Raw genomic sequence first — 141,388 nt, 5'->3', positions numbered from 1 at the left:
TGCTGGAGGAGGGTGCCAACGCTGCCTTCAGCAAGCCCTGATAAAACTCAGGTCTCACTCCAGGGCGGAGGCTGACCCAAGGCGTCTTCTGTCCCGTGACGGTGGAACAGTGGAATCGTCACTGGAATCGCTCTCAGGAATTCTCAAAGAAGGTCCCTGTTTGGGCACCCCTTGTTGTGGCATGTCCACAGCCAGCCTGTGTGAGAGACGTGCACACCCAGAGCTGGGAGCAGGCTTGCTTGAATGGATGATGGATGAGGCAAGAGAGGAGCGTTTGTGTGGAACTCCAAACAGTGTGGTTTGTGCTGGAGAGGGTCCAGGGAGGGAGACAAAATGAGGCTGGGCACACAAGGTGTTATATGCAGGAAAAAAGGACCTTGTATGCAGTAACTTAGGACCAATAGAGGATAAGAAAGGGGAGAACACCTAGGGGAGTACATAGAAGGAAAGAAAAAACTTCATGATATCATGAAAATTACCTGAATCCCCATGACCCCACAAAAGCCAATGGGCAAGATCATTGCTTTAGAGGGGTGCCGCAACTTACTTTAGTTCGCCATAGCACTAATGAGGTGTTGGAGTTGCAATGGTAGACCCCTGGAACTCCAAAAAACTACGACTTCCTGAGACTTCATTTATGACTTCATTGAGGAGCTCAGCAGTGCTGAAAGCAGAGGCCTGTCCTTTGTGTTCCCTTTGGGATGGCAGTGGAAGTGCCCTGAGTGCACATTCAGAGGCACCTTCATGGCTTCTCATGCCACGACACCAAAACTGAATGTGCAAGGTGGCTTCCTTGAATGACATTTAGTCCTTTGAAATATCTAGAGGAAGTGGTCTGAAACTGCTTTCTGAGCCTGCTCCTTGGGATCAGCTGTGAGGGGCTGAGGGCTGGCCTGAGCCTGGTGCTGTGTCCCACTGGGAGCAGCCGCACAGGCTCACGTGCAGAGCAGGCACTGCCAGAGGCCCTGGAGATCTCACCTGCCCTGCAGCCACCATTGTAAGGGTGGGTAAATATCAGCTGGTGTGTACTTTCCCCTTGGACCGCTTGGTTTAGTCACTATGGGGAATTTCTTTCCTGAAGCCCGTGGTATTTCCCCTGGCAGGTGTGATGGGGATGCTTGCGGAGTGTGGGGCTTTGGGGGCAGCTGGCCGGGCAGGGGCTGAGCTTGGGGCCCTCTTGGGCTCATGGCCCCCAGCAGCAGCAGCAGCCTCAGGGCCCAAAGCCCCGTGCCCCCTGCCCAGCACAGGCTGCCCTGTCCCTGCAGCTGTCACCCGAGTCGGGCCCAGGGCCCGGTGGCCGCTGGCAGCAGCAGGAATGCGGGCAGGGTGAGGATGCCCTGGCTTGGCTCTTGTCTCTGGAACAATACGGGCTCAGGGCAGTGCAAAGCAGGCTGGGAAGCCGAGCCCAGGGCCTTTGGAGGCTGCAAGGCTGCAAGATCTGTCCTTGCAGCAGCCCAGATGCAGCTGGCCCAGTTGCCAAGGCTGTGGTGGCCTTGAGAGCGTGCAGGTGGATTTTGCAGGGCTGTGGCCTGCTGGCGGCTCTGGGCCCAGGAGTGCCTGTGTCTGCAGCAGGAAGGGTGGCTGAAGGTTTGCTGGCTGCTTTGGTGGCATGGCTGCAGGGGCCAGTGCTGTGAGAGCCCCCTGTGTGAGAGCTGGTGAGAGCTGAGCTCTTGGGGACAGCGCTGTGCCCCAGGCCAGGAAGAGCAGCAGTGCCCAGGGCCAGGAGTGGTGTCAGTGGGAGCCCCTGTGCACAGGCACCGCCGGCCCAGGGGTGGCCATGCCAGCACCCCCAGGGACCTCCAGCAGTGGGAACGTGGAACAAGTGGAACCCACAAATGTGCAAAGGCTGCCTGTGCCCAAAGGAATGGCCAAGAGGAGTCAGGTTTTAAAAAGAAACAGTATATATTTGCCAAAATTGGCAAATCTAGGATTTTCAGAACATGTGTCATTATAACAATCGTTATAACAACAACAACAACAACGTACAGAAGATATTTACATGGGATCCGATGGGGTAACAATCTTCAAAACGTATTTACAGAGAACTTCTAACGTAGAAAACATATTTACAGGAAACTTCTAAACTTTCAAACATATTTACAAATGCATCTGATCGGTGCCATCATGTGCATGAGTCCTGTAAGAAAGTAAGCAGCAGAGCTGGACTCAGCTGGCAGCACTGGGCCCAGCAGGGCTGGGAGCTGGGCCCCAGGGGCTGGGCCGGGGCTGGCAGGGCTGGCATGACCCCAGGCAAGCGCAGGGCAGGCCGGGGCTGGTGCTTGTGGCAGCACAATCCAGGCCCCCTGTGGGCACCGTGTCCCAGAGCGGGGCCATCCAGCCCAGCCCCAGCCTGGCGTCAGGGGACCCAGTGTGTGCGTGGGCAGGGCGTGGGAAGCATCTGCCTGTCTTACCTGTGGGGCATCATCTTCATCCAAGGACCATGGGCTCCTCCTCATCGTTCTCATCCACTTCCATATCTTCCGTGTCATCCTCCATGTCCACCTCCATCTCCTCGATGGTCTCCTCCTCGTCTACTTCCATGTCCTCAACAGGGGAGGACATGGAAGTAGACGAGGAGTCCACCTCCATCATGCCATCCTCTTCCAGCCCCTGGTCCACATCCATTGCCTCCACAGTGTCTCTGTCAGTCTGCAAGGGGCAGCACAATCTCCCAGTGGGCTTCCTGTCCCACACCATCCATTCCCACATGGCTGCAGCCTGCCCAAGCCGGGTGCCCCCTGCCTGGCATGGCACTGTACCTCCATTGGCACAGCAGAGCACATCCTGCGGGATTGGCGCTCCAGAGCCGGCAGCGGGAAGAGCCCAGGCGGCAGCAGCAGCTCAGCACTGAGGGTCAGAGCGCAGGGTGAGCAGCAACTGACCCTTGGCAGCCGTTGCAGTGTCTGCTGTGCTCGTTTCCAGGTCCTGGACGTTCCACCTGGAACCCTCTGGGAGCTGTGATGTCACTGAAGATTCAGGGGTGCTGTGCAGTGGGAGATGGGGATGGCGAAATGATCCAATCCTTGAATTGTTTGGCTTGGAAGGGACCCTCAAGATGATCTGGTTCCAAGCTAAGCCAGCTCCCAGCACACCATGTGGAATGTGGCCCGTGTCCCACCTGTCCTTGGATGTTGCTGGGGATGGGGCATCCACATCCCCTCTGCACTGGTCTCTGTGTCAGGGACAAGCACCCTGAGAGTAAAGAACTTCTTCCCATCCTCAAATCTCTTCCCCCTCTTGCAGTTTGATCCCATTCCTCCCTGTCCTGTCAATACAGTTCCTGAGAAAGTGTGCTCTCCCACTTCCCTGTGTTTCAGGCTGTTCCTGCAGGGTAACACGTGTGACTTAACCTGCAGACAGGAGAGAGACAAGCCAAGTTCCCAGTCAGAAAAAATGCGGAATATGGCTTGAGAATTGAGAGAATAAGGAAAAAGAAAAAACATGGAAGTCTTTGGGTTGCGTGGGCTGTGGGATTCATGCCTTTTATTAGAGGCCCAGTCCCTGGTGCACTGAGTTCCTGTGTTGCAGCCTGCCCACAGCAACCTCTGTGAGGGACCTGCAGTCGCAGAGCTGGGAGCTGGCTTGCTTGGATGGCTGATGTATGAGGCAAGAGAGGGATCGTTGTGTGGAAATCCAAGTAGTGTGGATTGTGCTGAAGAGGGTCCAGGAATGGAGACAAAATGGGGCTGGGCACACAATATGGGGGTGAACAGCGCAGGATCATTACAGTAAGCCAGGACCAAATTGATACAAGAGATTTGGAACATTCTGAGGGAGTACATGAAGGGAAAATGCAGCCGTTGAACTGGCTGATGCCAGAAAAACGTGCTGCATCACCATGAGCCTGCAAATGCGCATGGGCAACATCATTGCATTCAGAGCGGTGACTTTTTTTTACCTTGGTCACTTTGCCCTGAGGTATTACAGTTCCAGTGGTAGGCCCCTAGGCCCTCACATCTCCCCCTTTTTGTTATCTAGAAAGAAAGCTTCTGCCATAGACTTTTGGAGGTATTTAGCAAAAAAGGATAAAATAAAAAACACAATGAATACAAAAAACAAAGCCCACACAACAGTCTTAACTAAAGATGAAAGCCAGCCTCGCAAAGCCCTGTGTTTGCAAAGTCTAGTGAACCAGTCGTAGTTGCCTTCCATCTGGATCTTGTTTCCTTGATCTTTTAGCAGCTGGATGCCCTGATATACTGACTCCCTATGTGACAACGGGTAGAAAAACACATGCCTTCAAATGTCTGACAGCCATGGCCATGGACAAGACATTGTGGCTTGTCTGTGGAAGTGCCCAGCTGAAGGCATGCGGCTCAGTGAGGAGCATCCAGATTCCTGCTGCAGCGGCTACAAACGGCAGCACCCTCGGACTTAGTCTGATTTATTATCTGCAGGCTTGGGTGTCCTAAAAGTAAACAGATAAAGAGATTAGAAGATGAAAGTTAAGTTTTGTTCCCACTAAACTTTCTCTTCAGTAAGCCAAGGGTGTGAACACAGCTTATTAGAAGAATCATGTATCAATGCTAAAATATAATTTTTACAAGTGTAAATTCATATATCCTGCTTAGTGGTGTCTGAGCCATCTTGGTCTTGGTGTGTGTGGTCAATGCTGCTTAGGAGATCTTCTTCTGTCCTTCCCCTTCTTCTTTTCTAGGCTGCTACTGTCTCTCTTAGTCTTTGATTCTGTTCTTCTGATGGTGGCTCTGGTGTTTGCCTCACCATTTCCAGAAAGAGTTTTTATGTATTTTTCTGGGATTCATCTTAGGAGTGTTGCTGTAGAGACAAAGGCATCTTCTCTTCCCCAAGTAATCAATGGGAAGGTGCCGATAATTTGTTTAGATTCAGGGTCTTTGGTCAACACAGGTGGCTGTTTTTTTAATTGGGCTGCAGCTGAATTAGTGAAATGCCTGATGACTGGGGGAGTTGTCTCCCTAAATGAGTTGTTCAAAAAGTTGAGTACATCAAAGGCCTTGGCCAGTGTCTCAATGGGAGATAATATCTGGATTACCCCTCTCAGTTGATCAAAGATCCTTTCGATGGCTCAGTTGGCCCTCTCAGCTATGGACTGTCCTGTGGTGGAGTGTGGTATGCCTGTGACATGTTTTATACCCCAGTGGTCAGAAAGCCCCTTGTTTGAATGAGTGCAAGGTATAAGCAAGAGCATTATTAGTGTAAATTTCCTGTGGAAGTGCTAAGGTGGAACAAACGAAAAAGTAATGTTTTATAGCATCTTCTGATTTTTCTCCAGCATGGACAGAGCCAAAAAACGTACTGGTAAAGGCATCGATTGAGACGTGGATGTATTTTAGTCTGTCCAAAGGAGCTTAGTGTGTGATGTCTGGTTGCCAGATGTGGAGACTCTCTAGTCCTCTTGGACTGACTCCTGCTGTGACAGAAGCAAGGCCATGTTCCTGACAATTTGGGCAGGTGGCTACAATGGATCTTGCCGGGTGTGGGGTAGTTTTGAACATCCTGAGCAGCACAGGAATATTTTGGTGGTAGAATTGATGGCTGATCCTAATATGTGTAAAAATTATCTAAGGTGTATTGCAGTGGTTCAGACGTTTGAAGTAGGCAATTGAGGTGCTCTTGAGTGCGAAGTAAGTAAATATTCACAAGGTGTATTCCTGCAAGGGAGCACAGATGCTCTCTAGGTTTCCTGCACTAGTTCTGCAATAACTTTCTGTTGGGTTGTTATTGTTTTAGTAGGTTGGTGTGCTCTGAAAACGCATTCAATTATTATCAGGATCTGAGATAGTATAGTCCCACTGAAACAATAATGTATGGAATTTTGGACTTACACCAAGGTTTGCCAGGGAGAAAGGAAAATTAGGGTGGTATCTGTGTGCCTGTTTAGTTTGAATCACCCAGAAGACCTTTTGTACAGCTGCTTCTGCCTCTGGTGTCAGTGATCAGGGGAATCAAGTCCTTCTCTGCCTTTACGGAGCAGGAACAGTAGCATGAGATCTTCTGTGGTGATTGCCAGGAGTGAACGTACCCAACTGATTGTTCCACAGAGCATTTGGGGTTCTTGCAGAGTGTTTGGGTTGTCCTTGATGTGCAGTGTTTGGGGTGTGATGGTTCTCTCTGTGCTCTTTAGCCCAAGGTACTTCATGTCTTTTGAACTTTATCTGCTGCAATCTCAAAACCCTTCTGCTGTACCACAGTGATGACATCTTGTACTGCAACATCCAAAATGATTTGAGCTTCTGCACAAATGACTGTATCGTCCATGTAATGAAAAACGATAGCATTAGGATGTCTTTTCCATCTGGGCGAGAGATTTTGGGCTCAAAGCCATTGCCAAATAGTTGAGCTACTCTTCTTTGTTTGAGGCAATGCAGTCCACTGGTACCTCTGTAAAGGTGTTTGGTGGTTTAGGGGCGGACAAGGCAAACCAGGGGATGTCATTTGGAATGGTGGGGGCATCAAAAAAGTAGTCATTAAGATCTATAACAACCCTCTGCCAATAACTGTGAAATAAAATGACAATTGGACTAAACCACCCTGAACTAGCCTTCCTTCACATCTCAACCCGTGCAATCTTCAAAGCAATGCTCTTCCTGTGCTCAGGCTCCACCAATCACAGCCTAAATGTCGAACAAGGTATCCGAAAAATAGGAGGACTCCAAAAGATGCTACCCACATCTACGGCATGGTGCACCATCGGCAATCTCGAGGTAACATGGAGGCTGAGGGCAGGCTGGACTGGAGGGCACCCATGTCCTCAGTGACCTCGTTGATTTTCCTGAGGTCCTGCAGCAGCCACCTCTTGTCTTTGCCAGGCTTTCATATGATAATGACAGGCACATTGCAGGGGCTAGTAGATGGTACAATGTGGCCCACAGGCAGCTGCTCCTGCACGTGGGACTGCAGGGCCTTTAACTTTCTGCCTGGGAGGGGCCACTGATCCACCCATATGGGGTCGTTGGTCTTCCAGGTTGACTGAAGTGTGGCGCGCTGCTCTGTGGCCCCGTCTAGAAATCCTGAGGTGTTGATAGGATCTCTAGCCTTGTCCCGCTTTGGGACAACAGGTCTTTTCCTCAAATTGTTATTGGTGCCCGGGCGACGAATGATCTTACTGTAGCAACTGTGCCCTCAGGACCTTCCATGCAGCTGATACTGTGACTCCAGAAGCTGGTAGTGGCTCCCCTGGTAGCTAATAATTACCCCAGCAGCTGGAACCAGAGGCCGTTTGTTAGCCAAACAGAGCAGGAAATTATGGTGTCATCAGCTCTTGTATCTAATAGTCCTGAAAGACATCTCTTTCTCCCTTTACATGACAAAGCACACTTTGGAATGGGTCTATTTCTGCCTGTTGTCTGTGCCCACATCACCATTGGATCAGCTGGTGTGGTGATCGTGTCAAGTAGGAGGTAGGCTCTGGCTATAACTGTTCCTTTTGCAATGAAAAGGGACTAAGCATAGAGCCTGGACAGTTATCTCCTCCAAAGAGGTCAAGGCGAGTACCTCAGGTGGTAGAGTGAGTGTCTGCATCCCTTTCCCGGTTATGGTTTAAATCAAAATGTCTTTGGGCCGTCCTTCAGGCCTGTATTTGCCTGTGGGAATATGGTGAACATAAATAGCGTGGATTGGAATTGAAAAGGCGCTTACCAGCTGCCTTTAGGTTCCAGGGCAGAGCTGTCTTCTGTCGAGTTTTGTGCAGCGATCGAGCTGTCCCACTGGATCTGAGAAGGTCGCTGTGCTGGTTCTCCACGATGTTTGGTAGCGTGGGGCGCAATGGCCTCGCATTTGGTGTCATTGCGCGGGGCCTTTCTGTGTCTGTGTGTGGTTTCCCACAGGCCACCGGTTTTGCTGGTGTTGGAAAGCATGGGGATGAGGGGGGCAGTGAGGGCAGTGGCTGTGACACATAGAAGGTCCCCGGTAATTGTCTGCATTTTTCAAATTGTGTTGAAAATGTCCCATCTCCCTACACTTAAAGCCAGGTCCTTTTTCATGTGTATGTCAGGGATTAACCAGGGAGGCTACTAGCACCTCTACCACACCCTGATTGGTCACCATGGCTAGGTGGCATCACGGTGTAAGGATGCTGTAAGTGTGCATACCTTGACCATTTGTGCAATGGTAGGCTTTGGGCTAAGGGGTAGAGAAGGTAAAATGTCTTTACAGGTGTTGTTAGCATTTGTTTCAGCAAGTTTAGGAGGCAGTACCTTCCTGGCTTTTGGATGTTCAATTTGTTTCTCTATTGCTTGTGGAAGGTGGTCAATAAATTTTTGAAAGCATTGCCCAGGTCCCTGGAGAATGTCTGTGAAATCTAGAGTAGGTGATTCTCCATTGGGTGTCTGCATGAGAACTGTCTTTTCCACACTTTATTCTCTTCATCAGAGCTCAGGGAAGGTCAATTGAATGAGACTTAGTGAAATCTTCCTCCCTAGATGGTCTAGTGTGTGGGCGTGCCTGCCTGTCTTCTCTAGCATAGTCTTTTAATAGCTGTTGTATTAGTTTTTTCCCCATTCCTTCCCACAGAATAAGTTCAGTGGGAGAAAGTAGGATGTGCATAAAATGGTGCAGATTGTGAGGTACCATAACATGTGCATAAAGATGGCATTTAACAAATGATTAATATAGGGCAAGCCCCTCCCATGGTGTTTCGCAGCTTTATAAAGGTCTTTCATCTCCCTTGTGTGACAGCTTCCCATCAGGGGTTAGCCCCCCTCTGGTACTGCACCGGTGCTGCTTGTATTTTAGCTACCAATTCCCAGTCCCCCTCTTCAGCCGCGAGCTTCTCCATCCTCTGCCAAGAATCCTCAGGCTCATCCTCCAGGTGCGATGACCCTTCCCTCTCCTTTCCAGAAGAGGGAACTTGGTCTCTGGCAGAGGAGCGGGGCCTTGGGCTGACTGGCCAGGCCCGGTGGTGTGGGCCTCTGGTAGCCAAGATGGCGGCCTTCCGGGTACCGCCCCTCACACCTCCGGCTCCGACAGTGTGGGATCCGCAAGGGGCTGAGTTGGAGGGGGTAGGGCAGCGGGAGTAGGCAAGGAAGCGCTGGATCCCAATGCAGGGGTGGTTCCTGAAGCAGAGCTGGGATCCAACACAGGGGGAGGATTTGATGAGAGAGCTGGGGGTGGGAGGGTGTTTGACATTGAACACCCCCTCCATAGGAGGGACTCCATTTTGTGAGCTACCTGAGGGTGATCCAGGAAGGAGAGGTACTGGAGAAGGGGTTAGGCTAGAATCCAGGCCAGTGTGATCAGTACAGACGTGGGCAGGGGGTAGAGAAGGAGGGGAGATGGCAGACAGCAGGTGGCTTGTCTGTGCTTTACAGCAGTTTCTGTCTCTCATCCTAATGGTATCAGTGGGGTCAGGAATGTGGGGGGCAGAACAGAAAGTCTGGGTTGAATATTAGAACTTTGAACCCTTGAGAAAACTCCATAAATCATATGAAAAATTGGGTAAAATGTTGCGACTCTTATCACTCCCTGAGTTTACAAAAGGTAGAGTCTTTCCCTGAGTCCCAAAATGCTACATGACCAACTGAATCAACAGACATGTCTGTGAACTCATTAAAAAGCCAATGAACAATAGGCTTCCAACTTCCTTTAGTAAAAGTCTTCCACTCTGAAAGGAGAGCCTCCCTAACTGGAAGATATGTATCCCTCTAAGGATTGGATAATTTGTTACCCAGAGCTGCCCCTGATGTAAAGGGTGGCCCACCCACAGGACTGAAATATCTCCCAAGGATCCTGCACTGCAGGCGGCTGTCCTCCAACTCACTGCTCTGGTGGCTCTGGATGCAGACGGTTCAAAATGTCCTCTGGGCTTCAGCAGCTGAGCTAGCCCTGTTGCTGCTGGAGGGTGCTGATGCTGCCTTCAGCAAACCCTGATAAAACTCAGGTCCCACTCCAGGGCGGTGGCTGACCCGAGGCGTCTTCTGTCCCGTGACGGTGGAAGAGCCGAATCCTCACTGGAGTGGCTCTCAGGAATTCTCAAAGAAGGTCCCTGTTTGGGCAGCCCTTGTGGCATGTCCACAGCCAGACACTGTGAGAGATGTGCACTCCCAGAGCTAGGAGTAGGCTTGCTGGAATGCATGATGGATGAGGCAAGAGAGGGATCTATGTGTGAAACAGCAAATACTGTGGAATGCGCTGGAGCGGGTCCAGGGAGGGAGACAAAGTGGGGGTGGGCACACAAGGATTTTCAGGGTGGGGAAAAGGACCTTGTATGCAGTAATTCAGGACTAATAGAGGTTAAGGGAGGGGAGAACATCCTAGGGGAGTATATATAAGGAAAGAAGGAAGTTCATGATACCAAGAAATGTGCTGAATCTGCACGATTCCGCAAAAGACATTGAGCAAGATCATTGTATTCAGAGGGGTTATTCACCTTACTTTAAATCTATATGATTGTCATGAGGTATTACTATTCCAGTGATAGGCCCCCCGGCCTGCAAAACATTGCCTCTGCCTCAGACTTCATTGCAGGGTGAGGAGCTCAGCAGTGCTGAAAGCTGAGGCCTGTCCTTTGTGTTACCTTTGGGATGGCAGTGGAAGTGCCCTGAGTGCACATTCAGAGGCACCTTCATGGCTTCTCATGCCACAACACCAAAAATAGATCTAGAGTTTGGGTTTTTGAATGACATTTAGACCTTTGAAATATCTACAGGAAGTGATCTGAAACTGCTTTCTGAGCCTGCTCCTTGGTATCAACTGTGAGGAGCTGAGGGCTGGCCTGAGCTGTGTCCCACTGGGAGCAGCCGCACAGGCTCACGTGCAGAGCAGGCACTGCCAGAGGCCCTGGAGATCTCACCTGCCCTGCAGCCACCTGTGTCAAGGTGCTGTAAACATCAGCTGGTGCTGACTTTCCCCTTGGACCCCTTGGTTTAGTCACTATGGGGAATTTCTTTCCTGAAGCCCCTGGGATTTCCCCCTGGCAGGTGTGATGGGGATGCTTGGGGAGTGTGGGGCCATGGGGGCAGCTGGCCGGGCAGGGGCTGACCTTGGGGCCCTCTGGGACCATGGTCCCCAGCAGCAGCCCCAGGGCCCACAGCCCCATGCCCCCTGCCCACCACAGGCTGCCCTGTCCCTGCAGCTGTCACCCGAGTCGGGCCCAGGGCCCGGTGGCCGCTGGCAGCAGCAGGAATGCGGGCAGGGTGAGGATGCCCTGGCTTGGCTTTTGTCTCTGGAACAATACGGGCTCAGGGCAGTGCAAAGCAGGCTGGGAAGCAGAGCCCAGGGCCTTTGGAGGCACCAAGGCTTAAAGATCAGCCCCTGCAGCAGCCCAGATGTAGCTGGCCCAGTTGCCAAGGCTGTGGTAGCCTTGAGAGTGTGCAGGTGGATTTTGCAGGGCTGTGGCCTGCTGGCGGCTCTGGGCCCAGGAGTGCCTGTGTCTGCAGCAGGAAGGGTGGCTGAAGGTTTGCTGGCTGCTTTGGTGGCATGGCTGCAGGGGCCAGTGCTGTGAGAGCCCCCTGTGTGAGAGCTGGTGAGAGCTGAGCTCTTGGGGACAGCGCTGTGCCCCAGGCCAGGAAGAGCAGCAGTGCCCAGGGCCAGGAGTGGTGTCAGTGGGAGGCCCTGTGCACAGGGACCCCCAGCCCCGGGGTGGCCGTGCCAGGGAGCTCCAGCCCCGGGAATGCGGAACAAGTGGAACCCACAAGTGTGCAAAGGCTGCCTGTGCCCCAAGGAATGGCCAAGAGAAGTCAGGTTTTTCAAAGAAACAGTATTTATTTGCCGAAGATCGGCAAATGTAGGATTTACAGAACATGTTTCGTTATAACAAGCGTTATAACAACATCAACAGTAATATACAGAACATATTTACATGGGATCCGATGGGCCAACGATCTTCAAAACGTATTTACAGGAAACTTCAAACATAGTGAACGTATTTACAGGAAACTTCTAATCTTTAAAACGTATTTACAACGGCATGGCATCGGTGCCATGATGTGAATGAGTCCTGGAAGAAAGGAAGGAGCAGAGCTGGAGTCAGTTGGCAGCACTGGGCCCAGCAGGGCTGGCAGCTGGGCCCCAGGGGCTGGGCCGGGGCTGGCAGGGCTGGCGTCAGGGGAGACCCAGTGTGTGTGTGGGCAGGGCGTGGGAAGCATCTGCCTGTCTTACCTGTGGGGCACCATCTTCATCCAAGGACCATGGGCTCCTCCTCATCCTCCTCATCAACTTGCATCTCTTCCGTGTCATCTTCCTCATCCACTTCCATTTCTTCAGTGTTGTCCTCCACCTCTACTTCCATGTCCTCAACAGTGGAGGACATGGAAGTAGAGGAGGAGTCCACCTCCATCATGTCATCCTCTTCCAGCCCCTGGTCCACATCCATCGCCTCCACAGTGTCTCTCTCAGTCTGCAAGGGGAAGCACCACCTCCCAGTGGGCTTTCTGTCCCGCACCATCAATTCCCACATGGCTGCACCCAGCCCAAGCCGGGTGCCCCCTGCCTGGCATGGCACTGTACCTCCACGGGCACAGCAGAGCACATCCTGCGGGATTGGCGCTCCAGAGCAGGCGTCAGGAAAAGCCCAGGCAGCAGCAGCAGCTCAGCACTGAGGGTCAGAGCGCAGGGTGAGCAGCAACTGACCCTTGGCAGCCGTTGCAGTGTCTGCTGTGCTCGTTTCCAGGTCCTGGACGTTCCACCTGGAACCCTCTGGGAGCTGTGATGTCACTGAAGATTCAGGGGTGCTGTGCAGGGGGAGATGGGGATGGCAGAATGATCCAATCCTTGAATGGTTTGGCTTGGAAGGGACCCTTAAAGTGATGTGGTTCCAAGGTGAGCAAGCTCCCAGCAGAGCAGGTTGCTGCGGCCCCTGTCCCACCTGTCCTTGGATGTTGCTGGGGATGGGGCATCCACAGCCTCTCTGCACAGGTCCCTGTGTCAGGGATAAGCCCCCTGAGAGTAAAGAACTTCTTCCCATCATCAAATCTCTTCCCCCTCTTGCAGTTTGATCGCATTCCTCTGCGTCCTGTCACTACAGTTCCTGACCAAGAGTGCTCTCCCACTTCCCTGGGTCAGGCTGTTCCTGCAGGGTCACACGTGTAGCTGAACCTGCAGAGAGGAGAGAGAGAAGCCAAGTACCCAGTCAGACAAAGTGGGGAAAGTGGCATGAGGACTGAGAGAAGGAGGATAAAGAAGAGACATGCAAGGTTTTGCGTTGGGTGTGCTGTGGGTTTCATGCCTTTTATTAGAGGCCAGGCTCCCTGTTGCACTCAGTTCCTGTGTTTCAGCCTGTCCACAGCCAGCCTCTTTGAGTGACCTGCACTCCCAGAGCTGGGAGCATGCTTGCTTAAACTGCTGGTGAACGAGGTGAGAGAGGGATCTTTGTGGGGATCTGCAAACACTTCAGTGGATTGCAATGAAGAGGGTCCAGGAAGGGAGACAAAATGGGGCTGTGCACACAGCAGGAAAATGACGGAGAGAAATCGGGGTAGCATTGCAGTAAGCCAGGTCCAAAATGGTACAAGAGAGGGGAGAACATTCTCGAGTCAGTACATATAAGAAAAATACTGCAGTTTAACTGGGTGATACCAACAAAACGTGCTGCATCACCATGAGCCTGCAAATGTCCATGGGCGAGACCATTGCATTCAGAGCGATGTCTCTCTTTTACCTTGGTCACTTTGCCCTGAGGTATTACAGCTCCAACAGTCGGCCCCTCGGCCCCCAGAACTTCCCCTTTTTGTTGTCTATAAAGAAGGCTTCAGCCATAGAGTTTTGCAGGCATTTAGCATAATGGATAAAATAACCAACACAATGAATACGATAAACAAAGTCCACAAAACAGTCTTAACTAAACAAGAAAGTCAGCCTTTTATCCCCCAGTGTTTGAAAAGTCCAGTGAACCAGTTGTAGTTGCCCTCCATCTGGATCTTCTTTCCTTGATTTTTAGCAGCTGGATGCCCTGATATACTGACTCCCTATGTGACAGCAGGTTGAAAAAACACATGCCTTGTAGTGTCTGACAGCCATGGCCGTGGACAAGAAATGGTGGCTTGTCTGTGGAAGCAGCCAGCTGAAGGCATGCGGCTCAGTGAGGAGCATCCAGTTCTCTATGTCAGCAGCAACCAACAGCAGCATTGTCTGACTTGGGCTCATTTAGTATCTGGAGGCTTGTTTGGGCTAAAAGTAAACAGATAAAGTGAGTAGAAGATGAAACATAAGTTCAGGTCCCACTAAACTTTCTGTTCCATAAGCCAAGGGTGTGAAAACAGCTTATTAGAAGAATCATGTATCAATGCTAAAATATAGCTTTTACAAATGTTAATTCATATATCCTGGTTAGTGGTGTCTGAGCTATCTTGGTCTTGGTGTGTGTGGTCAACGCTGCATAGGAGATCTTCTTCTGTCCTTCTTTTTCTTCTTTCCCAGGCTGCTGCTGTCTCTCTTAGGCTTCCATTCTGTTCTTCTGATGGTGGCTCTGGTGTTAGCCTCACCGTTCCCAGAAAGAGTTTTTATGTATTTTGCTGGGATCGATCTTAGGAGTGTTGCTGTAGAGACAAGGGCATCTTCTCTTCCCCAAGTAATTAATGGGTAGGTGTCCATAAATTGTTTAGATTCAGGTTCTTTGATTGACACAGGTGGCTGGTCTTTTAATTGGGCTGCAGTTGAATTAGTAAGCTGCATGATGACTGGGGGAGTTGTCTCCATAAATGAGTTGTTCAAAAAGTTGAGTACATCAAAGGCCTTGGCCAGTGTCTCAATGGAAGATAATATCTGGATTACCCCTCTCAGTTGATCAAAGATCCTTTCGATGGCTCAGTTGGCCCTCTCAGCTATGGACTGTCCTGTGGTGGAGTGTGGTATGCCTGTGACATGTTTTATACCCCAGTGGTCAGAAAGCCCCTTGTTTGAATCAGTGCAAGGTATAAGCAAGAGCATTATCAGTGTAAATTTCCTGTGGAAGTGCTAAGGTGGAACAAACGAAAAAGTAATGTTTTATAGCATCTTCTGATTTTTCTCCAGCATGGACAGAGCCAAAAAAAGTACTGGTAAAGGCATCGATTGAGACGTGGATGTATTTTAGTCTGTCCAAAGGAGCTTAGTGTGTGATGTCTGGTTGCCAGATGTGGAGTTTTGTGCAGCGATCGAGCTGTCCCGCTGGATCTGAGAAGGTCGCTGTGCTGGTTCTCCATGATGTTGGGGAGAGAAGGGCAGAACAGCCTCGCATTTGGTGTCTTTGCCTGGGGCCTTTCTGTGTCTGTGTGGGGTTTCCCGCAGGCCACCGGTTTTGCTGGTGTTGGAAAGCATGTGGACGAGGGGGGCCGTGAGGACAGTGGCTGTGACACCTAGAAGGTGCCTGGTAATAGCCTGTATTTTTATAATTCTGTTGAAAATGCCCCATCTCCCTACACTTAAAGCCAGGTCCTTTTTCATGTGTATGTCAGGGAATAACCAGGGAGGCTACTAGCACCTCTAGTATACCCTGACAGGAAGCATTATGTCGGGTAGCATTACAGTATAAGGATGGCCTAATGGTGCATGCCACGACCATTTGTGCAATGGTAGGCTTTCTGTTGAGGGGTAGAGAAGGTAAAATGTCTTTAAAGGTGTTTTTAGCATTTGTTTCAGCAAGTTTAGTAAGCAGTACCTTCCTGGCTTTTGGATGTTCAACTTTCTTCTCTATTGCTTGTGTAAGGTGATCAATAAATTTTAGAAGGGATTTCCCAGGTCCCTGCAGGTCTCTTCTAACAGAGCTCCAGGAAGGTCTATTGAATGAGGTTTAGTGAAATCTTCCTCCCTGGCTAGATGGTCTAGTGTTAGGTGTGCCCGCCTCTCTTCTCTAGCATAGTCTTTTAATAGTTGTTATAGTAGTTTTTTCCCCATTCCTTCCCACAGAATAATTTCAGTGGGAGAAAGTAGGATGCGCATAAAGTGGCACAAATTGTGGGGCACCAACACATGTATTGTATAGATGGTATTTAACAAATTATTAATATAGGGCAATCCCCTCCCATGGTCTTTCGCTGCTTTCTAAAGGTCTTTCATCTCCCATGTATGAGAACTTCTAAATGGGGCTTGTCCCCCTCTGCTTCTGCACCGGTGCTTCTTGTATTTTAGCTACCAATTCCCAGTTCCCCTCTTCTGTCGCCAGCTTCCACATCCTCTGCCAAGAATCCTCAGGCTCATGCTGAAGGTGGGATGACCCTTCCCTCTCCTCTCCAGAAGAGGGAACTTGGTCTCTGGCAGAGGAGCGGGGCCTTGGGGTGACTGGCCAGGCCCGGTGGTGTGGGCCTCTGGTAGCCAAGATGGCGGCCTTCCGGGTACCGCCCCTCACACCTCCGGCTCCGACAGTGTGGGATCCGCAAGGGGCTGAGTTGGAGGGGGTAGGGCAGCGGGAGTAGGCAAGGAAGCGCTGGATCCCAATGCAGGGGTGGTTCCTGACGCAGAGCTGGGATCCAACACAGGGGGAGGATTTGATGAGAGAGCTGGGGGTGGGAGGGAGTTTGACATTGACAACCCCCTCCAGAGGAGGGACTCCATTTTGTGAGCTACCTGATGGGGATCCAGGGAGGAGAGGTACTGGAGAAGGGGTTAGGCTAGAATCCAGGCCAGTGTGATCAGTACAGACGTGGGCAGGGGGTAGAGAAGGAGGGGAGATGGCAGACAGCAGGTGGCTTGTCTGTGCTTTACAGCAGTTTCTGTCTCTCATCCTAATGGTGTCAGTGGGTTCAGGAATGCAGGGGGCAGAACTGAAAGTCTGGGTTGAATATTAGAACTTTGAACCCTTGAGAAAACTCCATAAAACATGTGAAAAATTGTGGAAAATGTTGCGACTCTTATCACTCCCTGAGTTTGCAAAAGATAGAGTCTTTCCCTAACTCAGTCCTAAAATGCTACATGACGAACTGAATCAACAGAAATGTCTGGGAGCTCCGTAAACAGCCAATGAACAAACGACTTCAAACTTCCCTTAGTAAAAGTCTTCCATTCTGAAAGGAGAACGTCCCTAACTGGAACATATACGTCCCTCTCATCTTTGGATAATTTGTTACCTAGAGCTGCCCCTGATGTAAAGGGCTGCCCACCCCCAGGACTAAAATATGGCCCAAAGATCCTGCACTGCTGGTGGCTGTCCCCCAGCTCACTGCTCTGGTGGCTCTGGATGCAGGTGTTTCAAAATATGCCATGGGCTTTGTCCATCGAGTCGGCCCTCTTGCTGCTGGAGGAGGGTGCCAACGCTGCCTTCAGCAAGCCCTGATAAAACTCAGGTCTCACTCCAGGGCGGAGGCTGACCCAAGGCGTCTTCTGTCCCGTGACGGTGGAACAGTGGAATCGTCACTGGAATCGCTCTCAGGAATTCTCAAAGAAGGTCCCTGTTTGGGCACCCCTTGTTGTGGCATGTCCACAGCCAGCCTGTGTGAGAGACGTGCACTCCCAGAGCTGGGAGCAGGCTTGCTTGAATGGATGATGGATGAGGCAAGAGAGGAGCGTTTGTGTGGAACTCCAAACAGTGTGGTTTGTGCTGGAGAGGGTCCAGGGAGGGAGACAAAATGAGGCTGGGCACACAAGGTGTTATATGCGGGAAAAAAGGACCTTGTATGCAGTAACTTAGGACCAATAGAGGATAAGAAAGGGGAGAACACCTAGGGGAGTACATAGAAGGAAAGAAAAAACTTCATGATATTATGAAAATTACCTGAATCCCCATGACCCCACAAAAGCCAATGGGCAAGATCATTGCTTTAGAGGGGTGCCGCAACTTACTTTAGTTCGTCATAGCACTAATGAGGTGTTGGAGTTGCAATGGTAGGCCCCTGGAACTCCAAAAATCTACGACTTCCTGAGACTTCATTTATGACTTCATTGAGGAGCTCAGCAGTGCTGAAAGCAGAGGCCTGTCCTTTGTGTTCCCTTTGGGATGGCAGTGGAAGTGCCCTGAGTGCACATTCAGAGGCACCTTCATGACTTCTCATGCCACGACACCAAAACTGAATGTGCAAGGTGGCTTCCTTGAATGACATTTAGTCCTTTGAAATATCTAGAGGAAGTGGTCTGAAACTGCTTTCTGAGCCTGCTCCTTGGGATCAGCTGTGAGGGGCTGAGGGCTGGCCTGAGCCTGGTGCTGTGTCCCACTGGGAGCAGCCGCACAGGCTCACGTGCAGAGCAGGCCCTGCCAGAGGCCCTGGAGATCTCACCTGCCCTGCAGCCACCATTGTAAGGGTGGGTAAATATCAGCTGGTGTGTACTTTCCCCTTGGACACCTTGGTTTAGTCACTATGGGGAATTTCTTTCCTGAAGCCCGTGGTATTTCCCCTGGCAGGTGTGATGGGGATGCTCAGGGAGTGTGGGGCTTTGGGGGCAGCTGGCCGGGCAGGGGCTGAGCTTGGGGCCCTCTTGGGCTCATGGCCCCCAGCAGCAGCAGCAGCCTCAGGGCCCAAAGCCCCGTGCCCCCTGCCCAGCACAGGCTGCCCTGTCCCTGCAGCTGTCACCCGAGTCGGGCCCAGGGCCCGGTGGCCGCTGGCAGCAGCAGGAATGCGGGCAGGGTGAGGATGCCCTGGCTTGGCTCTTGTCTCTGGAACAATACGGGCTCAGGGCAGTGCAAAGCAGGCTGGGAAGCCGAGCCCAGGGCCTTTGGAGGCTGCAAGGCTGCAAGATCTGTCCTTGCAGCAGCCCAGATGCAGCTGGCCCAGTTGCCAAGGCTGTGGTGGCCTTGAGAGTGTGCAGGTGGATTTTGCATGGCTGTGGCCTGCTGGCGGCTCTGGGCCCAGGAGTGCCTGTGTCTGCAGCAGGAAGGGTGGCTGAAGGTTTGCTGGCTGCTTTGGTGGCATGGCTGCAGGGGCCAGTGCTGTGAGAGCCCCCTGTGTGAGAGCTGGTGAGAGCTGAGCTCTTGGGGACAGCGCTGTGCCCCAGGCCAGGAAGAGCAGCAGTGCCCAGGGCCAGGAGTGGTGTCAGTGGGAGCCCCTGTGCACAGGCACCGCCGGCCCAGGGGTGGCCATGCCAGCACCCCCAGGGACCTCCAGCAGTGGGAACGTGGAACAAGTGGAACCCACAAATGTGCAAAGGCTGCCTGTGCCCAAAGGAATGGCCAAGAGGAGTCAGGTTTTAAAAAGAAACAGTATTTATTTGCCAAAATTGGCAAATCTAGGATTTTCAGAACATGTGTCATTATAACAATCGTTATAACAACAACAACAACAACGTACAGAAGATATTTACATGGGATCCGATGGGGTAACAATCTTCAAAACGTATTTACAGAGAACTTCTAACGTAGAAAACATATTTACAGGAAACTTCTAAACTTTCAAACATATTTACAAATGCATCTGATCGGTGCCATCATGTGTATGGGTCCTGTAAGAAAGGAAGCAGCAGAGCTGGACTCAGCTGGCAGCACTGGGCCCAGCAGGGCTGGCAGCTGGGCCCCAGGGGCTGGGCCGGGGCTGGCAGGGCTGGCGTGGCCCCAGGCAAGCGCAGGGCAGGCCGGGGCTGGTGCTTGTGGCAGCACAATCCAGGCCCCCTGTGGGCACCGTGTCCCTGGGCGGGGCCATCCAGCCCAGCCCCAGCCTGGCGTCAGGGGACCCAGTGTGTGCGTGGGCAGGGCGTGGGAAGCATCTGCCTGTCTTACCTGTGGGGCATCATCTTCATCCAAGGACCATGGGCTCCTCCTCATCGTTCTCATCCACTTCCATATCTTCCGTGTCATCCTCCATGTCCACCTCCATCTTCTCGATGGTCTCCTCCTCGTCTACTTCCATGTCCTCAACAGGGGAGGACATGGAAGTAGAGGAGGAGTCCACCTCCATCATGTCATCCTCTTCCAGCCCCTGGCCTACATCCATTGCCTCCACGGTGTCTCTGTCAGTCTGCAAGGGGCAGCACAATCTCCCAGTGGGCTTCCTGTCCCACACCATCCATTCCCACATGGCTGTAGCCTGCCCAAGCTGGGTGCCCCCTGCCTGGCATGGCACTGTACCTCCACGGGCACAGCAGAGCACATCCTGCGGGATTGGCGCTCCAGAGCCGGCAGCGGGAAGAGACCAGGCGGCAGCAGCAGCTCAGCACTGAGGGTCAGAGCGCAGGGTGAGCAGCAACTGACCCTTGGCAGCCGTTGCAGTGTCTGCTGTGCTCGTTTCCAGGTCCTGGACGTTCCACCTGGAACCCTCTGGGAGCTGTGATGTCACTGAAGATTCAGGGGTGCTGTGCAGGGGGAGATGGGGATGGCAGAATGATCCAATCCTTGAATGGTTTGGCTTGGAAGGGACCCTTAAAGTGATGTGGTTCCAAGGTGAGCAAGCTCCCAGCAGAGCAGGTTGCTGCGGCCCCTGTCCCACCTGTCCTTGGATGTTGCTGGGGATGGGGCATCCACAGCCTCTCTGCACAGGTCCCTGTGTCAGGGATAAGCCCCCTGAGAGTAAAGAACTTCTTCCCATCATCAAATCTCTTCCCCCTCTTGCAGTTTGATCGCATTCCTCTGCGTCCTGTCACTACAGTTCCTGACCAAGAGTGCTCTCCCACTTCCCTGGGTCAGGCTGTTCCTGCAGGGTCACACGTGTAGCTGAACCTGCAGAGAGGAGAGAGAGAAGCCAAGTACCCAGTCAGACAAAGTGGGGAAAGTGGCATGAGGACTGAGAGAAGGAGGATAAAGAAGAGACATGCAAGGTTTTGCGTTGGGTGTGCTGTGGGTTTCATGCCTTTTATTAGAGGCCAGGCTCCCTGTTGCACTCAGTTCCTGTGTTTCAGCCTGTCCACAGCCAGCCTCTTTGAGTGACCTGCACTCCCAGAGCTGGGAGCATGCTTGCTTAAACTGCTGGTGAACGAGGTGAGAGAGGGATCTTTGTGGGGATCTGCAAACACTTCAGTGGATTGCAATGAAGAGGGTCCAGGAAGGGAGACAAAATGGGGCTGTGCACACAGCAGGAAAATGACGGAGAGAAATCGGGGTAGCATTGCAGTAAGCCAGGTCCAAAATGGTACAAGAGAGGGGAGAACATTCTCGAGTCAGTACATATAAGAAAAATACTGCAGTTTAACTGGGTGATACCAACAAAACGTGCTGCATCACCATGAGCCTGCAAATGCCCATGGGCGAGACCATTGCATTCAGAGCGATGTCTCTCTTTTACCTTGGTCACTTTGCCCTGAGGTATTACAGCTCCAACGGTCGGCCCCTCGGCCCCCAGAACTTCCCCTTTTTGTTGTCTATAAAGAAGGCTTCAGCCATAGAGTTTTGCAGGCATTTAGCATAATGGATAAAATAACCAACACAATGAATACGATAAACAAAGTCCACAAAACAGTCTTAACTAAACAAGAAAGTCAGCCTTTTATCCCCCAGTGTTTGAAAAGTCCAGTGAACCAGTTGTAGTTGCCCTCCATCTGCATCTTCTTTCCTTGATTTTTAGCAGCTGGATGCCCTGATATACTGACTCCCTATGTGACAGCAGGTTGAAAAAACACATGCCTTGTAGTGTCTGACAGCCATGGCCGTGGACAAGAAATTGTGGCTTGTCTGTGGAAGCAGCCAGCTGAAGGCATGCGGCTCAGTGAGGAGCATCCAGTTCTCTATGTCAGCAGCAACCAACAGCAGCATTGTCTGACTTGGGCTCATTTAGTATCTGGAGGCTTGTTTGGGCTAAAAGTAAACAGATAAAGTGAGTAGAAGATGAAACATAAGTTCAGGTCCCACTAAACTTTCTGTTCCATAAGCCAAGGGTGTGAAAACAGCTTATTAGAAGAATCTTATATCAATGCTAAAATATAGCTTTTACAAATGTTAATTCATATATCCTGGTTAGTGGTGTCTGAGCTATCTTGGTCTTGGTGTGTGTGGTCAACGCTGCTTAGGAGATCTTCTTCTGTCCTTCTTTTTCTTCTTTCCCAGGCTGCTGCTGTCTCTCTTAGGCTTCCATTCTCTTCTTCTGATGGTGGCTCTGGTGTTAGCCTCACCGTTCCCAGAAAGAGTTTTTATGTATTTTGCTGGGATCGATCTTAGGAGTGTTGCTGTAGAGACAAGGGCATCTTCTCTTCCCCAAGTAATTAATGGGTAGGTGTCCATAAATTGTTTAGATTCAGGTTCTTTGATTGACACAGGTGGCTGGTCTTTTAATTGGGCTGCAGTTGAATTAGTAAACTGCATGATGACTGGGGGAGTTGTCTCCATAAACGAGTTGTTCAAAAAGTTGAGTACATCAAAGGCCTTGGCCAGTGTCTCAATGGGAGATAATATCTGGATTACCCCTCTCAGTTGATCAAAGATCCTTTCGATGGCTCAGTTGGCCCTCTCAGCTATGGAATGTCCTGTGGTGGAGTGTGGTATGCCTGTGACATGTTTTATACCCCAGTGGTCAGAAAGCCCCTTGTTTGAATGAGTGCAAGGTATAAGCAAGTGCATTATCAGTGTAAATTTCCTGTGGAAGTGCTAAGGTGGAACAAACGAAAAAGTAATGTTTTATAGCATCTTCTGATTTTTCTCCAGCATGGACAGAGCCAAAAAACGTACTGGTAAAGGCATCGATTGAGACGTGGATGTATTTTAGTCTGTCCAAAGGAGTTTAGTGTGTGATGTCTGGTTGCCAGATGTGGAGACTCTCTAGTCCTCTTGGACTGACTCCTGCTGTGACAGAAGCAAGGCCATGTTCCTGACAATTTGGGCAGGTGGCTACAATGGATCTTGCCGGGTGTGGGGTAATTTTGAACATCCTGAGCAGCACAGGAATATTTTGGTGGTAGAATTGATGGCTGATCCTAATATGTGTAAAAATGATCTAAGGTGTATTGCGGTGGTTCAGACGTTTGAAGTAGGCAATTGAGGTGCTCTTGAGTGCGAAGTAAGTAAATATTCACAAGGTGTATTCCTGCAAGGGAGCACAGACGCTCTCTAGGTTTCCTGCACTAGTTCTGCAATAACTTTCTGTTGGGTTGTTATTGTTTTAGTAGGTTGGTGTGCTCTGAAAACGCATTCAATTATTATCAGGGCACCTGAGATAGTATAGTCCCACTGAAACAATAATGTATGGAATTTTAGACGTACAACAAGGTTTGCCAGGGAGAAAGGAAAATTAGGGTGGTATCTGTGTGCCTGTTTAGTTTGAATCACCCAGGAGACCTTTTGTACAGCTGCTTCTGCCTCTGGTGTCAGTGATCAGGGGAATCAAGTCCTTCTCTGCCTTTACAGAGCAGGAACAGTGGCATGAGATCTTCTGTGGTGATTGCCAGGAGTGAACGTACCCAACTGATTGTTCCACAGAGCATTTGGAGTTCTTGCAGAGTTTTTGGGTTGTCCTTGATGTACAGTGTTTGGGGTGTGATGGTTCTCTCTGTGCTTTTTAGGCCGAGGAACTTCCAGGGGTCTGTCTTTTGAACTTTATCTGCTGCAATCTCAAAACCCTTCTGCTGTACCACAGTGATGACATCTTGTACTGCAACGTCCAAAATGATTTGAGCATCTGCACAAATGACTGTATCGTCCATGTAACGAAAAACGATAGCATTAGGATGTCTTTTCCATCTGGGCGAGAGATTTTGGGCTCAAAGCCATTGCCAAATAGTTGAGCTACTCTTCTTTGTTTGAGGCAATGCAGTCCACTGGTACCTCTGTAAAGGTGTTTGGTGGTTTAGGGGCGGACAAGGCAAACCAGGGGATGTCATTTGGAATGGTGGGGGCATCAAAAAAATAGTCATTAAGATCTATAACAACCCTCTGCCAATAACTGTGAAATAAAATTACAATTGGACTAAACCGCCCTGAACTAGCCTTCCTTTACATCTCAACCCGTGCAATCTTCAAAGCAATGCTCTTCCTGTGCTCAGGCTCCATCAATCACAGCCTAAATGTCGAACAAGGTATCCGAAAAATAGGAGGACTCCAAAAGATGCTACCCACATCTACGGCATGGTGCACCATCAGCAATCTCGAGGTAACATGGAGGCTGAGGGCAGGCTGGACTGGAGGGCACCCATGTCCTCAGTGACCTCGTTGATTTTCCTGAGGTCCTGCAGCAGCCACCTCTTGTCTTTGCCAGGCTTTCATATGGTAATGACAGGCACATTGCAGGGGCTAGTAGATGGTACAATGTGGCCCACAGGCAGCTGCTCCTGCACGTGGGACTGCAGGGCCTTTAACTTTCTGCCTGGGAGGGGCCACTGATCCACCCATATGGGGTCGTTGGTCTTCCAGGTTGACTGAAGTGTGGCGCGCTGCTCTGTGGCCCCGTCTAGAAATCCTGAGGTGTTGATAGGATCTCTAGCCTTGTCCCGCTTTGGGACAACAGGTCTTTTCCTCAAATTGTTATTGGTGCCCGGGCGACGAATGATCTTACTGTAGCAACTGTGCCCTCAGGACCTTCCATGCAGCTGATACTGTGACTCCAGAAGCTGGTAGTGGCTCCCCTGGTAGCTAATAATTACCCCAGCAGCTGGAACCAGGGGCCGATTTTGGGCAAACAGAGCAGGAAATTATGGTGTCATCAGCTCTTGTATCTAATAGTCCTGAAAGACATCTCTTTCTCCCTTTACATGACAAAGCACACTTTGGAATGGGTCTATTTCTGCCTGTTGTCTGTGCCCACATCAACATGGGATCAGCTGGTGTGGTGATCGTGTCAAGTAGGAGGTAGGCTCTGGCTATAACTGTTCCTTTTGCAATGAAAAGGGACTAAGCATAGAGCCTGGACAGTTATCTCCTCCAAAGAGGTCAAGGCGAGTACCTCAGGTGGTAGAGTGAGTGTCTGCATCCCTTTCCCGGTTATGGTTTAAATCAAAATGTCTTTGGGCCGTCCTTCAGGCCTGTATTTGCCTGTGGGAATATGGTGAACATAAATAGCGTGGATTGGAATTGAAAAGGCGCTTACCAGCTGCCTTTAGGTTCCAGGGCAGAGCTGTCTTCTGTCGAGTTTTGTGCAGCAATCGAGCTGTCCCGCTGGATCTGAGAAGGTCGCTGTGCTGATTCTCCACGATGTTTGGTAGCGTGGGGCGCAATGGCCTCGCATTTGGTGTCATCGCGAAGGGCCTTTCTGTGTCTGTGTGTGGTTTCCCGCAGGCCACCGATTTTGCTGGTGTTGGAAAGCATGGGGATGAGGGGGGCAGTGAGGGCAGTGGCTGTGACACATAGAAGGTCCCCGGTAATTGTCTGCATTTTTCAAATTCTGTTGAAAATGTCCCATCTCCCTACACTTAAAGCCAGGTCCTTTTTCATGTGTATGTCAGGGATTAACCAGGGAGGCTACTAGCACCTCTACCACACCCTGATTGGTCGCCATAGCTAGGTGGCATCACGGTGTAAGGATGCTGTAAGTGTGCATACCTTGTCCATTTGTGCAATGGTAGGCTTTGGGCTAAGGGGTAGAGAAGGTAAAATGTCTTTACAGGTGTTGTTAGCATTTGTTTCAGCAAGTTTAGGAGGCAGTACCTTCCTGGCTTTTGGATGTTCAATTTGTTTCTCTATTGCTTGTGGAAGGTGGTCAATAAATTTTTGAAAGGATTGCTCACGTCCCTGGAGAATGTCTGTGAAATCTAGAGTAGGTGATTCTCCATTGGGTGTCTGCATGAGAACTGTCTTTTCCACACTTTATTCTCTTCATCAGAGCTCAGGGAAGGTCAATTGAATGAGACTTAGTGAAATCTTCCTCCCTAGATGGTCTAGTGTGTGGGCGTGCCTGCCTGTCTTCTCTAGCATAGTCTTTTAATAGCTGTTGTATTAGTTTTTTCCCCATTCCTTCCCACAGAATAATTTCAGTCTTAGACGTGCCTGCCTGTCTTCTCTAGCATAGTCTTTTAATAGCTGTTGTATTCGTTTTTTCCCCATTCCTTCCCACAGAATAATTTCAGTGGGAGAAAGTAGGACGCACATAAAATGGTGCAGATTGTGAGGTACCATAACATGTGCATAAAGATGGCATTTAACAAATGATTAATATAGGGCAAGCCCCTCCCATGGTGTTTCGCAGCTTTATAAAGGTCTTTCATCTCCCTTGTGTGACAGCTTCCCATCAGGGGTTAGCCCCCCTCTGGTACTGCACCGGTGCTGCTTGTATTTTAGCTACCAATTCCCAGTCCCCCTCTTCAGCCGCGAGCTTCTCCATCCACTGCCAAGAATCCTCAGGCTCATCCTCCAGGTGCGATGAACCTTCCCTCTCCTCTCCAGAAGAGGGAACTTGGTCTCTGGCAGAGGAGCGGGGCCTTGGGGTGACTGGCCAGGCCCGGTGGTGTGGGCCTCTGGTAGCCAAGATGGCGGCCTTCCGGGTACCGCCCCTCACACCTCCGGCTCCGACAGTGTGGGATCCGCAAGGGGCTGAGTTGGAGGGGGTAGGGCAGCGGGAGTAGGCAAGGAAGCGCTGGAACCCAATGCAGGGGTGGTACCTGACACAGAGCTGGGACCCAACATAAGGGCAGGACACGATAAAAGAGCCGGGGGTGGGAGGGTGTTTGACATTGAACACCCCCTCCATAGGAGGGACTACATTTTGTGAGCTACCTGAGGGTGATCCAGAGAGGAGAGGTACTGGAGAAGGGGTTAGGCTAGAATCCAGGCCTGTGTGATCAGTACAGACGTGGGCAGGGGGTAGAGAATGAGGGGAGATGGCAGACAGCAGGTGGCTTGTCTGTGCTTTACAGCAGTTTCTGTCTCTCATCCTAATGGTATCAGTGGGGTCAGGAATGTGGGGGGCAGAACAGAAAGTCTGGGTTGAATATTAGAACTTTGAACCCTTGAGAAAACTCTATAGATCATATGAAAATTTGGGTAAAATGTTGCGACTCTTATCACTCCCTGAGTTTACAAAAGGTAGAGTCTTTCCCTGAGTCCCAAAATGCTACATGACCAACTGAATCAACAGACATGTCTGTGAACTCATTAAAAAGCCAATGAACAATAGGCTTCCAACTTCCTTTAGTAAAAGTCTTCCACTCTGAAAGGAGAGCCTCCCTAACTGGAAGATATGTATCCCTCTAAGGATTGGATAATTTGTTACCCAGAGCTGCCCCTGATGTAAAGGGTGGCCCACCCACAGGACTGAAATATCTCCCAAGGATCCTGCACTGCAGGCGGCTGTCCTCCAACTCACTGCTCTGGTGGCTCTGGATGCAGACGGTTCAAAATGTCCCCTGGGCTTCAGCAGCTGAGCCAGCCCTGTTGCTGCTGGAGGGTGCTGATGCTGCCTTCAGCAAACCCTGATAAAACTCAGGTCCCACTCCAGAGCGGTGGCTGACCCGAGGCGTCTTCTGTCCCGTGACGGTGGAAGAGCCGAATCCTCACTGGAGTGGCTCTCAGGAATTCTCAAAGAAGGTCCCTGTTTGGGCAGCCCTTGTGGCATGTCCACAGCCAGACACTGTGAGAGATGTGCACTCCCAGAGCTAGGAGCAGGCTTGCTGGAATGCATGATGGATGAGGCAAGAGAGGGATCTATGTGTGAAACAGCAAATACTGTGGAATGCGCTGGAGCGGGTCCAGGGAGGGAGACAAAGTGGGGGTGGGCACACAAGGATTTTCAGGGTGGGGAAAAGGACCTTGTATGCAGTAATTCAGGACTAATAGAGGTTAAGGGAGGGGAGAACATCCTAGGGGAGTATATATAAGGAAAGAAGGAAGTTCATGATACCAAGAAATGTGCTGAATCTGCACGATCCCGCAAAAGACATTGAGCAAGATCATTGTATTCAGAGGGGTTATTCACCTTACTTTAAATCTATATGATTGTCATGAGGTATTACTATTCCAGTGATAGGCCCCCCGGCCTGCAAAACATTGCCTCTGCCTCAGACTTCATTGCAGGGTGAGGAGCTCAGCAGTGCTGAAAGCTGAGGCCTGTCCTTTGTGTTACCTTTGGGATGGCAGTGGAAGTGCCCTGAGTGCACATTCAGAGGCACCTTCATGGCTTCTCATGCCACAACGCCAAAAATAGATCTAGAGTTTGGGTTTTTGAATGACATTTAGACCTTTGAAATATCTACAGGAAGTGATCTGAAACTGCTTTCTGAGCCTGCTCCTTGGTATCAACTGTGAGGGGCTGAGGGCTGGCCTGAGCTGTGTCCCACTGGGAGCAGCCGCACAGGCTCACGTGCAGAGCAGGCACTGCCAAAGGCCCTGGAGATCTCACCTGTCCTGCAGCCACCTGTGTCAAGGTGCTGTAAACATCAGCTGGTGCTGACTTTCCCCTTGGACCCCTTGGTTTAGTCACTATGGGGAATTTCTTTCCTGAAGCCCGTGGGATTTCCCCCTGGCAGGTGTGATGGGGATGCTGAGGGAGTGTGGGGCCATGGGGGCAGCTGGCCGGGCAGGGGCTGAGCTCGGGGCCCTCTGGGACCATGGTCCCCAGCAGCAGCCCCAGGGCCCACAGCCCCGTGCCCCCTGCCCAGCACAGGCTGCCCTGTCCCTGCAGCTGTCACCCGAGTCGGGCCCAGGGCCCGGTGGCCGCTTGCAGCAGCAGGAATGCGGGCAGGGTGAGGATGCCCTGGCTTGGCTTTTGTCTCTGGAACAATACGGGCTCAGGGCTGTGCAGAGCAGGGTGGGAAGCAGAGCCCAGGGCCTTTGGAGGCACCAAGGCTTAAAGATCAGCCCCTGCAGCAGCCCAGATGTAGCTGGCCCAGTTGCCAAGGCTGTGGTGGGCTTGAGAGTGTGCAGGTGGATTTTGCAGGGCTGTGGCCTGCTGGCGGCTCTGGGCCCAGGAGTGCCTGTGGCTGCAGCAGGAAGGGTGGCTGAAGGTTTGCTGGCTGCTTTGGTGGCATGGCTGCAGGGGCCAGTGCTGTGAGAGCCCCCTGTGTGAGAGCTGGTGAGAGCTGAGCTCTTGGGGACAGCGCTGTGCCCCAGGCCAGGAAGAGCAGCAGTGCCCAGGGCCAGGAGTGGTGTCAGTGGGAGCCCCTGTGCACAGGGAGCCCCAGCCCCGGGGTGGCCGTGCCAGGGAGCTCCAGCCCCGGGAATGCGGAACAAGTGGAACCCACAAGTGTGCAAAGGCTGCCTATGCCCCAAGGAATGGCCAAGAGAAGTCAGGTTTTTAAAAGAAACAGTATTTATTTGCCGAAGATCGGCAAATGTAGGATTTACAGAACATGTTTCGTTATAACAAGCGTTATAACAACATCAACAGTAATATACAGAACATATTTACATGGGATCCGATGGGCCAACAATCTTCAAAACGTATTTACAGGAAACTTCAAACATAGTGAATGTATTTACAGGAAACTTCTAATCTTTATAACGTATTTACAACGGCATGGCATCAGTACCATGATGTGAATGAGTCCTGGAAGAAAGGAAGGAGCAGAGCTGGAGTCAGTTGGCAGCACTGGGCCCAGCAGGGCTGGCAGCTGGGCCCCAGGGGCTGGGCCGGGGCTGGCAGGGCTGGCGTCAGGGGACCCAGTGTGTGTGTGGGCAGGGCGTGGGAAGCATCTGCCTGTCTTACCTGTGGGGCACCATCTTCATCCAAGGACCATGGGCTCCTCCTCATACTCCTCATCAACTTGCATCTCTTCCGTGTCATCTTCCTCATCCACTTCCATTTCTTCAGTGTTGTCCTCCACCTCTACTTCCATGTCCTCAACAGTGGAGGACATGGAAGTAGAGGAGGAGTCCACCTCCATCATGTCATCCTCTTCCAGGCCCTGGTCCACATCCATCGCCTCCACAGTGTCTCTCTCAGTCTGCAAGGGGAAGCACCACCTCCCAGTGGGCTTTCTGTCCCACACCATCCATTCCCACATGGCTGCACCCAGCCCAAGCCGGGTGCCCCCTGCCTGGCATGGCACTGTACCTCCACGGGCACAGCAGAGCACATCCTGCGGGATTGGCGCTCCAGAGCAGGCGTCAGGAAAAGCCCAGGCAGCAGCAGCAGCTCAGCACTGAGGGTCAGAGCGCAGGGTGAGCAGCAACTGACCCTTGGCAGCCGTTGCAGTGTCTGCTGTGCTCGTTTCCAGGTCCTGGACGTTCCACCTGGAACCCTTTTGGAGCTGTGATGTCACTGAATATTCAGGGGTGCTGTGCAGGGGGAGATGGGGATGGCAGAATGATCCAATCCTTGAATGGTTTGGCTTGGAAGGGACCCTTAAAGTGATGTGGTTCCAAGGTGAGCAAGCTCCCAGCAGAGCAGGTTGCTGCGGCCCCTTATCCCACCTGTCCTTGGATGTTGCTGGGGATGGGGCATCCACAGCCTCTCTGCACAGGTCCCTGTGTCAGGGATAAGCCCCCTGAGAGTAAAGAACTTCTTCCCATCATCAAATCTCTTCCCCCTCTTGCAGTTTGATCGCATTCCTCTGCGTCCTGTCACTACAGTTCCTGACCAAGAGTGCTCTCCCACTTCCCTGGGTCAGGCTGTTCCTGCAGGGTCACACGTGTAGCTGAACCTGCAGAGAGGAGAGAGAGAAGCCAAGTACCCAGTCAGACAAAGTGGGGAAAGTGGCATGAGGACTGAGAGAAGGAGGATAAAGAAGAGACATGCAAGGTTTTGCGTTGGGTGTGCTGTGGGTTTCATGCCTTTTATTAGAGGCCAGGCTCCCTGTTGCACTCAGTTCCTGTGTTTCAGCCTGTCCACAGCCAGCCTCTTTGAGTGACCTGCACTCCCAGAGCTGGGAGCATGCTTGCTTAAACTGCTGGTGAACGAGGTGAGAGAGGGATCTTTGTGGGGATCTGCAAACACTTCAGTGGATTGCAATGAAGAGGGTCCAGGAAGGGAGACAAAATGGGGCTGTGCACACAGCAGGAAAATGACGGAGAGAAATCGGGGTAGCATTGCAGTAAGCCAGGTCCAAAATGGTACAAGAGAGGGGAGAACATTCTCGAGTCAGTACATATAAGAAAAATACTGCAGTTTAACTGGGTGATACCAACAAAACGTGCTGCATCACCATGAGCCTGCAAATGCCCATGGGCGAGACCATTGCATTCAGAGCGATGTCTCTCTTTTACCTTGGTCACTTTGCCCTGAGGTATTACAGCTCCAACAGTCGGCCCCTCGGCCCCCAGAACTTCCCCTTTTTGTTGTCTATAAAGAAGGCTTCAGCCATAGAGTTTTGCAGGCATTTAGCATAATGGATAAAATAACCAACACAATGAATACGATAAACAAAGTCCACAAAACAGTCTTAACTAAACAAGAAAGTCAGCCTTTTATCCCCCAGTGTTTGAAAAGTCCAGTGAACCAGTTGTAGTTGCCCTCCATCTGCATCTTCTTTCCTTGATTTTTAGCAGCTGGATGCCCTGATATACTGACTCCCTATGTGACAGCAGGTTGAAAAAACACATGCCTTGTAGTGTCTGACAGCCATGGCCGTGGACAAGAAATTGTGGCTTGTCTGTGGAAGCAGCCAGCTGAAGGCATGCGGCTCAGTGAGGAGCATCCAGTTCTCTATGTCAGCAGCAACCAACAGCAGCATTGTCTGACTTGGGCTCATTTAGTATCTGGAGGCTTGTTTGGGCTAAAAGTAAACAGATAAAGTGAGTAGAAGATGAAACATAAGTTCAGGTCCCACTAAACTTTCTGTTCCATAAGCCAAGGGTGTGAAAACAGCTTATTAGAAGAATCTTATATCAATGCTAAAATATAGCTTTTACAAATGTTAATTCATATATCCTGGTTAGTGGTGTCTGAGCTATCTTGGTCTTGGTGTGTGTGGTCAACGCTGCTTAGGAGATCTTCTTCTGTCCTTCTTTTTCTTCTTTCCCAGGCTGCTGCTGTCTCTCTTAGGCTTCCATTCTCTTCTTCTGATGGTGGCTCTGGTGTTAGCCTCACCGTTCCCAGAAAGAGTTTTTATGTATTTTGCTGGGATCGATCTTAGGAGTGTTGCTGTAGAGACAAGGGCATCTTCTCTTCCCCAAGTAATTAATGGGTAGGTGTCCATAAATTGTTTAGATTCAGGTTCTTTGATTGACACAGGTGGCTGGTCTTTTAATTGGGCTGCAGTTGAATTAGTAAACTGCATGATGACTGGGGGAGTTGTCTCCATAAATGAGTTGTTCAAAAAGTTGAGTACATAAAAGGCCTTGGCCAGTGTCTCAATGGGAGATAATATCTGGATTACCCCTCTCAGTTGATCAAAGATCCTTTCGATGGCTCAGTTGGCCCTCTCAGCTATGGACTGTCCTGTGGTGGAGTGTGGTATGCCTGTGACATGTTTTATACCCCAGTGGTCAGAAAGCCCCTTGTTTGAATCAGTGCAAGGTATAAGCAAGTGCATTATCAGTGTAAATTTCCTGTGGAAGTGCTAAGGTGGAAAAAACAAAAAAGTAATGTTTTATAGCATCTTCTGATTTTTCTGCAGCATGGACAGAGCCAAAAATCACACTGGTAAAGGCGTCGATTGAGACGTGGATGTATTTTAGTCTGTCCAAAGGAGTTTAGTGTGTGATGTCTGATTGCCAGATGTGGAGACTCTCTAGTCCTCTTGGACTGACTCCTGCTGTGACAGAAGCAAGGCCATGTTCCTGACAATTTGGGCAGGTGGCTACAATGGATCTTGCCGGGTGTGGGGTAATTTTGAACATCCTGAGCAGCACAGGAATATTTTGGTGGTAGAATTGATGGCTGATCCTAATATGTGTAAAAATGATCTAAGGTGTATTGCGGTGGTTCAGATGTTTGAAGTAGGCAATTGAGGTGCTCTTGAGTGCGAAGTAAGTAAATATTCACAAGGTCTATTCCTGCAAGGGAGCACAGACGCTCTCTAGGTTTCCTGCACTAGTTCTGCAATAACTTTCTGTTGGGTTGTTATTGTTTTAGTAGGTTGGTGTGCTCTGAAAACGCATTCAATTATTATCAGGGCACCTGAGATAGTATAGTCCCACTGAAACAATAATGTATGGAATTTTGGACTTACACCAAGGTTTGCCAGGGAGAAAGGAAAATTAGGGTGGTATCTGTGTGCCTGTTTAGTTTGAATCACCCAGAAGACCTTTTGTACAGCTGCTTCTGCCTCTGGTGTCAGTGATCAGGGGAATCAAGTCCTTCTCTGCCTTTACAGAGCAGGAACAGTGGCATGAGATCTTCTGTGGTGATTGCCAGGAGTGAACGTACCCAACTGATTGTTCCACAGAGCATTTGGAGTTCTTGCAGAGTTTTTGGGTTGTCCTTGATGTACAGTGTTTGGGGTGTGATGGTTCTCTCTGTGCTTTTTAGGCCGAGGAACTTCCAGGGGTCTGTCTTTTGAACTTTATCTGCTGCAATCTCAAAACCCTTCTGCTGTACCACAGTGATGACATCTTGTACTGCAACGTCCAAAATGATTTGAGCATCTGCACAAATGACTGTATCGTCCATGTAACGAAAAACGATAGCATTAGGATGTCTTTTCCATCTGGGCGAGAGATTTTGGGCTCAAAGCCATTGCCAAATAGTTGAGCTACTCTTCTTTGTTTGAGGCAATGCAGTCCACTGGTACCTCTGTAAAGGTGTTTGGTGGTTTAGGGGCGGACAAGGCAAACCAGGGGATGTCATTTGGAAGCATGGGGGCATCAAAAAAGTAGTCATTAAGATCTATAACAACCCTCTGCCAATAACTGTGAAATAAAATGACAATTGGACTAAACCACCCTGAACTAGCCTTTCTTTACATCTCAACCCGTGCAATCTTCAAAGCAATGCTCTTCCTGTGCTCAGGCTCCATCAATCACAGCCTAAATGTCGAACAAGGTATCCGAAAAATAGGAGGACTCCAAAAGATGCTACCCACAACTACGGCATGGTGCACCATCGGCAATCTCGAGGTAACATGGAGGCTGAGGGCAGGCTGGACTGGAGGGCACCCATGTCCTCAGTGACATCGTTGATTTTCCTGAGGTCCTGCAGCAGCCACCTCTTGTCTTTGCCAGGCTTTCATATGGTAATGACAGGCACATTGCAGGGGCTAGTAGATGGTACAATGTGGCCCACAGGCAGCTGCTCCTGCACGTGGGACTGCAGGGCCTTTAACTTTCTGCCTGGGAGGGGCCACTGATCCACCCATATGGGGTCGTTGGTCTTCCAGGTTGACTGAAGTGTGGCGCGCTGCTCTGTGGCCCCGTCTAGAAATCCTGAGGTGTTGATAGGATCTCTAGCCTTGTCCCGCTTTGGGACAACAGGTCTTTTCCTCAAATTGTTATTGGTGCCCGGGCGACGAATGATCTTACTGTAGCAACTGTGCCCTCAGGACCTTCCATGCAGCTGATACTGTGACTCCAGAAGCTGGTAGTGGCTCCCCTGGTAGCTAATAATTACCCCAGCAGCTGGAACCAGAGGCCGTTTTTTAGCCAAACAGAGCAGGAAATTATGGTGTCATCAGCTCTTGTATCTAATAGTCCTGAAAGACATCTCTTTCTCCCTTTACATGACAAAGCACACTTTGGAATGGGTCTATTTCTGCCTGTTGTCTGTGCCCACATCAACATGGGATCAGCTGGTGTGGTGATCGTGTCAAGTAGGAGGTAGGCTCTGGCTATAACTGTTCCTTTTGCAATGAAAAGGGACTAAGCATAGAGCCTGGACAGTTATCTCCTCCAAAGAGGTCAAGGCGAGTACCTCAGGTGGTAGAGTGAGTGTCTGCATCCCTTTCCCGGTTATGGTTTAAATCAAAATGTCTTTGGGCCGTCCTTCAGGCCTGTATTTGCCTGTGGGAATATGGTGAACATAAATAGCGTGGATTGGAATTGAAAAGGCGCTTACCAGCTGCCTTTAGGTTCCAGGGCAGAGCTGCCTTCTGTCGAGTTTTGTGCAGCAATCGAGCTGTCCCGCTGGATCTGAGAAGGCCGCTGTGCTGGTTCTCCACGATGTTGGGGAGAGAAGGGCAGAACCGCCTCGCATTTGGTGTCATTGCGCGGGGCCTTTCTGTGTCTGTGTGGGGTTTCCCGCAGGCCACCGGTTTTGCTGGTGTTGGAAAGCATGTGGACGAGGGGGGCCGTGAGGACAGTGGCTGTGACACCTAGAAGGTGCCTGGTAATAGCCTGTATTTTTATAATTCTGTTGAAAATGCCCCATCTCCCTACACTTAAAGCCAGGTCCTTTTTCATGTGTATGTCAGGGAATAACCAGGGAGGCTACTAGCACCTCTACTACACCGTGACAGGAAGCATTATGTCGGGTAGCATTACAGTATAAGGATGGCCTAATGGTGCATGCCGCGACCATTTGTGCAATGGTAGGCTTTCTGTTGAGGGGTAGAGAAGGTAAAATGTCTTTAAAGGTGTTTTTAGCATTTGTTTCAGCAAGTTTAGTAAGCAGTACCTTCCTGGCTTTTGGATGTTCAACTTTCTTCTCTATTGCTTGTGTAAGGTGATCAATAAATTTTAGAAGGGATTTCCCAGGTCCCTGCAGGTCTCTTCTAACAGAGCTCCAGGAAGGTCTATTGAATGAGGTTTAGTGAAATCTTCCTCCCTGGCTAGATGGTCTAGTGTTAGGTGTGCCCGCCCCTCTTCTCTAGCATAGTCTTTTAATAGTTGTTGTAGTAGTTTTTTCCCCATTCCTTCCCACAGAATAATTTCAGTGGGAGAAAGTAGGATGCGCATAAAGTGGCACAAATTGTGGGGCACCAACACATGTATTGTATAGATGGTATTTAACAAATGATTAATATAGGGCAAGCCCCTCCCATGGTCTTTCGCTGCTTTCTAAAGGTCTTTCATCTCCCATGTATGAGAACTTCCAAATGGGGCTTAGTCCCCCTCTGCTTCTGCACCGGTGCTGCTTGTATTTTAGCTACCAATTCCCAGTTCCCCTCTTCTGTCGCCAGCTTCCACATCCTCTGCCAAGAATCCTCAGGCTCATGCTGAAGGTGGGATGACCCTTCCCTCTCCTCTCCAGAAGAGGGAACTTGGTCTCTGGCAGAGGAGCGGGGCCTTGGGGTGACTGGCCAGGCCCGGTGGTGTGGGCCTCTGGTAGCCAAGATGGCGGCCTTCCGGGTACCGCCCCTCACACCTCCGGCTCCGACAGTGTGGGATCCGCAAGGGGCTGAGTTGGAGGGGGTAGGGCAGCGGGAGTAGGCAAGGAAGCGCTGGATCCCAATGCAGGGGTGGTTCCTGACGCAGAGCTGGGATCCAACACAGGGGGAGGATTTGATGAGAGAGCTGGGGGTGGGAGGGAGTTTGACATTGACAACCCCCTCCAGAGGAGGGACTCCATTTTGTGAGCTACCTGATGGGGATCCAGGGACGAGAGGTACTGGAGAAGGGGTTAGGCTAGAATCCAGGCCAGTGTGATCAGTACAGACGTGGGCAGGGGGTAGAGAAGGAGGGGAGATGGCAGACAGCAGGTGGCTTGTCTGTGCTTTACAGCAGTTTCTGTCTCTCATCCTAATGGTGTCAGTGGGTTCAGGAATGCAGGGGGCAGAACTGAAAGTCTGGGTTGAATATTAGAACTTTGAACCCTTGAGAAAACTCCATAAAACATGTGAAAAATTGTGGAAAATGTTGCGACTCTTATCACTCCCTGAGTTTGCAAAAGATAGAGTCTTTCCCTAACTCAGTCCCAAAATGCTACATGACGAACTGAATCAACAGAAATGTCTGGGAGCTCCGTAAACAGCCAATGAACAAACGACTTCAAACTTCCCTTAGTAAAAGTCTTCCATTCTGAAAGGAGAACGTCCCTAACTGGAACATATACGTCCCTCTCATCTTTGGATAATTTGTTACCTAGAGCTGCCCCTGATGTAAAGGGCTGCCCACCCCCAGGACTAAAATATGACCCAAAGATCCTGCACTGCTGGTGGCTGTCCCCCAGCTCACTGCTCTGGTGGCTCTGGATGCAGGTGTTTCAAAATATGCCATGGGCTTTGTCCATCGAGTCGGCCCTCTTGCTGCTGGAGGAGGGTGCCAACGCTGCCTTCAGCAAGCCCTGATAAAACTCAGGTCTCACTCCAGGGCGGAGGCTGACCCAAGGCGTCTTCTGTCCCGTGACGGTGGAACAGTGGAATCGTCACTGGAATCGCTCTCAGGAATTCTCAAAGAAGGTCCCTGTTTGGGCACCCCTTGTTGTGGCATGTCCACAGCCAGCCTGTGTGAGAGACGTGCACACCCAGAGCTGGGAGCAGGCTTGCTTGAATGGATGATGGATGAGGCAAGAGAGGAGCATTTGTGTGGAACTCCAAACAGTGTGGTTTGTGCTGGAGAGGGTCCAGGGAGGGAGACAAAATGAGGCTGGGCACACAAGGTGTTATATGCAGGAAAAAAGGACCTTGTATGCAGTAACTTAGGACCAATAGAGGATAAGAAAGGGGAGAACACCTAGGGGAGTACATAGAAGGAAAGAAAAAACTTCATGATATCATGAAAATTACCTGAATCCCCATGACCCCACAAAAGCCAATGGGCAAGATCATTGCTTTAGAGGGGTGCCGCAACTTACTTTAGTTCGCCATAGCACTAATGAGGTGTTGGAGTTGCAATGGTAGGCCCCTGGAACTCCAAAAAACTACGACTTCCTGAGACTTCATTTATGACTTCATTGAGGAGCTCAGCAGTGCTGAAAGCAGAGGCCTGTCCTTTGTGTTCCCTTTGGGATGGCAGTGGAAGTGCCCTGAGTGCACATTCAGAGGCACCTTCATGGCTTCTCATGCCACGACACCAAAACTGAATGTGCAAGGTGGCTTCCTTGAATGACATTTAGTCCTTTGAAATATCTAGAGGAAGTGGTCTGAAACTGCTTTCTGAGCCTGCTCCTTGGGATCAGCTGTGAGGGGCTGAGGGCTGGCCTGAGCCTGGTGCTGTGTCCCACTGGGAGCAGCCGCACAGGCTCACGTGCAGAGCAGGCCCTGCCAGAGGCCCTGGAGATCTCACCTGCCCTGCAGCCACCATTGTAAGGGTGGGTAAATATCAGCTGGTGTGTACTTTCCCCTTGGACACCTTGGTTTAGTCACTATGGGGAATTTCTTTCCTGAAGCCCGTGGTATTTCCCCTGGCAGGTGTGATGGGGATGTTCAGGGAGTGTGGGGCTTTGGGGGCAGCTGGCCGGGCAGGGGCTGAGCTTGGGGCCCTCTTGGGCTCATGGCCCCCAGCAGCAGCAGCAGCCTCAGGGCCCAAAGCCCCGTGCCCCCTGCCCAGCACAGGCTGCCCTGTCCCTGCAGCTGTCACCCGAGTCGGGCCCAGGGCCCGGTGGCCGCTGGCAGCAGCAGGAATGCGGGCAGGGTGAGGATGCCCTGGCTTGGCTTTTGTCTCTGGAACAATGCAGGCTCAGGGCAGTGCAAAGCAGGCTGGGAAGCCGAGCCCAGGGCCTTTGGAGGCTGCAAGGCTGCAAGATCTGTCCTTGCAGCAGCCCAGATGCAGCTGGCCCAGTTGCCAAGGCTGTGGTGGCCTTGAGAGCGTGCAGGTGGATTTTGCAGGGCTGTGGCCTGCTGGCGGCTCTGGGCCCAGGAGTGCCTGTGTCTGCAGCAGGAAGGGTGGCTGAAGGTTTGCTGGCTGCTTTGGTGGCATGGCTGCAGGGGCCAGTGCTGTGAGAGCCCCCTGTGTGAGAGCTGGTGAGAGCTGAGCTCTTGGGGACAGCGCTGTGCCCCAGGCCAGGAAGAGCAGCAGTGCCCAGGGCAAGGAGTGGTGTCAGTGGGAGCCCCTGTGCACAGGCACCCCCGGCCCAGGGGTGGCCGTGCCAGCACCCCCAGGGATCTCCAGCAGTGGGAACGTGGAACAAGTGGAACCCACAAATGTGCAAAGGCTGCCTGTGCCCAAAGGAATGGCCAAGAGGAGTCAGGTTTTAAAAAGAAACAGTATTTATTTGCCAAAATTGGCAAATCTAGGATTTTCAGAACATGTGTCATTATAACAATCGTTATAACAACAACAACAACAACGTACAGAAGATATTTACATGGGATCCGATGGGGTAACAATCTTCAAAACGTATTTACAGAGAACTTCTAACGTAGAAAACATATTTACAGGAAACTTCTAAACTTTCAAACATATTTACAAATGCATCTGATCGGTGCCATCATGTGCATGAGTCCTGTAAGAAAGTAAGCAGCAGAGCTGGACTCAGCTGGCAGCACTGGGCCCAGCAGGGCTGGGAGCTGGGCCCCAGGGGCTGGGCCGGGGCTGGCAGGGCTGGCATGACCCCATGCAAGCGCAGGGCAGGCCGGGGCTGGTGCTTGTGGCAGCACAATCCAGGCCCCCTGCGGGCACCGTGTCCCAGAGCGGGGCCATCCAGCCCAGCTCCAGCCTGGCGTCAGGGGACCCAGTGTGTGCGTGGGCAGGGCGTGGGAAGCATCTGCCTGTCTTACCTGTGGGGCATCATCTTCATCCAAGGACCATGGGCTCCTCCTCATCGTTCTCATCCACTTCCATATCTTCCGTGTCATCCTCCATGTCCACCTCCATCTCCTCGATGGTCTCCTCCTCGTCTACTTCCATGTCCTCAACAGGGGAGGACATGGAAGTAGACGAGGAGTCCACCTCCATCATGTCATCCTCTTCCAGCCCCTGGTCCACATCCATTGCCTCCACAGTGTCTCTGTCAGTCTGCAAGGGGCAGCACAATCTCCCAGTGGGCTTCCTGTCCCACACCATCCATTCCCACATGGCTGCAGCCTGCCCAAGCTGGGTGCCCCCTGCCTGGCATGGCACTGTACCTCCATTGGCACAGCAGAGCACATCCTGCGGGATTGGCTCTCCAGAGCCGGCAGCGGGAAGAGCCCAGGCGGCAGCAGCAGCTCAGCACTGAGGGTCAGAGCGCAGGGTGAGCAGCAACTGACCCTTGGCAGCCGTTGCAGTGTCTGCTGTGCTCATTTCCAGGTCCTGGACGTTCCACCTGGAACCCTCTGGGAGCTGTGATGTCACTGAAGATTCAGGGGTGCTGTGCAGTGGGAGATGGGGATGGCGAAATGATCCAATCCTTGAATTGTTTGGCTTGGAAGGGACCCTCAAGATGATCTGGTTCCAAGCTAAGCCAGCTCCTAGCACACCATGTGGAATGTGGCCCGTGTCCCACCTGTCCTTGGATGTTGCTGGGGATGGGGCATCCACATCCCCTCTGCACTGGTCTCTGTGTCAGGGACAAGCACCCTGAGAGTAAAGAACTTCTTCCCATCCTCAAATCTCTTCCCCCTCTTGCAGTTTGATCCCATTCCTCCCTGTCCTGTCAATACAGTTCCTGAGAAAGTGTGCTCTCCCACTTCCCTGTGTTTCAGGCTGTTCCTGCAGGGTAACACGTGTGACTTAACCTGCAGACAGGAGAGAGACAAGCCAAGTTCCCAGTCAGAAAAAATGCGGAATATGGCTTGAGAATTGAGAGAATAAGGAAAAAGAAAAAACATGGAAGTCTTTGGGTTGCGTGGGCTGTGGGATTCATGCCTTTTATTAGAGGCCCAGTCCCTGGTGCACTGAGTTCCTGTGTTGCAGCCTGCCCACAGCAACCTCTGTGAGGGACCTGCAGTCGCAGAGCTGGGAGCTGGCTTGCTTGGATGGCTGATGTATGAGGCAAGAGAGGGATCGTTGTGTGGAAATCCAAGTAGTGTGGATTGTGCTGAAGAGGGTCCAGGAATGGAGACAAAATGGGGCTGGGCACACAATATGGGGGTGAACAGCGCAGGATCATTACAGTAAGCCAGGACCAAATTGATACAAGAGATTTGGAACATTCTGAGGGAGTACATGAAGGGAAAATGCAGCCGTTGAACTGGCTGATGCCAGAAAAACGTGCTGCATCACCATGAGCCTGCAAATGCGCATGGGCAACATCATTGCATTCAGAGCGGTGACTTTTTTTTACCTTGGTCACTTTGCCCTGAGGTATTACAGTTCCAGTGGTAGGCCCCTAGGCCCTCACATCTCCCCCTTTTTGTTATCTAGAAAGAAAGCTTCTGCCATAGACTTTTGGAGGTATTTAGCAAAAAAGGATAAAATAAAAAACACAATGAATACAAAAAACAAAGCCCACACAACAGTCTTAACTAAAGATGAAAGCCAGCCTCGCAAAGCCCTGTGTTTGCAAAGTCTAGTGAACCAGTCGTAGTTGCCTTCCATCTGGATCTTGTTTCCTTGATCTTTTAGCAGCTGGATGCCCTGATATACTGACTCCCTATGTGACAACGGGTAGAAAAAACACATGCCTTCAAATGTCTGACGGCCATGGCCATGGACAAGACATTGTGGCTTGTCTGTGGAAGTGCCCAGCTGAAGGCATGCGGCTCAGTGAGGAGCATCCAGATTCCTGCTGCAGCGGCTACAAACGGCAGCACCCTCGGGCTTAGTCTGATTTATTATCTGGAGGCTTGGGTGTCCTAAAAGTAAACAGATAAAGAGATTAGAAGATGAAAGTTAAGTTTTGTTCCCACTAAACTTTCTCTTCAGTAAGCCAAGGGTGTGAACACAGCTTATTAGAAGAATCATGTATCAATGCTAAAATATAATTTTTACAAGTGTAAATTCATATATCCTGCTTAGTGGTGTCTGAGCCATCTTGGTCTTGGTGTGTGTGGTCAATGCTGCTTAGGAGATCTTCTTCTGTCCTTCCCCTTCTTCTTTTCTAGGCTGCTACTGTCTCTCTTAGTCTTTGATTCTGTTCTTCTGATGGTGGCTCTGGTGTTTGCCTCACCATTTCCAGAAAGAGTTTTTATGTATTTTGCTGGGATTCATCTTAGGAGTGTTGCTGTAGAGACAAGGGCATCTTCTCCTCCCCAAGCAATCAATGGGAAGGTGCTGATAATTTGTTTAGATTCAGGGTCTTTGGTCAACACAGGTGGCTGTTTTTTTAATTGGGCTGCAGCTGAATTAGTGAAATGCCTGATGACTGGGGGAGTTGTCTCCCTAAATGAGTTGTTCAAAAAGTTGAGTACATAAAAGGCCTTGGCCAGTGTCTCAATGGGAGATAATATCTGGACTACCCCTCTCAGTTGATCAAGGATCCTTCTGATGGCTCAGTTGGCCCTCTCAGCTATTGACTGTCCTGTGGTGGAGTGTGGTATGCCTGTGACATGTTTTATACCCCAGTGGTCAGAAAGCCCCTTGTTTGAATCAGTGCAAGGTATAAGCAAGTGCATTATCAGTGTAAATTTCCTGTGGAAGTGCTAAGGTGGAACAAACGAAAAAGTAATGTTTTATAGCATCTTCTGATTTTTCTCCAGCATGGACAGAGCCAAAAATCACACTGGTAAAGGCGTCGATTGAGACGTGGATGTATTTTAGTCTGTCCAAAGGAGCTTAGTGTGTGATGTCTGGTTGCCAGATGTGGAGACTCTCTAGTCCTCTTGGACTGACTCCTGCTGTGACAGAAGCAAGGCCATGTTCCTGACAATTTGGGCAGGTGGCTACAATGGATCTTGCCGGGTGTGGGGTAATTTTGAACATCCTGAGCAGCACAGGAATATTTTGGTGGTAGAATTGATGGCTGATCCTAATATGTGTAAAAATGATCTAAGGTGTATTGCGGTGGTTCAGATGTTTGAAGTAGGCAATTGAGGTGCTCTTGAGTGCGAAGTAAGTAAATATTCACAAGGTCTATTCCTGCAAGGGAGCACAGACGCTCTCTAGGTTTCCTGCACTAGTTCTGCAATAACTTTCTGTTGGGTTGTTATTGTTTTAGTAGGTTGGTGTGCTCTGAAAACGCATTCAATTATTATCAGGGCACCTGAGATAGTATAGTCCCACTGAAACAATAATGTATGGAATTTTGGACTTACACCAAGGTTTGCCAGGGAGAAAGGAAAATTAGGGTGGTATCTGTGTGCCTGTTTAGTTTGAATCACCCAGGAGACCTTTTGTACAGCTGCTTCTGCCTCTGGTGTCAGTGATCAGGGGAATCAAGTCCTTCTCTGCCTTTAAGGAGCAGGAACAGTGGCATGAGATCTTCTGTGGTGATTGCCAGGAGTGAACGTACCCAACTGATTGTTCCACAGAGCATTTGGGGTTCTTGCAGAGTTTTTCGGTTGTCCTTGATGTGCAGTGTTTGGGGTGTGATGGTTCTCTCTGTGCTCTTTAGCCCAAGGTACTTCCTGTCTTTTGAACTTTATCTGCTGCAATCTCAAAACCCTTCTGCTGTACCACAGTGATGACATCTTGTTGCGCAACGTCCAAAATGATTTGAGCTTCTGCACAAATGACTGTATCGTCCATGTAATGAAAAACGATAGCATTAGGATGTCTTTTCCATCTGGGCGAGAGATTTTGGGCTCAAAGCCATTGCCAAATAGTTGAGCTACTCTTCTCTGTTTGAGGAAATGCAGTCCACTGGTACCTCTGTAAAGGTGTTTGGTGGTTCAGGGACGGTCAAGGCAAACCAGGGGATGTCATTTGGAAGCATGGGGGCATCAAAAAAGTAGTCATTAAGATCTATAACAACCCTCTGCCAATAACTGTGAAATAAAATTACAATTGGACTAAACCGCCCTGAACTAGCCTTCCTCTACATCTCAATCCGTGTGATCTTCAAAGCAATGCTCTTCCTGTGCTCAGGCTCCATCAATCACAGCCTAAATGTTGAACAAGGTATCCGAAAAATAGGAGGACTCCAAAAGATGCTACCCACAACTACGGCATGGTGCACCATCGGCAATCTCGAGGTAACATGGAGGCTGAGGGCAGGCTGGACTGGAGGGCACCCATGTCCTCAGTGACCTCGTTGATTTTCCTGAGGTCCTGCAGCAGCCACCTCTTGTCTTTGCCAGGCTTTCATATGGTAATGACAGGCACATTGCAGGGGCTAGTAGATGGTACAATGTGGCCCACAGGCAGCTGCTCCTGCACGTGGGACTGCAGGGCCTTTAACTTTCTGCCTGGGAGGGGCCACTGATCCACCCATATGGGTGGTCTTCCAGGTTGACTGAAGTGTGGCGCGCTGCTCTGTGGCCCCGTCTAGAAATCCTGAGGTGTTGATAGGATCTCTAGCCTTGTCCCGCTTTGGGACAACAGGTCTTTTCCTCAAATTGTTATTGGTGCCCGGGCGACGAATGATCTTACTGTAGCAACTGTGCCCTCAGGACCTTCCATGCAGCTGATACTGTGACTCCAGAAGCTGGTAGTGGCTCCCCTGGTAGCTAATAATTACCCCAGCAGCTGGAACCAGAGGCCGTTTTTTAGCCAAACAGAGCAGGAAATTATGGTGTCATCAGCTCTTGTATCTAATAGTCCTGAAAGACATCTCTTTCTCCCTTTACATGACAAAGCACACTTTGGAATGGGTCTATTTCTGCCTGTTGTCTGTGCCCACATCAACATGGGATCAGCTGGTGTGGTGATCGTGTCAAGTAGGAGGTAGGCTCTGGCTATAACTGTTCCTTTTGCAATGAAAAGGGACTAAGCATAGAGCCTGGACAGTTATCTCCTCCAAAGAGGTCAAGGCGAGTACCTCAGGTGGTAGAGTGAGTGTCTGCATCCCTTTCCCGGTTATGGTTTAAATCAAAATGTCTTTGGGCCGTCCTTCAGGCCTGTATTTGTCTGTGGGAATATGGTGAACATAAATAGCGTGGATTGGAATTGAAAAGGCGCTTACCAGCTGCCTTTAGGTTCCAGGGCAGAGCTGTCTTCTGTCGAGTTTTGTGCAGCAATCGAGCTGTCCCGCTGGATCTGAGAAGGCCGCTGTGCTGGTTCTCCACGATGTTGGGGAGAGAAGGGCAGAACAGCCTCGCATTTGGTGTCTTTGCCTGGGGCCTTTCTGTGTCTGTGTGGGGTTTCCCGCAGGCCACCGGTTTTGCTGGTGTTGGAAAGCATGTGGACGAGGGGGGCCGTGAGGACAGTGGCTGTGACACCTAGAAGGTGCCTGGTAATAGCCTGTATTTTTATAATTCTGTTGAAACTGCCACATCTCCCTACACTTAAAACCAGGTCCTTTTTCATGTGTATGTCAGGGAATAACCAGGGAGGCTACTAGCACCTCTACTACACCGTGACAGGAAGCATTATCTCGAGTAGCATTACAGTATAAGGATGGCCTAATGGTGCATGCCACGACCATTTGTGCAATGGTAGGCTTTCTGTTGAGGGGTAGAGAAGGTAAAATGTCTTTAAAGGTGTTTTTAGCATTTGTTTCAGCAAGTTTAGTAAGCAGTACCTTCCTGGCTTTTGGATGTTCAACTTTCTTCTCTATTGCTTGTGTAAGGTGATCAATAAATTTTAGAAGGGATTTCCCAGGTCCCTGCAGGTCTCTTCTAACAGAGCTCCAGGAAGGTCTATTGAATGAGGTTTAGTGAAATCTTCCTCCCTGGCTAGATGGTCTAGTGTTAGGTGTGCCCGCCTCTCTTCTCTAGCATAGTCTTTTAATAGTTGTTGTAGTAGTTTTTTCCCCATTCCTTCCCACAGAATAATTTCAGTGGGAGAAAGTAGGATGCGCATAAAGTGGCACAAATTGTGGGGCACCAACACATGTATTGTATAGATGGTATTTAACAAATGATTAATATAGGGCAAGCCCCTCCCATGGTCTTTCGCTGCTTTCTAAAGGTCTTTCATCTCCCATGTATGAGAACTTCCAAATGGGGCTTAGTCCCCCTCTGCTTCTGCACCGGTGCTTCTTGTATTTTAGCTACCAATTCCCAGTTCCCCTCTTCTGTCGCCAGCTTCCACATCCTTGTCCAAGAATCCTCAGGCTCATGCTGAAGGTGGGATGACCCTTCCCTCTCCTCTCCAGAAGAGGGAACTTGGTCTCTGGCAGAGGAGCGGGGCCTTGGGGTGACTGGCCAGGCCCGGTGGTGTGGGCCTCTGGTAGCCAAGATGGCGGCCTTCCGGGTACCGCCCCTCACACCTCCGGCTCCGACAGTGTGGGATCCGGAAGGGGCTGAGTTGGAGGAGGTAGGGCAGCGGGAGTAGGCAAGGAAGCGCTGGATCCCAATGCAGGGGTGGTACCTGACACAGAGCTGGGACCCAACACAGGGGGAGGATTTGATGAGAGAGCTGGGGGTGGGAGGGAGTTTGACATTGACAACCCCCTCCAGAGGAGGGACTCCATTTTGTGAGCTACCTGATGGGGATCCAGGGAGGAGAGGTACTGGAGAAGGGGTTAGGCTAGAATCCAGGCCTGTGTGATCCGTACAGACCAGGGCAGGGGGTAGAGAAGGAGGGGAGATGGCAGACAGCAGGTGGCTTGTCTGTGCTTTACAGCAGTTTCTGTCTCTCATCCTAATGGTGTCAGTGGGTTCAGGAATGCAGGGGTGTGAAGGTCCGCCCGAAATAAACGGGTGACGAATGATTTTTGGGTGCAAAAATAACCAACAAGAGGCACAGGGGTTTTGCAGTAACAAATCAACAAGGTGCAATTTATTGATTATAACCACAGTTAAATATGCATTTGGTTAAGGGATCCGGGGAAGAGAAGGGTAGGACAAGGAAAAAAAAAGGGAGGAAAGAAGGTCAGGGAATGGGGTATAGCTACCAAGACGTGATGTCTTCGGGATCCCGCCGCCGAAACTCACTGGTACACGTCTTGGGGAGTTCTCAAAGGACAGTCGGGCCGAACCCCAATATATATACTGTTCTTGGTTCGGGGAAGGTAACTGAAATTAGGTTTCCATGGAGGGGAGAAGTCCATTGTTTTCATGGCCGAATGCTCACAGGTACGTTAAGTTTTCCCCCTCCCTGAGTTGGGAGGGAGTACAGTCCCAGTCTCTGGAAGGAGATTGCCAGAGGGGTGCCATGGGGGTGCCATGGGGGTGTCAATAGGGTGCCAGAGGGGTTCTTGGTTCCTTGATGAGGGGATTCGCACCTCTGTTGGTCTGTCACGGTGGTTGAAGACAGGCAAGAGGGGTCTTCTCATGGAGCGGGGGGGAGCCACCCCAGAGCTCAGTCCAGCCAGGTCAGGAGTTTGGAAGAAAGTCCAGTTCAATTGTCCAGAAAAGGGCAGCATGCCCCCTTCGAGTACAGCATGGCGTGTTCTGCAAACATCACTTGTGAACACACTAGATAAGCAGGAGACTTTCTTTCCCAACCGGCTCAGCACTTTTAACTCTTTGGTAGTCTTTTCTCATGACAATTGTGAGGCAAAAAATGAAGAATTTTCGGATGGACTTCTACACGACCCCGTGACTCACGATTGTCTTGAGGAATCTTCATCAGCAGAGCTCTAGAGTGTCTTCGAAACTTGTTGCACGTTGGTAGCATGACCCCGGAAAAGTAGGGATGACGGGAGAGAGGGGATAAAAGGGGAAGAGAAGGAAAAGAAAAAGGGAAAAGGGGAACCAACAAACATAAACATAATTATTATTGATCATCATAACAACTTCACACGTGGTTATTTTTTATAACGATTTCAAAAAATTATGATTAATTTTAACAATTTCAAAAAATATTCATCACTGAAAGCAATATCATTTGTTTAACAATTTCAAAATGATTAAAACAAATCACAAATAATCAAAACAACAAACAAATCATAATAATATCATCGTCTTTTAAAATTATTTTCCAAAAATTAAAGTAACTTTCTGCAAATCATACTTGATATTTAAGAAGTTGTTCTAAAGCACATATGCTTGATTCATAACTGTTTCGTATCAAGTGTTTTGGGGACATCTATTGTATTGAGTACATCAGCTAAGCGGTGTGCATTGACTACAGCTGACAGTCTCTTAAGCTTTTTCATCATTCTCCAATTCAAAATGAATAGGGCTGCTGACAAGATAAAGCCAAGCGTAACTAGGATCAAAAGAACAACAATTGGATGGCACACACTGTTCAGAACACCTGTGGCAGTAGGTGACCACCCAAAGAGAGTATCCCACCACCTATGCTCAGCCTCTTGCTTTACCCTCTCCATAACCCGGTGTATTTGTCTCACGTTGTGATGAACAGTCACCAGGGTCTTCTGTCCTCCCTCCTTGATTTTCTCGAGGATGTCAATCAGGTCTTGATGGAGCAATAGTTGTCTCACGAGGTTGAGGTTCATTCTAATAGGAGTGGGCATCAGCTTCTGGATCAGCGTGTAGTTGGATTGCAGTAGGTGGTGAGAAGTAACTGGAGCTTCATAAGAGAAATCGCATCCTACTATCTTAGTAAAGTTACAAGCACAAAAATTTGAATGATTCTTTGCATCTACTACAACATCTTCTACAAAGACAGAATCACATGTGGTTCTAAAGCATGCACAGCCATTGCCGATGTATATAAGAGCTGTCTGGGTATCCTCATGTGGACCAATCTTGAAATGACAGATATTTTGCTCTATGTCTAAACAAATATTTGATCTATGATTGCATTGCTTTCACAGATGAACTCTTGTTGTTCTTGGACAACACAAGTTTCCAGGTTAACAGTTTGCCATTTGTCATCGACCTGACGGGCCCATCCCCTATGTTCAGTAGGATAGAGAACAGCTCCGTCATGGTTTAATCCTAATGCAATAACAGGGAAGACCAAATGTACAGAGGCATTGCGTATGGTTAGGACAAAAGCAGTGGCTGTGTTTGAAATGGGATCATAGGTAAAGTTCACCAGGTTCCACCAGGATTGGAATTCTCTTTCAAATTCAGTGGCACTGTCCCAGATTATTTTCCGAATTTCTGTGGGGAATGTGCCTTCCTCCCCCTCTCTTATAATTGCAGCAGAGACAGATTGCATCTACAATTGTGCCTGGATACAGCTGAGGGCTAAGGAAACATTGTTCTGTGTAGCACTAAGTGCATCAATTACCAATTTGTGATCATCCACATTCACTCTTTCCCAATTTGGTAATATGCTTGATAGCAGTCTCTGGTGTGTTCGCAAAAGCCAATAAGAATGACTGCAGTAGTTGCTGTAATTTGGTCAAATCTCTAATTGTGACAGCCAATTTATTCAAGTTCAATTAATTTACATGTAATGTATAATATCATCACCTGGTGTTACCATAAGGGGAAGGAAAAACATTATTTCTGTTGTTCATCACTAGTGTTATCATGGTTTGTCAGGTCTTCATGTCCCTCGGAGTTTTTCTGAAAAAGTAAACACAACAGACTCTGCCACGAAGAGGCAGAAAAGGTTAGAACAATGGAATTGCCAGAGAGGTTTTGAACAGCAGTGGTACTTCCCCTACAGCAGCAGAGGGTCCACCAAAAACAGGTTGTCCAGGGTAATGCCCTGGGTTCTTAAAATCATCTGCTCCCTGTAGTGAAGGAATTGTGCTTGGAGCTGTCTGGCAAAAAGCAGTGATTTTGGAACACTCATTTACCCCCCATCTATAGTAAGAGGTGTGAGAAGTCCATTTAATCTTTTCACCTTCTGCCCTATCCTGCACACTTTTGACAGTAAAGTGAGAAACATTACCAGATTGAATTTCCTGTGGGTTTAGGAAAATCCCAAACCATCCCTGCATTGCTTTTACAGTATTATCTCCTGTAGCTCTTTTAAAAGCATCAGCCTGGAGCAACCCAAATATAAACATAGCATAGGACTTGGTGTTAATACAGACAAGAAAGTAATTCTGTCCCTCACTTTGGAAAATACTCCAAACAGTTAACAGTTCCCCAACCTGGGCATTGTCCTGTTCCTCTCTGTTAGCAGAAGTGGGGGAGAGAGGAGGGGTTGCTTTAGTCACAGAGGCAGGTTTATTTTGGCTGCTACCCAAGCTCCCAGTTTCTTGGATTGCCCAGTTCTCCTCCACCTTCCTGGGAGCCAAGCCAACCACAAACACCCCTTCCCAGGTAGTGTACCTTTTCTCAGCATCTTTGAAACCACAGGAATAAAACCCAACAGGCTTTGTCAGACCCTCGGGACCCTGCTGCCAAATGTTTACTGAAAGTTGTGAGGAGGCAAATCCCCACTCCACCTGAAAGGGGTCTGTAGGATAGATAGGGTCCAGTGCTTGGTGAGCTGTCACTTCAAGAATCAGCAATTGCAATGTTTCCTTCTGAGAAGAAGTCCAATCCCATTTTATTCTTTTTCTCAGCAAGTCATAAAGGGGAACAAAAGGGTCATTCTGGTTACTAAGAAGTTTATCTGGTCTTTCTATAGGAGACAGAGCTACTATGGTTTTCTGAAGGAGAATTGCTGTAGGTTTAAGTGTTCCTGGAAGCCTTTGAGTTAAAGAGGTCATAATTTCAGGCTTTACAGGTGATTGGATTGGAGATTCAAAATCAGGAATTAATTTCTTTTCATGAATCAATTGCAGGCAGCCGGATTTGTGAATGTTTTCCAGGAGTTGGTCAAGGGTACCAACCAAAAGGTCTCTCCTTTCCAAGGGGTTAAGTTCCCCTGCCCAATGAGCTGTGTGCTGTGGGACCATGGGATGCGTCTGTCTGCTGTTGTTGGGAACACCCCATGTCTCCAGCACCCGCTGGCTCCTTGTTCTGACAAGAGAATCTGATGTCCCCCAGTGAGAGACACTTGACAAATGTGTTCTGTTTCAGATTTTTGGGGGAGAAGCCCGTACTGCTTTGCAAGTTTTGTTAATTCAGTAGCAGTGTACGGGATTTCTTTAGTGGTTTTGTGCGGGCTAAAATCTTCATTATTGATATAGTTGTATTCTGTTTTAATTAGAGGTTTTATGTTGTTACAGCAGTGTTTCCCGCAATTTTTCATCAGGGTTAATTCTGTTTGAGAACAATTTTGACTAGTGTGAGGAGTTTTTTCTCCTCTGTTTCTTTTGAGGAATCAGAGTTCTGTGAATTTTTAACATGTTCCTCTCTCAGGGCAGTCCGTAACAAGTTATTTACATTTCTTTCTTCATCCAATTGTTTTTGCAAAACTTAAACTAGGTTTTGGAGGGAGTCTATGATAGCATTTTTCTCACTTTTTCGCTTAAAGTGAGTTTCTATGGCTGCTGTGAGACAGGCACCCAAGACTGAGCAGAGGATGGCTTTATTTTTGCCCAGTTTAAATTTTGTTTCATGTTGCAAAGAAGATATTCTATCAATAACATTTTCTAAGTTAAACCAATTGCAGTTTGCCCATTCTTCTCCCCCCGGAAAAGGTGTGGCATTGTGTTTAGCAAGCAGAGCATAAAATTCAGCTTTACCTTTTGCACTGAAGTTTTTAGTCATTTTGTGAGGGGACCAAAGCTACACCAGGGAGTTAACTTAAGTTACACAAATCACACAGCCTTTCCACTGTCCCCTTGCTTCCCTGGGTAGTTGAAGAGACAGAATCAGTCTGGGAGGCCCTGTGAGGTTGCTTCAAATTTGTCTCTTCCTTCCCAGACAGTACAGATACGCACTCACATGAACACACACACACAGAAATGTTTTCTTTGTGAGGGGACCAGAACCTAGAACAGGGAAAAAGCCACTCAGCCTTCGCTGGGCCGCCCCTCGCTCCCTGTGTAGGTGAAGGGACAATATCTGTCTAAAAGGCACTGCTTAATTACTTCAAGTCTGCCCCTTCCCTTTTAGACTGTCCAGGTACACAAAATACAGCAGTAAAAAACAGTAACAGGTTCAAATTCACCTCAAAAACAACAGTAACAGGTTCAGATTCAATTCAAATACAACAACAACAACAACAGTATCAATATCGGTATCGATATCAGTAACAGCATCAATATCAGGATCAGGAGAAGTATCAGTGCCAGTGTTCGTGCCGGTAAAATCAGTATCAGTAATGACAGTAACAATTTCCCCTGCTTTTGCACCGAAAAAATCTTTTGTGTCAATTCCGGAGCCTGTGTGCTCAATCGAGCATGAGATTTGGCTTCGGCGTGTGTAGTCTTTAAGAGGTTACAAACTACACAAAACCTGCAAAATCTCACTGGCTGCTGGAATCCTTGTCCGTGACGCCAATTATGTGAAGGTCCGCCCGAAATAAACGGGTGACGAATGATTTTTGGGTGCAAAAATAACCAACAAGAGGCACAGGTGTTTTGCAGTAACAAATCAACAAGGTGCAATTTATTGATTATAACCACAGCTAAATATGCGTTTGGTTAAGGGATCCGGGGAAGAGAAGGGTAAGACAAGGAAAAAAAAAGGGAGGAAAGAAGGTCAGGGAATGGGGTATAGCTACCAAGACGTGATGTCTTCGGGGTCCCGCCGCCGAAACTCGCTGGTACACGTCTTGGGGAGATCTCAAAGGACAGTCGGGCCGAACCCCAATATATATACTGTTCTTGGTTGGGGGAAGGTAACTGAAATTAGGTTTCCATGGAGGGGAGAAGTCCATTGTTTTCATGGCCGAATGCTCACATGTACGTTAAGTTTTCCCCCTCCCTGAGTTGGGAGGGAGTACAGTCCCAGTCTCTGGAAGGAGGTTGCCGGGGGGGTGCCATGGTGGTGCCATGGGGGTGTCAATAGGGTGCCAGAGGGGTTCTTGGTTCCTTGATGAGGGGATTCGCATCTCTGTTGGTCTGTCACGGTGGTTGAAGACAGGCAAGAGGGGTCTTCTCATGGAGCGGGGGGGAGCCACCCCAGAGCTCAGTCCAGCCAGGTCAGGAGTTTGGAAGAAAGTCCAGTTCAATTGTCCAGAAAAGGGCAGCATGCCCTCTTCGAGTACAGCATGGCGTGATCTGCAAGCATCACTTGTGAACACACTAGATAAGCAGGAGACTTTCTTTCCCAACCGGCTCAGCACTTTTAACTCTTCGGTAGTCTTTTCTCATGACAATTGTGAGGCAAAAAATGAAGGATTTTCGGATGGACTTCTACACACCTCAAGCACCAAAAACAAGGCCAATCAATGATATCATTCCTGGTGCCTTTAGAAGAGGGCCCAGGACCGTGCTGGGCTGGGAGCAAACGTGCTTTTCACTACAGGCTGCTGCCCAAGCACTGCTGTTCTCGTGTCCAGCTGGCACAACATGAGGGCATTCAGCAGCACTTCTCCTTGGCAGCTGCAGCCAGCACAGCCTGGGCAAGGCAGTGCCTGGGGGAGGCCAGGCAAGGGCTGGTACCTGGCTGTGATGATCAGGGCTGCCACTCCCTTGCCAATACCCTCCAGGTCCACCAGCAATCTCCGGTAGAACTCCATCACCGTGTTGGAGCACAGGGTCACCTGGTGGAAGAGAAGAACTGTCAATTCTTCCTTCCAAAACCTCATTACCCACGGGTGATATCCTCCAGTTCCTGAGGGAGGATTTGCCCTTCATTCTTCTGCTGCTCCATGTGTAGAGCACAGTCTCAGAGTAACAAAAGCCTTCTGGCAATACCGCATTTGTTAAACACACCTTGCTATCAGGGCACAGGTCAGCTACATTAAAACATTAGACTACAGCTCCATGCACCACTGCATTCAAATTAAGGGGCCAATTTCTCAGCTGACTACAAAGACATCCATGCAGAGGAAATCTGACTTGACCACAATGAGTTCAGCTTTACAGCAGGAGGCTGAGGGCAAAGTGTGGCCCAGCAGGTGCTGGGCAGTTCATGGCTGCCCTGGGACCCCGAGCCCGGGCTGGCTCTGAGAACTCCGGCCCCACGCCAGGAGTGGGGAACTGCCCCAGGGTGGGCAATGACCACAGGCAGAACCCTCAGAACTGCCCCAGGCTGGGCAATGACCACAGGCAGAACCCTCAGAACTGCCCCAGGCTGGGCATTGACCACAGGCAGAACCCTCAGAACTGCCCCAGGCTGGGCATTGACCACAGGCAGAAACCTCAGAACTGCCACAGGCTGGGCATTGACCACAGGCAGAACCCCCAGAGCCTCTTGCTCTACACTGCAAGAGACAAGCCACCAATGGCACCAGGCAGAGGAGAAAGGAGGAGGATCTGTGTCTTGAAATTACACAAGAAAGGGTTTATTCCAAGCAAAAGGATCGGAGCCAAAAGAGCCCTGGACACTCCTGTGAAAGGGCTTTTGTACAGACACAAATCAGGGGGTGGATACAAACAGCAAACCAAAAGGGAATCCTCAGGGGAGCACTGAAGGGATTACATCAAGTGTCTGGGGCCACTTTGCGTAGGAGGGTGGGGAGGATGGCTCACTTGGGCCAATGGGGCCTCCAGGAACAGGGGAATTCCAAAGGGGCATTGCAGACAGGGATTGGCTCCAGGTTAAATTGGCAAAGAAAGTTGGGGAACAAAAGGGGCTGGGTTTGACAGGCAGGGAAAGAGCTGGAACAAGGGGCAGGGAATGGCATGAGGGACAGCTTTGAGGGAGGGTAAAACCCAGGGATAAACTAACTCGGGGACAACACAGGGTACAACAGAACAAACCACTTAACAAGGAATCAATACAATAAATTTGAACTGCTACACATGGCTGCAGATTTTTTTGTCTCCACTGGAGCTTCCTGCAGTGAACACAAATCATTCTGCTCCCCAGGAGGGGGGAAATGACACCAAGAAGAAAAGCTCACTGCTTGATACAATGACATCTCTCTAAAAGCCACCTTCTGCCCTCATCCTTGCTCTGCCCCGTTGCAATCAAATCGCTCTCAAAAACACAAGAATGGTTTCAGGCCTTGACCATAAGGTCTGTGAGCTCAGCATATGATTTTGGAAAGCAAGCAGTGCTCCTTGAGGAACATCCCGACTAAGCCAGCCAGCAGAGGCCTCCCAGCAGTGCAGATCTCTCAGTGCCAGCATGCTCCAAGCTGGCACCAGAGCTAAAGCCCTCCCACCCTGCAGTGCAGCTCCAGCCCTGGTGCTGCAGCGGCTGTGGCCGGGCTCTTGCCGTACCTCGATGTCCTGGTGTCCCTGGGGGAGGATGGTGCCTCCGCTGGGATTGATGGTGAACTCCCTGGGCTCCACATGCAAATGGATTCCCTTGCTCCAGGCCGGGTCGCTGTCCCTGCGGATCTGATCCACGCTGTCCACAGCCGGCTGCGTGCCATCGTCCGACATGCGGAGCTGGAACGTCAGGGGCACCGCGGAGCTGCTGGTGAGGCGGCAGCGCTGCGTGTAGGGAAAGCCTGGGCAAGGACACAAATAGCCATTCAGGCACCCAGCAGGGCATGATCCTGGGGGCAAGATCCTGGCACGATCAAAGTGGGATTGGAGTTGAGCTTTTTATGATCTGAACTACAGCTTACCCAGAAGCTGCGTGAGGAATTAGTCGTCACTTAGTTCCCTTTGACACAGATTCCAGACTGCAGCCTTGAAAATGCCCACTCCTAGCCCTGCTGAACACTGCAAGCTTCTCTCTTTGGGATGGGGATAAGCTCCCTCACCTGCCCCAAACCAGCACCAGTTCTTTCTCAGTGATGAGTGTGCACCCAGACCCAGCATTTACTCTGAGAATTCAAGCTGTCCAATTCCCTGCTCAGCCTGCCAACACTCCCACCTTTTTCAAGACATATAAAGAGTGAGTTGTCAGTGAGAAGAAGCTACAGCAAAAGAAAGTGAGGATGGGATCAGCAACTAGAACGTGATGCAAAGCACCCTAATGCAGCTTCTCTCTGCAGGATCCTTAAGGCATCTCTTGCTTTGGGCCAAACAGACTGAGCACGTGACAGCTCAGAGCCCACTCAGCTGGGGGCACAGCCGAGCCTTGCTTTGAGATTAGCAATCAGGAACCAGGTCCCACCTCAGCCCACAAACAGGGACATCACAGCCGTGCTGCGCACTGAGAGTGCTCCCTGCAAGGGTTTACCCCGCTTTGGCTCTGAGATTTGCTTTCCATCCTGCAAAGCCAGAGATACAGCCACTCATGGTGGGGATGTCCTGCAGAGCGCGCAGAGCAGCCACAGCCTGCTCTGCACTGCACATCTGGCTGGGCTGGCCAGCTCTGTGGGGAGGAGACTTCTCCCCAGGCCTGCTCACCAAGAGTCACTGGGACACAGATGGGGAGGAAAAACAACTGCAGCTGCAGCCCAGAGCTTCTCTGTGCCCATCCAAGTGACCACTGCCAGCTCCAGCAGGGACTCCAGCAGGGAGGCAAGAGAGGCACAAAAAGGACAAACCCAGATGTCAAAACCTCCAATGAGACTGAGGCCAGCACATGCAGACAACAGTCAACAGTTACAAAGAAGCAAAGATACAACAGCTGCCTTCAGCCGAAGAGCCCTTAGGCATGAAATTGGATTCAGCAGGATCAGTCTCCTGCTTCAGACCCATATTTCCATCTGTTGCCTTTCTTGTTTCATTCCTTCCAAAGTCAACTTGACAAGCACCTCCGTGGTGATGCAGGCTGGGGAAGAAGCAGCTCAAGAAAGGCAATGAGTTTCCTTCAGAAGTTCATGAACTTCATTTTTCTGGCTTTAGGCTTGGCAGTGAACGGTGCCCTGGGTCTGGGAAGGGGGACAGGGGTTCTGGGGGGTTTTGGGCGGTTTTGGCCCTGGGCTGGGCCTTTCCCTTGGGGGTTTTTGGGAGTTGTGGCGTGATGCCGTGGGCGGCTGTGCAGTGGGAGCTGAGGCTGGGCAGGGAGCGGAGCTTCCCTTCCTCCCGCTCGGGGGTCGCAGCTCGGCCGCTGCTGCTGCGGGAGGTTTGTGCTTGGCCCGGGGCTGCCCTGGCTGCAGCTCAGCACTGGCACCGACCCTGCCTGCCTGCCCCGCTGCTGCTGCTGCTGCTGCTGGGCACTGCCCGCATTCTCCTGCCCTCTGGGGCTCTGCAAAAGGAGCATTTCCTCCTTCCCTTCCCTTCCCGCACCGGCTGGGGGGGATCCCTGCCCTGCCAGAGCCCACAGCTCCTCCTGCTCTCACCAGACCTCCACCAAAGGGGAAAAACAGGACTTGGCATCTGGGAAATGTCTGTTCTTGCCTTCTTGTCTGTGCTCTCCTGAGATAGTCTAGCAAAGAACTGTTATTCCCTTTCCCACAGTTTTGCCTGGGAGCCCTGTCATTTCAAAGGGATAATCATTTGGAGGGAGGGGCTCACCTTTCCATTGCAGCAAGATTCCCACCTTCCTTGGCAGACATCTGTCTTTTAAAGCAGCACAGAGACACCAGAAAATTCTGCCTTTCTATTCCTTGCTTCCATTGGATCTCACAATGGCAAAATGCCCCCTGAGCAGCAGCAGCAGCAGCCCTGCAGTTCACAGCCTGAAGAGGCTGCTGGGGCAGAGCAGGAGTGAGGGATGCTTTTCTGTTGGAAGGCACAGATCCCTGAGGCTGTGTCCCAGCCCAGGGAACACTCACCAAAGGAGATGTCCCCGAAGTCGAGCTCAGCGAGGTCGAAGTGTAAACTGGGTGCAGTGACGCTGCCCCTGCAGGCCGAGGACAGAGCAGGCAATGGCTCGGTTAAAGGCATTGCACAGGTCCGGCTGTCGTGGCTCGGGGGCACAAAACCCGGGCTCAGGGCACCCTGGGTTTCCAACCAACACAGCCCCGTGTGCTCAGCACAGGGCCCTGGGCACAGGAGGCAGCTCCAGCCAAGGGGCAGCAGCCAACAGCCCCTGATGGGCTCTGGGCACAGGGCAGGCAGGAGAAGCCCCCGGGTTGCTGGGGGTCCCATGAAGGACCCTGAACACACACCCAGACATGGCTCCGTGCCTCAGTTTCCCCATCTGCAATGGCATGGACATCCAGGTGTCCCCACTAACTTCTGTAAGCAGCCCTTCCAGCCACAGCTTCCCTGCTTTGCTCCTTCTGAGCTGCAACTGCTGCTCCCATGGAGGAGCTTTCTCAAGAGAGTTTGACCCACACAATCATTACAGACACTGTTCTGAGACACGAATCCAGGGCATTCCCAAAGATCCTCTGAAAAGAGCAGCAACAGTTCTACCCAGGGCACAGATGAATCCTAGGGAAAAGGACCAGCTTGTCAGCAGTGCACCAGCTGGCACAGCCAAGAGCAAGAGCTTCAACAACCAAACTTGGCTGTCCTGAATTTAGCACAGCCCCTCACCTGCCCTTGAACTCAGCAGACACACTCCAAAAGCCACCAACATCCACTGAAATCAGCACTTGAAGCTGCACAACATTCACCAGTTGATTTCATGGTTGATGCCAATCAGTGCCCACTCTGCCTTTTGGTTCAAAATCAAGAACCAGTGAGCTGTGTCCTCTATTGTACTCACAGGACTGCCCCTGGCTCTGCTCTGCACATCTCAACAAGAGACACCTGCCCCTGCTCAAGGAGAAAGCTGCTTATGCACAAACACCCCATGGCCATTTTGGGGGAGGGACAGAGGAGAATCAATTATTTGATGGTGAAAGGTTCCCTCTTGATTTCCAAATGTAAAAAGCAGCACTTTTCCTTCAAAAACAAAGGCAGCATCATTGTTTCTCCACTATGGGCACACCTGCTCACCACTTTTCTCTTGCTAAGGAATAACTTCCTTGTTCTTCTTTACCCATCTCCCTTATCTCATTGGTATCATCCAGTGCAGATTGCTTTCATTTCTTCACTGCCTTGAGCCAGTGCCGCCCAAGAGCAGCAGCCCAGCTCCAAAGCTGCAGAGCAGCTAGCATCAGCTCTCCTGCTTCCACTCCATTATCCTGCAGCACATGGCTCAGGCTGGCAGGGACAAGGCCTCACGCTGCTGTGGTGCTGAGCACTGAGCTCTGCCTCCCCTATGATCCGCCCTTCTCCCTGTGCCTGGGCCAGGATTGTCTCTTGCCCTGGCATCAGCCCATGGGATGGTGCCCAAGTCCTTGGCACAGTTCCTGACTCCCACATCAGCGCTTTGCTGGCTGTGCAAAGGAGGCACCAGAGCCCTCTGTGCACAGGAGCTGGGGGCACAGCTTGTGCCCCACAGCATGGCCATGAGAGGTGAGCTGAGGCTGCTGCTGCCCATCTGGCACGGAGTATTCACACAAGGTTTTACAAACACTGCTGCTGCTGCAGAATCAGCCAGGCTGGCCCATCTGCAAAGCCCTGGGGGCCTTGCTGGGTGTTCAGGTGGGACATCCCAGAGCAGCTGCTGCCTAAAGCTGATCCATCCCACTGCCTGCCATGGCCCAAGGCACACGGAGATCCCTGCAGGGAGGAGTCATTCCAGCTCCCAGCTACCACACAGGGCAGGAGGCAGCCTGACACTAAAGCAATGCCAGCGGCAGAGCAGAGATTCAGACCTCAGGAAACACCTTTTTCCTCTGCTCCACCCCAAAAGGAGGCAGGTGGGGGATGTCCCAGAGACAGCTACAGATGTGCCCACCCAGCTCCCAGGGTCCTTACTTGATGGTCAGGATGGCAGGCCTAGGAGATCCAGCCACACTGAACTGCAACTCCTCCTCAAAGCTCCCCAGCACGGTGGCTCTGAAGGAGATCTGCACAGCCTGGCTCCCACCTGCTGCAATGATGCCCTCCTCGGGGGCAAACTTGAAGAGCAAGCCCAGGTTGGTGGCTGAAGGGAGACAGGTGAAGGGAGCATCAATAGCTCCTTGGTTCATCAGTTTCACCTGCAGCAGCAAGAAAGCAAAATGGAAATACGTGTGGAATCTTCCCTTCTTGTGAGTTATTGTCTAATGATGCAATGAACACCCAGAAAAGGCAGAAGGTGCTTTGTGCTGCTGAATGGCACAAGTCCAAAGATAAAACAGGACAAGTTCTGCCTTTGGGTTTTCATGCAGAGCAGTGGCAACTCCACAGAACTGCAGTCACCTTGGGCTTATCCCATGGACACAGAGCAGTGCCCCTCTGCTCAGCAGCACCAAGCGCATTGAGAGCTGGTGCTGAGAGCAACGTGGGCTGATTGCAGCTGCCTAGGGAATCACCCCAGAGCTGCTGCTGCCCCAGTGAGCACAGCTCCAACAGCACCATCTGCTCATTCACCTTTTCCCAGACCATGAAAACAATACCTTGAGAATGAGGCATCAGCATCAAAACAACCATCTTTTGGTGAGAACACTCAGCATGTCTTTCCCATCCACAGCCAAGCTTTTGAAAGTGTCTGCCGTGATGCAGTGCCTCATGAAGTTTTGCAAGCTTGACTCTACTGGGGGAGAGGCAAATAGGTAGAAAAACCCTTTGCTTTATTCCCAGGAACACTTTTCTCTTTCTAGAGCCAGAGATGCACCGAGGCTGAAGTGTGCAGAGGGACTGGTCAGCAAGGGAGAGAACTCCCAAGGATTTCCTGTGATTGCAGCAATAAGCAGAAGACACTTGGCTGGGAGCTGTTGGCAGTGGGCTGAAGCTCAAAGGCAGCCAGTTTGTTGCAGCTGCTTCTGCAGAGCCCAGTCCAAAGGTGCCTTGTGTCTGGCACTGCCACACAAGCCTCTGAACATGCAGCTTTGGGAGACAGTGTTGGTTTCATGTGCCAAGGGGTTGTTTTGCAGGAAGCCTCCCAGCTGATCCCTAAGGAAGGCTGCCCAAAAGAAGGGACTGGGGCTTCAGGAACAACTGACACACCTTTGTGACCCCCCAGATTTGAGCAGTCCATCAAATATTCCCTGCTCACAGCTGCCTAGGTTGGCAGCAAGTCCACAGCTGCACCAGGCTTGCTGCTGCCTCAGGAGCCATCAGGATCCATCCCAAGCCCTGCTGCTCACCTCACAGACATGGGAGGTGTTGATGAAAACATTCCCAAGGTTCAGAGTAGGAGAGCTGAGTTCAACCAAGGCTCCTTGGCCTTCCCCTCTGAGCTGCAGGGGCAGCCTGCTCTCATGGCCTGGGGAGAGATGTCCATTGCAGTACAATCATTCCCTCTGCTACACTGGATTTTCCAGGCTGCCTCAGTGCTAGTCCCTGACTCTGAGCTGGATGCAACCAGCTCCTGATGCTGCAGGAGAAGATATGGACCCTTCTCTTCCCTCAGGACATATCCCCTGAGGCTGACTTGCAATTTCTAACCCATTCCCTGGGCTGCTTTCCAATTTGAGCCACCAGTTTGCTGAGTTTAAAACATCTCTGGTGCCTGTAGTGACAGGTCAAGGAGTAATGGGTAGAAATGGAGAGAAAGGAGATTTAGGTGAGGTATTAGGGAAGAAATTTTTCCTGTGAGGGTGGTGGGGCACTGGAGCAGGTTCCCCAGGGATGTTGTGGAGGCTCCAGCCCTGAAAGTGTTCCAAGCCAGGCTGGATGGGGCTTGGAGCTCCCCTCCTAGGGGGAGGTGTCCCTGCCCATGGCAGGGGCCTTGGCAGTGCATGATCTTTAAGGTCCATTCCATCCGTACCATACTGTGATTCTGTGGTTTCCTTCCCATGCACCTAGAGGAGCTTTGAAATCATTCAGTGAAGGCACAAAGCTCCTACAGAGTTTGGCAATTCCCAAACTCCCTGGCCCAGGAGCACAGGACTTTGTTGCCCAAGTGCTCCCCTTGTGACACTCAGCACTGTGTTCTATTGCCACAGACTGAGAGCTGCAAGGTGACAACTGCCACACAGGGAGAGAAGCAGCTGCTGGCCAAGGCTGCTCCCTCTACCAACAGCCCGGGCTCAGTGGGGCTCAGCCCCCTCTGCTCTGCTGCTGTCTGGGCACTGGGAGGTGGTCCAGGCTCAGGGAGCCCATTTCTAACTCAGCTCCTGCTTCCTGATGATGGATCCATGGCAAATGGAGCCATCCTGGAGGCCAGGCACCTGCAGGGGCTGAGTGCTTGTTCACTAAAGCTGTTCTGCTCTGGAGCTCTCTGGCCTTTGAGGGAATGCTGGCAAAGCCATGGCATGAAAACCTCTCCCTGCACTGCCTGGGCTGTTCTGGGATCACTCAGGCACACACAGCATTCTGAGCCCTGGCCTGGCACGGGAGACTCCCTGGGAGCTGCAGGGCCAGGGGGGATGTGCCAGCACTGCCCTGCTGACCAGGGACCCTTCCCAGCACTTCCATGGGAGCCCCGTGGGCTCAGGCTGGCACCATGGCTTCACTGAGGGGGAGAGAGGCAGGGCAAAGGAGCTGCACCTGAGATGCTGCAGTAAGCCACACTTCCATACTCCAGTGCTTCCAGGGGTTTGAAGGTCACCTTCATTTCAGCCAAACAATTCGGCCCAATTTCTCCCTCCTGCAGCAGAAAGAGACAGCAAAACATTGCTCTGCAAACTTCACATTGCTTCTTTTCACCACCCTCCTGTAAGCCTTTGTTTAGAGTATCACTGATGAGTGAACAGCACAAGGAGCCAAGGAAACACTCCAAACCCAGCCCAACACAGCTCTCAATGCTCAGCTGATCAGCTCCCACTCTCCACAATATTCCTGCTGCTCTGACACAAGCTCTTGGGCACATCATGCTGCTGTCAGCTACAGTGGGATGCAACTGCCACTGTGCCCTGCTGGCTCTTGGCCTTAGATGGACCATAGCTGTAACCAAGAAGAGAACATGATCCCCTTCCTTGGAAATAAAAATATTAGTTTAACCTGTACTGAAAGAAAGCAGAGGCTGGGATTATTGTAGGGTTTACTCCAAGATGAGAAGGGTGTTCCACTGTGCAGACACCAGGCATTCATCATCTCTCACAATGCCAGTACTCAGAATAAAGGCTCTGGTCGATGGGAGCATGTGGCAGTTTGCTTGCATCACCAGAAAAGGAAAAGGTTTTCTGTCCCTGTGTGCAGGACAACTCCAAAGGCCCATTTCAGCCTTCCACCCTGGTGTCCAGGCTCACAGATGACACTGGAAGGGACACTCAGAAATAGTGCAAGGCATGGTTACAGGAGGGGATGGCATTTCTGTCATTAACCTTGGGCTGAATTTGGCCTCCTTTTGCCAGAGAACAATTGCAAGCTTCAGGTCAGTGTGTGAGCTGGCAGTGCTCCAACAGCCTCTGCTGAGCCCCACGTGTGGGGGGAGCCCCTGCCTACAAGAACTGCTCCCTGGGACACTGACAGGACACGCAGGCAGTGCCTTGAGCTCGAGCCTGGCAGCAGAGCTGGGCTTTGTCAGGCTCCCAGCCCTGCCTGGAGCCTGCAGGGCACAAATGCTTTCAGCAGCGAGCCCTGCAGCCTCACCAGAAACTCCATGTCCTCCCTGCCAGCACATGGAGCCAGCTGAGGATCTGCCCAGTGACCGCAGCCGGGGAAGGGGTGGGTGTAGGGAGTAGGGTGGGAGGAGGAGGAGGAGGAAGAGAATGTTCTGAGCTATCACTTACCATTGGCTCAAGGAAAAAAATGTCATCAGAGAACAGCATGGGGTCTTCTTGCACCTTTGCCATCTTCTCCTGGTCCATGCTGCTCAGGAGGGCACTGTGATCTCCACAAAAGCCCTTCACCTTCTCTGTTTCTTTCTCCTCTGGGAAGTTTTCCTGGGGCACCTCTTTGGGCGGCCGCAGCAAACACTGCCTGCAGCCCCAGGGAGAGACAAGGCCAGCAGATGGTTTCATGAGCCACAGATTTGCAGAGAGAAGTGTCAGCGCAGGAGAGCAAAGCACCTGGGGAGGAGCAGCAGCAGCAGCTCCCCAGCAAAGGCTGAGCCCAAGCCACGAGGGTCCCACAGGGATCAGAGGACAACTTGCTGTTCCCCGGCCCAGCAGGGAGTTTCACTCCACCCTTGCAAGCTCAGCAGAGGTTTGCAAAGCCAGCATCCCTCCAGAGAGCCTCCTGCCTCAAAGCCTCTGCCACAGCTGAGGGAGAATCAACCAGCCATTTCAAGTGGCTTTTCCTCCCACTGAGCTGCTCGGGGGGGCACAGAAAGATCACAGAGCACCCACTGCAGCATTTCCCTGGCAAGGGGAGACAAAGCTGGCTTGCAGCTACGTGTTACCAGCATCACTCTTTGTTTCTTCCATTTTGGACCTGCCCCGTTCCCTCCTCTGCCTTTCACAAGAGCATCCCAGAGCATTCCACAGGAAATTGATGAATTCAGGCACCGAATCCCTTCGGGGACATTCAAGTTTTTATATGCAATATGCATGAAAACAGAGGCTCTGAGAGGGGAAGGAACTTTTCTGTGCAGGAGGGAGACAGCAAACTCCGGGAGAGACCTTTTCATGAGCTAGAGCTTTTTGGATCCCATCTCAGTGCACGGCACTAGAATGTCCTGAGAGGGAAAGGATCCTGCACTATCTTCTCTCACAAAAAATCCTCTCTGCTCTGAGAGCACAAAACCTCTCTGACAGCAGCACAGGGACACACTATCAGCCCGCATGGGCAAGGAGCTTTTGAAGGAACTAAAGGGAAAAAATAGGGTGTATCACCTTTGGAAAGAGGGACTGGCAACTCAGGAAATGTCTACGGATGTTGCCAGGTCAGGTAGAAACAAGATAAGAGAGACAAGAGCACAATTAGGACCTGAGGAAATCCAGTCATCACAATCAATCTTTCCTTCCCAAAATGCCATCCCTGGTTGGAGTATAAATGACCTGGAATGCTGAGTGCTGAGCTCCTGAAGCCCAGGGACACACACCCCAGTGCCAGGCATGGTTCACTTGGCCAAAACCATTCAAAAGCACCAACATCCCCTGAGGCCACTCGTTAGTTTCAGTCTTGGGCCTGTATCCCACTGAAATTCATCTTTCAAACCAACCTCCTCTTCTCTTCATTCTCTTCTTTCTCAGCAGCAAAAGCCTTCCACTGGAAGTGGGCTGTGATGTTACTCTTGTTTTCAATGAACAGGGTTCTGTGGCTTGACATGGTGGTGAAAGTCCTGTCAAACTCCATGGAATTTGTGCTCAGCCCAACGATGACATCTACAGCTTCTCCCTGGAGCTTTGTGTGGATTCTTTCTTCACCTGGAACAAAGCAAAGGGGAGTCTTTGCTCAGCTCACTGGCTGATGGAAGCACAAGGAACAGAGCAAAGCACAGGGCACAGAAGAAAGTGTCCCAGTTTTGCGCTGAAGGAGCAGTTCTGTGGACCACTCCCTTGATCACATCCTTCAGCTCTGTGTGTACAGCGTGAGGATGTCCTGGGCACCTCCTAAAACACCTTATTTCTGAGGGTGTTTGTAGAGATTTGGCCCCAAGGGGACAGGATGGACAGGGAGATTGGTCCATGTGCTCCGGTGACCCACTCAGATCACCAGGATTTCTGCATCCAAGTCCTTCAGGTGACAGGGCTGAGGAGCCCTGCTCAGTCCTGCCTTGCCCAGGCTCTCCCCGAGCATCCCAGGAGACTCCTGTCTCTCCTGATCCCTTGGATCCCTTCTTGCTGACCAGCAAATATGCCTGGGGGCAGGTGGGCAGCAAAAGGAGGCCCAGAGGAACAAGTGAAGTGACAGCCCACAGCAGGAGGGGACACAGGTGAGGAAACACAACCAGCCTGGCTCTGCAATGTGACAAACCACTACAGAATGAGCACCATGAAAATCATCTCCCTGTCCAAACCCACAGCCACATCAGACTTTAAATATTTTATATTGTTCTGATCTGAAAAACCAAGCTGGAGCTTTTCAGATCAAATAAGAAAGGGACAAAGGAAAGACTAGTGAATACAGAGCAGTTTCTATATTCTACTGAATGGGATCCCTCAGTCTAGAAATCAAATGGGAGATAGATGTGAGAGGCTTGCAACAGCTTGAACAGCCTGGGAAATGGGGTCAGGGAAGAATTCGTTTTGATTTGTCACAAAAAAGGAACTTGAGGGCCTGAAAATGTTGTTAGGCAGAAACTACATCTATGTGTAAGGGCCACATAGAAAAAGGGCCTGTGACAAGCCAGTGGAGAAGCAGCATATGGGACAGAGGTGTGCAAGAAATCCATTGCATTGGAGAGAGTCTGATGGAGACCTCACCTACAGCACTGCCCAGGAATCAAATAAAACTTCACCCAGGCATAGCCACATGGTAGTGGAGAATCAGAGTTCCTCCTTCCTCCACTCAGCAAGTCCCAGCAAAACAGCAGTCAAAAATCTTTGCCTTTCTCAAGCCCCTAAACACCAAGCAGTTCTCAGTTTGCTTTGGGGTAAGGCTGAACAGGGGAGGCACCTCTGGAGGCAATGCAGGGGATGGGACAGCAGGGAGCCATGTGCAGAACTGTCCTGTGCCCTGCAGGGCCCAGCACTCACCTGAGCTGCAGCACACGGCCAGGGAGCCGCAATGGGCACCGCTGGCCAGCGGGTGAAATGCCACTGTCACCTGCACGGTGTCACCAGCGCCCAGAGCTCCTGTGGCCGGCACCACGGAGAAAGGACTGCAACACAGAGAGAGGGGTCAGGCCTGGGGACGCCTGGCCATGAGATTCCTGCTGCACTGCAGCTCCCTGCAGCTCCCTTGGGCAAGCAGGGAGCAAACCAAGCACAGGCAGCACAAGAGACAGAACAGACAGGATCACAAACAGCCACTGAGCCACTGCTGACAAGATCCTGGGGGTTAAAGGGCCTCAGCTCCCCATACTCTGCATCCAGCTCTCTGCAATGAGGCTCAAGGCTCCCACTGCCAGCAATCCCATCAGAGAATGGTTTGTGAAAAGCACAGAGAGGGTTCAGAGCTATTTGCATGCACAACTTGACACTGACTGCCTCAGGAATTTCTCTTTTCGTACTGCCTATAAATCGCATCTCAAGAGATGCAAATGGTAGGGCACTCCCTGTCCTGGGAGATTACAGCCTAGCAATCAGACAGGGAGAAGGAACTTTTCCCTGAAGACCAAGGAATAGTTCCTGTTGAATTTGCAGTGTGCTTCTTTGGTTTATTTTAATTTGAAATCCTCATGATTTAGCCGAAAAAGGGCAACTTTTCTAAGCATTTCAATGAAAGCTGCTCTAAGAAAAGGAGTAATCAAAACTCTGAAAGAGTGCAAATGCAGATTAGAGCAATACAGTGACATGGAAACCCAAAAGGACAATGCCATTTACAGTCTGAAGGGTCCAATCCCAGCTAAATGAAGCACCATGAGCAGGAGCACATCAAGGAGGCAGAACCGGAGGTTTCTGTGTGTTTACCAGCAATGCAGTCTGGGACTCTGGGCTGTCATGCAGGCTGGTAACTGTTTGCTTGGCCCAGCAGAGAAACTCTGTGCAATGTGTTGGAAATAATGATGCAGATGCGTTGGTGCACTTTGGATTTAACAGGAGCAATCAGGATTTAGTCACCAGGTAAACAGCTCTTGCCTGACAAACACAAGACTCTGTGCTTTGATGCTCAGGGACAGCTCAGGGGAAATGTGCTTCTGCCCAGCAGCTGCTGGGCTTGGTGCCCTTCTACAGCCCCAGTGAGGAAACAAAAGTTCCTGGCCTTGGTGCTTTGTTGCTGGTCAATCTGTCACATCAAATGTGTTCTGGGGACTTTGCTGATGAATGCATCACACACAAAAACAAAGAGAACATCTGGCAAGCTGAACTTTGTTCATGTCAGTAGTAACAGCTGATGAACTCGCTTCAGGTTCTGCTCCTTAAGGACCTCTTGCTGTAATTATGGGCTGACCTGTTCCCATTGCCACTGGTGAGAACATCACTGCTGGCTGATGGAGAAGCCTTGGGCCAGCAATGTTCATGTGCAGGACGTGAGACTTTGGAGGGAGGGGAGGAAAGACAAGGCCCCAGCAGCCCCAGAGCCAGATCAGTGCTCGTGCTCCTGCATCTGCCCCGGGGCTGATGCCAGCACTGCTGCAGCTCTGCTGGGGCTGGGGGGATCAGGGCCTGCTGGGGGCAAGGCACAGCATTCTGTTCTTAGTCTTTGGCCAGAAATTTCACTGCAATAGAGAAGCTGCCAGTTAGGGGAATCCCTGGCCAGGCTTCAGCACTACCTTCCATTCCATTCCCTTCCCACTCCTGCCCCATGTTACATGCTCCTGCCTTCAGGTGGCAGGATGGGAATAACATTCCAGGGATGACTTCAGGGCTTGCCTGAGATACAAGGTGTCTTCTTCTTTTCAAATTATCAGGAGAAGAGGATCCAGCCAAGTTCAGGACTCAGCTGTCAGGACTGAAAAACTGAGTGCAAATCAGCCCCCGCATCGCCTCCATCCCTGGGCTCTACCCACCAGACTCCTCTGTTCCTGCTGTAGCAGTCATCTCTCACACACACCTGGCTCCCCAAGACCCAAAGACACAAGCTCCACAGCTAAACTTAACTCCTCTGAATTTCAGCCAACACCACTAAACTGTTCCCTGAGCCCACAGCTAGAAGAGCTGTGAAGGAGACATCCCTGACACTGTAAGAACCAAATTAAAATCGCTGTCAAGAGATGGGCCTGGAAAGCTAAATTTTGGGCTTTTCTCTGTTAATTGTGAGCTGCTCCTTAAGACACTTCTCATCCTGTTAGATCCATCCTCTCAATGAATCACTACTGCACCTGACAGGCAGAAAAGATAAGGTATGGAGGGGGTTTTAAAAGGTTGTTTTCTTCTGCTTTTATAACTAGGTCCATTGACATGTTTGTTTTCTTGTATGGCATCTAAAGACAGGTCCATGTCTCCCAATGGCACCTTGCAACCCCCAGACACTGCTCTTGCTTTGAGCAGTGTGTTTGCTCAGATGATTTCCAGAGGTCCCCTCCAGGACCACTGCAAAGCCACGTGCCTGTGGCCTCCCAGAGAATGGCTCTGTTTGGCTGACAGTGCTGAGGAAGCATTTCAGAAGCTGCTTGTGCTCAGCAGGGTGCAAGCCGGCTCCCAACATGTTCCAGCAGCCTCCAGGAAATCTGGGACACAGAAAGCTCCAAGGCCACTGAAAGCAAGAGCAGATGCCTTCCATCCTGCTCACTTCCAGCCAGGCTGCAGGGCAGCAGATCCGGTGCTTGGTTCCTTCTGTAGCTCTTTCCCAACTCCGCTCTCACCCAAAGGTGTTTGCACAGGGACAGATGAGCTGCCTCACCTCTGGGTTCTCAGCTGGTACCGAGCTGCCCGGGCACCGACATTGCGCACCAGCAGAGTCTGCTGGGTGCTGACCTTGACTGGACACTTGGAGAAGTCCAGCTGGGCAGGGAAGTTCAGCACAGCTCGGGCACCAATGGCCCGAATTGGCACAACGATCCTTTCCCTTGCAGTGAGGCACACCAGCTCGTGGCAATAATCCTGCAGGAAAAGAAACTGGCTCAGCACAGGACATTTAGTGCCATCCCCATGGCAGAAGAAAAACCATTTCCTATACCCCTTCCAGGGCATCAATTTACCTATTGCACCCTCACATGAACACTAAGTTCTACTACTATGTCACATTTTAAAGGCACCAGTGCACTTTGCAAAATCTGTCTCAGTGGCATTCAGCTCTTGTGTCACTTGGGTCATAGAGATAACAGCCCTAGGCCACCATCATTTTTACTCTAAACTTTAATGATGTTAAAGAATTCCTAAGCCCCTTCTAAGCAACATGGAGCTGGGGAACACAGGACATAGCTCTTTAGGCTTCTATATTCCCACTGTCTGAGAATAGGACAAAGTGTTCAACTGACTCGAAGCAGCAAAAGGAAGAGGAGAAAACAGCTGCACCCAAAGACATCCTGCACCTCTGGCCTGGTGCAGAAACATCAGTTGCCTCACAACTCCCCTCTAACTTTGCCTGTCCAACCAAGTCAGGAGAAGAACGGTGCTAAGAGGTAGCAGGATGCTGTTGGAAAGGGCCTCTCTTTGTTCCCTGCAAGGCTTCCTCCCTTCCATGCCACGCCCTCAACCCTTCTGTATGAACAAGCCTCCAGATCAGAACATGAACCCTCCAGATCCCAGCACTGAGATCAGACTTGCCAGGGCCTCAGCACTGCTGTTCAAACCTCCCCGCAAAAGCACCTTTGGCACGGAACGGGTGCCAGCTGACAGAGCAAGCACAGGGACAGGCATGAAGACAGAGCCCCAGCAGTGTCACTGCCATGGCCTCTGGGCTCACAGCTCTGCCTGCAGCTTGTACCTGCCCTACACCAGCTCCTTCAGGCAGGTGTCCAAGTGCCCTGCAGCTCAGCAACCTCCTGCTGACCAAGGGCACCCAGGGCCCAGTGTGCCTGTGCCAGGCCGGGCTCACGGGCACAGCACATCCTCTGCCCTGGCCCTGCAGCTGTGCCATGCTCACTTGTGCTCTGGGACAGCACAGCTGCAAGGCTGCACAACAGAGGGGGTGACAAAGCACCGGCTTTGCTCCAGCCCAGGGGCAGGCAGGGAAGCTGTTGGCAGTCCAGGAAGGAGGAAAGCTCTCTGACCTCTTTGTTCCTCTGGTGTTTTTCATCAGAATGAAACCCCTTCCACTGGACCTAGAGATGGCCCAACATCTATCAACACCCCTCTGTCATTTTCACCCTGTTTCCTGTGCATTTTCCCTTGGCAATGCTCAGCAATGCGCAGGGAGGGGAAGCAGAGCCTGTCAGGCCTGGCTGCAGTGCCTGCCAGCAGTGCCAAGGTGTGACTGGCGGCAGGTTGCTTGCCCACGCCTGGAGCCCAGCTCACAGCATGCAATGGGCTGGAGCCAGAGTGCAGGCAAAACAATGGCTGTGGAGATCATTGTGTGCTTTGGCTCCTCCAGCCTCACCCTGTTCTTGCTGGGGGTGAAGCGGATGCGCACAGGGGCAGAGGCGCCCGGCGGCACGGCACGGTACGCATCGCTGGAGCTCACCAGCTGGAAGTAAGGGGAGCTCTCCATGGAGACCTTCACCACGTGAAGAAACTGCAGCAAAGACATGAAATTATGATTTTGCCACTTGTGGAAACAGGACGAGAGGAGACCTGTCCATGGCCTGCTAACATCCCTCCCCTGCCCCTTTTCCAAAGCACTTTCAGCTGAGCAGGCACAGGCACATCATTCACAAGGCTGAACTTGAATCCCTTCTCTCTGGCTCCAGCATTTTGGCCAGGGGCAGTAGGGCAGTGCCTGCTGGGAAGGAAGGGCCGAGCAGGTCAGCACCAGCAGGATGGAGACACAGCACCTGAACCAAGTCACCTGCATATTCAACAAGGCCAAAAAACCTGCTGGCTTCTGCCTGCACACAGCCATGAAGTGGTCATGTTCCAGAGGGGGAATGTGCTACCTAAAAGCAAACCAGCCCATTACTGTGGGGGAAGGAAGAAATTCCCTTCCAGCAGATCAGGTTTGGGTAGGGACCTTCTGGGGATACAGTCAGGCAGGCAGAGCAGCAAGACAGGAGACCAAACACTGTGGTCTTACTGAGAATAAAAGCAAACCTGAAAAGCAAAAGAAGGAATGAACACAGCAAGACAATCCCTAAAACAAGGAGATGGCAAAGAGAATTTAAATGGGCAGTAAAGCAGCAAGCAAGAATCATAAAACCATGAGAGCAACCAGCTTGCCAAAAGTGACAGAAACACAGACAGGCGGTGGCTATTGACCGTGGGGCTTCAGAGGCATTTTCTGCCTGGAGAAACAGGACCAGCACTGACTGACAGTGTGGTTCCAGTATGCAAAGCCAATCTTGGCTCTCCAGGGCTTCCTGCTGCCTGTGCAGGCAAGCTGGGCTGCTGGGCATTCCTGCCTGCAGCCAGCAGGCCAGGTTCGGCCCTCTGGGGTACACGTGCACAGCACACATGCATTTTCTAGCACACTGATCTCATCAACCCCTGAGCACCAAAATGCTCTCCAAAAGTCTAAACCAGGTGATTTGGACTCCCTCCTGTCTCCTCCCACCAGCCCACTCTTGGCACAAGCCTCACTTGAGAAAATGTTTCCCGGACTGAAATTCAAATGGTCTCAAGTTTTCCTCTTTACAGTGGAACACAATTGACATTTTTCAACTTTTTCCCTCTCAGCTCTCTTGGGAAACTGCAAAACAATGCCAATTTCTTCAGGTGAAGGTGGAAACCTCCAGGAGCACATGGCTTTGGATGTGCTGTGCTTCTGCAAAGGGAAAGCAGAGCACCGTGTTGCTTTTGGAAAAGCTGAGCAGAGCTGGATGGAGCTGAGCAGGAGCCTCAAGTGGCACCTAAAGGCCTCTCACTGCTTCTGCTCCATCACTCTGATTGCAGGGCTCTTTCAGAACACGGTTCCTGCAGGGCCAATGCCATTAATGAGAAGTGATTCCAGCATAAAGTGCAGAAGGCTCAGCCCCTGAGCTTTGGCTGTGAGCTGCACAAAGGGAGCCAAACTGGCAGAGATTCCTACCAGGAGCCAAGATTAACCAAGGACACACAGGGTGTGCTATAGACCCAAGGCAAAGCATGAGAGCAGGGAAGAACTGCACAGCCCTCAACATTCCAGTCAATCCAGAGCTTTCAAGAGAAGGAAACTCCTTTGGGATAGACACCATCAATGCCTGGCCAAAATATGGGGACAATTCCCAGCACAGGAAGATTTCCACCATCTTGCAGAAGAAGGTGCTAAGACATTTTCTTCTGCATGTGCTGCAGCAGATAACTTGCTTTGCTGTACACTCAGGGAATGAGAGCACTCTCCTCTTCCAGCACAGCGTCAAAGCTCTGGGTGCCAGCACTTACCTTGTCCTTATTCATGAGAGACAGCACCATTTCCGACACCTCCCGAGCGACAAAGTTCTGAAATACCAGCTCTGGTGGGGAAACCCCAAACCAGCTCTGTTTCGGGGCAGCTGACGGCAGCTGGAGAGGAGAGAGAGCAGGGAGTGCTTCAGCTGCTGGGAGGAAGGTTCATGCAGGAGAATCTTCCACTGATCCCCAGTGAAGTACAGACTCTGAGGGAGCACGTCTGCCCAGCCCACACTGGGCAAACAGTGGCTCACCCACCTCTGCTCTGAGCTCATCCACAGCTGCTGGGCCACACAGAGCAGGCTCAAGCCAAACTGCTCTTTCTCCAGGTTTCTTTCTCCAGAATGCCAGGCAGCACTTTCCTAAAACACTGCCCTGTGCCCATGCGGTCACAGAGCTCTGGGGCACTGACTGAGCACTCATGGAGTAAGTAAAACCCATGAATTTACAGGAGACTCCATGGGAAAGGATATGGGATGTCTTTTGCTCTGAGACAGGGAAACCGAGGCCCACACAACTGCAAATATCTTTTTTGCTCTAGAACTTAGACATCAGTAAGAAGAGCACAGGACCAGAGCAGGTGTGAGAGATGAGGTGACATTTGGCTGAAGCCAAATGGTTATTAAGCAAAAGAATGGAATTTGTTGGTTCTGTGTGTTATTTGTGGTTTAGATTTGTTCAGGTTGGTTTGTTGAGTGTCACAGTGAGAGGGACAGGGTTGAAGACCTGACCAAAAGGAAGGAGGATGAGAAGGGAGCGGACAGAAAAGTTGGTGCTCAGTAGAGAATGGAAGCTCCTGAGTACCCATCCAATGGCAAAGGGCACAGGGACCGCCCCAGCCGGGTACAAAGGGGATACAAAGATTGCCATTTTCTCAGAGGATGTGTGTGCGCTTGGCTCTCAGGGAGGGAGACATCCCCAGCTCAGCTGAATCCTTACTAAGAAACACTTTTCTTTTGCTTTGATGATTTTGTTCCTTTTCATTGTATTTAAAAGTTAGTGTGTTCCAAAGAGAGGAAAAGGCAAAAATAAAAAGACAAATGAGCTGAAAATAGAAAGACAAGTGAGATGAATGCTGAATGAGGATAAGTTTCAGGTTTTTTTCTCAGCAACTTGGGTAAAAGCAGAGTTGGTATCTCCTTTTTCAATGGCCTTTAAATGGGTGCTTTCTTGTCATTACTGCAACCTTATTTCATGCCATTGTAGAGGCACGTCTGGAATGACACAACAACAGCAAATGCTTCTGGAGCAGAGACATTGCTTGGAGAAAACTCTGCCCTGCTTTGTCTGCCTTCTCCAGCCACACTGCTGTCACCGCAGAGACACAAGCAGGTCTCCTCTGTGACTTCACAGCAGACACATTCCCTTGAAGGGAGTGGCTGCAGCACACTGTCCCTTAGCTGTGCCCTTCCCTGAGGTGTTCCCAAGGCTCCTCTCCAGGACAATCCTTAACCTGGATTGTGTTCCGTGTCTCTTGCTGCCAATTTCCTGCTCAACAGCCCACCTCAGTCACCTACCCGTTTGGACTGTGCTTTATACCGAGCTAGTCCTGCCAGAAAAGCAGCTTTAAACACACCTCTGAGTAGGCACTGATCCAGACAAAGCACATCCATTCCCCTCTGCCCAGGGCCAGTCCCCTCTACATCTGGCAGCCTGCAAAATCTAACACCCCGTCAGGCTCCAACACATTGTTCCAGCCCAAAGCAGTAATGCAATTTGTTTTGTTCAATCTGAAGTAATTCCTGCAGATCCTTGGCCTTCAAAGGCCAACGCTGCCACTCTGCAGGAAATCCTGTGACCCCGAGCATTTCATGGTGACCACACCAAAGCAAGAGGTGGCTCCTTCAGCAGGAGAATGGCAGAGGGCAATTTTGGGCCTCTGTGTCCCCAGCCTTCCTCCCATTGTTTTAGCAATGGCAGCTGCACTCCAGCACACCCCAGCAGCTCCAGCAGAGGGTATTTGTGTTGGCTTAGTGCAGATCAGGACTCCCAGTGCAGTCCACCACTCCCAGCACCTTGCAATGACAGCAGGACCTGGACACTGAGGTATTTTGCTGGAGGCAAGCCTGTCACAAGCACACACCCTCTTCAAACTTCATGTGAAACAGAAAGGAAAAGAGCAGGAAAAGGCTACCTTTGGGCGAGTCTCACTCCTGTCTAGAAATGGGCCAATTCTGGGCAGAATACTCCCCCCAGTGCTGGCCTCCTTCTTCCTGCTGAGAAACTTCTCCCTCTGGAACTTACAGGGAAGCAGCTGAAAGGCAAAAGTAAACCAGCTGGAGCCTCAGAGTTGTGCTTGTTCAGAAAGGCTTTTCTTGAACAAGTGGCACTGGTGAATAACTTGTGATCACAGCCACTAGGACATTCCTGGAAGCCCTGGGAGTTTCCTGCTGAAATACTTAGCATCAGTGAATTAATAACACAGAGTGGAACACACAAACTCCAGCCATATGGCTCTGTCCCATTGGCTTCTCCATGACTGCATGGGACATGGTTGGGGATTTCTGCTCTTTGGGCATTTGTTTCCTCTTACGTTTCATTGGATTGAGGCAGTGACCTTTCCAGAGAATGGGGAGGAGCTCTCACAACTGCCTGAACTCCATCCCTGCACAACGCTCAGAACTCACAGCAAGGAGATATCGCTGCTGGATGAGTCCAAGAGATGCAAGAAAGGAACACTGTAACAAGATTGAGGTGCACAGCAATGTCTCTAGGTTTTAGTTCTCCCTGTTGATTGTTTTCTCTGTCTGGGCTGACAGAGCCTTCCACAGGCATCTCCTTGACAGAGCCTGAGCAGTGGGGCATCTTCAGCCAAGTGAGCTGCAGACAGCAAGGGACCTTTGTGGCCCTGGCTCCAGCGCTGCCTGCAGGGCTGCATCTGTGCCCACACAGGAGCTGGGAGAGAGCAGCTGCTTTGGAAGCTCTTCCAGCTGGGACCAGCCATGGCTCTCAAGGCTTTGGGCAGAGTTTGAGCTTCCCCCCCCCAACACGCCCAGGTGCCCAAGGGCAGCATGGTCAGAGCAGCACAGGTGACTGGTGCCCAGCCTGACAGAAGGAATTCCTGTGGCACAGGGAAAGGGACAGAACACATGCTCAGGGCTTCAGCTGTACATTGGTTTCGCTTGGCTCTGCTGGCACAGCCAGGCAAGACACAGCTGAAGCATCCCACAGTGTTCCCTATTGCACCAGGACAGCCCCAGCAACAGCAGCACAGCACAAAGGGCTGGGGAGGGGCTCTGCAGCTTCACAGCACTGCTGGACAACAGGGGCAGGGAGAGCAGGCACACCAGGGCAGTGCCAGCCTTAACACAGCCCCAGGGGGTACTCACAGCATTAGGCTTCAGCCCTTCCCTGGACAAAAGACGAGGTGTCGGTGTCTTCTTTGGCAATCCAGACGCCATTTCCAAGGGACGATGTCGCAGGTGAGCAACAATGCCTCAACAAAACTGGAAGGAGCAACAATGCAACTCTGAAAATCCACAACCCAATTCATGGCAGATTCAAGGCATATTCTGGTGCTAAAAATCTTACATTACTTGAAAGTAGCTAAGTGCTTGTTTGGTGTAAGCAGCTAGTATAGTTAGGCCTCTAGTTGGACTTTATTTGAACTCTATGGCTACCTTGTGCAATTCAAAGTTAGATCATACTGAAACCTGGAGCTAAAAATCTGAACATTAATAACAGTTCGAACAGACAAAGCTGTAGCTTAAATATTACTCAAAAATTGCTAGAGTGGGCCTCCTCTTCTTTAGGCTAAAGCACCCTTGCTCTCTCAGCTGCTCCTCACAGCTGAGAGACTAATGAGAGACTGGAATGTTATGGCTAATGGCTTAAATATCATTATAAAGGACTTTCTGCCCATTGTGACAAAACTCTATAAAGAAGCTGCGACCACCCAAGCCCACCCTTCCCTGAAAATGCCTCCTGACTGGAACTTGGCACTGTGAGTTAAGCTGCCTAAGGGAACTTGAGACAAGATCAAGGTGACACTATTGTCCCATTAGCTCAGGTCTGGGGAGAAGTAAACAAGGCTGAGGAGAAAAACCTATCCACAACAAAGCCAAACCCAGCAGCTGTCCTGAAAATCAGCTCTGTCTGGGTTCAGGCTGGGGAAGTCATAGCCACAGACTCTTCTGCTGAGGCCAGGTTTGCACACAAACCTCCCAGCAAAGACCTCCGCAGTGCCTCCAGACCCATTCCTGAGGCCTCGCACCAGACGACTGCAGGGCATGCAAGCTAACAGAACAAATCTGAAAATCCAGAACCCAACTCATGGCAGACTCAAAGGATATACGGGTGCTAAAGATTTTATATTATTTGAAAGTAGCAAGAGACAGAGTCCAACTTGCCCCACTCCTGGGAGGTACCTGGACAAGGTATCACCTTGCCCAAATCTGCATTAATCCATTGGAGTCTTACATTTTGCCAGACCTCACCACAGAGAAGACCAGAAGAGGATTTAATGGTAGGCCAATGGGATCCATGGAATGGTGATATTTTCTACTAAGTCTCTCTCTGTCACTCTCTTTCTCCTCCCCCCCTTCCCAACCTCCATCCCCCTCCCACTTTTTCTTTTCTTTCTCTCTCTTTCTCCCTCACATTTACTGTTCCATAAAATCCAGACCATTGACTTTGGCATATGGTCTCCTTTGCACCTCAATACAGAGGCATCTCCCTAAAAATTTTAAAACCCAGATGATAAAAACCCACTGAAACTTGAACAGAACTCATTCACCTTTAAGCAGTTTAAGCACTTACCATAGGAAAAAAATGTATAGACTACTATCTTTAGAAAATGTTGCATTTCTTCTGTAAAAAAAGCACAATCAGTAGTCACTTTATTGTTCATCCTCTCAGGTGTACATGTCACTGAACTACTGCGCCAGAAGACTGGCATGATCACATCCTCTATTTCCCTTTGGCATTCTCTTTCAGAGCACAGATGAAACAAAACCAAAAAGTTCAACTTTAGTCGGTCTTTACCTTCAAATGAAATTCAGGACTCCCTAGGAGACACCAGTGTTCTGCACGCTGCGGAGCTTTTCGCAGAGGCCAATGCTCTGCACCTTTAGCAATTCTCTACGCCGACAATTCACCCGGCGAATGGCCCGGTGCAGCCGCCTGCAGGAGCCCGGGCTGCGCACACCCAGCCAGGGCCGCGCTCTCAGGCAGCTGAGGCCGCGCCGCTGTCACAGGCGCTGAGGGCCCGGCCGCGGTTACCGGGCAACCGCGGCGCCGAGTGCGGGGCCGGGCGGGGCCGGGCCGGGCCGCAGGGCTTTGCAAAGGACATTGTCACTGCAGCGACTGACTGCAGTTTGGGGCTTCCCAAGAGTCTTTCTGTAACTAATGAAAGGTTAAAATGTGGTGACAAAGGCACCTATGCCAGGTCTGTACATTGCTCTTTGCAGCACTAGTATCCGACCCTGGCTGGAACAGCAGGAGGGGCTGAGGCAGCAGGGAAGGGGGCTCAGCCTGGAGAAAAGGAGGCTCAGGGGGGACCTTCTGGCTCTGCACAACTCCCTGACAGGAGGGGACAAGAGGCTGCTGAAAGTTCAGGCAGCGCCGGAGCCGCCTGGCTCCCCCTCTCCTCCCCCGCTCCTCCCCCGCTCCGCCTCTTCCTCCCTCCCCCCTCCTCCTCCTCCTCCTCCTCCTCCTCCTCCTCCTCCTCCTCCTCCTCCTCCTCCTCCTCCTCCTCCTCCTCCTCCTCCTCCTCCTCCTCCTCCTCCTCCTCCTCCTCCTCCTCCTCCTCCTCCTCCTCCTCCTCCGCTCCCGCAGCCCTCGCAGCCCCCGGCAGGGGCGGGGATGGAGCCAGGACAGGTCGGAACGCAGAGAGGCCTGGGGGGATGCCAGGACTGGGAGTGACTGGGCTGTACTGGGATCATCCTGGGAGCAGCTCCTGGGTGACTGAGTTCTACTGGGATCATCCTGGGATCACACTGGCAGTGAGGAGGAGCAGCGCGATGGCTCCAGCGCTGGGGCTGAGGGCGCTCCTGGGGGGCCAGGGGCGAGTGGGACCCCCGGCACCGGGACCCTGAACCGCCACTGCCCGCACCGGGACCCCCCTGCGCCCCTTAGCCTGCACAGGGACCCCCTGAATCCCCCTGTTCTGGACATCAGGTCCCGCTGCTCCCCTTTTCCCGGCCATCCCATGGCTCCCAGCCTCCAGACTTGGCGTAGGCCTGTCTCTGGGACGACCTGGAACGCCTTGGTCTCCTATTCCTGCCTTTCCCAGGCACACCTTTCTGCAAAAGCAGAGACAGCCTGAACTCCCCCTTTCCGAACATCCCGGGTGTCCCCACTCTGGTCCCCCCTTTTTGGGAAACCCTGGACTCCCCTTTCCTGGGCTCAAGGACCCCCTGGAACTCCCTTCTACCTCTCCACGTCCCTGCCCAAACCCCCATTCCCATGACCCTGAGACCCCCCTGGCACCCCCATTCCTGAGAACCCAGACCCCCCTGCATCTCTTCATCGAGCACCAACGCAAACCTTTTCCCAGCCCCCTGCCTCTCCCAGCCCCCAGCCCCACCCTCTTCTCTGGCCTGGGACCAGAAGTGCAACTGACTGAAAACAAATGTGACAGAAGAAATAATTTTGCGCCTTTTATTTACTATTGAAATACAATTTCCTCCCTTTCTCACAAATCTCCTCCCAGTGTCATTCAGCAGGGCTGTCAGAAAGTCCTTAATTCTGAGTGGGTGTTCCAAGCTGCAGCCACAAGGAAACAGGGAATGGGGATTTTCCTGCTCCTGGGAAGTTTGACATCCTCAGCTGAGGAGAGGAGGAGGCACCAGAAGGAAAGGGCAGCTGGGCTTCATCTTTCCACAGGGAAGAGGGGGGGAAATCTCTCATCCTGTCTGCAGCTGCTCCCACAGGGATGTGAGGGCTGATCCCAGAGCCCTAAGGGTCACAGTCAGGGCTTCCCTCAGGGAATGCTCGCCTGGTATGAAGGGGCAGTGTGCGAGCACCTGGATCTTGGGGCACCCAGCTGCCCCTCATGTTTGGAGGTGCCTGAGGAGGGCTGGGATGATGCCAGGGACATCCTGCAGTGACATCCCCTCTGTCCCGCTCTGTGTGAGCTCAGTCCCAAACCTGACCTTGATCCTGGTCTCAGTCTCACTCCACGTTTAGACACACAGTTCTGTATTTAATCACATCCCAATTCCAAACTTGTCTAGCCCCAGACCACAACCCAACCCCAGCCCAAAGCCAATCCCATGTCTAGCCTTAACCCCAATCCCAGCACTAATCCAAATCTCAGCCCCAACTCCCACCCAGCCCCAATTCCAGCCCCTTCCTAAATCCTCAGCCCCAAACCAAATCCCAGGTTCTGCCGTTCTGGGGGTTTGCGGGTGTCTCTGTCCCTCTGATCCCGATGACGTTTGGGTGGGGTCACACCAGGGCTGAGAGGGACAGACACTGCCCCGACCTCCGCAGGTGTGAGAAGGTCGGAGAGCCCCCCCAGCCCCAAGCACCCTCATCCGTGAGCAGCACCCCTGCCGCGTCCTTTCTCCGGTGACAGCAAAGACATTGCTTTGTGCCCGGGTCTGTGCCAGCCCCGCACACAGCACTGCTCTGCGGCAACGGGGACAAGGGAAACGGTGCCCGTCGTGTGTCCCCTTTGTGTTGCTGTGTGTCCTCCCATGTCCGGCTGTGTTCCCCCGGCCAGGGAGCTGCTCTGGCCCGGGATGGCCGGGCCCAGCCGCTGGGCCTCGCCGGCGGCGGGCAAGAGCCGGCCCGGGCTGCGGGACACGGCGGGGCTGCCCGGCTGGAAAGCAGCTCTGGCTCCCGCCAGGGAGCTGTGAGCCAGGGGCTGCCGGCTGTGCGGGAGGAAAGCCGCTGGGCCGGCCCCTAACGCTGCCCCGCAGAAAGGAAGGGGAGGAGGGAGCTGACAAATGAGCTCGGAATGTGGCAGTGCAGAGATGAAGGGACAAGTGCCCTTGGGGGCCGCGGGTCGGGGCCAGCCCTCGGGCACGGCTCCGAGCGGCTCCTGAGCCGGCATGAGGGCTGCCTGTAAGGATTGCAGGTGGCAGCCGAGAGCAGCAGCGCCGGCATTGCCAGCTGGGCCCCATGGCCATCTGCCTGTGAGGGCCTTCACAGCCCGTGAGGGCCGCGGGCTCTGCAGCGCGGCTCCTGCTCCCACAGCCGGCCCCGAGCCTCAGGGCTGCCCCGCAGGCGCCGCGGGAGCAGCAGCGGCCTCAGGGCCTGGCCCGGGGCTCGATCTGCTCAGCCCGGGGGCAGAGCCACAGCAGGGGGGAAGGAGCTGAAGGTGCACCAGAGAGCCCGGGGAGAGACAGGATGTGAGACAAGGCTCTGCCCGTAATTTTAACAGTTTTTATTAACCTAATAACTATATACAACTAACTTAGTTATTATATACAAGTAAAAAGTCAAGTTCCTTATGACAGTTGTCACAGGTGTTTCTCGCTTCGGACAAGATGTCCCAGGCCGAGCATTGGGCGCTGAGTCCTTTCCAGCTGGCTGGGGGCTGTTGATGTCTGGCGGGGCTGGAGAGGCTGCTCGAGCCCTGGGGCCCATGAGACCTGTCAAGGAGCTGTGCCTGGCCGGTGCTGTCCTGAGGCGGCAGGGCCTGGGCGGTGAAGGACAAGGGTGAGCCGCCACAGGTGCTGGCTCCAGCACACCAGGACTCAAGGTCTTGTCCCACACTGGGCATGGCCATTCTCCCACGTAACTCCAGCTCCAAGCTCAGTTGCCCCATGTGCCAGTCCTCCTGCTCCATTCTGCCCCTTCCTTCTTACCCCAGACGCAAAATACCCATGCCACATTACCCAGCTCGCTACACAGAGCCCCACTCATCCCCCAGCTAGCACCCTGCAGATAATCAGCCCCCTGTCGTCACTGACCCCCTTGCCCCGACAGGGCCATGTCTGACGCATCCTGTGTCCTGATCGCCGTGCGATGCTGGTCATTACGGCCCCTCGAGATGTGTCCATCACCGTGCAGCAGGGTCACACTAGGCTGAGGAGGAGAGGGCAGCTGGCTGCAATGCAGGCCCCAATCCAGCACCCTCCAATAATCCTCCTAACCCAGGTCTCCCTGGGGACTGAAGGCACAGATTCCTCCTGGATAGTCAGCAATGCTTAAAGCCTCAGTCACCATTCTGTGTCTCTACCTTCATCACACCTACCTTGTTGTGGTGTACCAGGAGACGCTGCAGCTGTGCACTTGTATGTGGGGAAGCCTTGATGTTCTGCATCGTGAAACTGCTGCTTTGATGGTCCCCAGAGATCTGAGGCATATGGGGGACACTGGCACAGAGCAGCGGCCTCCTGTGGGATGGGACAGAGGAGGCTCAGTGCCCAGCCCTGTGGCATGCAGGGCATCACCTTGCTGTGCCAGGGAGGGCACTAGCAATGCTGCTTGCAGGGGCATGTCCCTGCCAGTTCCTGTCCACCTGCTGCAGGAGCCTCAAGCCCATCCCACCAGGCTTGATCTCCTGGCTCTGTCCCCACAGCAAGGTGTGCTGGCCATGGCCATGGCAGGTCCCTGTGCACAGGACACCAGCTGGCAGGAGCTGCACTGTCCCAGCTGCAGGGATTGCTTTTGGAAACTCCTTTCACAGGAGGCACACAACTCTCTACCAAACCTGAACTCAGAGTGAAAACAGACACAGCTCATCACATGTGCTTTCAGCAACCTTGGGACAGAGAGGTGGGCCAGAAAGGGCAGTGCAAAAAAATCCGTCCTGTTTCCACAAGTCGCAAAATCATAACTTCATGTCTTTGCTGGAGTTTCTTCACGTGGTGAAGGTCTCCATGGAGAGCTCACCTTACTTCCAGCTGGTGAGCTCCAGCGATGCGTACCGTGCCGTGCCGCCGGGCGCCTCTGCCCCTGTGCGCATCCGCTTCACCCCCAGCAAGAACAGGGTGAGGCTGGAGGAGCCAAAGCACACAATGATCTCCACAGCCATTGTTTTGCCTGCACTCTGGCTCCAGCCCATTGCATGCTGTGGGCTGGCTCCAGGCGTGGGCAGGCAGCCTGCAGCCAGTCACACCTTGGCACTGCTGGCAGGCACTGCAGCAAGGCCTGACAGGCTCTGCTTCCCCTCCCTGCGCATTGCAGAGCATTGCCAAGGGAAGATGCACAGGAAACAGGATGAAAATGACAGAGGGGTGTTGATAGATGTTGGGCCATCTCTAGGTCCAGTGGAAGGGGTTTCATTCTGATGGAAAACACCAGAGGAACAAAGAGGTCAGAGAGCTTTCCTCCTTCCTGGACTGCCAACAGCTTCCCTGCCTGCCCCTGAGCTGGAGCAAAGCCGGTGCTTTGTCACCCCCTCTGTTGTGCAGCCTTGCAGCTGTGCTGTCCCAGAGCACAAGTGAGCATGGCACAGCTGCAGGGCCAGGGCAGAGGATGTGCTGTGCCCGTGAGCCCGGCCTGGCACAGGCACACTGGGCCCTGGGTGCCCTTGGTCAGCAGGAGGTTGCTGAGCTGCAGGGCACTTGGACACCTGCCTGAAGGAGCTGGTGTAGGGCAGGTACAAGCTGCAGGCAGAGCTGTGAGCCCAGAGGCCATGGCAGTGACACTGCTGGGGCTCTGTCTTCATGCCTGTCCCTGTGCTTGCTCTGTCAGCTGGCACCCGTTCCGTGCCAAAGGTGCTTTTGCGGGGAGGTTTGAACAGCAGTGCTGAGGCCCTGGCAAGTCTGATCTCAGTGCTGGGATCTGGAGGGTTCATGTTCTGATCTGGAGGCTTGTTCATACAGAAGGGTTGAGGGCGTGGCATGGAAGGGAGGAAGCCTTGCAGGGAAACAAAGAGAGGCCCTTTCCAACAGCATCCTGCTACCTCTTAGCACCGTTCTTCTCCTGACTTGGTTGGACAGGCAAAGTTAGAGGGGAGTTGTGAGGCAACTGATGTTTCTGCACCAGGCCAGAGGTGCAGGATGTCTTTGGGTGCAGCTGTTTTCTCCTCTTCCTTTTGCTGCTTCGAGTCAGTTGAACACTTTGTCCTATTCTCAGACAGTGGGAATATAGAAGCCTAAAGAGCTATGTCCTGTGTTCCCCAGCTCCATGTTGCTTAGAAGGGGCTTAGGAATTCTTTAACATCATTAAAGTTTAGAGTAAAAATGATGGTGGCCTAGGGCTGTTATCTCTATGACCCAAGTGACACAAGAGCTGAATGCCACTGAGACAGATTTTGCAAAGTGCACTGGTGCCTTTAAAATGTGACATAGTAGTAGAACTTAGTGTTCATGTGAGGGTGCAATAGGTAAATTGATGCCCTGGAAGGGGTATAGGAAATGGTTTTTCTTCTGCCATGGGGATGGCACTAAATGTCCTGTGCTGAGCCAGTTTCTTTTCCTGCAGGATTATTGCCACGAGCTGGTGTGCCTCACTGCAAGGGAAAGGATCGTTGTGCCAATTCGGGCCATTGGTGCCCGAGCTGTGCTGGACTTCCCTGCCCAGCTGGACTTCTCCAAGTGTCCAGTCAAGGTCAGCACCCAGCAGACTCTGCTGGTGCGCAATGTCGGTGCCCGGGCAGCTCGGTACCAGCTGAGAACCCAGAGGTGAGGCAGCTCATCTGTCCCTGTGCAAACACCTTTGGGTGAGAGCGGAGTTGGGAAAGAGCTACAGAAGGAACCAAGCACCGGATCTGCTGCCCTGCAGCCTGGCTGGAAGTGAGCAGGATGGAAGGCATCTGCTCTTGCTTTCAGTGGCCTTGGAGCTTTCTGTGTCCCAGATTTCCTGGAGGCTGCTGGAACATGTTGGGAGCTGGCTTGCACCCTGCTGAGCACAAGCAGCTTCTGAAATGCTTCCTCAGCACTGTCAGCCAAACAGAGCCATTCTCTGGGAGGCCACAGGCACGTGGCTTTGCAGTGGTCCTGGAGGGGACCTCTGGAAATCATCTGAGCAAACACACTGCTCAAAGCAAGAGCAGTGTCTGGGGGTTGCAAGGTGCCATTGGGAGACATGGACCTGTCTTTAGATGCCATACAAGAAAACAAACATGTCAATGGACCTAGTTATAAAAGCAGAAGAAAACAACCTTTTAAAACCCCCTCCATACCTTATCTTTTCTGCCTGTCAGGTGCAGTAGTGATTCATTGAGAGGATGGATCTAACAGGATGAGAAGTGTCTTAAGGAGCAGCTCACAATTAACAGAGAAAAGCCCAAAATTTAGCTTTCCAGGCCCATCTCTTGACAGCGATTTTAATTTGGTTCTTACAGTGTCAGGGATGTCTCCTTCACAGCTCTTCTAGCTGTGGGCTCAGGGAACAGTTTAGTGGTGTTGGCTGAAATTCAGAGGAGTTAAGTTTAGCTGTGGAGCTTGTGTCTTTGGGTCTTGGGGAGCCAGGTGTGTGTGAGAGATGACTGCTACAGCAGGAACAGAGGAGTCTGGTGGGTAGAGCCCAGGGATGGAGGCGATGCGGGGGCTGATTTGCACTCAGTTTTTCAGTCCTGACAGCTGAGTCCTGAACTTGGCTGGATCCTCTTCTCCTGATAATTTGAAAAGAAGAAGACACCTTGTATCTCAGGCAAGCCCTGAAGTCATCCCTGGAATGTTATTCCCATCCTGCCACCTGAAGGCAGGAGCATGTAACATGGGGCAGGAGTGGGAAGGGAATGGAATGGAAGGTAGTGCTGAAGCCTGGCCAGGGATTCCCCTAACTGGCAGCTTCTCTATTGCAGTGAAATTTCTGGCCAAAGACTAAGAACAGAATGCTGTGCCTTGCCCCCAGCAGGCCCTGATCCCCCCAGCCCCAGCAGAGCTGCAGCAGTGCTGGCATCAGCCCCGGGGCAGATGCAGGAGCACGAGCACTGATCTGGCTCTGGGGCTGCTGGGGCCTTGTCTTTCCTCCCCTCCCTCCAAAGTCTCACGTCCTGCACATGAACATTGCTGGCCCAAGGCTTCTCCATCAGCCAGCAGTGATGTTCTCACCAGTGGCAATGGGAACAGGTCAGCCCATAATTACAGCAAGAGGTCCTTAAGGAGCAGAACCTGTAGCGAGTTCATCAGCTGTTACTACTGACATGAACAAAGTTCAGCTTGCCAGATGTTCTCTTTGTTTTTGTGTGTGATGCATTCATCAGCAAAGTCCCCAGAACACATTTGATGTGACAGATTGACCAGCAACAAAGCACCAAGGCCAGGAACTTTTGTTTCCTCACTGGGGCTGTAGAAGGGCACCAAGCCCAGCAGTTGCTGGGCAGAAGCACATTTCCCCTGATCTGTCCCTGAGCATCAAAGCACAGAGTCTTGTGTTTGTCAGGCAAGAGCTGTTTACCTGGTGACTAAATCCTGATTGCTCCTGTTAAATCCAAAGTGCACCAACGCATCTGCATCATTATTTCCAACACATTGCACAGAGTTTCTCTGCTGGGCCAAGCAAACAGTTACCAGCCTGCATGACAGCCCAGAGTCCCAGACTGCATTGCTGGTAAACACACAGAAACCTCCGGTTCTGCCTCCTTGATGTGCTCCTGCTCATGGTGCTTCATTTAGCTGGGATTGGACCCTTCAGACTGTAAATGGCATTGTCCTTTTGGGTTTCCATGTCACTGTATTGCTCTAATCTGCATTTGCACTCTTTCAGAGTTTTGATTACTCCTTTTCTTAGAGCAGCTTTCATTGAAATGCTTAGAAAAGTTGCCCTTTTTCGGCTAAATCATGAGGATTTCAAATTAAAATAAACCAAAGAAGCACACTGCAAATTCAACAGGAACTATTCTTTGGTCTTCAGGGAAAAGTTCCTTCTCCCTGTCTGATTGCTAGGCTGTAATCTCCCAGGACAGGGAGTGCCCTACCATTTGCATCTCTTGAGATGCGATTTATAGGCAGTACGAAAAGAGAAATTCCTGAGGCAGTCAGTGTCAAGTTGTGCATGCAAATAGCTCTGAACCCTCTCTGTGCTTTTCACAAACCATTCTCTGATGGGATTGCTGGCAGTGGGAGCCTTGAGCCTCATTGCAGAGAGCTGGATGCAGAGTATGGGGAGCTGAGGCCCTTTAACCCCCAGGATCTTGTCAGCAGTGGCTCAGTGGCTGTTTGTGATCCTGTCTGTTCTGTCTCTTGTGCTGCCTGTGCTTGGTTTGCTCCCTGCTTGCCCAAGGGAGCTGCAGGGAGCTGCAGTGCAGCAGGAATCTCATGGCCAGGCGTCCCCAGGCCTGACCCCTCTCTCTGTGTTGCAGTCCTTTCTCCGTGGTGCCGGCCACAGGAGCTCTGGGCGCTGGTGACACCGTGCAGGTGACAGTGGCATTTCACCCGCTGGCCAGCGGTGCCCATTGCGGCTCCCTGGCCGTGTGCTGCAGCTCAGGTGAGTGCTGGGCCCTGCAGGGCACAGGACAGTTCTGCACGTGGCTCCCTGCTGTCCATCCCCTGCATTGCCTCCAGAGGTGCCTCCCCTGTTCAGCCTTACCCCAAAGCAAACTGAGAACTGCTTGGTGTTTAGGGGCTTGAGAAAGGCAAAGATTTTTGACTGCTGTTTTGCTGGGACTTGCTGAGTGGAGGAAGGAGGAACTCTGATTCTCCACTACCATGTGGCTATGCCTGGGTGAAGTTTTATTTGATTCCTGGGCAGTGCTGTAGGTGAGGTCTCCATCAGACTCTCTCCAATGCAATGGATTTCTTGCACACCTCTGTCCCATATGCTGCTTCTCCACTGGCTTGTCACAGGCCCTTTTTCTATGTGGCCCTTACACATAGATGTAGTTTCTGCCTAACAACATTTTCAGGCCCTCAAGTTCCTTTTTTGTGACAAATCAAAACGAATTCTTCCCTGACCCCATTTCCCAGGCTGTTCAAGCTGTTGCAAACCTCTCACGTCTATCTCCCATTTGATTTCTAGACTGAGGGATCCCATTCAGTCTTAATGTAGAAACTGCTCTGTACTCACTAATCTTTCCTTTGTCCCTTTCTTATTTGATTTGAAATGCTCCAGCTTGGTTTTTCAGATAAGAACAGTGTAAAATATTTAAAGTCTGATGTGGCTGTGGGTTTGGACAGGGAGATGATTTTCATGGTGCTCATTCTGTAGTGGTTTGTCACATTGCAGAGCCAGGCTGGTTGTGTTTCCTCACCTGTGTCCCCTCCTGCTGTGGGCTGTCACTTCACTTGTTCCTCTGGGCCTCCTTTTGCTGCCCACCTGCCCCCAGGCATATTTGCTGGTCAGCAAGAAGGGATCCAAGGGATCAGGAGAGACAGGAGTCTCCTGGGATGCTCGGGGAGAGCCTGGGCAAGGCAGGACTGAGCAGGGCTCCTCAGCCCTGTCACCTGAAGGACTTGGATGCAGAAATCCTGGTGATCTGAGTGGGTCACCGGAGCACATGGACCAATCTCCCTGTCCATCCTGTCCCCTTGGGGCCAAATCTCTACAAACACCCTCAGAAATAAGGTGTTTTAGGAGGTGCCCAGGACATCCTCACGCTGTACACACAGAGCTGAAGGATGTGATCAAGGGAGTGGTCCACAGAACTGCTCCTTCAGCGCAAAACTGGGACACTTTCTTCTGTGCCCTGTGCTTTGCTCTGTTCCTTGTGCTTCCATCAGCCAGTGAGCTGAGCAAAGACTCCCCTTTGCTTTGTTCCAGGTGAAGAAAGAATCCACACAAAGCTCCAGGGAGAAGCTGTAGATGTCAACGTTGGGCTGAGCACAAATTCCGTGGAGTTTGACAAGACTTTCACCACCATGTCAAGCCACAGAACCCCGTTCATTGAAAACAGGAGTAACATCACAGCCCACTTCCAGTGGAAGGCTTTTGCTACTGAGGAAGAAGAGAATGAAGAGAAGAGGAGGTTGGTTTGAAAGATGCATTTCAGTGAGATACAGGCCCAAGACTGAAACTAACGAGTGGCCTCAGGGGATGTTGGTGCTTTTGAATGGTTTAGGCCAAGTGAACCATGCCTGGCACTGGGGTGTGTGTCCCTGGGCTTCAGGAGCTCAGCACTCAGCATTCCAGGTCATTTATACTCCAACCAGGGATGGCATTTTGGGAAGGAAAGCTTGATTGTGATGACTGGATTTCCTCAGGTTCTAATTGGGCTCTTGTCTCTCTAATCTTCTTTCTACATGACCTGGCAACATCCTTAGACATTTCCTGAGTTGCCTCTTTCCAAAGGTGATACACCCTATTTTTTCCCCTTAGTTCCTTCAAAAGCTCCTTGCCCATGCGGGCTGCTAGTGTGTCCCTGTGCTGCTGTCAGAGAGGTTTTGTGCTCTCAGAGCAGAGAGGATTTTTTGTGAGAGAAGATAGTGCAGGATCCTTTCCCTCTCAGGACATTCTAGTGCCGTGCACTGGGATGGGATCCAAAAAGCTCTGGCTCATGAAAAGGTCTCTCCAGGAGTTTGCTGTCTCCCTCCTGCACAGCAAAGTTCCTTCCCCTCTCAGAGCCTCTGTTTTCATGCATATTGCATATAAAAACTTGAATGTCCCCGAAGGGATTCGGTGCCTGAATTCATCAATTTCCTGTGGAAGTGCTCTGGGATGCTCTTGTGAAAGGCAGAGGAGGGAACGGGGCAGGTCCAAAATGGAAGAAACAAAGAGTGATGCTGGTAACACGTAGCTGCAAGCCAGCTTTGTCTCCCCTTGCCAGGGAAATGCTGCAGTGGGTGCTCTGTGATCTTTCTGTGCCCCCCCGAGCAGCTCAGTGGGAGGAAAAGCCACTTGAAATGGCTGGTTGATTCTCCCTCAGCTGTGGCAGAGGCTTTGAGGCAGGAGGCTCTCTGGAGGGATGCTGGCTTTGCAAACCTCTGCTGAGCTTGCAAGGGTGGAGTGAAACTCCCTGCTGGGCCGGGGAACAGCAAGTTGTCCTCTGATCCCTGTGGGACCCTCGTGGCTTGGGCTCAGCCTTTGCTGGGGAGCTGCTGCTGCTGCTCCTCCCCAGGTGCTTTGCTCTCCTGCGCTGACACTTCTCTCTGCAAATCTGTGGCTCATGAAACCATCTGCTGGCCTTGTCTCTCCCTGGGGCTGCAGGCAGTGTTTGCTGCGGCCGCCCAAAGAGGTGTCCCAGGAAAACTTCCCAGAGGAGAAAGAAACAGAGAAGGTGAAGGGCTTTTGTGGAGATCACAGTGCCCTCCTGAGCAGCATGGACCAGGAGAAGATGGCAAAGGTGCAAGAAGACCCCATGCTGTTCTCTGATGACATTTTTTTCCTTGAGCCAATGGTAAGTGATAGCTCAGAACATTCTCTTCCTCCTCCTCCTCCTCCCACCCTACTCCCTACACCCACCCCTTCCCCGGCTGCGGTCACTGGGCAGATCCTCAGCTGGCTCCATGTGCTGGCAGGGAGGACATGGAGTTTCTGGTGAGGCTGCAGGGCTCGCTGCTGAAAGCATTTGTGCCCTGCAGGCTCCAGGCAGGGCTGGGAGCCTGACAAAGCCCAGCTCTGCTGCCAGGCTCGAGCTCAAGGCACTGCCTGCGTGTCCTGTCAGTGTCCCAGGGAGCAGTTCTTGTAGGCAGGGGCTCCCCCCACACGTGGGGCTCAGCAGAGGCTGTTGGAGCACTGCCAGCTCACACACTGACCTGAAGCTTGCAATTGTTCTCTGGCAAAAGGAGGCCAAATTCAGCCCAAGGTTAATGACAGAAATGCCATCCCCTCCTGTAACCATGCCTTGCACTATTTCTGAGTGTCCCTTCCAGTGTCATCTGTGAGCCTGGACACCAGGGTGGAAGGCTGAAATGGGCCTTTGGAGTTGTCCTGCACACAGGGACAGAAAACCTTTTCCTTTTCTGGTGATGCAAGCAAACTGCCACATGCTCCCATCGACCAGAGCCTTTATTCTGAGTACTGGCATTGTGAGAGATGATGAATGCCTGGTGTCTGCACAGTGGAACACCCTTCTCATCTTGGAGTAAACCCTACAATAATCCCAGCCTCTGCTTTCTTTCAGTACAGGTTAAACTAATATTTTTATTTCTAAGGAAGGGGATCATGTTCTCTTCTTGGTTACAGCTATGGTCCATCTAAGGCCAAGAGCCAGCAGGGCACAGTGGCAGTTGCATCCCACTGTAGCTGACAGCAGCATGATGTGCCCAAGAGCTTGTGTCAGAGCAGCAGGAATATTGTGGAGAGTGGGAGCTGATCAGCTGAGCATTGAGAGCTGTGTTGGGCTGGGTTTGGAGTGTTTCCTTGGCTCCTTGTGCTGTTCACTCATCAGTGATACTCTAAACAAAGGCTTACAGGAGGGTGGTGAAAAGAAGCAATGTGAAGTTTGCAGAGCAATGTTTTGCTGTCTCTTTCTGCTGCAGGAGGGAGAAATTGGGCCGAATTGTTTGGCTGAAATGAAGGTGACCTTCAAACCCCTGGAAGCACTGGAGTATGGAAGTGTGGCTTACTGCAGCATCTCAGGTGCAGCTCCTTTGCCCTGCCTCTCTCCCCCTCAGTGAAGCCATGGTGCCAGCCTGAGCCCACTGGGCTCCCATGGAAGTGCTGGGAAGGGTCCCTGGTCAGCAGGGCAGTGCTGGCACATCCCCCCTGGCCCTGCAGCTCCCAGGGATTCTCCCGTGCCAGGCCAGGGCTCAGAATGCTGTGTGTGCCTGAGTGATCCCAGAACAGCCCAGGCAGTGCAGGGAGAGGTTTTCATGCCATGGCTTTGCCAGCATTCCCTCAAAGGCCAGAGAGCTCCAGAGCAGAACAGCTTTAGTGAACAAGCACTCAGCCCCTGCAGGTGCCTGGCCTCCAGGATGGCTCCATTTGCCATGGATCCATCATCAGGAAGCAGGAGCTGAGTTAGAAATGGGCTCCCTGAGCCTGGACCACCTCCCAGTGCCCAGACAGCAGCAGAGCAGAGGGGGCTGAGCCCCACTGAGCCCGGGCTGTTGGTAGAGGGAGCAGCCTTGGCCAGCAGCTGCTTCTCTCCCTGTGTGGCAGTTGTCACCTTGCAGCTCTCAGTCTGTGGCAATAGAACACAGTGCTGAGTGTCACAAGGGGAGCACTTGGGCAACAAAGTCCTGTGCTCCTGGGCCAGGGAGTTTGGGAATTGCCAAACTCTGTAGGAGCTTTGTGCCTGCACTGAATGGCTTTCAAAGCTCCTCTAGGTGCATGGGAAGGAAACCACAGAATCACAGTATGGTACGGATGGAATGGACCTTAAAGATCATCTAATCCCAAGGCCCCTGCCATGGGCAGGGACACCTCCCCCTAGAGCAGGGAGCTCCAAGCCCCATCCAGCCTGGCTTGGAACACTTTCAGGGTGGAACCTCCACAACATCCCTGGGGAACCTGCTCCAGTGCCCCACCACCCTCACAGGAAAAATTTCTTCCCTAATATCTCACCTAAATCTCCTTTCTCTCCATTTCTACCCATTACTCTTTGACCCATCACTACAGGCATCAGAGATGTTTTAAACTCAGCAAACTGGTGGCTCAAATTGAAAAGCAGCCCAGGGAATGGGTTAGAAATTGCAAGTCAGCCTCAGGGGATATGTCCTGAGGGAAGAGAAGGGTCCATATCTTCTCCTGCAGCATCAGGAGCTGGTTGCATCCAGCTCAGAGTCAGGGACTAGCACTGAGGCAGCCTGGAAAATCCAGTGTAGCAGAGGGAATGATTGTACTGCAATGGACATCTCTCCCCAGGCCGTGAGAGCAGGCTGCCCCTGCAGCTCAGAGGGGAAGGCCAAGGAGCCTTGGTTGAACTCAGCTCTCCTACTCTGAACATTGGGAATGTTTTCATCAACACCTCCCATGTCTGTGAGGTGAGCAGCAGGGCTTGGGATGGATCCTGATGGCTCCTGAAGCAGCAGCAAGCCTGGTGCAGCTGTGGACTTGCTGCCAACCTGGGCAGCTGTGAGCAGGGAATATTTGATGGACTGCTCAAATCTGGGGGGTCACAAAGGTGTGTCAGTTGTTCCTGAAGCCCCAGTCCCTTCTTTTGGGCAGCCTTCCTTAGGGATCAGCTGGGAGGCTTCCTGCAAAACAACCCCTTGGCACATGAAACCAACACTGTCTCCCAAAGCTGCATGTTCAGAGGCTTGTGTGGCAGTGCCAGACACAAGGCACCTTTGGACTGGGCTCTGCAGAAGCAGCTGCAACAAACTGGCTGCCTTTGAGCTTCAGCCCACTGCCAACAGCTCCCAGCCAAGTGTCTTCTGCTTATTGCTGCAATCACAGGAAATCCTTGGGAGTTCTCTCCCTTGCTGACCAGTCCCTCTGCACACTTCAGCCTCGGTGCATCTCTGGCTCTAGAAAGAGAAAAGTGTTCCTGGGAATAAAGCAAAGGGGTTTTCTACCTATTTGCCTCTCCCCCAGTAGAGTCAAGCTTGCAAAACTTCATGAAGCACTGCATCATGGCAGACACTTTCAAAAGCCTGGCTGTGGATGGGAAAGACACGCTGAGTTTTCTCACCAAAAGATGGTGTTGTTTTGATGCTGATGCCTCATTCTCAAGGTATTGTTTTCATGGTCTGGGAAAAGGTGAATGAGCAGATGGTGCTGTTGGAGCTGTGCTCACTGGGGCAGCAGCAGCTCTGGGGTGATTCCCTAGGCAGCTGCAATCAGCCCACGTTGCTCTCAGCGCCAGCTCTCAATGCGCTTGGTGCTGCTGAGCAGAGGGGCACTGCTCTGTGTCCATGGGATAAGCCCAAGGTGACTGCAGTTCTGTGGAGTTGCCACTGCTCTGCATGAAAACCCAAAGGCAGAACTTGTCCTGTTGTCTCTTTGGACTTGTGCCATTCAGCAGCACAAAGCATCTTCTGCCTTTTCTGGGTGTTCATTGCATCATTAGACAATAACTCACAAGAAGGGAAGATTCCACACGTATTTCCATTTTGCTTTCTTGCTGCTGCAGGTGAAACTGATGAACCAAGGAGCTATTGATGCTCCCTTCACCTGTCTCCCTTCAGCCACCAACCTGGGCTTGCTCTTCAAGTTTGCCCCCGAGGAGGGCATCATTGCAGCAGGTGGGAGCCAGGTTGTGCAGATCTCCTTCAGAGCCACCGTGCTGGGGAGCTTTGAGGAGGAGTTGCAGTTCAGTGTGGCTGGATCTCCTAGGCCTGCCATCCTGACCATCAAGTAAGGACCCTGGGAGCTGGGTGGGCACATCTGTAGCTGTCTCTGGGACATCCCCCACCTGCCTCCTTTTGGGGTGGAGCAGAGGAAAAAGGTGTTTCCTGAGGTCTGAATCTCTGCTCTGCCGCTGGGTTGCTTTAGTGTGAGGCGGCCTCCTGCCCTGTGTGGTAGCCGGGAGCTGGAATGACTCCTCCCTGCAGGGATCTCCGTGTGCCTTGGGCCATGGCAGGCAGTGGGATGGATCAGCTTTGGGCAGCAGCTGCTCTGGGATGTCCCACCTGAACACCCAGCAAGGCCCTCAGGGCTTTGCAGATGGGCCAGCCTGGCTGATTCTGCAGCAGCAGCAGTGTTTGTAAAACCTTGTGTGAATACTCCATGCCAGATGGGCAGCAGCAGCCTCAGCTCACCTCTCATGGCCATGCTGTGGGGCACAAGCTGTGCCCCCAGCTCCTGTGCACAGAGGGCTCTGGTGCCTCCTTTGCACAGCCAGCAAAGCGCTGATGTGGGAGTCAGGAACTGTGCCAAGGACTTGGGCACCATCCCGTGGGCTGGTGCCATGGCAAGAGACAATCCTGGCCCAGGCACAGGGAGAAGGGCGGATCATAGGGGAGGCAGAGCTCAGTGCTCAGCACCACAGCAGCGTGAGGCCTTGTCCCTGCCAGCCTGAGCCATGTGCTGCAGGATAATGGAGTGGAAGCAGGAGAGCTGATGCTGGCTGCTCTGCAGCTTTGGAGCTGGGCTGCTGCTCTTGGGCGGCACTGGCTCAAGGCAGTGAAGAAATGAAAGCAATCTGCACTGGATGATACCAATGAGATAAGGGAGATGGGTAGAGAAGAACAAGGAAGTTATTCCTTAGCAAGAGAAAAGTGGTGAGCAGGTGTGCCCATAGTGGAGAAACAATGATGCTGCCTTTGTTTTTGGAGGAAAAGTGCTGCTTTTTACATTTGGAAATCAAGAGGTAACCTTTCACCATCAAATAATTGATTCTCCTCTGTCCCTCCCCCAAAATGGCCATGGGGTGTTTGTGCATAAGCAGCTTTCTCCTTGAGCAGGGGCCGGTGTCTCTTGTTGAGATGTGCAGAGCAGAGCCAGGGGCAGTCCTGTGAGTACAATAGAGGACACAGTTCACTGGTTCTTGATTTTGAACCAAAAGGCAGAGTGGGCACTGATTGGCATCAACCATGAAATCAACTGGTGAATGTTGTGCAGCTTCAAGTGCTGATTTCAGTGGATGTTGGTGGCTTTTGGAGTGTGTCTGCTGAGTTCAAGGGCAGGTGAGGTGCTGTGCTAGATTCAGGACAGCCAAGTTTGGTTGTTGAAGCTCTTGCTCTTGGCTGTGCCAGCTGGTGCACTGCTGACAAGCTGGTCCTTTCCTGTAGGATTCATCTGTGCCCTGGGTAGAACTGTTGCTGCTCTTTTCAGAGGATGTTTGGGAATGCCCTGGATTCGTGTCTCAGAACAGTGTCTGTAATGATTGTGTGGGTCAAACTCTCTTGAGAAAGCTCCTCCATGGGAACAGCAGTTGCAGCTCAGAAGGAGCAAAGCAGGGAAGCTGTGGCTGGAAGGGCTGCTTACAGAAGTTAGTGGGGACACCTTGATGTCCATGCCATTGCAGATGGGGAAACTGAGGCACGGAGCCATGTCTGGGTGTGTGTTCAGGGTCCTTCATGGGACCCCCAGCAACCCCGTGAGACAGAGTAAAGATCCATTCTGAATTAGGTGAAGTGTCTAAGAGAGGTGAAAAGTCTGTGAGGCCAAAGCTGAAGCAAGAACTCGCATGCCGAGACAGCAAGGAGACAGAGAAAGAAAAACAGAAAAGACCTGAAGGTCGATTTGCCCCTGACTTAGAAATTCCTTTGATAAAGAAGAACTGGTGCTAAATGTCACACGGAATGAATATGTATGAACTTATTGTTAAACTGTATGCATATGCATTTGGAAGGGGGATAAAAGAAGACTCGAGGTCTTCAGAAGTACGCATGCCTTGTTGGGGGACTTGCGTCCAGCGCGCGCCGTAAATAAACATACCGGGCTTTACAACTTTTATAAAGTTGTGAGGTTTCTTCTTTTCTCCGCAAAACATTATGGCGAGCCAAGCCCGGAGTTCTCTGTCCCCGCAGGGGCAGGGGGGATAGACGGACCTCCAAGGCGCGCCCTAGGATTTTTTCCTGGTGGGGCTCCGCTCGTCTCAACTTGCCACCTGCGAGGACAGACAAGGACCTGCTGGCCTGCGGAGGAAGATACGGTATGTACTGAGGGGCCCCCGGGGGAGGGAAAGGAGAGCAAGGCAGTAAACCACCCAGAGACGTCTGGGTATAGCTGATAGAGCAGCTGTATTAGAGACGGGGTTCATCGTTCTGATAAAGCAGACACTAGTGGCTCTGGGGGTGAGCCGGGTGAACCCGTGTATGTGTGGGTTGGGGGTTCATAGTTGTGATAGAGCAGAACTGTTGAGCCCGTGTGTGCTTTTTTTGTGTGTGTGTGATGTCCAGACACTGTGTTGCTGTATAGTTAATGTGTGCATTGTGTGGTCGGTGCACTGTGTTTCTAATCGTGCAAGTGTATAAGTGTATGGTGTATAAAAGAGAATAAATCTACAGTGCGGGAGGGTCAGTACTACCTGTGTTTGAAGCAACTGAGTGAGGCCTGAGGCGCCGGCTGCAGCAGGCTGCGGGGGCAGGGACAGAAGTGCCCCGCAGAGAAGCGAGTGGAAGAATGTCAGTGATGGTATTTATCGTGTTTAAATGTAGTGATTTGTGTAGATCTGGTACATTTTAACCGTGAGTATGAGTATGAGCTCAGAGAGTTCCTTTGCCTTGGATGTTTGATTTTGATTGTGTCCAAGAAAATTGATGTGAGTAAATGCTGAATTATGGCATGCTATGTTGTGTTGAGAAAAGCGAGCACTTTGAGAGATATGCCCTTTCCCAGTGGTTTTGTGTGGTGATTTTCTTCCGCTGCATTGTGGTAATTTGATTCTCAGATTGTATAGTAGTGTTTGTGGAGATTTTAAGATTTTGTTGAACAAGAGTGGCATTTTACATAGGAGAACTATAGTACGGCGATTTATGCTTAATTACGATAGAGTTAAAGGAATTCCAAGAATTCCCCCCCCCTCACAGCAATTCAAGCCTTGGCTCTAAGGAATTTGAGATAAAGGGGGGGTGCGGGTGCGAGTGTTTGTGTCTGTGGGCATATCAGAGTTTCGGCTGTGACTAGCACAGCCTTTTTGCAAAGCAGTAAAACAAGTGTAAGTAGACACAGGGCTTAATTAGATTGTGCAAGAAGAGAACTAGAAAAGACTGATATTTTGTTTGCTCAGAATATAGTGTCTATGTCACGTTTTTGATTAGCATGCTGTGTGAGGTGACAGTGGCTGTCCCCTGGGCACAGGGACAGCTCTGGCTGCCCCGTATTCCCAGGGAACACGGGAATGGCCTGTGAGCAAAAGCTGGATGTGCAGTTATTATTGCAGTGCGGTGTTTATGAGAAACACTGGTTTTGCTGTTCTAATAAGTGTCAGGGCACATGTAAATTAGAGGTTTCTGGTCAAGCGGATTCAGAACCTAAGTTCTTAGAACTTGTGTGTGGGAACCACATCTGATACCTGCCACCTGGAGCTGTGTGTATAGGAGGAAAGTTGAGAAACTACTGTGAAGGTCTGCAAAAAGTTTTGAGTGGAAGCGAGATAGGGCAAGGAGAAATAAATAATGGGAACTGACCAGAGCAAAAAGGTTCCTAAATTAGCCCCTTTTGGGAGGGGCTCACTGGGAGAAGGCTGCCAGTAGGAGCAGCTCAGAAAATAAAAAGTTTTATAATACTTCATTGCTGTTAGTACTGTTTTAAAATAGGAGGATAAATGGGATAGAGTTTTGTATGCTGAAATGTCTTTGTGTTTTAAGAAATCACCCAGATTTCTTGAAAAGGGAAAACAAGGCAAAGAGAAAGCAAATCAAACATGTTGTTCAGCATGCAGCATAAGATAGCAACGTATGAAATCAGGGAAGGATTATCATGCTGAAATGCAAAGCAATCACAGTTCACAAAATGAGTACATATGATTTGCTAAAGGCTCCTCCCAAAGTAAGGGAGGAAGGGTAAAGATGACCTCCCCAAAAGGGAAGAATTTTTGTTGACACAAGAGCCATATATTCAGTTTTAAATAAAACTTTAGTACCTGTGGAGAATGTTTATGTTGCAGTGTGGGGAACAACTGAACAGCTGGCCAGTCTGAGAAGGCATCCTTGTGCAAACCTTTAAAGTAATATGTGTACTATGTGTACCTAAAAGCTTTTGTACAATTCGCTCAATTTGCTAAACATTCTCAAATGAGAAAGGTTACTCTGGAGGCAAATGATATAAAGATGTTAGGCTTAACATTAACAGACACTGAAATTAAGAAAGACATTAGTAAGGAGATATTAGAATAAGTAAATAAGTGTTTTCAAGGGTATGGGCCTCTGCTGTACCAGGGAGAGTGAAAGATGCTCCCCCATGAGCATCAAGCTTAAGGAAAGAACACAACTAGTGAGAACTGAGTAGTACCCTCAAAAGGAAAATAAGGAAGGAATCAGCCCAATAACTGATAGTACTGGATTAAGGGCTGTCAATAAGATAACACAGAATTTATACCCTGTGGTAGCAAATCCATCTACCTTACTAACTTGTTTAACACCTGAGCTAACCTGGTTCACTGTTTTAGGCCTAAGAGATGCCTTCTTTTGCCTCCCTATCCACGAAGCCAGCCAGGAAATTTTTGCATTCAAACTCAAGCTCACATAGTCCATGTGCCTGAAGGCTTCAAGATTCCCCACTCCGATTGGAGAACAGCTTGCAAAGACCCAGAGTCCCAGGAAGCTCCACAAGAGGAAAGGAGGCTGTTGCAGTATGTGGACGATCTTCTAGTAGCCACTCGGATGAGGGAAGTGAGAGAAGCCTGGACGGTAAGCCTTTTGAATTTCCTAGGACTCCAAGGATGCAGAGTCTCAAAGAAAAGGCGCAGGTAGTGAAACAGAAAGTAATCTGCCTGGGGTAAGAAGCGAGTGCTGTGCAGCAGACTTTAAGGCAGGGAAGCCCTACGCCAAACCCTGAAACCCCAGACAACGAAAGAACTCCGAACCCTCTTAGGCATGGCAGGGTAGTGCCAGCTGTGGGTTTATAATTATGAACTGCTCGCCAGACCCCTCTATGCTCTTATTGCCAATGGAAACAGAGATCTCCAGTGGACACAAGACACCACATGGGCCTTTCGCCAGCTAGAGAGAGTGCCCTCATGTCAGCTCCAGCTTTGAAACTTCCAGATGTAAACCATTCTTTCTATTTTTCCCATGCAAGGAATTGCCCAGGGAATACTGGCTCAGGACTTAGACCCTTACTGAAAGGCAGTTGCTTACTTCTCTAAGCAACTAGATGCAACAGCCAAAGGATGGCCAGGTTGCCTCAGAGCTGTAGCAGCAGTCGTGCTGAATATTCAAGAGGCACGCAAGTTTACCCTGGGACAAAAATGACTGTGCTAGTGTCCCACACAGTGTCCGCAGCACTGGAAGTAAAGAGTGGCCACTGGCTCTCACCGCAGAGGTTTCTGAAATACCAGGCCATCATGGTAGAGCAAGACGATGTAGAGATAGTGGTGACTAATATTGTCAACTCAGCTTCTTTTCTCAGTGGACACCAGAGTTGCCTAGAGACCACCGAAGCTACCTACTCCCGCCGCCCAGACTTAAGGGACACTCCTCCGGACGATGCAGAGACCTGGTTCACTGACAGGAAAGCGACATTGCAAAGTTCACAGTGACCACCTGCAGAGAAGTAATCGAGTCTGGACCCTTACCAACAGGTACCTCTGCACAGAAGGCTGAGATAATTGCCCTGACCCGTGCCCTGGAAAGGGCAAAAGGGAGGAGAATAACCATCTACACAGATTCGAGGTATGCATTTGGAGTCATACATGCACATGGAGCCATCTGGAAAGAGAGGGGACTGCTGACCTCGCAGGGAAAGAAGAGACAATCCAGCTGCTGGAAGCAGTTCAGCTACCTGAAAAGGCATATTAAGGCACACTAGAGAGTGAGCTTAAAATTGGAGGAAAGAAATGAGCTGGCGGATGGAGAGGCAAAGAAAGCAGCAAAGAGTGAGGTACAGATTTTCCTCGAAGGTAAGCCATAATACAATAATACTAACCAAAAGAGACGTACAACTGCAAGGGGTGGGCTACCATTGAAAGAGAGCTAGTAATCCCTTCCCATTTTCATGGTTACTAGTGAAGGAAGGGCACTAGAAAACACACTAGGGCCTAACTACTTAGAAGCCTTTTATAGAGTGTGGCTCCTTTTCGAAATGACCAAGGCTGCGAGTGATACAGAGTGCATTGAAATGAAGTGTTGACTTTGAAGCAGTAATTTCCACAGGCTTTCTAGAACACACATCTGATTGAAACAATCGTTGTATCGTTGTCAGGAATTTATATGCCACTATCACTCAGGTAAGCCGACAATGTGATCCTTGCCTCCAGACTAACCCCAAAATACCCCCCGGCCAAAACTCGGTCAGACTGGGAGAGGCCATGGGCCTGTACAGCAGTGGCAAATTAACTTTTCAGAACTCCCAAGGAAAGGGGGGTATCAGTATTTACTGGTACTGATAGATACATTTTCAGGGTGGCCAGAAACATTCCCCACCAGAACTGTCAAAGCTCAAGAGGTGACCAGATTATTTTTTTAAGGAATAATACCGCGCTTCAGAGTTCCAGCCACGATATCCTCAGATAAAGAATCACATTTCATTTCCAAAATAGTGCAACAGATTAGTAGCCATCTGGGCATAGATCAGGAACTTCACACCCCATACCACCCCCAATCAAGCGGCCAGGTGGAGAGAATGAATCATTTGATTAAGCAGCAAATCATAAGACTGGGGCAAGAAGTTAATCTACCCTAGCCCAAGCTCTTCCACTAGCACTATTGAAAATTCAAACTAAACCTTGAGCTAAAGGAATGCTGAGTCCTTTTGGAATGCCTTATAGAAGACCATATAGAACACAAAGGGAATGTCCAGAATGTCCACCTACATGGTGTCATTAAGCAAACAGTTCAGAGTAATTGAGAAACATGTGGCTGGAACTCGGAGCAGGGAGTTCGATAGCCTGGAGATGATGTATATGTTAAGTCTCTTACAGAGAAGACTTCGGAACCACAGTGGGACAGACCACTGCGAGTACTTCTCACCACCTTCACTGCAATCAAAATCAAGGAGCAGAATGCCTGGATCCATCACTCTCGGGTGAAGAAGGCCCAGAAACCCCTTAAGGAGTGACGCCAGGAGACAATGAACTGAGATTAAAACTTACTCGGGCAAACTGAGTATATTGCGGTCGGGAGTAGCTCATATTTTAGTTTGTAGAATTGTATTGTGTGTAATCATAACTGAAGTTTCAGAACTTGAGAGTACCTCTGTTCAAAGCAATGCTAAATGGCCTTGGTCCCTGGCATTTAATCAGTATACTGGATCCATAAGAAAACCTTCTGAGATAAAAGATTTAAACATATCTACTGTAGTAATCCACGAGAATCAGGTATGTGAGGAGCAAGAATGGCAAGAGCAGGAACTGTGGACTCTTCAAGGAATCAGAGGAGAAGAAATCAAAGTAGGGTGCCAGGTCATCAATAGGGTAGCTTATGAGAGACCAGATGTAATTAGTGTCTGAACCTCCCCTGATGTATATGAACGCCAGGAAGTCTGTAATAACCTCAGTGAATCAGACTGTTGGTGTAATTTCACCTTGATACAGCCTGTAGAAGTGACCTGCCTTTGAGCTCGAATTACTATCAGACTTTCATTTGAATTCAAAGTGGACTCTGCACTTTTTACCACAGCAGGGCCTTATACACCCCATACTAGTTCAGACCCTACCCAAACTCCAAACTTGAACCTAACGTAGTAAAGAATGTGACTGAACAGCAGCTCCTTAGGTCATTTTCCAAGCCGGTTGGCTGAACACTCAGGCAATGACTGGTAAAGGGTGCTGAACTGCAGGTGGTAAATTAACCCAAGCAAGAAAGGTGATTTTCTTTATTTATAGCTATCCCTTTTCCTACTGAGGTTTGGATCAGTGATTGTCCCAGTCTGAGGCAGTTGGATTCTGCTTAAAAGAGGTAGAGAGAGACTCCACCTCAGAGCTCAGCAGCAAGCTGTAGGATTTTGAGCATCACCTTTGTGCTGAGTGTTTCAAGTAGCAGAAACCTGATCCCAGTTTCTTCTGAGGCACTGCAATGAATTTAGGCTCTTCTCTTAGACTTCCCCTTCATTATTTACTTGAAGCTTAGACCTGAAGCTAGGGGCAAGGTGAGTGAAGTTTTGTAGACCAGGAGAGACATTCCTGCTTGCCACACATCTGGGAAATCAGGTGCTCTGGAGGGGGAAGGAGATTCCTGAGGTCTCTACATTTCAGAACAAACATCTGCCTCAAATATGACCTAAACCTCTGTCAGATACACTGGTGAAGTGTGTCTGAATTTGCAGTGTGAGTCCAGCACATCCCTCTGGCAGGGAGGGATGGTCATAAACAGAAAGCAGTTCCTGTTCCCCATAACAAACATCTAACTGGCATATTAGGGACAAGATTAGGAGTTTTAAATGGAATTGATTCAGAAATACTGGTGAATAAACTCGCCACTGCAGCAGGTAGCCTAACAAAATTGAAGCAGCCTTTATAGTAATCTCTATTGGCATTAGGAACTAGCCAGTGACAGATTTCAAAAGTACTGCCAATCTAAGGAAGTATGGAAAGGCCAGGGACCAAGACCACAAGCTGATAGTAGAAGCACTTAGTACAGTTCAAGATAATGTGTCTTTAGCTTTCAGTTGTATACAAGCACAGTTATGGATACAAGCAACAGCAGCTCTGATCATATGGGAAAGGGGTGAAGGTAATTTTCCAGCTGAAATTCAAGAAATTGTGTTGGATAATGCAATTGATTTTGAAAGGAACTTTCAATCCTGGCAGACTATGGTGAATTTCACCTGTGATCCTGTTTCTAATGTGGCAACTGCCTTTGTGCTTCCATACATAATGCCACTGTTTATGTTATCCATCCCATCATTGCCCTAGGATTAAACCATGAAAAAACAATACTCTATCCTTCAGAACATAGAGTGTGGGCACGAAAGATGAATGCAAAGTGGCAGACAGTAAACTTAGAATCCTGCATTACTAGAGAACAGATGGGATTCATTTGTGAAAGCAATACTATTAATGCTCAGGATGTGTGTTTGGACACTGAGCAGAGTATTTGTCACTTTGAAATTCATCCAGTCACTGACCAGAAAACTGTGCTCGTATATACTGGAAAAGGGTGTATGCTTGAGAACTGCTTGTGCTGCTGTACAAATTGATAGCAATGATGTTATTCTGTCTAGTAGAAACCATTCTAATCTCTGTATATGTAATTTTGTTAAGATTATTGGATGTGATCTTTGGGTGGTCACCAACTGCAAATGGAATCTTTAATAAGTTGTGCCACCCCATTGTAGTTTTACTACTATTAGTTGGGGTAAGCTTAGGATTATCTATTATATTGTTAATTTGGAACTGGAGAATGCTACAACGAATAGCTGTACTAACATCTTTGTAAAAAGCACATGGTGAAGCACTAAAAGACACTTACTGTAGTGAAGGTTTTCATTAAGTAAAAGAATTTACTTATTTCCTAGGAAAGGGGGAATGAGACAGAGTAAAGATCCATTCTGAATTAGGTGAAGTGTCTAAGAGAGGTGAAAAGTCTGTGAGGCCAAAGCTGAAGCAAGAACTAGCATGCGGAGACAGCAAGGAGACAGAGAAAGAAAAACAGAAAAGACCTGAAGGTCGATTTGCCCCCGACTTAGAAATTCCTTTGATAAAGAAGAACTGGTGCTAAATGTCACACGGAATGAATATGTATGAACTTATTGTGAAACTGTATGCATATGCATTTGGAAGGGGGATAAAAGAAGACTCGAGGTCTTCAGAAGTACGCATGCCTTGTTGGGGGACTTGCATCCGGCGCGCGCGCCGTAAATAAACATACTGGGCTTTACAACTTTTATAAACTTGTGAGGTTTCTTCTTTTCTCCGCAAAACACCGGGGGCTTCTCCTGCCTGCCCTGTGCCCAGAGCCCATCAGGGGCTGTTGGCTGCTGCCCCTTGGCTGGAGCTGCCTCCTGTGCCCAGGGCCCTGTGCTGAGCACACGGGGCTGTGTTGGTTGGAAACCCAGGGTGCCCTGAGCCCGGGTTTTGTGCCCCCGAGCCACGACAGCCGCACCTTTGCAATGCCTTTAACCGAGCCATTGCCTGCTCTGTCCTCGGCCTGCAGGGGCAGCGTCACTGCACCCAGTTTACACTTCGACCTCGCTGAGCTCGACTTCGGGGACATCTCCTTTGGTGAGTGTTCCCTGGGCTGGGACACAGCCTCAGGGATCTGTGCCTTCCAACAGAAAAGCATCCCTCACTCCTGCTCTGCCCCAGCAGCCTCTTCAGGCTGTGAACTGCAGGGCTGCTGCTGCCTCAGGGGGCATTTTGCCATTGTGAGATCCCATGGAAGCAAGGAATAGAAAGGCAGAATTTTCTGGTGTCTCTGTGCTGCTTTAAAAGACAGATGTCTGCCAAGGAAGGTGGGAATCTTGCTGCAATGGAAAGATGAGCCCCTCCCTCCAAATGATTATCCCTTTGAAATGACTGGGCTCCCAGGCAAAACTGTGGGAAAGGGAATAACAGTTCTTTGCTAGACTATCTCAGGAGAGCACAGACAAGAAGGCAAGAACAGACATTTCCCAGATGCCAAGTCCTGTTTTTCCCCTTTGGTGGAGGTCTGGTGACAGCAGGAGGAGCTGTGGGCTCTGGCAGGGCAGGGATCCCCCCCAGCCGGTGCGGGAAGGGAAGGGAAGGAGGAAATGCTCCTTTTGCAGAGCCCCAGAGGGCAGGGGATGCGGGCAGTGCCCAGCAGCAGCAGCAGCAGCAGCAGCAGCGGGGCAGGCAGGCAGGGTCGGTGCCAGTGCTGAGCTGCAGCCAGGGCAGCCCCGGGCCAAGCACAAACCTCCCGCAGCAGCAGCGGCCGAGCTGCGACCCCCGAGCGGGAGGAAGGGAAGCTCCGCTCCCTGCCCAGCCTCAGCTCCCACTGCACAGCCGCCCACGGCATCACGCCACAACTCCCAAAAACCCCCAAGGGAAAGGCCCAGCCCAGGGCCAAAACCGCCCAAAACCCCCCAGAACCCCTTCCCAGACCCAGGGCACCCTTCACGGCCAAGCCTAAAGCCACAACAAAGAAGTTCATGAACTTCTGAAGGAAACTCATTGCCTTTCTTGAGCTGCTTCTTCCCCAGCCTGCATCACCACGGAGGTGCTTGTCAAGTTGACTTTGGAAGGAATGAAACAAGAAAGGCAACAGACGGAAATATGGGTCTGAAGCAGGAGACTGATCCTGCTGAATCCAATTTCATGCCTAAGGGCTCTTAGCTGAAGGCAGCTGTTGTATCTTTGCTTCTTTGTAACTGTTGACTGTTGTCTGCATGTGCTGGCCTCAGTCTCGTTGGAGGTTTTGACATCTGGGTTTGTCCTTTTTGTGCCTCTCTTGCCTCCCTGCTGGAGTCCCTGCTGGAGCTGGCAGTGGTCACTTGGATGGGCACAGAGAAGCTCTGGGCTGCAGCTGCAGTTGTTTTTCCTCCCCATCTGTGTCCCAGTGACTCTTGGTGAGCAGGCCTGGGGAGAAGTCTCCTCCCCACAGAGCTGGCCAGCCCAGCCAGATGTGCAGTGCAGAGCAGGCTGTGGCTGCTCTGCGCGCTCTGCAGGACATCCCCACCATGAGTGGCTGTATCTCTGGCTTTGCAGGATGGAAAGCAAATCTCAGAGCCAAAGTGGGGTAAACCCTTGCAGGGAGCACTCTCAGTGAGCAGCACGGCTGTGATGTCCCTGTTTGTGGGCTGAGGTGGGACCTGGTTCCTGATTGCTAATCTCAAAGCAAGGCTCGGCTGTGCCCCCAGCTGAGTGGGCTCTGAGCTGTCACGTGCTCAGTCTGTTTGGCCCAAAGCAAGAGATGCCTTAAGGATCCTGCAGAGAGAAGCTGCATTAGGGTGCATTGCATCACGTTCTAGTTGCTGATCCCATCCTCACTTTCTTTTGCTGTAGCTTCTTCTCACTGACAACTCACTCTTTATATGTCTTGAAAAAGGTGGGAGTGTTGGCAGGCTGAGCAGGGAATTGGACAGCTTGAATTCTCAGAGTAAATGCTGGGTCTGGGTGCACACTCATCACTGAGAGAGAACTGGGGCTGGTTTGGGGCAGGTGAGGGAGCTTATCCCCATCCCAAAGAGAGAAGCTTGCAGTGTTCAGCAGGGCTAGGAGTGGGCATTTTCAAGGCTGCAGTCTGGAATCTGTGTCAAAGGGAACTAAGTGACGACTAATTCCTCACGCAGCTTCTGGGTGAGCTGTAGTTCAGATCATAAAGAGCTCAACTCCAATCCCACTTTGATCCTGCCAGGATCTTGCCCCCAGGATCATGCCCTGCTGGGTGCCTGAATGGCTGTTTGTGTCCTTGCCCAGGCTTTCCCTACACGCAGCGCTGCCGCCTCACCAGCAGCTCCGCGGTGCCCCTGACGTTCCAGCTCCGCATGTCGGACGATCGCACGCAGCCGGCTGTGGACAGCGTGGATCAGATCCGCAGGGACAGCGACCCGGCCTGGAGCAAGGGAATCCATTTGCATGTGGAGCCCAGGGAGTTCACCATCAATCCCAGCGGAGGCACCATCCTCCCCCAGGGACACCAGGACATCGAGGTACGGCAAGAGCCCGGCCACAGCCGCTGCAGCACCAGGGCTGGAGCTGCACTGCAGGGTGGGAGGGCTTTGGCTCTGGTGCCAGCTTGGAGCATGCTGGCACTGAGAGATCTGCACTGCTGGGAGGCCTCTGCTGGCTGGCTTAGTCGGGATGTTCCTCAAGGAGCACTGTTTGCTTTCCAAACTCATATGCTGAGCTCACAGACTTTATGGTCAAGGCCTGAAACCATTCTTGTGTTTTTGAGAGCAATTGATTTGATTGCAACGGGGCAGAGCAAGGATGAGGGCAGAAGGTGGCTGTTAGAGAGATGTCATTGTATCAAGCAGTGAGCTTTTCTTCTTGGTGTCATTTCCCCCCTCCTGGGGAGCAGAATGATTTGTGTTCACTGCAGGAAGCTCCAGTGGAGACAAACAAATCTGCAGCCATGTGTAGCGGTTCAAATTTATTGTACTGATTCCTTGTGAAGTGGTTTGTTGTGCTGTACCCCGTGTTGTCCCGGAGTTAGTTTACCCCTGGGTTTTACCCTCCCTCAAAGCTGTCCCTCATGCCATTCCCTGCCCCTTGTTCCAGCTCTTTCCCTGCCTGTCAAACCCAGCCCCTTTTGTTCCCCAACTTTCTTTGCCAATTTAACCTGGAGCCAATCCCTGTCTGCAACGCCCCTTTGGAATTCCCCTGTTCCTGGAGGCCCCATTGGCCCAAGTGAGCCATCCTCCCCACCCTCCTACCCAAAGTGGCCGCAGACACTTGATGTAATCCCTTCAGTGCTCCCCTGAGGATTCCCTTTTGGTTTGCTGTTTGTATCCACCCCCTGATTTGTGTCTGTACAAAAGCCCTTTCACAGGAGTGTCCAGGGCTCTTTTGGCTCTGGTCCTTTTGCTTGGAATAAACCCTTTCTTGTGTAATTTCAAGACACAGATCCTCCTCCTTTCTCCTCTGCCTGGTCCCGTTGGTGGCTGCTCTCTTGCAGTGTAGAGCAAGAGGTTCTGAGGGTTCTGCCTGTGGTCAATGCCCAGCCTGGGGCAGTTCTGAGGGTTCTGCCTCTGGTCATGGCCCAGCCTGGGGCAGTTCTGAGCGTTCTGCCTGTGGTCATTGCCCACTCTGGGGCAGTTCTGAGGGTTCTGCCTGTGGTCATTGCCCACCCTGGGGCAGTTCCCCACTCCTGGCGTGGGGCCGGAGTTCTCAGAGCCAGCCCGGGCTCGGGGTCCCAGGGCAGCCATGAACTGCCCAGCACCTGCTGGGCCACACTTTGCCCTCAGCCTCCTGCTGTAAAGCTGAACTCGTTGTGGTCAAGTCAGATTTCCTCTGCATGGATGTCTTTGTAGTCAGATGAGAAATTGGCCCCTTAATTTGAATGCAGCGGTGCATGGAGCTGTAGTCTAATGTTTTAATGTAGCTGACCTGTGCCCTGATAGCAAGGTGTGTTTAACAAGTGTGGTATTGCCAGAAGGCTTTTGTTACTCTGAGACTGTGCTTGACACATGGAGCAGCAGAAGAATGAAAGGCAAATCCTCCCTCAGGAACTGGAGGATATCACCCGTGGGTAATGAGGTTTTGGAAGGAAGAATTGACTGTTCTTCTCTTCCACCAGGTGACCCTGTGCTCCAACACGGTGATGGAGTTCTACCGGAGATTGCTGGTGGACCTGGAGGGTATTGGCAAGGGAGTGGCAGCCTGATCATCACAGCCAGGTACCAGCCCTTGCCTGGCCTCCCCCAGGCACTGCCTTGCCCAGGCTGTGCTGGCTGCAGCTGCCAAGGAGAAGTGCTGCTGAATGCCCTCATGTTGTGCCAGCTGGACACGAGAACAGCAGTGCTTGGGCAGCAGCCTGTAGTGAAAAGCACATTTGCTCCCAGCCCAGCACGGTCCTGGGCCCTCTTCCAAAGGCACCAGGAATGATATCATTGATTGGCCTTGTTTTTGGTGCTTGAGGTGGAACAAATTTCCTGAGGGCCTCCTCTCCTTTTGGCTGCAAGAGGTGGAGTTGTGCTGGTTGTGAGCACCGTGCACTGGTTTGGGCCACACCAAGCAGCTGCTGAGAGTCAGGCTCTGCCTCTGTCCATGAGGGCACATGGCAGGGGGGAAGTGGCTCCCAGCAAGAGTGGGGAGGGCAAGGTCTGACAAGGGGAAAGCAGTCCTTGATGTGGCAGGTCAGCTCCAGTTGTTGTCCTTGCCTCTGCTTCCCATTTTGAGCTTTAATGTTGTCAGAGTTGAGAGCAAAAGTCATTGTTGCTGCAGCAGAATTCCATGCTGGTGTGCTGCTGTGGGTGTCAGTGTGATGCCCAGAGGGATGCAGCTCCCTGGTGCTGTTCCCTGTGCCAGGCAGAGCCATGCAGGCAGTGCCTGGGCTGCCACTGTGTACAGCAGGTGGAGCTGGGGCCAGGCAGTGCCTGGAGCTGTGCAGTGAAGGAGCCAGGGAGCTGCAGGGCCTGGCAGGGGCTGATCAGCCCCTCTGTGGGGCAGCTGCTGTCTCGTGCCCTCCAGGGCTGGGGCAAAGAGCTGAGTTCTCAGGCAGGGCAACAGCACCATGGCAGAGAAGGGATTCATTTTTACTGAGACCCTGGAGCTGTGTGTTCCTTGAGCCTTAGGGAGCACTGATCCTTGTTGGGAAGGCTCCCCCAGAGCTCGTGGGTCACTGGCACTGTTGCAGGAGTCCTTGCAAGCCTTCTTGGGTAAAGGAGGGGCTGAGGCAGCTGTGGGGCAAAGTGCTCTGCCTGGGGCACTTGGCAGCCTCTGGGTGCTGCCTCTCAGGGTTTGCCCCTCCTTGACAAGACATGTGGGAGTGGGAAGAGGTAGAAGGCAATTTATCCCTGCAGGGCTCTTCAGTGTGCATTTGACAGTGACCAATGTGTTCTGCTCCATTTCACAATCCTTGGGTGTAGGCATTCTCCATTCTCTCAGTATCTCTGATTGTCCTGGGCTCATCTCTTTGCCCAGGTGTCTCGTTCCTGAGCTCCAAGTGTCCTCCCCAGTGCTGCTGTGTGATGAGTGCCACCTGAAGGTGCCCTATGAGAGGAAGATCCTCATTAGGAATGCCAGCCACCTTCCTGGCTGCTACAGGCTTATTCCCCAGGTTTGGCATCACATCCACCTCCTCCTGTCAAATATTCCTGAGGAGATTATTAGGGGAACAAAGGGTTTGGATAAGACCTTGCTGCTTTCTATTCAGTCTTAAAGATCTGCTGAGAACAGGATCCTACCCCAGTGTTAACTTGAGGAGGCAGTTTAAGCTCCTGAGGAAACAGTTGATGCTCTAGTCATCAGGGTGTTTTCCTGTGGGAGATCTTAGAGGGTTGTGAAAAGCTGCTGCACCCACAGACACCAGTGCCTGTGCTGGCAGCCTCCTTGCAGGATGCCCTGGGAGTGCTAACCCTACAATTCTTGCATCTTGTTTGTGCCTTTGACCTTTGTCCTGGGGAGCTTTCAAGGTGTGTGTAAGTTGCTGTTGTGGTGGACGTTAAGGAGCCTACAGTTTCTTGAGAGGTCCCTCTGAATGTGCGTTTCATTGTGTCCCTTCCAGAAGCGCAAGGAGGACTCTGCTGTGCTCTACTCCAGCCCCAAGCCCTGTGGGATTGTGCAGCCCCAGAGCACAGCAGAGATCCCAGTTGTGGTGGCAGTGCAGGCCCTGGGCACGCATCGCACCGACGTTCTCATCGGCGTGTTCGGGGATGAGAGAAACCCCCTGGTGAGGGCAAGGGGAGCTGTGAGCCTGTGTGCAGCTGCTCCTGGTGCATGGGGACAGGGATCCTGCCGGGGAAAACAGGCACAGGCTGCTGGGGAGAAGGACAGGAGGGATGGGGGCACAAAGGGCTCCTGCCTTAGAGGTGGGAATCTCAGTGTCTGACACAGAATGGAGTTGGGCTAAGCTGGAATGCAGGGGCATTTGAGGTCATTATTCTTTCAAATGCTGTTAACTTTGGAAACATCTGTTTGAAAATGTCATCTCTCTGAGCGCAAGAGAGGATGTCAGAAGTCTTCTGGGAACCTTGAGCTTTCTGTAAAAGAAAGGAAAGCTGGCACTTGAAGAGTGGTTGCAAGGACTGAAACTTCGATTAAAACATATGGAAATGGCAATGCCAAATTGCCTGGATGGCACCGAACATCTGAACCCGGGCCATCGTGGCACTGCCTGTAAATCAGTGAACAGGAAGGAAAGGCAGTGCAGGCTGTGCCAGGGAGCCTTAAGTTTGAGCAAACAGTTGCTTTTAACTATCAGGCTGCTTCCCTTAAGGAGGAGGGTTTCTCCCCACCAGAAGAACCAGTTGTTTAACTGTCAGGCTGGTCTTACCTAGAGATTTCTTGCAAAGATGAAAGCTTTCGGACAGTAATTTTTAGTTTGAAAGGTTCTCTTATCTTAATCCTTTTCAATTTGGAGGTGAACATGTAATTTTCTTTTTCCCCAAAAGCCCAGCATTTCAGCTGGAGAGTGGTAGCTGTCCCTAAAGAAATAACTTGAGCAGGGCTCAGCTGTTGAAGGTTTTTTAGGTTTCTCTGTTGTGGTTTGTTTTGGGTTTTTTAAAATCTTTCTTGCTTGCTGCCCTGCAGCCACCTTTGTAAAGGTGGGTAAACATCACCTGGTGCTGACTTTCCCCTTGGACCCCTTGGTTTAGTCGCTATGGGGAATTTCTTTACTGAAGCCCGTGGTATTTCCCCTGGCAGCTGTGATGGGGATGCTCAGGGAGTGTGGGGCTTTGGGGGCAGCTGGCCGGGCAGGGGCTGACCTTGGGGCCCTCTTGGGCTCATGGCCCCCAGCAGCAGCAGCAGCCTCAGGGCCCACAGCCCCGTGCCCCCTGCCCAGCACAGGCTGCCCTGTCCCTGCAGCTGTCACCCGAGTCGGGCCCAGGGCCCGGTGGCCGCTGGCAGCAGCAGGAATGCGGGCAGGGTGAGGATGCCCTGGCTTGGCTTTTGTCTGTGGAACAATGCGGGCTCAGGGCAGTGAAGAGCAGGCTGGGAAGCAGAGCCCAGGGCCTTTGGAGGCTGCAAGGCTTAAAGATCAGCCCCTGCAGCAGCCCAGATGTAGCTGGCCCAGTTGCCAAGGCTGTGGTGGCCTTGAGAGCGTGCAGGTGGATTTTGCATGGCTGTGGCCTGCTGGCTGCTCTGGGCCCAGGAGTGCCTGTGTCTGCAGCAGGAAGGGTGGCTGAAGGTTTGCTGGCTGCTTTGGTGGCATGGCTGCAGGGGCCAGTGCTGTGAGAGCGCCCTGTGTGAGAGCTGGTGAGAGCTGAGCTCTTGGGGACAGCGCTGTGCCCCAGGCCAGGAAGAGCAGCAGTGCCCAGGGCAAGGAGTGGTGTCAGTGGGAGCCCCTGTGCACAGGCACCCCCGGCCCAGGGGTGGCCGTGCCGGCACCCCCAGGGACCTCCAGCAGTGGGAACGTGGAACAAGTGGAACCCACAAATGTGCAAAGGCTGCCTGTGCCCAAAGGAATGGCCAAGAGGAGTCAGGTTTTTAAAAGAAACAGTATTTATTTGCCGAAATTGGCAAATCTAGGATTTTCAGAACATGTGTCATTATAACAATCGTTATAACAACAACAACAACAACGTACAGAAGATATTTACATGGGATCCGATGGGGTAACAATCTTCAAAACATATTTACAGAGAACTTCTAACGTAGAAAACATATTTACAGGAAACTTCTAAACTTTCAAACATATTTACAAATGCATCTGATCGGTGCCATCATGTGCATGGGTCCTGTAAGAAAGGAAGCAGCAGAGCTGGACTCAGCTGGCAGCACTGGGCCCAGCAGGGCTGGCAGCTGGGCCCCAGGGGCTGGGCCGGTGCTTGCAGGGCTGGCGTGGCCCCAGGCAAGCGCAGGGCAGGCCGGGGCTGGTGCTTGTGGCAGCACAATCCAGGCCCCCTGCGGGCACCGTGTCCCTGGGCAGGGCCATCCAGCCCAGCCCCAGCCTGGCGTCAGGGGACCCAGTGTGTGCGTGGGCAGGGCGTGGGAAGCATCTGCCTGTCTTACCTGTGGGGCACCATCTTCATCCAAGGACCATGGGCTCCTCCTCATCCTTCTCATCCACTTCCATATCTTCCGTGTCATCCTCCATGTCCACCTCCATCTCCTCGATGGTCTCCTCCTCGTCTACTTCCATGTCCTCAACAGGGGAGGACATGGAAGTAGAGGAGGAGTCCACCTCCATCATGCCATCCTCTTCCAGCCCCTGGTCCACATCCATTGCCTCCACAGTGTCTCTGTCAGTCTGCAAGGGGAAGCACCACCTCCCAGTGGGCTTCCTGTCCCGCACCATCCATTCCCACATGGCTGCAGCCTGCCCAAGCCGGGTGCCCCCTGCCTGGCATGGCACTGTACCTCCACGGGCACAGCAGAGCACATCCTGCGGGATTGGCGCTCCAGAGCAGGCGTCAGGAAAAGCCCAGGCGGCAGCAGCAGCTCAGCACTGAGGGTCAGAGCGCAGGGTGAGCAGCAACTGACCCTTGGCAGCCGTTGCAGTGTCTGCTGTGCTCGTTTCCAGGTCCTGGACGTTCCACCTGGAACCCTCTGGGAGCTGTGATGTCACTGAAGATTCAGGGGTGCTGTGCAGTGGGAGATGGGGATGGCGAAATGATCCAATCCTTGAATGGTTTGGCTTGGAAGGGACCCTTAAAGTGATGTGGTTCCAAGCTGAGCAAGCTCCCAGAAGAGCAGGTTGCTGCGGCCCCTGTCCCACCTGTCCTTGGACGTTGCTGGGTATGGGGCATCCACAGCCTCTCTGCACAGGTCCCTGTGTCAGGGACAAGCACCCTGAGAGTAAAGAACTTCGTCCCATCATCAAATCTCCTCTACCTCTTGCAGTTTGATCCCATTCCTCCTTGTTCTGTCACTAAAGTTCCTGACAAAGTGTGTTCTGCCACTTCCCTTTGGGTCAGGCTGTTCCTGCAGGGTCATATGTGTGGCTGGACCTGCAGACAGGAGAGAGAGAATCCATGTTCCCTGTCAGAAATGATGGGGAAAGTGGCATGAGGACTGAGAGGATAAGGAAAAAGTAGAGACATGCAGGTCTTTTCCTGGTAGGTTGCGAGATTCGTGCCTTTTATTAGAGACCAGGTTCCCTGTTTCAGCCTGTCCACAGCCAGCATCTGTGTGTGGCCTGCACTCCCAGAGCTGGGAGCATGCTTGGTTAAACTGCTGGTGAACAAGATGAGAGAGGGATCTTTGTGTGGAACTGCAAACGCATCAGTGGATTGCACTGAAGAGCGTCCAGGAACGGAGACAAAATGGGGCTTGGCACACAGAGGGAAAATTGGGGGGAAAAGCCAGGGAGCAATGGAAAGAGCCAGGACTGAAACGGTACAGGAGAGGCTAGGACCTTCTAGGGGGAATACATATAAGGAAAATACAGCAGTTGAACCGGGTGATACCAATAAAACACCACCAGCCTGAAAATGCCCATGGGCGAGATCGTTGCATTCAGAGCGGTGTCTCTCTTTTACCTTGGTCCCTTTTCCCTGAGGTATTGCAGTTCCAGTGGTAGGCCCCTGGGCCCTCACTACTCCCCCTTTTTGTTGTCTATAAAGAAGGCTTCTGCCATAGAGTTTTGCAGGCATTTAGCAAAAAAGGTTAAAGTAACCAACACAATGAATATGATAAACAACACCCACACAACAGTCTTCAGCAAAGATGTAAGCCAGCCTTTCATCCCCCAGTGGTTGGAAAGTCCACTGAACCAGTTGTTGTTGCCTTCCATCTGCATCTTGTTTCCTTGATCTTTCAGCAGCTGGATGCCCTGGTATACTGACTCCCTATGCGACAGCAGGTAGAAAAAACACATGCCTTCAAATGCCTGACAGGCTTGTACATGGACAAGAATTTGTGGCTTGTCTGTGGAAGCACCCAGCTGAAGGCATGTGGCTCAGTGAGGAGCATCCAGATTGCTGTTCGGCATCAACCAATGGGAGCATCCTCTGACTTTGGTAATTTAGTATCTGGAGGCTTGGGTGTACTAAAAGTAAACAGATTAAGAGATTAGAAGATGAAAGTTAAGTTTTGTTCCCACTAAACTTTCTCTTCTATAAGGCAAGGGTGTGAACACATCTTATTATAAGAGCCATATATATCAATGCTAAAATATAATTTTTACCAATGTTAAGTCATATATCCTCGTTAATGAGGTCTGAGCTATCTTGGTCTTGGTGTGTGTGGTCAACGCTGCTTAGGAGATCTTCTTCTGTCCTTCTTTTTCTTCTTTCCCAGGCTGCTGCTGTCTCTCTTCGGCTTCCATTCTGTTCTTCTGATGGTGGCTCTGGTGTTTGCCTCGCAGTTCCCAGAAAGAGTTTTAATGCATTTTGCTGGGATCGATCTTAGGAGTGTTGCTGTAGAGACAAGGGCATCTTCTCTTCCCCAAGTAATCAATGGGAAGGTGCCGATAATTTGTTTAGATTCAGGGTCTTTGGTCAACACAGGTGGCTGTTTTTTTAATTGGGCTGCAGCTGAATTAGTAAAATGCCTGATGACTGGGGGAGTTGTCTCCCTAAATGAGTTGTTCAAAAAGTTGAGTACATAAAAGGCCTTGGCCAGTGTCTCAATGGAAGATAATATCTGGACTACCCCTCTCAGTTGATCAAAGATCCTTTCGATGGCTCAGTTGGCCCTCTCAGCTATGGACTGTCCTGTGGTGGAGTGTGGTATGCCTGTGACATGTTTTATACCCCAGTGGTCAGAAAGCCCCTTGTTTGAATCAGTGCAAGGTATAAGCAAGAGCATTATCAGTTTTAATTTCCTGTGGATATGCTAAGGTGGAGAAATTAAAAATTAATATTTTATAACGTCTTTGATTATTCACCAGCATGGGCAGAGGGAAAAATCCCAGTGGAAAAGGTTTTGATTGAGACGTGGATGTACTTTAGACTGCCAAAAGAGGCTTAGTGTGTGATGTCTGATTGCCAGATGTGGAGACTCTCTAGTGCTCTTGGAATGACTGCGGCTCTGAGAGAAGCAAGGCCATGTTCCTGACAAATTGGGCAGGTGGCAACGAGTGATCTTGCCGGGTCTCGGGTAATATTGAACATCCTGAGCAGCACAGGAATGTTTTGATGGTAGAATTGGTGGCTTATCCCAGCCTGTTCAAAAACTATCTAAGCCGTATTGCAGTGGTTCAGATGTTTGAAGTAGGCAATTGAGGTGCTCTTGAGTTAGAACTAAGTATATATTCACAAGGTCTGTTCCTGCAAGGGAGCACTGATATTTTCTATCTTTCCTGATTAGTTGTGTAATAACTTTCTGTTGGGTTGTTATCATTTTAGTAGGTTGGTATGCTCTGGAGATACATTCAGTTTGTATTTGGGGATCTAAAATAGTTGAGTCCCACTGAAACAATAATGTATGGAATTTTGGACTTACACCAAGGATTGCCAGAGAGAAAGGAAAATTAGGGTGGTATCTGTGTGCCTGTTTGGTTTGAATCACCCAGGAGACCTTTTGTACAGCTGCTTCTGCCTCCGGTGTCAGTGATTGCCGGGAATGGAGTCCTTCACTGCCTTTACGGAGGAGTAGCAGTGACACGAGATCTTCTGTGGTGATTCCCAGCAGTGAGCATACCCAACTGATGCTTCCACAGAGCTGGTGGAATCCATGAAGAGTGTTTGGGTTGTCCTTGATGTGCAGTGTTTAGCCTGTGATGGTTCTCTCTGTGCTTTTTAGGCCAAGGAACTTCCAGGGGTCTGTCTTTTGGACTTTATCTGTTGCAATCTCAAAACCTTTCTGCTGTACCACAGTGATGACATCCTGTACTGCAAAGTCCAAAATGATCAGAGCTTCTGAACAAACTAATATATGGTCCATGTAATGAGAAATGATAGAATTAGGACATCTTGTCCGGCTTTGTGAAAGAATTTGGGCTGCAAGGCATTGACAAGTAGTTAGATTCTTCTTCATTTCCTTGAGGCAATACAGTCCACTGGCACCTCTGTTAAGGTGCTTGTCGATTTGGGGATGGAAAAAAGCAAAAAATAGGCTTTCATTGGGGCGCAAGAAGAAGTCAAAAAAGCAGTCATTTAGATGTATGACAAGTATCTACCAGTGTTGGGGAAACATGGAGGCTGAGGGCAGGCTGGACTGAAGGGCAGCCATGTCCTCGATGACCTCGTTGATTTTCCTGAGGTCCTGCAGCAGCCACCTCTTGTCTTTTTCATATGATAATGACGGGCACATTGCAGGGGCTAGTAGATGGTACAATGTGGCCCACAGGCAGCTGCTCCTGCACGTGGGACTGCAGGGCCTTTAACTTTCTGCCTGGGAGGGGCCACTGATCCACCCATATGGGGTCATTGATCTTAGAGGTTGACTGAAGTGTGGCGCGCTGCTCTGTGGCCCCGTCTAGAAATCCTGAGGTGTTGATAGCATCTCTAGACCTGTCCCCCATTGGGACAACAGGCCTTTCCACAAATTGTTATTGGTGCCTGGGTGATGAATGATCTTACTGTAGCAACTGTGACCTCAGGACCTTCCATGCAGTTGGTACCCTGACTCCAGAAGCTGGTAGTGGCTCTCGCAATGGCTAAAATTACCCCAGCTGCTGGAACCAGGGGCCATACTTTTAGCCAATCAGGGAGGGAAATTATGCTGATGTCATCTCCTGTATCTAATAGTCCTGAAAGACATCTCTTTCTCCCTTTACATGACAAAGCACACTTTGGAATGGGTCTATTTCTGCCTGTTGTCTGTGCCCACATCACCATTGGATCAGCTGGTGTGGTGATCTGGCTGTAACTGTTCCTTTTGCAATGAAAAGGGACTAAGCATAGAGCCTGGACAGTTATCTCCTCCAAAGAGGTCAAGGCGAGTACCTCAGGTGGTAGAGTGAGTGTCTGCATCCCTTTCCCGGTTATGGTTTAAATCAAAATGTCTTTGGGCCGTCCTTCAGGCCTGTATTTGCCTGTGGGAATATGGTGAACATAAATAGCGTGGATTGGAATTGAAAAGGCGCTTACCAGCTGCCTTTAGGTTCCAGGGCAGAGCTGTCTTCTGTCGAGTTTTCTGCAGCGATCAAGCTGTCCCGCTGGATCTGAGAAGGTCACTGTGGTGGTTGTGCGCGATGTTGGGGAGAGTAGGGCAGAACAGCCTCGCATTTGGTGTCATTGCGCGGGGCCTTTTTTTGTGTGGGGTTTCCCGCAGGCCACCGGTTTTGCTGGTGTTGGAAAGTGTGTGGACAAGGGGGGCAGTGAGGGCAGTGGCTGTGACACCTAGAAGGTCCCTCGTAATGGCCTGTATTTTTTTAATTCTATTGAGAATGCCTCATCTCGCCACATTTAAAGCAAGATCCTTTTTCATGTGTGTGCCAGGGAATAAACTGGGCGGCTACTAGCACCTCTACTACACCGTGACAGGACGCATTATGTCGGGTAGCATTACAGTATAAGGATGGCCTAATGGTGCATGCCACGACCATTTGTGCAATGGTAGGCTTTCTGTTGAGGGGTAGAGAAGGTAAAATGTCTTTAAAGGTGTTTTTAGCATTTGTTTCAGCAAGTTTAGTAAGCAGTACCTTCCTGGCTTTTGGATGTTCAACTTTCTTCTCTATTGCTTGTGTAAGGTGATCAATAAATTTTAGAAGGGATTTCCCAGGTCCCTGCAGGTCTCTTCTAACAGAGCTCCAGGAAGGTCTATTGAATGAGGTTTAGTGAAATCTTCCTCCCTGGCTAGATGGTCTAGTGTTAGGTGTGCCCGCCTCTCTTCTCTAGCATAGTCTTTTAATAGTTGTTGTAGTAGTTTTTTCCCCATTCCTTCCCACAGAATAATTTCAGTGGGAGAAAGTAGGATGCGCATAAAGTGGCACAAATTGTGGGGCACCAACACATGTATTGTATAGATGGTATTTAACAAATTATTAATATAGGGCAGGCCCCTCCCATGGTCTTTCGCTGCATTTTAAAGGTCTTTCATCTCCCATGTATGAGAACTTCCAATTGGGGCTTAGCACCGCTCTGCTTCTGCACCGGTGCTTCTTGTATTTTAGCTACCAATTCCCAGTTCCCCTCTTCTGTCGCCAGCTTCCACATCCTTGTCCAAGAATCCTCAGGCTCATGCTGAAAGTGGGATGACCCTTCCCTCTCCTCTCCAGAAGAGGGAACTTGGTCTCTGGCAGAGGAGCGGGGCCTTGGGGTGACTGGCCAGGCCCGGTGGTGTGGGCCTCTGGTAGCCAAGATGGCGGCCTTCTGGGTACCGCCCCTCACACCTCCGGCTCCGACAGTGTGGGATCCGCAAGGGGCTGAGTTGGAGGGGGTAGGGCAGCGGGAGTAGGCAAGGAAGCGCTGGAACCCAATGCAGGGGTGGTTCCTGAAGCAGAGCTGGGATCCAACACAGGGGGAGGATTTGATGAGAGAGCTGGGGGTGGGCGGGAGTTTGGCATTGACAACCCCCTCCAGAGGAGGGACTCCATTTTGTCAGAGCTATCTGAGGGTGATCCAGGGAGGAGAGGTACTGGAGAAGGGGTTAGGCTAGAATCCAGGCCTGTGTGATCCGTACAGACATGGGCAGGGGGGAGAGAAGGAGGGGAGATGGCAGACAGCAGGTGGCTTGTCTGTGCTTTACAGCAGTTTCTGTCTCTCATCCTAATGGTGTCAGTGGGTTCAGGAATGCAGGGGGCAGAACAGAAAGTCTGGGTTGAATATTAGAACTTTGAACCCTTGAGAAAACTCCATAAAACATGTGAAAAATTGTGGAAAATGTTGCGACTCTTATCACTCCCTGAGTTTGCAAAAGATAGAGTCTTTCCCTAACTCAGTCCCAAAATGCTACATGACGAACTGAATCAACAGAAATGTCTGGGTGCTCCGTAAACAGCCAATGAACAAACGACTTCAAACTTCCCTTAGTAAAAGTCTTCCATTCTGAAAGGAGAACGTCCCTAACTGGAACATATACGTCCCTCTCATCTTTGGATAATTTGTTACCTAGAGCTGCCCCTGATGTAAAGGGCTGCCCACCCCCAGGACTAAAATATGACCCAAAGATCCTGCACTGCTGGTGGCTGTCCCCCAGCTCACTGCTCTGGTGGCTCTGGATGCAGGTGTTTCAAAATATGCCATGGGCTTTGTCCATCGAGTCGGCCCTCTTGCTGCTGGAGGAGGGTGCCAACGCTGCCTTCAGCAAGCCCTGATAAAACTCAGGTCTCACTCCAGGGCGGAGGCTGACCCAAGGCGTCTTCTGTCCCGTGACGGTGGAACAGTGGAATCGTCACTGGAATCGCTCTCAGGAATTCTCAAAGAGGGTCCCTGTTTGGGCACCCCTTGTTGTGGCATGTCCACAGCCAGCCTGTGTGAGAGACGTGCACTCCCAGAGCTGGGAGCAGGCTTGCTTGAATGGATGATGGATGAGGCAAGAGAGGAGCGTTTGTGTGGAACTCCAAACAGTGTGGTTTGTGCTGGAGAGGGTCCAGGGAGGGAGACAAAATGAGGCTGGGCACACAAGGTGTTATATGCGGGAAAAAAGGACCTTGTATGCAGTAACTTAGGACCAATAGAGGATAAGAAAGGGGAGAACACCTAGGGGAGTACATAGAAGGAAAGAAAAAACTTCATGATATCATGAAAATTACCTGAACCCCAATGACCCCACAAAAGCCAATGGGCAAGATCATTGCTTTAGAGGGGTGCCGCAACTTACTTTAGTTCGTCATAGCACTAATGAGGTGTTGGAGTTGCAATGGTAGGCCCCTGGAACTCCAAAAAACTACTACTTCCTGAGACTTCATTGCTGACTTCATTGAGGAGCTCAGCAGTGCTGAAAGCAGAGGCCTGTCCTTTGTGTTCCCTTTGGGATGGCAGTGGAAGTGCCCTGAGTGCACATTCAGAGGCACCTTCATGGCTTCTCATGCCACGACACCAAAACTGAATGTGCAAGGTGGCTTCCTTGAATGACATTTAGTCCTTTGAAATATCTAGAGGAAGTGGTCTGAAACTGCTTTCTGAGCCTGCTCCTTGGGATCAGCTGTGAGGGGCTGAGGGCTGGCCTGAGCCTGGTGCTGTGTCCCACTGGGAGCAGCCGCACAGGCTCACGTGCAGAGCAGGCACTGCCAGAGGCCCTGGAGATCTCACCTGCCCTGCAGCCACCATTGTAAGGGTGGGTAAATATCAGCTGGTGTGTACTTTCCCCTTGGACCCCTTGGTTTAGTCACTATGGGGAATTTCTTTCCTGAAGCCCGTGGTATTTCCCCTGGCAGGTGTGATGGGGATGCTTGCGGAGTGTGGGGCTTTGGGGGCAGCTGGCCGGGCAGGGGCTGAGCTTGGGGCCCTCTTGGGCTCATGGCCCCCAGCAGCAGCAGCAGCCTCAGGGCCCAAAGCCCCGTGCCCCCTGCCCAGCACAGGCTGCCCTGTCCCTGCAGCTGTCACCCGAGTCGGGCCCAGGGCCCGGTGGCCGCTGGCAGCAGCAGGAATGCGGGCAGGGTGAGGATGCCCTGGCTTGGCTCTTGTCTGTGGAACAATGCGGGCTCAGGGCAGTGCAAAGCAGGCTGGGAAGCCAAGCCCAGGGCCTTTGGAGGCTGCAAGGCTGCAAGATCTGTCCTTGCAGCAGCCCAGATGCAGCTGGCCCAGTTGCCAAGGCTGTGGTGGCCTTGAGAGTGTGCAGGTGGATTTTGCAGGGCTGTGGCCTGCTGGCGGCTCTGGGCCCAGGAGTGCCTGTGTCTGCAGCAGGAAGGGTGGCTGAAGGTTTGCTGGCTGCTTTGGTGGCATGGCTGCAGGGGCCAGTGCTGTGAGAGCCCCCTGTGTGAGAGCTGGTGAGAGCTGAGCTCTTGGGGACAGCGCTGTGCCCCAGGCCAGGAAGAGCAGCAGTGCCCAGGGCCAGGAGTGGTGTCAGTGGGAGCCCCTGTGCACAGGCACCCCCAGCCCAGGGGTGGCCGTGCCAGCACCCCCAGGGGCCTCCAGCAGTGGGAACGTGGAACAAGTGGAACCCACAAATGTGCAAAGGCTGCCTGTGCCCAAAGGAATGGCCAAGAGGAGTCAGGTTTTAAAAAGAAACAGTATTTATTTGCCAAAATTGGCAAATCTAGGATTTTCAGAACATGTGTCATTATAACAATCGTTATAACAACAACAACAACAACGTACAGAAGATATTTACATGGGATCCGATGGGGTAACAATCTTCAAAACGTATTTACAGAGAACTTCTAACGTAGAAAACATATTTACAGGAAACTTCTAAACTTTCAAACATATTTACAAATGCATCTGATCGGTGCCATCATGTGCATGGGTCCTGTAAGAAAGTAAGCAGCAAAGATGGACTCAGCTGGCAGCACTGGGCCCAGCAGGGCTGGCAGCTGGGCCCCAGGGGCTGGGCCGGGGCTGGCAGGGCTGGCGTGGCCCCAGGCAAGCGCAGGGCAGGCCGGGGCTGGTGCTTGTGGCAGCACAATCCAGGCCCCCTGCGGGCACCGTGTCCCTGGGCAGGGCCATCCAGCCCAGCCCCAGCCTGGCGTCAGGGGACCCAGTGTGTGTGTGGGCAGGGCGTGGGAAGCATCTGCCTGTCTTACCTGTGGGGCACCATCTTCATCCAAGGACCATGGGCTCCTCCTCATCGTTCTCATCCACTTTCATATCTTCCGTGTCATCCTCCATGTCCACCTCCATCTCCTCGATGGTCTCCTACTCGTCTACTTCCATGTCCTCAACAGGGGAGGACATGGAAGTAGAGGAGGAGTCCACCTCCATCATGCCATCCTCTTCCAGCCCCTGGTCCACATCCATTGCCTCCACAGTGTCTCTGTCAGTCTGCAAGGGGCAGCACAATCTCCCAGTGGGCTTCCTGTCCCACACCATCCATTCCCACATGGCTGCAGCCTGCCCAAGCTGGGTGCCCCCTGCCTGGCATGGCACTGTACCTCCATTGGCACAGCAGAGCACATCCTGCGGGATTGGCTCTCCAGAGCCGGCAGCGGGAAAACCCAGGCAGCAGCAGCAGCTCAGCGCTGAGGGTCAGAGCGCAGGGTGAGCAGCAACTGACCCTTGGCAGCCGTTGCAGTGTCTGCTGTGCTCGTTTCCAGGTCCTGGACGTTCCACCTGGAACCCTCTGGGAGCTGTGATGTCACTGAAGATTCAGGGGTGCTGTGCAGTGGGAGATGGGGATGGCGAAATGATCCAATCCTTGAATGGTTTGGCTTGGAAGGGACCCTCAAGATGATCTGGTTCCAAGCTAAGCTAGCTCCCAGCACACCATGTGGAATGTGGCCCGTGTCCCACCTGTCCTTGGATGTTGCTGGGGATGGGGCATCCACATCCCCTCTGCACTGGTCTCTGTGTCAGGGACAAGCACCCTGAGAGTAAAGAACTTCTTCCCATCCTCAAATCTCTTCCCCCTCTTGCAGTTTGATCCCATTCCTCCCTGTCCTGTCACTACAGTTCCTGAGAAAGTGTGCTCTCCCACTTCCCTGTGTTTCAGGCTGTTCCTGCAGGGTAACACATGTGACTTAACCTGCAGACAGGAGAGAGACAAGCCAAGTTCCCAGTCAGAAAAAATGCGGAATATGGCTTGAGAATTGAGAGAATAAGGAAAAAGAAAAAACATGGAAGTCTTTGGGTTGCGTGGGCTGTGGGATTCATGCCTTTTATTAGAGGCCCAGTCCCTGGTGCACTGAGTTCCTGTGTTGCAGCCTGCCCACAGCAACCTCTGTGAGGGACCTGCAGTCGCAGAGCTGGGAGCTGGCTTGCTTGGATGGCTGATGTATGAGGCAAGAGAGGGATCGTTGTGTGGAAATCCAAGTAGTGTGGATTGCGCTGAAGAGGGTCCAGGAATGGAGACAAAATGGGGCTGGGCACACAATATGGGGGTGAACAGCGCAGGATCATTACAGTAAGCCAGGACCAAATTGATACAAGAGATTTGGAACATTCTGAGGGAGTACATGAAGGGAAAATGCAGCCATTGAACTGGCTGATGCCAGAAAAACGTGCTGCATCACCATGAGCCTGCAAATGCGCATGGGCAACATCATTGCATTCAGAGCGGTGACTTTTTTTTACCTTGGTCACTTTGCCCTGAGGTATTACAGTTCCAGTGGTAGGCCCCTAGGCCCTCACATCTCCCCCTTTTTGTTATCTAGAAAGAAAGCTTCTGCCATAGACTTTTGGAGGTATTTAGCAAAAAAGGATAAAATAAAAAACACAATGAATACAAAAAACAAAGCCCACACAACAGTCTTAACTAAAGATGAAAGCCAGCCTCGCAAAGCCCTGTGTTTGCAAAGTCTAGTGAACCAGTCGTAGTTGCCTTCCATCTGGATCTTGTTTCCTTGATCTTTTAGCAGCTGGATGCCCTGATATACTGACTCCCTATGTGACAACGGGTAGAAAAACACATGCCTTCAAATGTCTGACAGCCATGGCCATGGACAAGACATTGTGGCTTGTCTGTGGAAGTGCCCAGCTGAAGGCATGCGGCTCAGTGAGGAGCATCCAGATTCCTGCTGCAGCGGCTACAAACGGCAGCACCCTCGGACTTAGTCTGATTTATTATCTGCAGGCTTGGGTGTCCTAAAAGTAAACAGATAAAGAGATTAGAAGATGAAAGTTAAGTTTTGTTCCCACTAAACTTTCTCTTCAGTAAGCCAAGGGTGTGAACACAGCTTATTAGAAGAATCATGTATCAATGCTAAAATATAATTTTTACAAGTGTAAATTCATATATCCTGCTTAGTGGTGTCTGAGCCATCTTGGTCTTGGTGTGTGTGGTCAATGCTGCTTAGGAGATCTTCTTCTATCCTTCCCCTTCTTCTTTTCTAGGCTGCTACTGTCTCTCTTAGTCTTTGATTCTGTTCTTCTGATGGTGGCTCTGGTGTTTGCCTCACCATTTCCAGAAAGAGTTTTTATGTATTTTTCTGGGATTCATCTTAGGAGTGTTGCTGTAGAGACAAAGGCATCTTCTCTTCCCCAAGTAATCAATGGGAAGGTGCCGATAATTTGTTTAGATTCAGGGTCTTTGGTCAACACAGGTGGCTGTTTTTTTAATTGGGCTGCAGCTGAATTAGTGAAATGCCTGATGACTGGGGGAGTTGTCTCCCTAAATGAGTTGTTCAAAAAGTTGAGTACATCAAAGGCCTTGGCCAGTGTCTCAATGGGAGATAATATCTGGATTACCCCTCTCAGTTGATCAAAGATCCTTTCGATGGCTCAGTTGGCCCTCTCAGCTATGGACTGTCCTGTGGTGGAGTGTGGTATGCCTGTGACATGTTTTATACCCCAGTGGTCAGAAAGCCCCTTGTTTCAATCAGTGCAAGGTATAAGCAAGTGCATTATTAGTGTAAATTTCCTGTGGAAGTGCTAAGGTGGAACAAACGAAAAAGTAATGTTTTATAGCATCTTCTGATTTTTCTCCAGCATGGACAGAGCCAAAAAACGTACTGGTAAAGGCATCGATTGAGACGTGGATGTATTTTAGTCTGTCCAAAGGAGCTTAGTGTGTGATGTCTGGTTGCCAGATGTGGAGACTCTCTAGTCCTCTTGGACTGACTCCTGCTGTGACAGAAGCAAGGCCATGTTCCTGACAATTTGGGCAGGTGGCTACAATGGATCTTGCCGGGTGTGGGGTAGTTTTGAACATCCTGAGCAGCACAGGAATATTTTGGTGGTAGAATTGATGGCTGATCCTAATATGTGTAAAAATGATCTAAGGTGTATTGCGGTGGTTCAGATGTTTGAAGTAGGCAATTGAGGTGCTCTTGAGTGCGAAGTAAGTAAATATTCACAAGGTGTATTCCTGCAAGGGAGCACAGATGCTCTCTAGGTTTCCTGCACTAGTTCTGCAATAACTTTCTGTTGGGTTGTTATTGTTTTAGTAGGTTGGTGTGCTCTGAAAACGCATTCAATTATTATCAGGATCTGAGATAGTATAGTCCCACTGAAACAATAATGTATGGAATTTTGGACTTACACCAAGGTTTGCCAGGGAGAAAGGAAAATTAGGGTGGTATCTGTGTGCCTGTTTAGTTTGAATCACCCAGAAGACCTTTTGTACAGCTGCTTCTGCCTCTGGTGTCAGTGATCAGGGGAATCAAGTCCTTCTCTGCCTTTACGGAGCAGGAACAGTAGCATGAGATCTTCTGTGGTGATTGCCAGGAGTGAATGTACTCAACTGATTGTTCCACAGAGCATTTGGGGTTCTTGCAGAGTGTTTGGGTTGTCCTTGATGTGCAGTGTTTGGGGTGTGATGGTTCTCTCTGTGCTCTTTAGCCCAAGGTACTTCATGTCTTTTGAACTTTATCTGCTGCAATCTCAAAACCCTTCTGCTGTACCACAGTGATGACATCTTGTACTGCAACATCCAAAATGATTTGAGCTTCTGCACAAATGACTGTATCGTCCATGTAATGAAAAACGATAGCATTAGGATGTCTTTTCCATCTGGGCGAGAGATTTTGGGCTCAAAGCCATTGCCAAATAGTTGAGCTACTCTTCTTTGTTTGAGGCAATGCAGTCCACTGGTACCTCTGTAAAGGTGTTTGGTGGTTTAGGGGCGGACAAGGCAAACCAGGGGATGTCATTTGGAATGGTGGGGGCATCAAAAAAGTAGTCATTAAGATCTATAACAACCCTCTGCCAATAACTGTGAAATAAAATGACAATTGGACTAAACCACCCTGAACTAGCCTTCCTTCACATCTCAACCCGTGCAATCTTCAAAGCAATGCTCTTCCTGTGCTCAGGTTCCACCAATCACAGCCTAAATGTCGAACAAGGTATCCGAAAAATAGGAGGACTCCAAAAGATGCTACCCACATCTACGGCATGGTGCACCATCGGCAATCTCGAGGTAACATGGAGGCTGAGGGCAGGCTGGACTGGAGGGCACCCATGTCCTCAGTGACCTCGTTGATTTTCCTGAGGTCCTGCAGCAGCCACCTCTTGTCTTTTTCATATGATAATGACAGGCACATTGCAGGGGCTAGTAGATGGTACAATGTGGCCCACAGGCAGCTGCTCCTGCACGTGGGACTGCAGGGCCTTTAACTTTCTGCCTGGGAGGGGCCACTGATCCACCCATATGGGGTCGTTGGTCTTCCAGGTTGACTGAAGTGTGGCGCGCTGCTCTGTGGCCCCGTCTAGAAATCCTGAGGTGTTGATAGGATCTCTAGCCTTGTCCCGCTTTGGGACAACAGGTCTTTTCCTCAAATTGTTATTGGTGCCCGGGCGACGAATGATCTTACTGTAGCAACTGTGCCCTCAGGACCTTCCATGCAGCTGATACTGTGACTCCAGAAGCTGGTAGTGGCTCCCCTGGTAGCTAATAATTACCCCAGCAGCTGGAACCAGAGGCCGTTTTTTAGCCAAACAGAGCAGGAAATTATGGTGTCATCAGCTCTTGTATCTAATAGTCCTGAAAGACATCTCTTTCTCCCTTTACATGACAAAGCACACTTTGGAATGGGTCTATTTCTGCCTGTTGTCTGTGCCCACATCACCATTGGATCAGCTGGTGTGGTGATCGTGTCAAGTAGGAGGTAGGCTCTGGCTATAACTGTTCCTTTTGCAATGAAAAGGGACTAAGCATAGAGCCTGGACAGTTATCTCCTCCAAAGAGGTCAAGGCGAGTACCTCAGGTGGTAGAGTGAGTGTCTGCATCCCTTTCCCGGTTATGGTTTAAATCAAAATGTCTTTGGGCCGTCCTTCAGGCCTGTATTTGCCTGTGGGAATATGGTGAACATAAATATCGTGGATTGGAATTGAAAAGGCGCTTACCAGCTGCCTTTAGGTTCCAGGGCAGAGCTGTCTTCTGTCGAGTTTTGTGCAGCGATCGAGCTGTCGCACTGGATCTGAGAAGGTCGCTGTGCTGGTTCTCCACGATGTTTGGTAGCGTGGGGCGCAATGGCCTCGCATTTGGTGTCATTGCGCGGGGCCTTTCTGTGTCTGTGTGTGGTTTCCCACAGGCCACCGGTTTTGCTGGTGTTGGAAAGCATGGGGATGAGGGGGGCAGTGAGGGCAGTGGCTGTGACACATAGAAGGTCCCCGGTAATTGTCTGCATTTTTCAAATTCTGTTGAAAATGTCCCATCTCCCTACACTTAAAGCCAGGTCCTTTTTCATGTGTATGTCAGGGAATAACCAGGGAGGCTACTAGCACCTCTACCACACCCTGATTGGTCACCATGGCTAGGTGGCATCACGGTGTAAGGATGCTGTAAGTGTGCATACCTTGTCCATTTGTGCAATGGTAGGCTTTGGCTAAGGGGTAGAGAAGGTAAAATGTCTTTACAGGTGTTGTTAGCATTTGTTTCAGCAAGTTTAGGAGGCAGTACCTTCCTGGCTTTTGGATGTTCAATTTGTTTCTCTATTGCTTGTGGAAGGTGGTCAATAAATTTTTGAAAGCATTGCCCAGGTCCCTGGAGAATGTCTGTGAAATCTAGAGTAGGTGATTCTCCATTGGGTGTCTGCATGAGAACTGTCTTTTCCACACTTTATTCTCTTCATCAGAGCTCAGGGAAGGTCAATTGAATGAGACTTAGTGAAATCTTCCTCCCTAGATGGTCTAGTGTTAGGCGTGCCTGCCTGTCTTCTCTAGCATAGTCTTTTAATAGCTGTTGTATTAGTTTTTTCCCCATTCCTTCCCACAGAATAAGTTCAGTGGGAGAAAGTAGGATGTGCATAAAATGGTGCAGATTGTGAGGTACCATAACATGTGCATAAAGATGGCATTTAACAAATGATTAATATAGGGCAAGCCCCTCCCATGGTGTTTCGCAGCTTTATAAAGGTCTTTCATCTCCCTTGTGTGACAGCTTCCCATCAGGGGTTAGCCCCCCTCTGGTACTGCACCGGTGCTGCTTGTATTTTAGCTACCAATTCCCAGTCCCCCTCTTCAGCCGCGAGCTTCTCCATCCACTGCCAAGAATCCTCAGGCTCATCCTCCAGGTGCGATGACCCTTCCCTCTCCTCTCCAGAAGAGGGAACTTGGTCTTTGGCAGAGGAGCGGGGCCTTGGGGTGACTGGCCAGGCCCGGTGGTGTGGGCCTCTGGTAGCCAAGATGGCGGCCTTCCGGGTACCGCCCCTCACACCTCCGGCTCCGACAGTGTGGGAGCCGCAAGGGGCTGAGTTGGAGGAGGTAGGGCAGCGGGAGTAGGCAAGGAAGCGCTGGATCCCAATGCAGGGGTGGTACCTGACGCAGAGCTGGGATCCAACACAGGGGGAGGACACGATAAAACAGCCGGGGGTTGGGAGGGTGTTTGACATTGAACACCCCCTCCATAGGAGGGACTCCATTTTGTGAGCTACCTGAGGGTGATCCAGGAAGGAGAGGTACTGGAGAAGGGGTTAGGCTAGAATCCAGGCCAGTGTGATCAGTACAGACGTGGGCAGGGGGTAGAGAAGGAGGGGAGATGGCAGACAGCAGGTGGCTTGTCTGTGCTTTACAGCAGTTTCTGTCTCTCATCCTAATGGTATCAGTGGGGTCAGGAATGTGGGGGGCAGAACAGAAAGTCTGGGTTGAATATTAGAACTTTGAACCCTTGAGAAAACTCCATAAATCATATGAAAAATTGGGTAAAATGTTGCGACTCTTATCACTCCCTGAGTTTACAAAAGGTAGAGTCTTTCCCTGAGTCCCAAAATGCTACATGACCAACTGAATCAACAGACATGTCTGTGAACTCATTAAAAAGCCAATGAACAATAGGCTTCCAACTTCCTTTAGTAGAAGTCTTCCACTCTGAAAGGAGAGCCTCCCTAACTGGAAGATATGTATCCCTCTAAGGATTGGATAATTTGTTACCCAGAGCTGCCCCTGATGTAAAGGGTGGCCCACCCACAGGACTGAAATATCTCCCAAGGATCCTGCACTGCAGGCGGCTGTCCTCCAACTCACTGCTCTGGTGGCTCTGGATGCAGACGGTTCAAAATGTCCTCTGGGCTTCAGCAGCTGAGCTAGCCCTGTTGCTGCTGGAGGGTGCTGATGCTGCCTTCAGCAAACCCTGATAAAACTCAGGTCCCACTCCAGGGCGGTGGCTGACCCGAGGCGTCTTCTGTCCCGTGACGGTGGAAGAGCCGAATCCTCACTGGAGTGGCTCTCAGGAATTCTCAAAGAAGGTCCCTGTTTGGGCAGCCCTTGTGGCATGTCCACAGCCAGACACTGTGAGAGATGTGCACTCCCAGAGCTAGGAGTAGGCTTGCTGGAATGCATGATGGATGAGGCAAGAGAGGGATCTATGTGTGGAACAGCAAATACTGTGGAATGCGCTGGAGCGGGTCCAGGGAGGGAGACAAAGTGGGGGTGGGCACACAAGGATTTTCAGGGTGGGGAAAAGGACCTTGTATGCAGTAATTCAGGACTAATAGAGGTTAAGGGAGGGGAGAACATCCTAGGGGAGTATATATAAGGAAAGAAGGAAGTTCATGATACCAAGAAATGTGCTGAATCTGCACGATCCCGCAAAAGACATTGAGCAAGATCATTGTATTCAGAGGGGTTATTCACCTTACTTTAAATCTATATGATTGTCATGAGGTATTACTATTCCAGTGATAGGCCCCCCGGCCTGCAAAACATTGCCTCTGCCTCAGACTTCATTGCAGGGTGAGGAGCTCAGCAGTGCTGAAAGCTGAGGCCTGTCCTTTGTGTTACCTTTGGGATGGCAGTGGAAGTGCCCTGAGTGCACATTCAGAGGCACCTTCATGGCTTCTCATGCCACAACACCAAAAATAGATCTAGAGTTTGGGTTTTTGAATGACATTTAGACCTTTGAAATATCTACAGGAAGTGATCTGAAACTGCTTTCTGAGCCTGCTCCTTGGTATCAGCTGTGAGGAGCTGAGGGCTGGCCTGAGCTGTGTCCCACTGGGAGCAGCCGCACAGGCTCACGTGCAGAGCAGGCACTGCCAAAGGCCCTGGAGATCTCACCTGCCCTGCAGCCACCTGTGTCAAGGTGCTGTAAACATCAGCTGGTGCTGACTTTCCCCTTGGACCCCTTGGTTTAGTCACTATGGGGAATTTCTTTCCTGAAGCCCCTGGGATTTCCCCCTGGCAGGTGTGATGGGGATGCTTGGGGAGTGTGGGGCCATGGGGGCAGCTGGCCGGGCAGGGGCTGACCTTGGGGCCCTCTGGGACCATGGTCCCCAGCAGCAGCCCCAGGGCCCACAGCCCCGTGCCCCCTGCCCAGCACAGGCTGCCCTGTCCCTGCAGCTGTCACCCGAGTCGGGCCCAGGGCCCGGTGGCCGCTGGCAGCAGCAGGAATGCGGGCAGGGTGAGGATGCCCTGGCTTGGCTTTTGTCTCTGGAACAATACGGGCTCAGGGCAGTGCAGAGCAGGCTGGAAAGCAGAGCCCAGGGCCTTTGGAGGCACCAAGGCTTAAAGATCAGCCCCTGCAGCAGCCCAGATGTAGCTGGCCCAGTTGCCAAAGCTCTGGTGGCCTTGAGAGCGTGCAGGTGGATTTTGCATGGCTGTGGCCTGCTGGCGGCTCTGGGCCCAGGAGTGCCTGTGTCTGCAGCAGGAAGGGTGGCTGAAGGTTTGCTGGCTGCTTTGGTGGCATGGCTGCAGGGGCCAGTGCTGTGAGAGCCCCCTGGGTGAGAGCTGGTGAGAGCTGAGCTCTTGGGGACAGCGCTGTGCCCCAGGCCAGGAAGAGCAGCAGTGCCCAGGGCCAGGAGTGGTGTCAGTGGGAGCCCCTGTGCACAGGGACTCCCAGCCCCGGGGTGGCCGTGCCAGGGAGCTCCAGCCCCGGGAATGCGGAACAAGTGGAACCCACAAGTGTGCAAAGGCTGCCTGTGCCCCAAGGAATGGCCAAGAGAAGTCAGGTTTTTCAAAGAAACAGTATTTATTTGCCGAAGATCGGCAAATGTAGGATTTACAGAACATGTTTCGTTATAACAAGCGTTATAACAACATCAACAGTAATATACAGAACATATTTACATGGGATCCGATGGGCCAACGATCTTCAAAACGTATTTACAGGAAACTTCAAACATAGTGAACGTATTTACAGGAAACTTCTAATCTTTAAAACGTATTTACAACGGCATGGCATCAGTGCCATGATGTGAATGAGTCCTGGAAGAAAGGAAGGAGCAGAGCTGGAGTCAGTTGGCAGCACTGGGCCCAGCAGGGCTGGCAGCTGGGCCCCAGGGGCTGGGCCGGGGCTGGCAGGGCTGGCGTCAGGGGACCCAGTGTGTGTGTGGGCAGGGCGTGGGAAGCATCTGCCTGTCTTACCTGTGGGGCACCATCTTCATCCAAGGACCATGGGCTCCTCCTCATCCTCCTCATCAACTTGCATCTCTTCCGTGTCATCTTCCTCATCCACTTCCATTTCTTCAGTGTTGTCCTCCACCTCTACTTCCATGTCCTCAACAGTGGAGGACATGGAAGTAGAGGAGGAGTCCACCTCCATCATGTCATCCTCTTCCAGCCCCTGGTCCACATCCATCGCCTCCACAGTGTCTCTCTCAGTCTGCAAGGGGAAGCACCACCTCCCAGTGGGCTTTCTGTCCCGCACCATCAATTCCCACATGGCTGCACCCAGCCCAAGCCGGGTGCCCCCTGCCTGGCATGGCACTGTACCTCCACGGGCACAGCAGAGCACATCCTGCGGGATTGGCGCTCCAGAGCAGGCGTCAGGAAAAGCCCAGGCAGCAGCAGCAGCTCAGCACTGAGGGTCAGAACACAGGGTGAGCAGCAACTGACCCTTGGCAGCCGTTGCAGTGTCTGCTGTGCTCGTTTCCAGGTCCTGGACGTTCCACCTGGAACCCTCTGGGAGCTGTGATGTCACTGAAGATTCAGGGGTGCTGTGCAGGGGGAGATGGGGATGGCAGAATGATCCAATCCTTGAATGGTTTGGCTTGGAAGGGACCCTTAAAGTGATGTGGTTCCAAGGTGAGCAAGCTCCCAGCAGAGCAGGTTGCTGCGGCCCCTGTCCCACCTGTCCTTGGATGTTGCTGGGGATGGGGCATCCAACGCCTCTCTGCACAGGTCCCTGTGTCAGGGATAAGCCTCCTGAGAGTAAAGAACTTCTTCCCATCATCAAATCTCTTCCCCCTCTTGCAGTTTGATCGCATTCCTCTGCGTCCTGTCACTACAGTTCCTGACCAAGAGTGCTCTCCCACTTCCCTGGGTCAGGCTGTTCCTGCAGGGTCACACGTGTAGCTGAACCTGCAGAGAGGAGAGAGAGAAGCCAAGTACCCAGTCAGACAAAGTGGGGAAATTGGCATGAGGACTGAGAGAAGGAGGATAAAGAAGAGACATGCAAGGTTTTGCGTTGGGTGTGCTGTGGGTTTCATGCCTTTTATTAGAGGCCAGGCTCCCTGTTACACTCAGTTCCTGTGTTTCAGCCTGTCCACAGCCAGCCTCTTTGAGTGACCTGCACTCCCAGAGCTGGGAGCATGCTTGCTTAAACTGCTGGTGAACGAGGTGAGAGAGGGATCTTTGTGGGGATCTGCAAACACTTCAGTGGATTGCAATGAAGAGGGTCCAGGAAGGGAGACAAAATGGGGCTGTGCACACAGCAGGAAAATGACGGAGAGAAATCGGGGTAGCATTGCAGTAAGCCAGGTCCAAAATGGTACAAGAGAGGGGAGAACATTCTCGAGTCAGTACATATAAGAAAAATACTGCAGTTTAACTGGGTGATACCAACAAAACGTGCTGCATCACCATGAGCCTGCAAATGTCCATGGGCGAGACCATTGCATTCAGAGCGATGTCTCTCTTTTACCTTGGTCACTTTGCCCTGAGGTATTACAGCTCCAACAGTCGGCCCCTCGGCCCCCAGAACTTCCCATTTTGTTGTCTATAAAGAAGGCTTCAGCCATAGAGTTTTGCAGGCATTTAGCATAATGGATAAAATAACCAACACAATGAATACGATAAACAAAGTCCACAAAACAGTCTTAACTAAACAAGAAAGTCAGCCTTTTATCCCCCAGTGTTTGAAAAGTCCAGTGAACCAGTTGTAGTTGCCCTCCATCTGGATCTTCTTTCCTTGATTTTTAGCAGCTGGATGCCCTGATATACTGACTCCCTATGTGACAGCAGGTTGAAAAAACACATGCCTTGTAGTGTCTGACAGCCATGGCCGTGGACAAGAAATGGTGGCTTGTCTGTGGAAGCAGCCAGCTGAAGGCATGCGGCTCAGTGAGGAGCATCCAGTTCTCTATGTCAGCAGCAACCAACAGCAGCATTGTCTGACTTGGGCTCATTTAGTATCTGGAGGCTTGTTTGGGCTAAAAGTAAACAGATAAAGTGAGTAGAAGATGAAACATAAGTTCAGGTCCCACTAAACTTTCTGTTCCATAAGCCAAGGGTGTGAAAACAGCTTATTAGAAGAATCTTATATCAATGCTAAAATATAGCTTTTACAAATGTTAATTCATATATCCTGGTTAGTGGTGTCTGAGCTATCTTGGTCTTGGTGTGTGTGGTCAACGCTGCATAGGAGATCTTCTTCTGTCCTTCTTTTTCTTCTTTCCCAGGCTGCTGCTGTCTCTCTTAGGCTTCCATTCTGTTCTTCTGATGGTGGCTCTGGTGTTAGCCTCACCGTTCCCAGAAAGAGTTTTTATGTATTTTGCTGGGATCGATCTTAGGAGTGTTGCTGTAGAGACAAGGGCATCTTCTCTTCCCCAAGTAATTAATGGGTAGGTGTCCATAAATTGTTTAGATTCAGGTTCTTTGATTGACACAGGTGGCTGGTCTTTTAATTGGGCTGCAGTTGAATTAGTAAGCTGCATGATGACTGGGGGAGTTGTCTCCATAAATGAGTTGTTCAAAAAGTTGAGTACATCAAAGGCCTTGGCCAGTGTCTCAATGGAAGATAATATCTGGATTACCCCTCTCAGTTGATCAAAGATCCTTTCGATGGCTCAGTTGGCCCTCTCAGCTATGGACTGTCCTGTGGTGGAGTGTGGTATGCCTGTGACATGTTTTATACCCCAGTGGTCAGAAAGCCCCTTGTTTGAATCAGTGCAAGGTATAAGCAAGAGCATTATCAGTGTAAATTTCCTGTGGAAGTGCTAAGGTGGAACAAACGAAAAAGTAATGTTTTATAGCATCTTCTGATTTTTCTCCAGCATGGACAGAGCCAAAAAACGTACTGGTAAAGGCATCGATTGAGACGTGGATGTATTTTAGTCTGTCCAAAGGAGCTTAGTGTGTGATGTCTGGTTGCCAGATGTGGAGTTTTGTGCAGCGATCGAGCTGTCCCGCTGGATCTGAGAAGGTCGCTGTGCTGGTTCTCCATGATGTTGGGGAGAGAAGGGCAGAACAGCCTCGCATTTGGTGTCTTTGCCTGGGGCCTTTCTGTGTCTGTGTGGGGTTTCCCGCAGGCCACCGGTTTTGCTGGTGTTGGAAAGCATGTGGACGAGGGGGGCCGTGAGGACAGTGGCTGTGACACCTAGAAGGTGCCTGGTAATAGCCTGTATTTTTATAATTCTGTTGAAAATGCCCCATCTCCCTACACTTAAAGCCAGGTCCTTTTTCATGTGTATGTCAGGGAATAACCAGGGAGGCTACTAGCACCTCTAGTATACCCTGACAGGAAGCATTATGTCGGGTAGCATTACAGTATAAGGATGGCCTAATGGTGCATGCCACGACCATTTGTGCAATGGTAGGCTTTCTGTTGAGGGGTAGAGAAGGTAAAATGTCTTTAAAGGTGTTTTTAGCATTTGTTTCAGCAAGTTTAGTAAGCAGTACCTTCCTGGCTTTTGGATGTTCAACTTTCTTCTCTATTGCTTGTGTAAGGTGATCAATAAATTTTAGAAGGGATTTCCCAGGTCCCTGCAGGTCTCTTCTAACAGAGCTCCAGGAAGGTCTATTGAATGAGGTTTAGTGAAATCTTCCTCCCTGGCTAGATGGTCTAGTGTTAGGTGTGCCCGCCTCTCTTCTCTAGCATAGTCTTTTAATAGTTGTTGTAGTAGTTTTTTCCCCATTCCTTCCCACAGAATAATTTCAGTGGGAGAAAGTAGGATGCGCATAAAGTGGCACAAATTGTGGGGCACCAACACATGTATTGTATAGATGGTATTTAACAAATGATTAATATAGGGCAAGCCCCTCCCATGGTCTTTCGCTGCTTTCTAAAGGTCTTTCATCTCCCATGTATGAGAACTTCCAAATGGGGCTTGTCCCCCTCTGCTTCTGCACCGGTGCTTCTTGTATTTTAGCTACCAATTCCCAGTTCCCCTCTTCTGTCGCCAGCTTCCACATCCTCTGCCAAGAATCCTCAGGCTCATGCTGAAGGTGGGATGACCCTTCCCTCTCCTCTCCAGAAGAGGGAACTTGGTCTCTGGCAGAGGAGCGGGGCCTTGGGGTGACTGGCCAGGCCCGGTGGTGTGGGCCTCTGGTAGCCAAGATGGCGGCCTTCCGGGTACCGCCCCTCACACCTCCGGCTCCGACAGTGTGGGATCCGCAAGGGGCTGAGTTGGAGGGGGTAGGGCAGCGGGAGTAGGCAAGGAAGCGCTGGATCCCAATGCAGGGGTGGTTCCTGAAGCAGAGCTGGGATCCAACACAGGGGGAGGATTTGATGAGAGAGCTGGGGGTGGGAGGGAGTTTGACATTGACAACCCCCTCCAGAGGAGGGACTCCATTTTGTGAGCTACCTGATGGGGATCCAGGGAGGAGAGGTACTGGAGAAGGGGTTAGGCTAGAATCCAGGCCAGTGTGATCAGTACAGACGTGGGCAGGGGGTAGAGAAGGAGGGGAGATGGCAGACAGCAGGTGGCTTGTCTGTGCTTTACAGCAGTTTCTGTCTCTCATCCTAATGGTGTCAGTGGGTTCAGGAATGCAGGGGGCAGAACTGAAAGTCTGGGTTGAATATTAGAACTTTGAACCCTTGAGAAAACTCCATAAAACATGTGAAAAATTGTGGAAAATGTTGCGACTCTTATCACTCCCTGAGTTTGCAAAAGATAGAGTCTTTCCCTAACTCAGTCCCAAAATGCTACATGACGAACTGAATCAACAGAAATGTCTGGGAGCTCCGTAAACAGCCAATGAACAAACGACTTCAAACTTCCCTTAGTAAAAGTCTTCCATTCTGAAAGGAGAACGTCCCTAACTGGAACATATACGTCCCTCTCATCTTTGGATAATTTGTTACCTAGAGCTGCCCCTGATGTAAAGGGCTGCCCACCCCCAGGACTAAAATATGGCCCAAAGATCCTGCACTGCTGGTGGCTGTCCCCCAGCTCACTGCTCTGGTGGCTCTGGATGCAGGTGTTTCAAAATATGCCATGGGCTTTGTCCATCGAGTCGGCCCTCTTGCTGCTGGAGGAGGGTGCCAACGCTGCCTTCAGCAAGCCCTGATAAAACTCAGGTCTCACTCCAGGGCGGAGGCTGACCCAAGGCGTCTTCTGTCCCGTGACGGTGGAACAGTGGAATCGTCACTGGAATCGCTCTCAGGAATTCTCAAAGAAGGTCCCTGTTTGGGCACCCCTTGTTGTGGCATGTCCACAGCCAGCCTGTGTGAGAGACGTGCACTCCCAGAGCTGGGAGCAGGCTTGCTTGAATGGATGATGGATGAGGCAAGAGAGGAGCGTTTGTGTGGAACTCCAAACAGTGTGGTTTGTGCTGGAGAGGGTCCAGGGAGGGAGACAAAATGAGGCTGGGCACACAAGGTGTTATATGCAGGAAAAAAGGACCTTGTATGCAGTAACTTAGGACCAATAGAGGATAAGAAAGGGGAGAACACCTAGGGGAGTACATAGAAGGAAAGAAAAAACTTCATGATATTATGAAAATTACCTGAATCCCCATGACCCCACAAAAGCCAATGGGCAAGATCATTGCTTTAGAGGGGTGCCGCAACTTACTTTAGTTCGTCATAGCACTAATGAGGTGTTGGAGTTGCAATGGTAGGCCCCTGGAACTCCAAAAATCTACGACTTCCTGAGACTTCATTTATGACTTCATTGAGGAGCGCAGCAGTGCTGAAAGCAGAGGCCTGTCCTTTGTGTTCCCTTTGGGATGGCAGTGGAAGTGCCCTGAGTGCACATTCAGAGGCACCTTCATGACTTCTCATGCCACGACACCAAAACTGAATGTGCAAGGTGGCTTCCTTGAATGACATTTAGTCCTTTGAAATATCTAGAGGAAGTGGTCTGAAACTGCTTTCTGAGCCTGCTCCTTGGGATCAGCTGTGAGGGGCTGAGGGCTGGCCTGAGCCTGGTGCTGTGTCCCACTGGGAGCAGCCGCACAGGCTCACGTGCAGAGCAGGCCCTGCCAGAGGCCCTGGAGATCTCACCTGCCCTGCAGCCACCATTGTAAGGGTGGGTAAATATCAGCTGGTGTGTACTTTCCCCTTGGACCGCTTGGTTTAGTCACTATGGGGAATTTCTTTCCTGAAGCCCGTGGTATTTCCCCTGGCAGGTGTGATGGGGATGCTCAGGGAGTGTGGGGCTTTGGGGGCAGCTGGCCGGGCAGGGGCTGAGCTTGGGGCCCTCTTGGGCTCATGGCCCCCAGCAGCAGCCCCAGGGCCCAAAGCCCCGTGCCCCCTGCCCACCACAGGCTGCCCTGTCCCTGCAGCTGTCACCCGAGTCGGGCCCAGGGCCCGGTGGCCGCTGGAAGCAGCAGGAATGCGGGCAGGGTGAGGATGCCCTGGCTTGGCTCTTGTCTCTGGAACAATGCAGGCTCAGGGCAGTGCAAAGCAGGCTGGGAAGCCGAGCCCAGGGCCTTTGGAGGCTGCAAGGCTGCAAGATCTGTCCTTGCAGCAGCCCAGATGCAGCTGGCCCAGTTGCCAAGGCTGTGGTGGCCTTGAGAGTGTGCAGGTGGATTTTGCATGGCTGTGGCCTGCTGGCGGCTCTGGGCCCAGGAGTGCCTGTGTCTGCAGCAGGAAGGGTGGCTGAAGGTTTGCTGGCTGCTTTGGTGGCATGGCTGCAGGGGCCAGTGCTGTGAGAGCCCCCTGTGTGAGAGCTGGTGAGAGCTGAGCTCTTGGGGACAGCGCTGTGCCCCAGGCCAGGAAGAGCAGCAGTGCCCAGGGCAAGGAGTGGTGTCAGTGGGAGCCCCTGTGCACAGGCACCCCCAGCCCAGGGGTGGCCGTGCCAGCACCCCCAGGGACCTCCAGCAGTGGGAACGTGGAACAAGTGGAACCCACAAATGTGCAAAGGCTGCCTGTGCCCAAAGGAATGGCCAAGAGGAGTCAGGTTTTAAAAAGAAACAGTATTTATTTGCCAAAATTGGCAAATCTAGGATTTTCAGAACATGTGTCATTATAACAATCGTTATAACAACAACAACAACAACGTACAGAAGATATTTACATGGGATCCGATGGGGTAACAATCTTCAAAACGTATTTACAGAGAACTTCTAACGTAGAAAACATATTTACAGGAAACTTCTAAACTTTCAAACATATTTACAAATGCATCTGATCGGTGCCATCATGTGTATGGGTCCTGTAAGAAAGGAAGCAGCAAAGATGGACTCAGCTGGCAGCACTGGGCCCAGCAGGGCTGGCAGCTGGGCCCCAGGGGCTGGGCCGGTGCTTGCAGGGCTGGCGTGGCCCCAGGAAAGCGCAGGGCAGGCCGGGGCTGGTGCTTGTGGCAGCACAATCCAGGCCCCCTGCGGGCACCGTGTCCCTGGGCGGGGCCATCCAGCCCAGCCCCAGCCTGGCGTCAGGGGACCCAGTGTGTGCGTGGGCAGGGCGTGGGAAGCATCTGCCTGTCTTACCTGTGGGGCATCATCTTCATCCAAGGACCATGGGCTCCTCCTCATCCTTCTCATCCACTTCCATATCTTCCGTGTCATCCTCCATGTCCACCTCCATCTTCTTGATGGTCTCCTCCTCGTCTACTTCCATGTCCTCAACAGGGGAGGACATGGAAGTAGAGGAGGAGTCCACCTCCATCATGTCATCCTCTTCCAGCCCCTGGCCTACATCCATTGCCTCCACGGTGTCTCTGTCAGTCTGCAAGGGGCAGCACAATCTCCCAGTGGGCTTCCTGTCCCACACCATCCATTCCCACAGGGCTGCAGCCTGCCCAAGCTGGGTGCCCCCTGCCTGGCATGGCACTGTACCTCCATTGGCACAGCAGAGCACATCCTGCGGGATTGGCTCTCCAGAGCCGGCAGCGGGAAGAGACCAGGCGGCAGCAGCAGCTCAGCGCTGAGGGTCAGAACACAGGGTGAGCAGCAACTGACCCTTGGCAGCCGTTGCAGTGTCTGCTGTGCTCGTTTCCAGGTCCTGGACGTTCCACCTGGAACCCTCTGGGAGCTGTGATGTCACTGAAGATTCAGGGGTGCTGTGCAGTGGGAGATGGGGATGGCGAAATGATCCAATCCTTGAATTGTTTGGCTTGGAAGGGACCCTCAAGATGATCTGGTTCCAAGCTAAGCTAGCTCCCAGCACACCATGTGGAATGTGGCCCGTGTCCCACCTGTCCTTGGATGTTGCTGGGGATGGGGCATCCACATCCCCTCTGCACTGGTCTCTGTGTCAGGGACAAGCACCCTGAGAGTAAAGAACTTCTTCCCATCCTCAAATCTCTTCCCCCTCTTGCAGTTTGATCCCATTCCTCCCTGTCCTGTCACTACAGTTCCTGAGAAAGTGTGCTCTCCCACTTCCCTGTGTTTCAGGCTGTTCCTGCAGGGTAACACGTGTGACTTAACCTGCAGACAGGAGAGAGACAAGCCAAGTTCCCAGTCAGAAAAAATGCGGAATATGGCTTGAGAATTGAGAGAATAAGGAAAAAGAAAAAACATGGAAGTCTTTGGGTTGCGTGGGCTGTGGGATTCATGCCTTTTATTAGAGGCCCAGTCCCTGGTGCACTGAGTTCCTGTGTTGCAGCCTGCCCACAGCAACCTCTGTGAGGGACCTGCAGTCGCAGAGCTGGGAGCTGGCTTGCTTGGATGGCTGATGTATGAGGCAAGAGAGGGATCGTTGTGTGGAAATCCAAGTAGTGTGGATTGCGCTGAAGAGGGTCCAGGAATGGAGACAAAATGGGGCTGGGCACACAATATGGGGGTGAACAGCGCAGGATCATTACAGTAAGCCAGGACCAAACAGATACAAGAGATTTGGAACATTCTGAGGGAGTACATGAAGGGAAAATGCAGCCGTTGAACTGGCTGATGCCAGAAAAACGTGCTGCATCACCATGAGCCTGCAAATGTCCATGGGCGAGACCATTGCATTCAGAGCGGTGACTTTTTTTTACCTTGGTCACTTTGCCCTGAGGTATTACAGTTCCAGTGGTAGGCCCCTAGGCCCTCACATCTCCCCCTTTTTGTTATCTAGAAAGAAAGCTTCTGCCATAGACTTTTGGAGGTATTTAGCAAAAACGGATAAAATAAAAAACACAATGAATACAAAAAACAAAGCCCACACAACAGTCTTAACTAAAGATGAAAGCCAGCCTCGCAAAGCCCTGTGTTTGCAAAGTCTAGTGAACCAGTCGTAGTTGCCTTCCATCTGGATCTTGTTTCCTTGATCTTTTAGCAGCTGGATGCCCTGATATACTGACTCCCTATGTGACAACGGGTAGAAAAAACACATGCCTTCAAATGCCTGACAGCCATGGCCATGGACAAGACATTGTGGCTTGTCTGTGGAAGTGCCCAGCTGAAGGCACGCGGCTCAGTGAGGAGCATCCAGATTCCTGCTGCAGCGGCTACAAACGGCAGCACCCTCGGACTTAGTCTGATTTATTATCTGCAGGCTTGGGTGTCCTAAAAGTAAACAGATAAAGAGATTAGAAGATGAAAGTTAAGTTTTGTTCCCACTAAACTTTCTCTTCAGTAAGCCAAGGGTGTGAACACAGCTTATTAGAAGAATCATGTATCAATGCTAAAATATAATTTTTACAAGTGTAAATTCATATATCCTGCTTAGTGGTGTCTGAGCCATCTTGGTCTTGGTGTGTGTGGTCAATGCTGCTTAGGAGATCTTCTTCTGTCCTTCTTTTTCTTCTTTCCCAGGCTGCTGCTGTCTCTCTTACTCTTTGATTCTGTTCTTCTGATGGTGGCTCTGGTGTTTGCCTCACCATTTCCAGAAAGAGTTTTTATGTATTTTGCTGGGATTCATCTTAGGAGTGTTGCTGTAGAGACAAGGGCATCTTCTCTTCCCCAAGTAATCAATGGGAAGGTGCCGATAATTTGTTTAGATTCAGGGTCTTTGGTCAACACAGGTGGCTGTTTTTTTAATTGGGCTGCAGCTGAATTAGTGAAATGCCTGATGACTGGGGGAGTTGTCTCCCTAAATGAGTTGTTCAAAAAGTTGAGTACATCAAAGGCCTTGGCCAGTGTCTCAATGGGAGATAATATCTGGACTACCCCTCTCAGTTGATCTAAGATCCTTCTGATGGCTCAGTTGGCCCTCTCAGCTATGGACTGTCCTGTGGTGGAGTGTGGTATGCCTGTGACATGTTTTATACCCCAGTGGTCAGAAAGCCCCTTGTTTGAATCAGTGCAAGGTATAAGCAAGAGCATTATCAGTGTAAATTTCCTGTGGAAGTGCTAAGGTGGAACAAATGAAAAAGTAATGTTTTATAGCATCTTCTGATTTTTCTGCAGCATGGACAGAGCCAAAAATCACACTGGTAAAGGCATCGATTGAGACGTGGATGTATTTTAGTCTGTCCAAAGGAGTTTAGTGTGTGATGTCTGGTTGCCAGATGTGGAGACTCTCTAGTCCTCTTGGACTGGCTCCTGCTGTGACAGAAGCAAGGCCATGTTCCTGACAATTTGGGCAGGTGGCTACAATGGATCTTGCCGGGTCTGGGGTAATTTTGAACATCCTGAGCAGCACAGGAATATTTTGGTGGTAGAATTGATGGCTGATCCTAATATGTGTAAAAATGATCTAAGGTGTATTGCAGTGGTTCAGATGTTTGAAGTAGGCAATTGAGGTGCTCTTGAGTGAGAAGTAAGTAAATATTCACAAGGTCTATTCCTGCAAGGGAGCACAGACGCTCTCTAGGTTTCCTGCACTAGTTCTGCAATAACTTTCTGTTGGGTTGTTATTGTTTTAGTAGGTTGGTGTGCTCTGAAAACGCATTCAATTATTATCAGGGCACCTGAGATAGTATAGTCCCACTGAAACAATAATGTATGGAATTT

At 51.1% G+C, this 141,388-nt stretch overlaps 1 protein-coding gene and 1 pseudogene across 1 annotated transcript; one reads left to right on the top strand and one right to left on the bottom strand.

Moving 5' to 3' along the window:
* Positions 1-46,003: 46,003 nt before the first annotated feature.
* Positions 46,004-71,698, bottom strand: LOC134420897 (hydrocephalus-inducing protein homolog). Its single transcript, XM_063161305.1, has 10 exons — positions 71,669-71,698; positions 69,753-69,887; positions 68,115-68,314; positions 65,366-65,490; positions 63,889-64,093; positions 62,570-62,705; positions 58,674-58,897; positions 56,693-56,760; positions 54,297-54,529; positions 46,004-52,669 (listed from the first exon to the last, which is right to left on the bottom strand). Exons 1-10 carry the CDS (start codon positions 71,696-71,698, stop codon positions 52,376-52,378), a joined length of 1,650 nt encoding a protein of 549 aa, XP_063017375.1. The 3' UTR covers positions 46,004-52,375.
* A 9,710-nt stretch (positions 71,699-81,408) lies between these two features.
* Positions 81,409-109,988, top strand: LOC134420896 (hydrocephalus-inducing protein homolog; annotated as a pseudogene).
* Positions 109,989-141,388: the final 31,400 nt, after the last annotated feature.

The sequence above is a fragment of the Melospiza melodia genome, chromosome 7, assembly GCF_035770615.1.
Source record: "Melospiza melodia melodia isolate bMelMel2 chromosome 7, bMelMel2.pri, whole genome shotgun sequence".
Taxonomy (NCBI): Eukaryota; Metazoa; Chordata; class Aves; order Passeriformes; family Passerellidae; genus Melospiza; species Melospiza melodia.
This window is presented reverse-complemented; position numbering and strand designations above follow the sequence as displayed.

Bases quoted from the DNA above. Each gene is read 5' to 3' on its own strand.
- LOC134420897 (XM_063161305.1), bottom strand. From the start codon at position 71,698: ATGGTGCTGTCTCTCATGAATAAGGACAAG. The intron at 65,491-68,114 runs GTGAGGCAGCTC...TCTGTGTTGCAG, and splicing joins TACCAGCTGAGAACCCAGAG to TCCTTTCTCCGTGGTGCCGG. The intron at 56,761-58,673 runs GTAAGGACCCTG...CTCGGCCTGCAG, and splicing joins CCTGCCATCCTGACCATCAA to GGGCAGCGTCACTGCACCCA.